The sequence below is a fragment of the Hesperophylax consimilis genome, chromosome 29, assembly GCF_061612785.1.
Source record: "Hesperophylax consimilis isolate HC1 chromosome 29, BYU_Hcon_1.0, whole genome shotgun sequence".
NCBI classification, from domain to species: Eukaryota; Metazoa; Arthropoda; class Insecta; order Trichoptera; family Limnephilidae; genus Hesperophylax; species Hesperophylax consimilis.
The window spans coordinates 2,978,796-3,122,830 of NC_142864.1; the positions used below are offsets into that span (position 1 = coordinate 2,978,796).

The 144,035-nt window shown below is 35.4% G+C and overlaps 1 protein-coding gene across 2 annotated transcripts; it reads left to right on the forward strand.

The window, feature by feature from the left end:
- The first annotated feature begins 57,726 nt into the window (after positions 1–57,726).
- LOC149409771 (trehalase-like) lies at positions 57,727–120,781 on the forward strand. Of its 2 annotated transcripts, none has more exons than XM_089649328.1 (11): positions 57,727–57,976; positions 60,655–60,810; positions 66,056–66,221; positions 72,830–72,982; positions 73,770–73,847; positions 74,496–74,608; positions 80,372–80,538; positions 81,950–82,120; positions 83,623–83,838; positions 102,252–102,544; positions 119,507–120,781. In XM_089649328.1, exons 1-11 carry the CDS (start codon positions 57,766–57,768, stop codon positions 119,625–119,627), a joined length of 1,845 nt encoding a protein of 614 aa, XP_089505454.1. In that variant the 5' UTR covers positions 57,727–57,765; the 3' UTR covers positions 119,628–120,781. The 2 variants fall into 2 exon arrangements, with proteins under 2 accessions (XP_089505454.1, XP_089505455.1); XM_089649329.1 differs by lacking the exon at positions 119,507–120,781 and adding an exon at positions 103,573–104,077 and having other exon boundaries at positions 102,252–102,549.
- Positions 120,782–144,035: the final 23,254 nt, after the last annotated feature.

The window sequence follows — 144,035 nt, forward strand, 5'->3', positions numbered from 1 at the left end:
TCATCTGGACAGACCCGAAGATTATCTCTCTCTAGGAATAAATATGTATAATATTAGTTAGTGTACTTCAAAGTAGTCTATCTCTTTGTGACCTTGAGGCTAGGAGGTTATATGCATACAATATTCTGCTTAAGACGACAAGAGACTCTAATAACGGGGGTTTGCTCGACGCTCACATTTAAATTATTTCTGACGAACGTATTACTACAATCTTAAATGTTTCTAGAGGGATCCCTACAGTTGTAAGTTATTTATATATACGATTAATAAAAACAGGAACTTCCCATTAAAATATTTTATGTAAAACGGTTTGAAAATTTTATAAAACGTTTTTCAACTATAAAGTTAGCGGTAAATACCAAATTTTATTTTTCTAGACCATGAATTAGTAACTTCCCGGGGATCCCTCTAGAAACATTTGTGATTTTAGTAGTACGTTCATCAGAAATGGTTCCATGATAACTCAATACAGTGAAAATTCAACACACTTTTAAAAAGTGATATAAAGTCATTAGAAACAATGAAAAAAAAAATTACCTAACCTAACCTACTTAACCCAGTAAAGTTTTTGTTTCATCACTTTCCATGACTTTATATAACTTTTTAAAGATGTGATGAATTATTATTGTGATGATTTATCCGGTTACCATCAGAAATAATTAAAATAAAATCCACGCAAAGATCAAATTTCTAGGCTTGCTAGGGCAAAATCGACCGTAGATCCGTTCGCTAAGCCGGGCTGCGCGCCTAATATAGTTTTACACAACTTCATTCGCAGTTTATTTTAGAGATTTGTTTGGGCAAATTCAACCGCAGATCTGTCCAATATATCAAGGCTGCGCATCGCATATTCTTGTGCATGACTTCTTCACTTACGTCGTTAATATTTTAGCTTTATTTTAGGGCATTGTCTCGTCTTAAGAGGATTGTCACTCTCTCTGTGTGGTGAAAAAACGATTGCCAATCTCTAGCACAGTGGGGATTTTATGACGTATAATACATATTATATAATATGATAATTATAGTATTCGTTAGTGTACTTTAATGTAGTCTATCTCTTTGTGACCTTGTGGCACGGAGGTTACATGCATAGAATGCTCTGCCTATTTCTAAATAACATTTACCTCTCCGTGGAATGGCGAATTTAATGTCACGGGCAATCATTTCTGGCGAGAGGTAAAACCACCCAAGTGCCGTGACGAGAAACATATTCGTAAAGATAATTGATAACATAGTCTGTTTTTACATGGCGAAAGATATTATTGCGACCGGTTTGTTTTATAGTCAAATGAAATTTTAAATGAGATTATCGAAGGCGTGACAGTATCAAATGAAAGGAAACGAAGATTTCTTTTGAACGAAACAATAAGATTGTTTGAATATTTGTTATATGGACCTTTTGAATCTGTAAAATTAGGTACCTACGTACCAAAAAAAAAATATACCCTTGGTTGTTGGGTTTTATCAAAATATCTTCACGTTTTTGTTGACCATTGAATTGATGATTATAATTTTGTTATTTGAACACAATTTTTTATAACCTTTTTTATGTGTGTAAGTGAGCGTTCATATCTTAAGTGGTTTAGTTAGTGAGTAGTTTTTGTTACTTTTGGCCGTGAAAATCTTAAATCATATATTAATATTCTGTTCAAATAAAATATTCTCTGTTATTATAACATTCTAGGCCTTAATAGAATTTACTTTATATTAATTATTATTCATTATCATAAACACCTCATACCTTGATTTATGTCAGGTCTTATACAAACCTAGTATTCATTCAACTATTACTACACTAGTAGATATTTCTTTTAATTATGTATTGTTTAACTGCACTTCTATTAACAACTGTATCACTTGCAACAATATTTTTGTGTACACATTACTTGCTCTGTAATCACTCTATTGTATCACTCTATTTTGTAAAAGCCAAATAAATAAATATATTTTGTTTCACAAAATCAAGAGATATACATTTTTAACTCTGGTATTGAAAGGGTTAAAACAGTCAAAATGACTTTTACAATGTTTTCTATTCTTAAAAATCAATTTCTCTGCGAAACGGCAACGGTATTCAGAAGCAATAAATCTGTTGTGTTCACATAGTGACGTTTGCATTCAGTGGGCGAAACTCACTATGTGCGATTATTAATATGATATGCAGTTTATTATACGTGTTGATTCCCCTTGAGAATGTGACCGGGGGTGTGACTCTGACGTCTCGTGACTCCGATATTACAATGTTTAAAAATAAACAAGTCAACAAGGCTAGCTTTGCGCAACAAAGAAGAATGGAAAGTTTTGGGCCCACCCCACCCCTCAATAGAAATAATATATAAGCGATGCGCACGCGGTATAGAAGAAATCCAATCATCATTATAATTCCACAAATGGATACGAATTAGCAAAAGTTACTACACTAGGCGTCACAAAAATCGCACCTATTGCAAAATCTCATGAAACAATAAAGTGTTCATCTCTTTCGGATGTTCAGCGTCGTAGCCCTGATCCACGCCCCCGGATCTCTCGAAACCGTTGGAAAATTTGTACATTCTTGGTATACCTTATATCGTAGGTAATAGGCATTAAAATCGCTTGATAAAAGGAGTCTAGAAACGTTCGATTTCAATCAAAAAACTAGTTTTTATTTATTTTGTAAATAATTTTATAAGAAAGCAAAAAAGTTAATCAAGTGAAACTGTCACAGATAATTTTAGCTATAATACTGTATTTTTTAAAGTTGTTTCATCTATGCGTTCATACATTTCCATTGAAAAAATATTTTTTTTAGTAGTTTGCATTTATATTTTTTATTGAGTAATTTATTTATTTATTTGTATTCTACTCAAGCCAAGCGATAGGAAAACCTTCATTTTATGTATTATTAAACATGAATACAAATATAAACGAATTCAAAAGCCACCTTAAAAAGTATTCCGAACAGTTGAACTGAATCATAACAAATATAAACCAATATAACAACATACACACAAGCCCTGCTTATTTATGGGGGTACATCAAATACATATATTATGTAATTAATAACTGTACTATATTCAATATAGTGTAATGTAAATCATGTATCTTTTTTTTTACTAATAAAAAAAAAAAAAAAAAAATATCTAAAAATATTTTTTGATATTCATAATGTTCACCAATTCGTTATAAAGATTAATCAAAATAGTGAATTAAAATTAAGCTTAGCCTTTATTATTATCGTTTTTTAATATTAGCACGCTCCCTCTAACATTAGTATTTACATATCTCCCTTTCAAACCATCTTTGAAAACTTCTTACGGGACCATAAACACACTCATAGACATATTTATACATAAGATTAAATGCATAAAACCAATGGATACTAATGGAGACAATATCAATATAAACTTGGTCTATTAACACAATTTTTCAGCATTTTGTGAGTTCAGTTGTGCAATTTGATTCGCTTTTTATATATATTAGCGTAGTGTTAATTATGGTAGGTACAAGATAAGTGAATGTTCGTTGCCCGTATTTAGTTGTAATTTTTAGAATGGACATGCTTTCATTTTGACGTTTTTCAATCATACTTTTGCCGAGCAACATCACACTGTCGCATCCCTGATTGCAGTAGTGCCACCACTTGAGCGGCTTCATCAGCAGTGGTGTCCATTTTATGGGGTTGTTTTCTAGCGCTAATTAATCACGTGTGTCCTCTTCAACGTTTGGACAGTGAATGACCTACATTTGACTTAAACTGCTCCTTTTATAGTCCAGAAAGATGACACAAGTTGTGTTTTTTAACGTCCCGTACTCGGAAAATTGGTATCGTTTATGAAATGAAACTATATTCTGATAAGAGGTCGTTAAATGTACTTTAAATTGATATCGATATTGTTTGGGTTAGATGTATTGGCTCAGGGTTTGAGGAAACTTACGCTTGAAACTTATTTTGTCGCCGAGTGTATTACGGCTTATCTCAAATGTCTGTCTGTTCGGAGTTATACTGTCTCGATGCTGATCTTAATCTAACATTCTAACAAGAAGATCTCTTTAACACAAAACAACTCCCAACGGTTCGTCATTTGAGCTTATCATTTAACCAAACATTGCTTCACATGGCTATAGCTGTGTGTATTATACCGATAAATAATAATATATTATTTATATAAGAATAGTATTTGTTATATCTGCCTTACTTTGCAGTGTTGGGAACTCTTTGTAAAAAGTAAAAGGTTCTACTTATAATTGTGTTTATTTTCAAATAATAGGTCTGGATTTAGCTACACTGTTCATTACCCGAGGGTTGGTAATTCTCTGGTTCGAGAAGCTTGTTCCCTGTCAATCTCATCTCACAAGTAATTGTTACACTCTAGCGACATCTGTCGGACTCTGGAGTAAGCTTTATGACTAGCGCCATCTATCGCTTAAATACTCAACTTATTATTATACATCACACCATTATACTAACCTTAATTATTATTATTATTGAGTTATGTTATTATAGCCTTCTTGTAACTGTATTCCGAGCGATTGAACACATCTACCATTTTTTCGAAAGTATTACCAATTGCATGCAATCTAGGTACAAGCGAGTATCTAGATGCCTCAGTCCTGATAGTGTTGTTGCAATTTAAAAGAATTTTCGATCGATTAGTTTTAGTTGGTATGTTGAATGTGATTAGGTAATGTAAATCAGGACTGTCTAAAATTCCATTAATAATTTTCAAAATAAAATATTACAAAATTAAAACTATTTTAAGCAAACTGTTTTTCATTGATTTTTCTGTAAAATACAATATAGATTCGTTAAATCATTTATGCACTTTGCCGGGTTTTAAATCTGTAACTTCCAGACCCACAGCATACCCTCTTATCACTAAGCCACGGGGCTTATCAAACATAAAATTCTTTCACAAATTTTCATCGTAATTATTGCAGAAATACTCAGTTTACTGGGTTTTTTTACCAAGTTATAATAAGAAAAACATATTTAAATAAGGTTTTACATCTTAAGCACATAGTTAAAAAATATTTTTTTATCACACAGTGGGATCACATCTTTAGACTAATCTCAGATATAAAATATGTACATATTATGAACCTCACGGGTAAATAATATTTATAAGAATGATTTTCTCCTTGTGCTTCGTATTTTTAGTTTAGTATTTTTGTATTCCCCGGAGCACATGACTCGGAGGTGTGACTGTGACGCTGGGAAAAATAATTCGTAGAATTAAGATTTGGCTGAGATAATAAATTATTATTAAATTAATATCGTCTTGAATTAGTTTAAAAAATACTGAAGTTTTATTAATTAGATTTTTTTAGCTTGAAAAATGTGCGCAAAATGCAATAATATTTTTCAGACGCTATCCATAGTGATATACATATACCATCTTGGAATTTGCTGTAGGCTTTTTCAACATATACAATTCCGTAGTACATTATTTTGATGTATCTCTTTTGAGGTTTAGCCAGCTTTAGCAATGTAGTGCCCGAAAATATATTCTCCAAACATCGATTTTTCTCTACTTAATATAAATATTATTTGCATATATTATTTAATTATAAATATATGTATAATCCTTTCGGAAATTTTTTTCTAAATGATAGTGAAAACCCTATCAAATTCCGTTGCATAATTTAGAAGAACTAAGCGCACAAACAGACAGACGCGGATAGCGACTTTATTTTATACTACTTAGAGATTTCTAAATACAATCACATGGTTAATTCTTCCAGATTAACAAATACTCTCAGTATTGCTTTGGTAAAATACCAACATCCAAAATCGAAAAGTTGCTTGAAATGACTTTAACTGTGTTTAGTGAGCAGATCTGAATATCCAGGTACTACCTAACCTTACTCTTCCCTATATCCTTATCTAACATACCCCAATTATTAATGATGCCATAGTCCCACTCACTCTGGACAGTTGGGAGCAGTTGGGACTCTTGTGTAGTATGCACATTAAAAATAAATCAAAATTAAAAAAAAGTTTTTCTTACTATAATACGTCTTTTTTAAATGTGTTTTAAAACTGCCGATCGGGTAGGACCGACATTTATTTCGTATATAAACTGCTGTAATGTCATCCATGAGAAATTAATGTGACAACAAGTGTATCTGCCGAGTTTCAGCTCGATCTGATGTCAGGAAGTGGGTTAATTTCCACTTCCAAGATTTGCATTAATTCATTCCCGAAAAAAGTAAAAATCAAATAGATGTATTAAAAATTTTACTTCGCACTTACTAGCTACATGACATGTTTTTGTGCGTTACAAAGTTTTAATTATTTATTTTACTGAACATTTGCAGAATTGGTGGCAATATTTTTACAAAAACAAATTTGTTCCAATTTTGATGGATTGTGTCAACCATGTTGAAGGTTTTGCAAGTTGTTGTTTGTTTCGATAAAATAACACAAAATGAAACTTTACATAGCGTTAAGTTTTTGTTGCAATTCAGTTTTCAGTGTGGCTAAACACAAACAAACATTTTCTTCAGCAAGTGTAAGAAATGGTCTTAGTAAAAAAAATAACCTTGAGAGGTGACGTTTAATACAATGTCGCTATAAATAACAGTTACCTTGAAAATTACGTTTTATTTCATAAAAATGTTGCTGTACATACAGTCTGTCAAGGAAGTGTAGGACTCTGCGTTCGTTTAAGGCCCCGCATTCCCATTTATACCGGTTTATTAAAGTTTCTCTTTAACCAAAACAGTTGTAAGTTTCAAAAAAATATATGTTATTTTTTAAGATAATATCTATACGTTTGTTATGCCGGAAGGTTAATTATTTTTAAGTTATGAGGCTCAAGGGAGTGAGGAAGAGAAAGAGATGGGTAAGTGGATGGTTGGGAATCACCTGGCCTCCCAACATACTCTAATTAAGGCTATCTATAAATTCTAAGCAAATTAGATTGCCAACAAGAAAAAAAACAAGCACCCAAAAATCTCTGATGTACCAGGCCGTTCAACTCTATAACAAAATCCCGAAGGAAATTGCTATGATAGAAAATATTAATAAGTTCAAAAATGAATTAAGAAAATATGTCTATCTCAATTATTAATGTTTCTTTTTTTTGTGACTTTAGTGAAATATATAAAGAAAGATTATGTTTGCCAAACAATGTACATGTTTATATGTTTATAAAAACTATTAGCACACACGAAGATGTGTGCTAACTTAAGATTAATAAATAAATAAAATAAAAATAAATATCATAGTCCCACGCGCGGTATTCAAATAAATAAAATATGAAACGATTAGTTTTTTTCTGGTCTTTGTTGCGTCATTTTTTTGTTGTTGTTATTTTATCGACGAAGTGCGTTCGAATCATAGATAATGGAAACAAATGGAGATAAGGCTTGGAAACGTGCCGAGTGTCGCTGCTGAGTTACGACCAAACTGCACGTATTCTATCAATACGATTAAGCAATACAATGTGTATATGCGTCAATGATCCCTTCGGCACCGGTACACAGTCGGGAAGCACGCCAAACGCGCGCCCGACATTTGTACAAGGTTGATATTATTATCACATGATAACGTGTCTTTTCTATGGATCGTTCTTGAGTACAACACCTTGGCTGTGGCACGATTGTGTTTCGGTGTCTTCAAGACCCGTGTTCACTCCTTCCTTTCCTCAAAAATACCCTCCACAGCATCCCCAAAGACAGTGCTACGCTGTGCGTAGATGCGCACAGCAGCAGTAGTATGGGTGAACGATGTGGACGACACACGGAGAAAAAATTGTATTACTGATTTATTAAAATCCTGTTTAATCATTTCCTAATAAACTTTCTTAATATCTGTGATGTATGGTAATAAGTTGAGTATTTAAGCGATAGATGGCGCCAGTCATAAAGCTTACCCCAGAGGCCGTCAGATGTCGCTAGAGTGTAACAGGTACTTGTGAGATGATATTGACAGGGAACAAGCTTCTCGAACCAGAGAATTACCAACACTCGGGTAATGAACAGTGTAGTTAAATCCAGACTTATTATTTTGTAACGTAAATAAACACAATTATAAGTAGAACCTTTTACTTTTTACAAAGAGTTCCCAAAACTGCAAAGTAAGGCAGATATAACAATATCGCAACACGTGTTTATGCCGCTGCGTTTATCCTGTTATTTTATAATGTCGAAATGCGAAAAAATTGAATTTTTATAAACACGTGTTTCGACATGGCCATAACACATTCGTGTTTTACTGATAGTTCACTAGGAAACCTGTCAATTTATTCGCTGAAGGCCCCGTCCCGTTTTTACAGGAATACCAACTCCAGCGATTGGTGTCATATATTTACATATACCATATTATTTAATGAAGACCATTCCCAAAGATTAATATGGAAACATATGAAAATGGTTTGAATCCACCTTGATTTCACTGTCCATCCCATATTTTTACGTTCTATAAATTTGGCTCATTACGACCAGCATCGCTTTTTGCAAACTTGGCATAATATGCCAAAAATCACTCGAGTGGATATGAATAATCTGAAGAGATTTTTAATAAATATCAGTTTTCTCCGTGCACGCGTTCGGTGCAATACTACAGGGTTTTCCAATAAGAGGTGTTATTTTGATATTCAATTGTAAAAGATCAATGGTTTCGTTACTTGTGTGGCACGTAGCGCCGTCTTGTTGAAAGTAAACGTTGTCCAGATCAATACCATCCAATTCCAGCCATAAAAAAATCATTAATCATCTCTCGATAGCGATCCATTCACCGTAACTGTTGCTCCAGCCTCATTTTCGAAAAAGTAAGGTCCAATGACTCCGCGGGACCATAAAACGCACCAAACAGTCACACGTTGAGGATAGAGAGGCTTTTCAACAATAACTCTTGGGTTTCCCGAGCCCCAGATACGACAATTTTGCTTGTTGACGAAGCCACCGAGGTGGAAATCCGCCTCATCACTCAAGATTATTTGCATTTGTTTGTGAATTTTAATAATTTCAATGCGTTGTTGAAGCGTGTATTGTTCCATTTTTATTAATGGCGTAGTTTCTACTTGTCAAATGTCAAAAAATGACAGCTTCAAAAGTAACATCTACCGAAATAGCGGGCTATTCAAAATAACACCTCTTATTGGAAAACCCTGTATAATAATTCAGAGCCCGTCCTCCCTGTTTCTATTATCTATTTACTGACACTTAATGGACAAATTCTCGTGCAAGTATTCTATACCGATGTATATCTATTATATGTGTCTATGTTACGTGTGTGGTAATTGTGTAGTTGTTGTAAATGAATATAAATATATTTTTCAGTGTTGAATGACTGCCAAATTTGTCGCACCTTGTTCCGTTTGCGGACTGTTTCTAATGTATTCTTAGAGATGTTATTTTTTGACAATCCAGGGTCTTTTGTTTTTGATTTTTTTAAACTATATGAATACATTGGTTTTTTAAATTAAAAATCGTGAACACTCCCAAAAACATCGAAATTATAGCGATGTTACCGTTTCGTAATGATACTAGCGAATACCCGGATAAAAAAATAAGTTTGATTTCTTGAAAATTCAGTTCCAATTTTGAAAATGACAATTAAAATAATTTCTGTTAATTATTGTTTGAAGTAAGGTACCTACCTATTTTATAGCTTGTCTGAGTTCATCACATAATCAGTTCCAATTTTGTAAATGACGCTTTAATTAGAGTTTTTTGAACCAGAGTAACGCAGAAACGCAAAACCGATATTAGTACCAAATATTTTCAAATATCAATTTTTGTTGAATTTAATTCCTCTTTCCTGAACAATTTGTTCTTGAATTTAATTCCCCTTTCCTACACAATTTGTTCTTGAATTTAATTCCCCTTTTCTACACAATTTTTTCTTGAATTTAATTGCCCTTTCGGAAAAAAATCGGTTTATGGGCGAAATTCCTAAAAAATAAAACTAGTTATTTTTATACTAACTTTGGGCCGGGGAATCCGAATCTGGAAGAATTAGGTTGCGGCAAGCAATATTAACTGAATTACACGACTTTAAAATTTCGACGCACAAACAATTTGACTGGCCATTTTTAACGCTTTCTGACAATAAAACTAGTTATCTTGGGAGGAATGCAGATTACGCCAAACTCTGGGAATTGAATAAAAAAAAATTGAGGGAGATACAGCCGATCAAAGTTTAATAAAATTGCACTTCGCGATCTGATATTATGACCTCGGACAGTCCGCCGCCATATTTTGTCACTGTTAAGAAAATCAAATTAATAACTTTTTAATACTTTTGAAATTTCAGTAGTGCCAACCAAAAAATAAAAAGTGTTGCCATATAATAATATCAATGCATGGAAAATTCTGAAAATTAAATATCATTTGCCAGATTGGTAGTTTATTATTTAAAATCTTGTAAATACTTAATTTATGTATATATATATATATATATAACCTAACCTAACTGTGATTTTCTATAACAAAAAAATGACCCTTTAATAACGCCCACTCGCGTCCCCTTTAGAGTTTTATCCCAGTTTTCAAGTAGTTTGTGGGCTACGCTAGGTTTGTATAGACGGTTTGTGATTTAATACTAATACCTTTTTTCCATGTTATTTCCTGTTACACAAAATTGCCCCTTTAATAACGCCTGCTCGCGTCCCCTTTAGAGTTATATCCCAGTTTTCAAGTAGTTTGTGGGCTACGCTAGGTTTGTATAGACTGGTTGGTGATTTAATTCTAATACCTTTTTCCCATGTTCTTCTGCCTACTCTAACCCAAACTAAAAACCTAACCTATTTTGTAAAAAAATATTATTATTATATGGCAACACTTTTCTTTTTTGGTTGGCACTACTGAAATTAAAATAGTTATTAATTTGATTTTCTTAAGTCATAGTTGATTGTTGATAAATAAAACATGGTTTCTATGTATCGCGTACGAAATTTCAAAACCCTATAACTCAGTTAATAGTACCGACCCCCACCTAATTCTTTCGGATTCGGATTCCCCGGCCCAAAGTTAGTATAAAGATGTATAAAGATAACTAGTTTTATTGTCAGAAAGCGTTCAAAATGGCCAGTTAAATTGTTTGTGCGTCGAAATTTTAAAGTCGTGTAATTCAGTTAATATTGCTTGCCGCAACCTAATTCTTCCAGATTCGGATTCCCCGGCCCAAAGTTAGTATAAAAATAACTAGTTTTATTTTTTAGGAATTTCACCCATAAACCGAAGTTTACCCGCCCTTTCATACACAATTTGTTCTTGAATGTAATTCCCCCTTTCTACACAATTTGTTCTCGAATATTATTCCCCTTTTCTACACGATTTGTTCCTGAATTTAATTTCCCTTTTCTACACAATTTGTTCTTGAATATTATTCCCCTTTTCTACACAATTTTTTCCCGAATTTAATTCCCCTTTTCTACACAATTTATTCTTGAATTTAATTATTAAGATTTGAGGTTAGGTTAGGTTAGGTTAGGCGTTAAATTATTCTTTTTTTTAAATAAATAGTTGTAAAAATGCATTATTTTCATTTTCGCTAAATGAAATAGTTGTTTTTCATTGTTATTTAAATTAAAATAAAATGTGCCTAATAACTATGTCCCTCTTTTCTGTATATTTAATAATATTTCTACAAAAATTCGCCTGCGCCGCATATCACTGAAATACAACACAATTTCATCAGTTTCCAGCGCACCTCCATTCCTACGTCATAATGACGCCAAATTCCCATAAATGTCCAATCACAATTAATTAGTATCTCTCTTGTTCCAGATTCGCCCCTGAGCGCTGCCGAGCTGGGGTTATATAAGCCGCCTATGACAGCCATGATGAAGTTCGCATCAGACGTATTCATTCACTTGCCGACATAGGTCGGAAACGCGCAGTCGTCAGTCCCCAAAGTACGTTGTTCAACCATGATTAAATAAATCACTCCACCCCCGCACCGAAAAGAGTGCGAGATTGCCCCTCCAAAGAAAAACTCGACGAAACCGCGCCTTTCGATCTGTCAAACTATTTGAATTTCGGGAGGCATAGATAAAGTGTCTCTGAAGATTGCTGGTTCGACGCGAATTTGAATTACGAATTTTGGGAGGCTCAGATAAATCTATCTGAAGATTGGAGTGTCAGTGTGTTTATGATATATTTAGTTTATTTTCAAAGTGAGTTGTTTTTTAAATTTAAAAATTCTAATTTTTTTAATTAAAATAATATGCACTGCTTCAAAACTATGTCAGTGTATATCGGTTGTATCGTTTTAGAGTGAATTTATTTTAAAAATAACACAAATTTATTAGATATTTAAACAGTGATACATTATAAATAAATAATTGTGATATAATTCGTATTTACTAAGCTCAAAATAATTAAGTAGGTAGGTTTAAGTGAGCTTTCTGTCCAGTGAAAATTATTGTTTTGATATAAAATAATGGCTTTAAAATCCAAAATCAGTGATTGTGATACCGTAGGAAAGTTAAATAATCAAAGTGATAGCTGTTACGCTGAAATGCATTCGAAGCTGGAGTTTGACAGCGCGCCAAACCGCCGGAGATCTTCCATTTTGTGCCTGAACCGGGTGTCGGCCATTTTGGCCGTGGCATTTCCGCTGATTTTGGCGGGATGTTTGCTGCCAACCGCACATGCTGACGACAGGAGCCATTTGCCCCCGACTTGCGACAGGTAATTAATAATTATATTTTAGCTCTGTATTTCCTAACTTACATCACCTAGTTCTGGAAATCAACCGGAACGACATTCCGATTTTAAAACCTTTTTTTACGGTTTTTCAATAAATCAACGTTAAGTTATGTCAAAGGGACTTTGTCTGAATCAAGTGGGTGGGAAAGGATTGGTAGATGAAACCTTCTCCCTAGTGTATTCCTGTAAAATGTTTCTATAAATTAATCCTTCAGCGTTTTTTTTAAGTATCTTCAATACTTAGGGGAGGTTGTGGAACGGCGTTCCAGATTGCGTATATGTATAAATATGCCGCAATGAGGTTCCGGTTAAAAATATTACTGCAACCATTGGTCGATATTTTTGAAAATTAATATAGAAACTGCATTAAAATTCCAATAAAAACTTTCTGATATGTGTTTTTTTATTTTTTTTTTATTTCAGTAATCAGTATTTGAATTAATGACAATGCTTTATGATGATTTCGTTTTGTTAAATATCTTACAAATCTTCGAGTAAATAATACCTGCAAGATAACTCAGTCTCCAAAGGTAATAAGAGAAAGACTTTAATCCATAACAGTTAGACATATACGAGTATATAATGATGTGAGATTCCACAGGTAAATAAATCTTATTACTTAATTCATTCATCTAGAAATTACTGGTGATATTAATTGTATAACGTTTCTGGAGTGCGTATATTACCTTTATTTACATTCATCATTTGGGCAGATCATTATTTAAGTCCTTTTGCGACGTATTATCTCTATCATTTTGAGTAATAAATTGTAGCATTGTAAAGATTGTTTAATAATTGACAAACTTAGTGCAGTAGTATCTGATAAAACAGTTTTCATGGCAAGCAAGGATTGTAGTCCACAATGGAATTCTGATAACAACCCTGTAGTGTCTGTGAGTCATTGAACTGGTAGAGAAAAAAATATGGTGGACTGACTCGGTATAAATGTCGTAAATAATAATTTTTGGATGATTTGTATAGCGCCATTTTTTTGAAAATTCAATGTGGTAAAGTCGTTTTGGAAAAAATATCCCAATGTGGTAATACCAGTTGTGGAAAAAATATCTTAATGTGGTAAAGCCGTGTGTCGAAAACTCATCTCAATGTGGTAAAATCGTTGATTATAATTGTTTGATAAAATCGTATGTGGTAAAATAATGTGTGATTAAATCGTATGTGGTAAATTCAAGTGTGGAATGTTCGGTAAAACCATGTGTGGTAAAATCAAGTGTGGTAAAATCATGTGTGATTAAATCGTATGTGGTAAATTCAAGTGTGGAATGTTCGGTAAAACCATGTGTGGTAAAATCAAGTGTGGTAAAATCATGTGTGATAAAATTTTGTTTGGTAAAACCATGTGTGGTAAAATAATGTGTGGTATAATCGTGTGCGATAAAATCGTGTTTGGTAAAATTGTGTCTGGTAAAATCATGTGTGGTAAAATCGTGTTTGGTAAAATCATTTGTAGTAAAATCGTGTTTGGTAAAATCATGTGTGGTAAAATTATCAGTAGTAAAATCGTGGGTGGTAAAATCATGTGTGGTAAAATCGTAGGTGGTAAAATCGTGTTTGGTAAAACCATGTGTGGTAAAATCGTGTTTGGTAAAATCATGTGTGGTAAAATCATGTACCATCTTATTAAAAATGAGGAGAACCGAAAATAATGAACTAGAACATATCTAATATTTTTTTGGAATAACAGTAGGTATCATCATTTTGTAAATTGAATCTTCTTAAGATGTTTTTTTAATCACTTCTGTGATTCGTGCAAGAATTTCCTTCATCTCATATCATGATGTCAAACTATGTACACTTGCATAAATGACTGTTAAGTGCAATATTTATTACGTAATGACATCGTTTGTAACACACCTCTCAAAATTATTTTGTTGGCATTGAACGTTTTGAACACATAAAACATCGATATTAATTTTGTTGCTTTATTCAAAATCTTAACATGCGAGTAAGCCATTAAGTTGATATTTAACGTCCCACTCAAACCGTTTGTGTAGGCAGTTATTATACCGTCGACAAAAAACTCTCGTTTGGGGGGTGTGTATTACCCCTCACCGTAAACTACTGAGATAGCGGACAAAACTCTCTTTTGGGGGGTGTGTATTACCCCTCACCGTAAACTACTGAGATAGCGGACAAAACTCTCGTTTGGGGGGTGTGTATTACCCCTCACCGTAAACTACTGAGATAGCGGACAAAACTCTCTTTTGGGGGGTGTGTATTACCCCTCACCGTAAACTACTGAGATAGCGGACAAAACTCTCGTTTGGGGGGTGTGTATTACCCCTCACCGTAAACTACTGAGATAGCGGACAAAACTCTCTTTTGGGGGGTGTGTATTACCCCTCACCGTAAACTACTGAGATAGCGGACAAAACTCTCGTTTGGGGGGTGTGTATTACCCCTCACCGTAAACTACTGAGATAGCGGACAAAACTCTCTTTTGGGGGGTGTGTATTACCCCTCACCGTAAACTACTGAGATAGCGGACAAAACTCTCGTTTGGGGGGTGTGTATTACCCCTCACCGTAAACTACTGAGATAGCGGACAAAACTCTCTTTTGGGGGGTGTGTATTACCCCTCACCGTAAACTACTGAGATAGCGGACAAAACTCTCGTTTGGGGGGTGTGTATTACCCCTCACCGTAAACTACTGAGATAGCGGACAAAACTCTCTTTTGGGGGGTGTGTATTACCCCTCACCGTAAACTACTGAGATAGCGGACAAAACTCTCTTTTGGGGGGTGTGTATTACCCCTCACCGTAAACTACTGAGATAGCGGACAAAACTCTCGTTTGGGGGGTGTGTATTACCCCTCACCGTAAACTACTGAGATAGCGGACAAAACTCTCTTTTGGGGGGTGTGTATTACCCCTCACCGTAAACTACTGAGATAGCGGACAAAACTCTCGTTTGGGGGGTGTGTATTACCCCTCACCGTAAACTACTGAGATAGCGGACAAAACTCTCTTTTGGGGGGTGTGTATTACCCCTCACCGTAAACTACTGAGATAGCGGACAAAACTCTCGTTTGGGGGGTGTGTATTACCCCTCACCGTAAACTACTGAGATAGCGGACAAAACTCTCTTTTGGGGGGTGTGTATTACCCCTCACCGTAAACTACTGAGATAGCGGACAAAACTCTCGTTTGGGGGATGTGTATTACCCCTCACCGTATATTACTTAGATAGTCTCTTAGGTCTGGCTTGGTTAGGTCAGGCTTGGTTAGGTTGTGTTAGGTTAGGTTAGGTTTGGTTTGGTTTATTTAGGTTAGGTTAGGTCAGGTCAGGTCAGGCTTGGTTATGTTAGGTCCGATCAGGCTTGGTTGGTTTAGTTTAGGTTTGTTTTGTTTGCTATATTTCATGACTTCAACGTCATGTTTTAGATACCAATAAAAATATACATATTATTTTTCTCTGCCGGACGACAGAAATTCTCACATATACCTGCGTACATTATAATATCAGATTATATAAACTCTTGCAATTTATGTTACTGCACGTGTACGAAAGCCGACTAGTTCACATTCTTTTCTACTCATTTCCAGAAACGATAAAATTAAATTTAAATAATTAAATTATGAACTTATAAATACTTGTAACATAATTTCTGCATATAAATGCATGTGTGCGATATTTAAATAAAATATGAATAACAGGATTAGCATAATAGATCAAAGGTCATTTGCAAAACTGGCGAAGGCTTTTTATTTCGCGAAACCACAGTCAAAAACGAGGTTAAAATAGGAAACCGGTACCTATTGCAGTTTAATCCGCTGAATATACATACAGGGTGTCTGGGGGTCAGTAAAATCATTGTATTAACCAAATTAACCAACTAAAATACAGGGTGGTAAGTTTTTAGATTCTCACGGCCAAAAGCATTTTTGTTGTTTGTTTTTGGGGTGTTATGCCGTGTTGCGCTAACTCCTTCTTTAGCCGACGTTTCGGACAGCGTTGCATGATGATGGACACTGCAACGCTGTCCGAAACGTCGGCTAAAGAAGGAGTTAGCGCAACACGGCATAACACCCCAAAAACAAACAACAAAAATAAAATACAGGGTGTCCAGGGGTAAAGTGCACAAACTTCGGGATGTGATTCTACATGATAGTACAAGTTAAAAATAGTAATATTTGGCTAATTTATATAGCGCCGTTTTTGTGAAAAATCACCTCACCTTGTACAAATATATTTATTAAATAATATATACTAAAACTACTGACTTAAAACTAGTGGTAAAAATACATCGATAAATACTCTTTCTAATTTTACTAGCGCCAGAAGAAGATGGAAGTTCTATAATATAAGGGATTTCATAATTAATTTTAGAACACGTGTGCAAATAGATAATTTTTCGAAATTTCATCGTTTTAAAGTAGTTTTCGGGTACCAAAGTAGAATTATTGTAATGGACAAAAAACTATAGAATTTCTAGAAAGTGATTCATCCTTTTAATTCTACCATCATGTAGAATCACCTCCCGAAGTTTGGGTACAAATCATCAATAGCGAGTCTATCGGCCGAGTTTCAGCTCGATCGGATGTCGGTAAGTGGGTTAATTTCAGCTTCCAAGATTTGCATTAAATTTCTTTTTTGTAACTGTCGCGAATTCAGCAAACAGACAATTATTTTGTGTTGTATACTATTTACCCTACACGTGCATTCAAAATACGTCACAGGACATAGTGCCAAGTCTATGATTAAATAATTTAAAATGGACAAACAACGACTGTCTTTGTGAATTGATTCTGAGATATTTAAGGTTTGCATATTTCTGTACATTGTACGAGCAACTACGTACGTAATATTTAGTCGACAATTTTACCCCCACGCTTTAAAGTATTTCTGGTTTTCAAAATACCTTCTAACCGTGCATTTGTTGCCAAAGTTTCGTCTTTCTTTATTTTGTAAATTATAAAGCAAAAACAGGTGCGAACATTAAGTACAGTAATGGTTATATATGATTTGCGCATATAGTATATCCTTCACTGTTATTACCGCTTGCCAGAAGTTAAGCAAATTTTTTCCTCGCTTCTGCTGAAATTGCCAAAATATTTTCAACTATGAAATTCTTTCATAGGAAGATAATGCATTACATTTGACTGCCTACTGCAAACTGGTGAATGAATACATCTCATGGAGAACCCAAAAATATTTTTTTTCGAACTGAAAAATTCGTTTTTCTTTTGGCAACTAAAGGGTTATTACAAACTCTTGGAGCCGGGTCTTCACTTGAAGGCATTTAAAAGATACTGAACATCTGATATTAACCCTCTAGCTATAATTTTGTTCATCTGGCATAAGCTAAATGTCGTTTACAATAATGCTTATCGCCAACTATTCCGCCTACCGAGATACTGCAGCGCTACGAAAATGTTCTTGGAGGGACGATTGCTCTCTTTCAGAGCGCTTCTCCGCCATCACATGGGAAGCTTATATGGCGCAGACTACACCAATCAAATAACACTATTATCACTGCCATGGTTGCACGGTGGAGTCCCCCCTGATGGCCCTCTGGAGACAGGAGATGCTCAAATACCCTCCATAAACGGCTGCTTGCGCACATTTTTCACATCTATTCCGCATTATCTGTGTATTATTATTATTTGTCTGTTATTTTTAAATATGGAATATATTGCATTGCACTACCCCTGCATACATTCTGGAATAAACTCTTATTATTATTATTATTTGACCTAAAGATTCACCTGCTTTCCACTAGTACTACGAGTTTCTGGACACCGTGTATAGATTGTCGACTTTAGTTTTCTTAAAATCAGTGTAGATCATACAAACAACACAATTTTTCTATGATAATCATTCACATCGATGCTTTTAGAATATTTTTGTAATAATCTAAATATTATAGATCGTTAACAATTTAAAGTTTTTGGGAAAACAAATAATATTCTGCCACTTCATAACCTAAACTAACTCAACCTAACCTTGCCCAAAACAAATCATATTTTGCCACTTCATAACCTAACCTAACTCAACCTTACCTTGCTCAAAACAAATCATATTCTGCCACTTCATAACCTAACCTAACTCAACCTAACCTTGCCCACAACAAATCATATTCTGCCACTTCATAACCTAACCTAACCTTGCCCACAACAAATCATATTCTGCCACTTCATAACCTAACCTAACCTTGCCCACAACAAATCATATTCTGCCACTTCATAACCTAACCTAACTCAACCTAACCTTGCCCAAAACAAATCATGTTCTGCCACTTCATAATCTAACCTAACTCAACCTAACCTTGCCCAAAACAAATCATATTTTGCCACTTCATAACCTAACCTAACCTTGCCCACAACAAATCATATTCTGCCACTTCATAACCTCACCTAACCTTGCCCACAACAAATCATATTCTGCCACTTCATAACCTAAACTAACTCAACCTAACCTTGCCCAAAACAAATCATATTCTGCCACTTCATAACCTAACCTAACCTTGCCCACAACAAATCATATTCTGCCACTTCATAACCTAACCTAACCTTGCCCACAACAAATCATATTATGCCACTTCATAACCTAAACTAACTCAACCTAACCTTGCCCAAAACAAATCATGTTCTGCCACTTCATAACCTAACCTAACTCAACCTTACCTTGCCCAAAACAAATCATATTCTGCCACTTCATAACCTTACCTAACCCAACCTAACCTTGCCCAAAACAAATCATATTCTGCCACTTCATAACCTATACTAACCTTGCCCACAACAAATCATATTCTGCCACTTCATAACCTAAACTAACGCAACCTAACCTTGCCCAAAACAAATCATGTTCTGCCACTTCATAACCTAACCTAACTCAACCTTACCTTGCCCAAAACAAATCATATTCTGCCACTTCATAACCTAACCTAACTCAACCTAACCTTGCCCAAAACAAATCATGTTCTGCCACTTCATAACCTAACCTAACTCAACCTAACCTTGCCCAAAATAAATCATATTCTGCCACTTCATAACCTAACCTAACTCAACCTAACCTTGCCCAAAACAAATCATATTTTGCCACTTCATAACCTAACCTAACTCAACCTAACCTTGCCCAAAACAAATCAAATTGTGCCACTTCATAACCTAAACTAACTCAACCTAACCTTGCCCAAAACAAATAATATTTTGCCATTTCATAACCTAACCTAACTCAACCAAACCTTGCCCAAAACCAATCAAATTGTGCCACTTCATAACCTAACCTACCTCAACCTAACTCCAAAATAAGCAATAAATACGTACACATTTAATTTTGTGCTTTTCAAAATTACAAATTTATTTATTTATTTATTTAAACGCCCATTGGGCTTTTACATACATTGTTATTAGTGTTATTACATTAACTATGTGACATTGAAAAGTTTACGTACATATATAAATAAAATAGTTATTATATCTGTAGTACATAAATGTTTTACAAATAATACAGAATACCATTATGGAGAACAGTTTTTTTTTTCTTTTTTTACTTACTTAGAAAAATAAATGGATTGAAATTAATCAGCATTTATAGGGACTTAAAATCATATTCGAATTGTTATTTAAATTACAATATTAATTTGTAAAGTTAAAACATATATATTAAAGTTAAAAAGTCATAAAAGAAAAGAGTGAAAAAACAGAAGCTAAAAAATGGGTTTTTTACTATGGAGTGGAGAAGTCATACATTTCAGCAAAGTGTTTATGTAGATTTCGTTTGAGCACTGCTACGGAATCTCTAAATATATCAACAACATTACCAAATTTATTACCAAAATTTTGTATTCGATTTAACGATATGTGCGCATGATAATTAGATTTGAAATTGTTACAGAAAAAGGTGGAATTTTGTCTCGTATTTTTGGAAGGTACAAATAATTTTATTGTGGCAAGAATTTCAGGGCTGTCGATTCTATAATTAATAATTTTATTTAGTAGAACAAGGTCGGAGATAATTCGCCTATCTGACAGCGTAATCAAATTTAGTTGATGCATGAGTTGGATATAATTTATATTTTGGATTGGAATATTTAGTTTAAAGTTAATAAATCTTAAAAATTTGTGTTGTACCCTTTCAATATTGTTGGAATGTACTTTATAAAACGGGGACCAAATAGGCGAATTATACTCTACTTGACTTCTTACTAAAGATGTGTACAGTGTGTTCAAACATTCTAGTGACTTGAAGTCACATGCGGTTCTACATATAAACCCAAGCATTTTTAGGGCTTTATTTGTGATTTCATTTATATGCGGATTGAATGTTAACTGTTCATCAAATATAACACCCAAGTCCCTGATTTGAGTGACAGCTGTCAATTTTACATTATTAAGCGAATATTCATAAATTGTATGATTTCGTATTTTACAAAAACGAATGACCTGACATTTTTTAATATTAAGAAACAGAGAGTTGATGATGCACCAACGATATAGTTTATTTAAATTAAGTTGCAAAGTATAACAATCGTCTAAACTGCGTATTGTTTTATATATTTTCAAATCATCTGCGAAAAGAAGAACTTCTACATCTTTAAATATGCTAACAATATCATTAATAAATAACAAAAAAAGAATTGGTCCCAGGTGAGACCCCTGAGGGACCCCACTTGTGGCTTCGAAAATGTAAAATTCCACAGATTTTATTTTGACACATAGCTCTCTTTTACTAAGATAACTTTCAATCCAACTTAACAGATTACCCTTGATACCCAACATACTTAATTTTTGTACAAGGATATGTCGCCTAACTTTGTCAAATGCTTTGGAAAAATCAGTATATATTGAATCCACTTGATGCTTCAAGGCAAGAGAATCAGTTATGTAATTTTCGTATATGATCAAGTTACTTAGGGTGGATTTACCTGTGATAAAGCCATGCTGGTTGGGTACAATAATATTATTAATTTGTTTACATATTACATCTAGGACTAACGATTCAAATAGTTTGGGAATAGCGGACAATATACATATTGGTCTGTAGTTCGATACATCGCTTTTATCTCCCTTTTTATGAATAGGCGTAAGATAGCTTTTTTTCCACTGTTTTGGAAAACACCCTGACGACAAAGACTTATTAAATAGTAAAAATAATGGATAAGTCAAACTGCGAACACAAGATTTTAAATATATTGGAGGGAAACCATCCGGTCCAGCGGATTTATTAGTATCTAATGCTTTTATAGCCTTTTCTATAGCGTTTATTTCAATAAAACAATGGTTTAGGTTAAGTGATTCTTCAAGTGATATATCATTTGGGATTTCATTATCGGTAATATTATCATCATAAACACTTTTGAATAAATCTGCAAAAAGATTGACAATGCCTTCGGTATTATCCGCACAATTGTTATTCAGATACATAATATTTGGTAAACTACCATCAGTTTTACGCTGAGCATTAGAAAAGTTCCACAATTTTTTAACATTATCATGAACCTCCATTTCTATTAAACTAATATAATCATTATAACATTTTTTAGACAATTCTTTGCACTGCTTTCTTATGTTAGTAAACATTATATAATCATCGACGTTTCTAGATTGCTTATATATTCGGTGAGTTTGTTTTTTAGTATAAATCAATTCTTTTAATTCTTTTGAAAACCATGTAGGGTAAAGGGATGCAATAAAATTAACTTTTGGAACATGACGTTCTTTTGAAGTGTTTAGGATTGAATAAAATTGTTGGACTTGATTCACAATATTGTTTTCATCTTCTAGAAATGACCAGTATATATGGTCAAGATAATCAATTATATTTGGGTAGTCAGCTTTTTTAAAATTGTACGATGAAGTTTTTAATTTCTGCAATTTTCTAGACTCATTTGTGATAATAATATCTAACGCGGGATGGTGTTGGTCTAAAGGTAACAACAATTCATCCGATTGTTCTACCACTGTACTTAAGTCACTAGAAAATACTAGGTCAAGCATTCGGTTATAAGAATTATGCACTTTATTTAACTGTTTTAGTCCTAGGAAAAAAGACATATCAAGCATTTCCTTAGATTTGACACACTGCACTTCTGTTTCGTTAATAATCACTTCATTGTTCTTATCGAAAGACCAGTCGATTTTCGGAAGATTGTAGTCGCCTACAATTATAAATTTGGCTTTAGGATATTTATATTTTAGTGTTTCTACATCCTCGATGTGGTTCTTGTATATTTGCAGATCTGACATTGGTGGAATATAAGTACAAGCGATAATGATTTTTGTGGATGAAATATTTAGCATTACAAACATCTGTTCAACGCTTTTGTGTTTAACTGGCAATTTTTTAGATGAAATGTTTTTAGATATGCACACCATTACACCTCCTCCTTTTGATTTGTTGCTTGTAATGGGGTCACGGTCAAGACGATAGATGTTGTATTTATTGAGACCTAATTCCGATGAATTGATGTCCTCATTTAACCATGTTTCTGTTAATAACAAAATATCATGTGGGAATGTGGGAGAAGTTATTTTTACAAATTAGTGTTTATATTGTTAACATTAAATGTTTTGGATGTCAGAATTTTTTAATGCATTTTCAATGACCCCAATTGGGTGCTAATTTCTTACTTTTGATTTCCAAATATTAATGTCACGAGTGCGAACATCCTAAGCATCATTTGATCACAAAATACTGATGATCTTGTTAATGATCATTCTGGTGCCTTCTCCTATCTTAGGTTGTCTATCATCGTAGCAATCCTCACCGCAGTGAATGAAATAATGATGTTATTCTTGGTATCCGTAACTTGACTGCCACACCATTTTTATCGACCGAATGAGATAGGGTCCCATTAGCTCAGTTGGTAGAGCGGTGCCCCGGCAAGGCAAGGGTCCTAGGTTCGAGTCCTAGATGCTCTCTACTTTCTTTAAATATAATATACATGTGTTATATATACAAACCTTCCGGAAGAAATTTTCTAAATGATTGTGAAAACCCGATCAAAATCCGTTGCGTAGTTTAGAAGAACAAAGCGCACAAACAGACAGACGCGGATGACGACTTTATTTTATACTATTTAGAGACAAGAATGAAGCATAAAATTTAGGTGTAGGTACATTTTCTTGTAAGATAAAACATATAAAATGAAGTTTTAAGAAATGATAACCAACATAAAAAAACATGGTATTAACTATTACCAATACCAACACCATGATAATACCGTTACTAGTGTAATCATGGGTCGACGTAGACTACTTCGATTATCATATACCTTACATAAGAAATCAGTAACCAATTCCATGAATTCATCACCTTGCAAACAAATATTGTAAACTTATCGACAAAAGGCAACTAATTTTAGACCTTTTTGCTAAGTATTAACTTGTAATATTTATTAGCTTTAAAAAAAAAAGGTCTAGCCTTCTTACTTTGATTTGCTTTACCATATTATTTTCTAATTACCTTATGAGTAAATTATATATAGCTATTTTATCCATGTGCATGTTACACTTATATACATATACTGTAAACTTACTATGTAAAAGCCCGATAGGGCGTTAATAAATAAAAAAATAAGCTGCTGTAGTTCACCTAACAAATGACCTATCAAATAAATTACGTTTTTTACCTGTATAAAACGCTTGGGGCTAAACGAATTAATATCTCTAAATGATCTGTAGGCTCCAGGTAGAGAATCCTTTTTTACATCTGAAGGTTTTGGTCGAGATCACGAACTCGTCCAGCTGTTTTGTATTTTATTGTTTTTTTCCATCGACCACGTGGTCTCTGCGGAGTAATAGTAAAGATCGTACATTGCGATCCGTAGATCGATTATGTTTACAATCTCGTCAAATAATGTGAAATCCTAGAGAGTAGTTTAAGAGGTTACTCATGGATGGCGAAAATAACGATAAACTCACACGTTTTATTAGACAAATGTAATATAAAAATAATTAATTAAAATATTAAATGAAAAAATACACTTTGTAAAACACCACTTTTATTTTGAATTAATATTAACAGCCAACCAGGTTTCGCTTAGCTCAAGCTTCGTCAGGGCTATTTATATCAACTGTGGTGTTTTACAAAGTGTTCTTTTACATTTAATATACATATAATGTCACATCACAAAGTGTTTGCTTCCTTCGATAAAATTAATTAAAAATTCACGAAGTTATCTTAAACTCTTTAAGTTTTAAGTTAAAAAAAAAGTTAATTTTTGAAGATTATATCTATACATTTGTTATGCCGAAACGTTAATTATATGAAATTTCCTCGATAGAAAAAAATCGCTTAAGCTCCGAAAATTATTAAAAACACGTTTTGTTCTGTTATTTAATATGTTATACGCATGAAAAAAATCACAGTGTATCTTTAAATGCAACTAAAGCATTTGTCGACAGATTTTTGCTCTATTTTAAACTACTTTTTATTTAATATTTTCACAATTTTCGCTTAATTTTAATCGTTTTTAATATAAGCGCGTTCCCTTTAATACCATCGTTGAATGCTTACTACGAGGCATTAATATAAAGCGTGGTGTTTTCTCTTTCTAACACCGTTTAGATCATATTTCTAACTGTGACAGTAAGGGAGACAGCGATATCTATAAGACCATATGATCTGTTCCCAAAAGCAAACAAATTTACTCTACGGGTAATAGCAGTTTGTTCCCAAAAACTGGCTCTCAGGGTACGTCCTGTATTATTTTGTATGTATAATCCATTCAATAATTGACTAAAATTACAAGAACAGTAGCCAGTTAAGTGTACTGATTTCGTTAGAGCCTTTTCTGACTCATCGCCTACTTCCTTGGACACAGATTTTTAACTCAAATGACCTCTATGGAAAGATTATACAACCCACCTGTCATTACTATTTTGTTTTACGATTGATTGACTGCGAATTCTGTTTCTAGTGTTAAGAGACGCCTACAATAACTCGCAGCTTGCTTAGCGTCAGTCACCTGCATTAATCAATGAACACCATGGAAAATTTAAAAAAAAAAAACGTTTTGAGCACCAACTTTGTAGAAAATTCCATGATAACACTTTTAGACACAAATTGTAAAAATTACACTTCGTTTCAACAATTACTACAAGAAACAACAATTTTTTTTATCATTTTTTACAAAAGTTGAAAAGAATCTGACCTTACTGGGATACCCATTCTAAGATCACATTGTACATGATTTTGTGTAAGAATTATAAATTATTATTTACATGAATAAAATAGGTTTTTAGGTTCTTAGTTTGGGTTAATTTAGTAATTTATGCGTATTTAGATTGAAATGAAACTTTCACAAACGTTAATCCATACGAAAAAAATCCAAAATAGTTTTATAAGAGAACTTTGAACTAATTTGAATGCGTCTTTACCATATTGCACGAACTCCTTTAATAAAATTATGGAAAATAATTTAATTGTATGTAAATTTTTCTAGTGTAATCTCCGACTACTTCTTTTTCCTTCCCTGTAAGCTCTATAAAAAAAATGCTGCCCTCCTCCTTAGCTTGTTGTTTGCTTCACAAACATCGTTATACAAATCATCCAATACAATGTTCTATATTATTGAAGCTCACTGTGGCAAGAACTTAATTAGTTCTTCGAGTGGCATCTTGCCATAGAAAAAAAATCGGTCAGAATTCCGTGTGCCCGGCACAGCTGTGCCCAGCATAAGTAAGGAGGAATATAATAATTATTTTGTGCTATTATTGTGACTGCCAGAATGTCTAGAACGGATTTACTCAGAGATAAATGACTAGGAAGAATTTCGTGATCTTTTTGTTACGCTTGAAAACCATGGTTATGTAAATATATTGAAACAAATGCTTTACAGTTGTCTGTGGCCATTTGTGTAAGGAGCACAATATATGACGTAAAAGTCAATGGTATAAGAAGTTAAGGACACCCAAGGGCCCAGGGAATACTTGGGTCATGTCAGGAGTCACAAGAATAACAGAAGAGTAGTAGGAATGTGAATGAAGATTTGTCTGGAGTTGTGACGGTTTATCCTCTCTTCCAACCCTTGTAAGGTAAATGAGCGATTAGAGAAGTTAAGTTAAAGTTATCCACACACCGTGTCCCCACAGGGGTAGGCAGAGAGGACAGACCGCTAAATAACTCAATATTGATGAATAACTCATTCACATTCATACATCGTCTCATATAAACCTTTATGTTATTCTGACTCTTGACATGGCCCGACTTAAGTATCTGATTCTCTTGATCGTGCCATGTCGAGCGTCCCCGACCTCTTCTGCCATTAACATTCGCGTCATTTATTTTCGTTAGACTCTATATAAAAATAATTTCACTTTCATGTTCCTGCCATCAGATCAGGGTTCCCTAGTATGTATTATTGTAATTCTGTTATAAATAAATTACACACTACCGATAACTCGTATGCTATGTTAGCTGATGTTTTTCATATGCCTTTATCGAAATATAAATCTGTACTCACTAAACATTTTAAAAGTGGATATATTAATTACTGCATAACAGTTTTTGTTTTTTTTTTGTTTCTTTATTTTTTTCTTGTAAACTTAAATAATCTTATTTTTTTCTTTTTTCCATTATGTAATAAGACTGTCAATAACTTTCAATTATGTAAATGTTACTTGGGCCGTTAATTTTAAATAAATATTGTTATTTTTCTGTACCACCTTTTAAACAAAACTGAAGACATTATTTATTAGGACTGGGAGCACTTGTGAAAACCAAGTCAGGTCATGTCAAGTTGTACACGTTTTTATATTTTTAATTCTATCCATTCCGTTTCTTTTCGTTTTATTTTTAAGTTTTCACCAATCCCAGATTACTCAAAGTCGGGATTTTTTTTAGGGTGCAGAAATTCTGGGACTAACTACTATAATATGTGCTTCTCATTGTCCGGATCACTAATGGAGGGTAATAATGTGGATTCTCCATTTGACATCTTCAATTTATCACTTAAAAAATGCAAAAGATTGTTGCTGGGGCAGTTCAGTTACGTACAAAAAATCATTAAAAAAACAGTACAAGGTGGGGCAAAAGTAATGTCATAATGTGAATGTGCCTTAATAATAATGGCGTCAAATGTTATTGTGCTTTGACATTTATTTTGTAGAGAGATAGAGAATTAGTTGACAGCAAAAAATGTAGCGAAAGACACCTGAAGAATGGGGAATTATTGTTATTGCTTATTTGACCAATTTCCGGCCTGTTGTTTTAACGCAGGTGTGGCAAAAGTAATAATGTGAATTGTCTGCCATTTTGTTAGAATGAAACAAATTAGGCTCTGTTTTCACGGAAAGTTTATTTTTTCGCGCACATGGTGCAGGGCGACAAGAAAAACGACAGACCGGAAATTGGTCAAATAAGCAGTAACAATAATTCCGTTGCTTGTTTCAACTAATTCTCTATCAGTCTACAACATAAATGTCAAAGCACAACGACATTTGACGCGATCCTAAAAATATATAACACATCACATTATGACATTTATTATATTTGCGCCACCTCGCAATATGATTGTTTTTAATTTTATAAATTATTCTTATATTAAAACCCATAAAACAACGTATATGTATACATGGTCACGCAATGAAACTAACGAATTCTATATCAGTAATGTTAATCGTGATTTTTTTCAATGTTGGTCCAAACACAGTTCGACAGTTGTATAAATAAAGTAAATTAATAAATTTGCATTTTTTAAATATATAACATTCATATATTCTACAATAACTATGAAAATCCGATCAAAATCGTGGGACATGTCAAAAACGCAATGTACGAACTATAGTGAAAATATCGATTTATTATGTTTAATTATAATTTGTAAACCACTGGTCGAAGCCTATTCATTAAAAATTCTAATTTATCTATCTAAATTTAAATTATAACATGCATAATTTTATCTAACCTTGCTAAGTAATCATAATAGCAATGTCGACAGACAACTTTCGCGATTTTTTGTGTATACTACATAGTTTATAGTGGGTATGTAAGTATGTTGTATCTATGTCATATTTAGCGCTTGTGGCAATAATGCTTGAGCCACACGTGGCTAGTATTTCAAGCCAGTATAGCCGATATGCCGTCGACCTATCCTGACAAGTTTTATTTTGGTTTTACGCCGAGCCGGGATTTTACATGGATTTTAAAAATAGAATTTACCTATTTAGCTAACGAAAATTATACAAAAAAAATAAAGCAACAGTAAACTGATCAACTGAATATAAAACAATATTAGTAAAACATGTAACAGTAACTTCAAATAATATAGAAACTAGAACAATACTACGCATAAGACAAATCACTAAAACTTCAGTACTACTCTAATATGTAGGATTCATAAAGTGACAGCATAGATTACGCTTAATTCTATAGATACATTATATAATATATAATTCTATAAATGGAGTCAATACATATATCAATAGTACCCCCTAACTTGTTGCCCAGATCATGCATCCTATTGGTTAGTGAGTGTGAATATTATATTTTGTCTTGTAGCCGGCAGGTGGACTTTAATAGTGGCAATGATGGCAGGACTGTCAATAAAGTTGTTAATGACTCTGTGTAAGACTTAGTCTGACATAATTCTCCTGTCAGGCAGTGTTATTAGATGCAATTTTTTCATCAAACCCGTATATCCTGAATTATTCTCCTGGCTTGTACCAGCTAAAGCTGTTTACACGATGCTGGGAAACATTAAGCCAGAATCATTGCAGTCACTAAATTAACAAAACACACTTTGTGAAAGAAACACTTGACTAGCCTATCATATATATGCTATACTATACTATATTCATCGGCCACACAAAGCCAGGATAGGATCTTCGGTGATGGGGGGTGCTTCTAGCTCTAATAATCGAACTCCATCCTATTAAACTATCCTGGATTGAGACGTTAGCTTACTAGCATCCTCGCTAGCTTTCTAGCTTCCACACTAGCTTACTAGCTAGCGCCATCTATGGTAACCTAATAGGCTACCATCTATGTGTGAGCTCTTACATAAATATCAAGGATATCACACTTACTAGGTTAAAAACAAAGTTAGCAATACTTTGCTATCCTGGCTTGAAATACTAGCCTAGTGTGGCTCGGGCATAAATGACTTTTGTCAATGTTGGCATGAACATAAACCTTCCGAAAGAAATTCTCTAAATGGTAGTGAAAACCTCGTTAAACTCCGTTGCATAGTTTAGAAGAACTAAGCGTACAAATAGTGTCTTTGTACTATTACTAATACTAGATACTATTTCGAGATACCAATGTATTTTATTTCAATTTCAATCCTGTTGGTCCAGTCCTGCTGTACTAATTCGCATCCATCCTGACCGGAACTGCATTCATGTCAGCTGGCGCGGCGGTCTATGATTGCATTTTGCACCAGCATGCAAATTGAGCGATTTATCGAGTGCAACAAGGCTGTCGCATTTATCTAAATGACTGAATTGAGATCTGCAAGTTGCCGGTTTCAAACGCCTGTTTTGTCCTGGAAACGTTTTCATTATTTTTAATGTGTGACCTCAGAATAAATAATCATTAGTTATGAATAGTGATCTAAGTAGATTTCACGGCGTGGAAATACATTATATTTATTTATTAACGGACATCGTCCAAATTACAAAATAATAACACGAATAAATTAAAATGAAAAATACAGGAGTAGACAAAGGTACATGAAAGCAAAGACATATGGTAGATATAATATAAGAAAATATAGTGACAAGTCGAATCAAGTCAAGAATACGCCGTGGGTCAGGACCACAGGACACTAATAATATTCATTATTATTTTTTTGATAAATTAATGTTTTAAAGACAAGATTTTATTTATGCATAGCACAAAGGATAACAATTATTTTTATAAGCAATAAAATTGAATGAAACAATTGAATGAAACACTAGCATATATTGAATATTTTCTCGGGTAAGAAATAAGCCCCCATAGCTCAGTGGTCAGAGCTTTCGACCGGAAATCGAATGGACACGGGTTCGAGTCCCGTTGGCGTCATGTATTTTTTATCAGGAGATTTTTTCAATGTGGATGAGTGTTTCAGGCGAACAATTATTGCTTATAAAAATAATTAATAATATTCCGTCACTTGTTTAGCGACTGGCAAAAATCATTCAGACTTATCCCAAAAAAGTTAAGGTTTTGACTTGAGTTGACCAGTCTACACATTCTGGACAATGGTGAATAATATCCATAATTTGTCGAATGATGGTTGAGGAAGAGCAGTTCATTATTTCCGAGTCTTTGCGAGGGGATATTGAAGGGAATGAGTTGCAGTAGAGTAGGTGAATCAATAATACCATTTATAATTTTGAAGAAGCAAATGAGGTCATTTCTTTCCCGACGGACTTCCAAAGGAGAGAGTATTTGCCTTTTTCTAAACCTAGCCTCCTAGCAATCCCTCTTAAGAACCGATGTTGAACAGATTCAATGCGTCGAATGTGGACAGCATAAAAGGAGAATATTATGATACTTAGAGTCAAATAAAGTAAATGGATAGACGTCCTTAAGTTGTGGTGCTCTGATACTCAGAATACCATGAATTGCCACGCGGACCAATCTATCTATCACAAGCAGTTCGTACGAAATCTTTGGGAGAATCTGTGTTTTGGACATTAGGAAACTACGCCTAAATCATTCTCGCATGCCTCGATGTTGGGAAGTAAGAGCTTCATAGATGCACGCACAGATGGCAGTGCATAGAGCTTGCGTGGAATTCCGCAAGATGGAGCCAGTGGCCAGTAGTCGCCAGGGCCAGTGGTAAGGCTCCCAGAGAAACTTACTGTTTCAGATTCCAATTAGCCAGCTTCTAGTTAGGTCGATTATCGAGTCACCTTTATAATACGCGGAGTATTAATAAATCTCTGATTAATCTAAAAGAACCATTTATTTATAAACTCCTTCCAAGACGAGTTGGTAACTTGTTTGTACGAACACAGAACTGTTTTTGACAATTTCCGAACTGCCCGTGATAATAGAACCAAAGGGATAATCTCTTACTTATCCCTTTCGCTAAAACAACTTTTGGGCAATGATATTTTACATAGAAAGCTATACAATGCACTTCCACTGGAAATTATACAGAAAGTTTATCACCGATTGCTTTGAAATTTTGACACAACGTTTCATTCGAATAAGCGTGTGTTTTATATTCCTATATTATATAAATGTCACCTGTGACATGTAAAACATGTTTATTTTTAAACAGCGTACTCTGTTGGACAAACATGACTTTTTTTCTATCTGCACAGATAGACTGAGCCACATAAACAGTTGTAAACATAAATTAAATACTTGAATTAAAGTCTTGGATCATCAGCCAAGACAGATCAAACATCAACGATTAAAACCTTTATATACGTATTTTCAAGGTTAATGCTATTTTTTTTTTTAATTTTAGATGTAAAATTACGTTGTTATTTTTGTTGTGAACTGGTTACGTTGTAAAATGCGCCTGCTCTCAACACAGGATTTCCCAGTGAAGCAGGCAAATAACATCACCAATATAAAGAATTATTAGAGTAAATTGAATGAATCAGGAGAAAATAAGAAAGGAAGACGAAGGTTGAATGTTTAAGGGAAAGTTTATGGAGAAAAAATAAAGGAAGGTGGAAGAGGAAGAAAAAAGAATGAAGAAGAAGGAGAGGATAGATGGAGAAAAATTTAGGGAAAACAGAGAGAAAATGAAAAGAGGGGGAAGAAGGAAATTTAAAATAAAAACTATGGGGTTTTCCAATAAGAGGTGTTATTTTGAATAGCCCGCTATTTCGGTATATGTTACATTTGAAGCTGTCATTTTTTGACATTTGACAAGTAGAAACTACGCCATTAATAAAAATGGAACGATACACGCTTCAACAACGCATTGAAATTATTAAAATTCACTCGAGTCAAATGCAAATCATCTTGAGTGATGAGGCCTTACTTTTTCGAAAATGAGGCTGGAGCAACAGTTACGGTGAATAGATTGCGCTATCGAGAGATGATTAATGATTTTTTATGGCCGGAATTGGATGGTATTGATCTGGTCAACGTTTACTTTCAACAAGACGGCGCTACGTGCCACGCCAGCAACGAAACCATTGATCTTTTATGGGAAAAGTTTCTTTGAATATAAAAATAAGACCTCTTATTGGAAAACCCTGTAGTTTTTTTTTTTTTTTTTTTTTTTTTTTTTCTTTATTCATGAAATATTAATGTGTACAGTTTTTACATGCTTTTCGACTACCACACTAGACACACGCCCGTATTATGGTAGTCGAAATTTATATACATAGGTTTATATAATTATATAAATGTAATATTTGATAACTTGTTAATCTAAGTATTTTTTTTCTTACATGCAATGTATGTGTATAATAGGTGACACTTTTACTGGTTCCCAGTTCAGTAGATTGCTCAAGTGTACATCAACCGTATTTTAAACTGTTGATATTAATGAGATAAAATGAACACATTCAGCAAATAAATAGGTTACTTTACTAAAATTATGAAAATGAACTTGTTGAAATAATGAAAATAAAGATTAATTAATTAATTATTAAACTTTTTTCTTTACAGAATTGAATGAAAAACAAAAATGACTAATAAAGAAAATGAGCTTAATTTAATGATGGCAGGCATTCCTTGAAAAAGTTCCTTCCTTTTATAAATAACCAATTTTGAACACTTATGACATACAAATTGTGAGTTTTTGATTTTCTGATATCAATACTCAGCGAGTTGAATATTTTGGGAGCAATATAAGAAAACTGCCGCTGGGCGAAAGCTGTGTTCGTTTGGGGAATTTTACATTTTAGGTGTGACGAGTAACGGGTGTTAATTTTTTGTTGTGTTTTATTCACCAAGTCATTTTTCCGTATGTATATGAGAATGGTCTTAACATATAATTGTCGAATATCTAATATTCTGAGTTTTCTAAAAAGTGGTTCTGATGGGTTTGTTGGCTTACATTTGAATATTATCCTTAGTAACAGTTTTTGAATTAAAACCATGGGATGAAGAATCGTTTTTGCACAACCTCCCCATCCCACTATACCATATGTAGTAATTGATTGAAAAAGTGCAAAGTATACACATCTTAGTGTTTGTAGGTTAAGGATAGATCTGAGAGAGTAGAAAATGTAGCATAATTTGCGAAGCCTTTTTGTTGTAGAATTTATATGGGCCTCCCATCGCAGTTGATTGTCTATAATGACCCCCAAGTACTTAATTTCGTTTGATATTATAAGGTTATCGCATGAACAATTTTTGTGAGGTGATGTAGCCATGTTGAAGTTCTGTGAACATGAATGTATGGTAAGTTTATGATAGTTTTGAGGGAGATTAGGTTTGCGTATGGAAAAAAGTAAGTATTTAGTTTTCTCTATATTTAGAGTGAGGAGGTTGGAATCTAACCAGTGTTTTATTTCATTTATACCATGATTTGCTTTTTCAAATGCTGAATTCAAGTTTTCATCTGCAAATATGATAACTGTATCATCGGCAAAAGATATTATAGTGCCACCAGTATCCAAATTGCATAACGAGTTAATGTATATTAGAAACAGAAGTGGGCCCAACACACTGCCTTGGGGCACGCCATATGTGATTGGCAAACTTGTACTTCTATACTCTTTAGCGGAGTTAATAATAGTTGACTGGGACCTATTTGTTAGATAGCTCTCAAACTATTTAAGAGGAACACCTCTTATTCCTATCTGTGAGAGTTTTTTCAAAAGGATGCGGTGAGATACAGTGTCAAAGGCTTTAGCCAGATCCAAGAATACAGCGAGGGGCTTGCGACTTTTATCGAGGTTATCAGAAATTAATTTAGTAAAAGCTGCAATTGCATCTGATGCACTAAGACCTTTGCGGAAACCGTATTGGTTTTTTGACAGGATTTTATTTTCTTCGAGAAACTTGTAGAGCCTTTGTTTTACTGTTTTTTCGATTATTTTAGAGATTGGACTCAGTAGAGATATTGGTCTATAGTTATTGACGATTGATCTGTCCCCTGATTTAAAGATAGGAATAATTGTTGAATGTTTTAGAGTGTTTGGGAAAAGGCCAGTTCGAAAACTTAGATTTGTGATGTATACAAGGGGCTTAGCAATGATTGGTTTAAGGTGTTTAATTAGTTTAGTGGATATATTGTCAACTCCCGTGGAGTGTGTATTTTTGAGTGAATTGATGATTTCAGTGATTTCTTGTTCTGTTGTTAGTGTGAGATTGAAAGGGTCATAACTCAGATTATCGAGAAAGATAGTATTTGCAAGATTATTTTCAGACTTGCTATTTCTTTTTAAAATATTATTTGCTAGATCCGATCCGATTGTAGAGAAGAATTGGTTGAAGTGATTTGCGATTGTTTCTGAATTTTCGGTTGCATTTAGTGTTTTATTTGTGATGGTTATTTTATTTATGGGTGTGGTAATTTTGTCGGTGTAGCATATTTCTTTGACAATGTTCCAGATTTTTTTATTATCATTCGCAGCTTCCTCTATCTGTTTCCTATAATAATCTTCTCTGGCCGTACAGGTTATTTTTTTACAGGCATTTCTGTATCTTTTATAAAATAAGAGAGATTCGTAATCAGTGGGGTTATTTTTACAATATTTATGAAGTTTATCACGTTTGCGGATACAGTGTAAAATACCAGTAGTTATCCAAGGTTTTAGTTTAATTGTACGACTACTTTGATTGTTGTGTGTGTGGGATGTGGCATTTTTCAGATGCTTATGTAGGATGTTGATGAGAGATTCACACGCTAAGTTTGGATCGCTAATTTTGTAGAAATTTGACCAGTTTTCATTGGAAACCAGTTTGAAGAGAGTGTCATAAGAAATTTTCTTTAGTTGTATAGTGGATGCTGGTAATTTTTGAATTTTATGAGAAATGGAGGTGATAGTAGCGTAGTGATCTGTCACAGTGCACTGATATATGAGAGATTTGATATTTAGCTTACATTTGACAAAGACGTGGTCTATGCAACTGGCGGATAACTCTGAGACACGAGTAGGGGCTGTAATAGCTGGGATAAATCCTTGAAGAGTTAATAAATTTATGTAGTCGTTTGCTTGGGGATGCATTGTATTTATAATATTAATATTTAGGTCACCAATAATTAGAACATTTTCATGATCTCTAATACATGCCAGAAACTGATTAAGCGAGTTTAAAAATGGTGTTATATTGGAAGTGCTCGGTGATCGGTATATAGTTAGAACAGTAACGCTATTTTCTATTTCAAGTTTAAGACAATTTGAGTGAGTTATTGTGATTTCCTTTATAGAGTATTGTATATGATTTTTTATGTATATAATAACGCCGTCATTTTGTAATTGGTTATTCTGAGTACTGTATTGATTATAGTTTTTTATGTTTTTAGGAATATAGTTATCTCTGATCCAGCATTCGCTCAGAATAATCAAGTCAAAGTCTGAGTCAAGTTCTGTAAGTAGTATCATTAGTTCATTGAAATTTTTGTTCATGCTTCTGATATTCATGGAAAATATTTTTAGGTTGGATTTATTTAGGGTTTTTTGAACTTCTACAGAACTACTTGTTTCGATACATGGAATCTGCGACAAATTTTCTAAAATATTATTTATATTATCTTCCATTTTTTAAATTGGTGTAGGGTGTTGGTAGTTAAACTTTGGATGAAGACTAGAAGCTGAACAAAACTTGGCGAGCAATTTAGAAAACAAGTTGTATGTAGAGTTTTTACTGTTGGCAATGTTAGAAAATAATGTTGATGTTTCAAAGCAATAGAAATAGGAATAGTATCTTTTACCGGATTCTTGATTCTGACACTAGTACAATATATGTGATACCTCAAAACAAGTACAATAAAAAAATAATAATACGATACAATAAAAGTTTTACACATGATAATTTTAGAACTATAATTGTGATGAATTTGGTGAGAGTAGTGCCAGTGTCTCCGCATTGGAAACAAGAATTGCAGGTGTTCCGATATCTCTTCGTACGTAGATCTGCCCTGATTTGATCCACGAATACTTAAAAAAATTTTCCTTTGTAGCTTTGCGGGCCAGGTACCACAAGTGGTTAGCACGAAATGTCAGGTGTTCCGCAACGTAGACTGGTGAGCTTGGTCCGGCAATCCCTAAGTTCAGAGTGTTGAGCTTCTCCTCGGGACTGGATGCTTGTTTGTGGAAGGCTTTTATATCCGATAGTAATTGTTCTCGATCGCGATTTGAGGTCAGTTTAAAAACAATAGGTCCATTTTTGTGTTTTTGTGTCCTGTAGGACGCTTCAATGTTTGAAGTATTTACTTTTGATTGAATGGTTTGGCATATATTGTGGAATATATTTTTCAAACTTTCTCCCTTTATTTCGGGTATTCCCCTCACCTCTATATTTTTGGCTCTTGCCGACCTTTCGACATTTTCAAGCTGGCCTTCTAGTAGGTCAATTCGGGATTCTAAAGAGGAATTTTGTTTTGTTAACACCATATTTTTATCTTCTAACTCCCGCACGCGGAGGAGAATATCTTCATACTGCTTGCTCATGAAGGTTATTGTATCCAGTATTTTATTATTTTGTAAGATGATTGCATTTTGACTTTTCAGGATTTCGCTGTTCTCCGATCCAATGGGTTTATCACAACTGATATCGTAAACCGGTGACTGCGCCTGGGAAGAAGTGCCAACCGATACGGTTGCGCACTTCTTGCATTTAATTTGAGTGCGCCGTTCCATTGTCAGTCGTCGATAAGCGGTTTCTGTGATTCCACCGCAGAGAAGATGGTATGCTCCTTTACATACTAGGCATACAAATGTAGTTCCCGTCGATTCGGGACATGCTAAGCAGTTAGGCATAGTTAGAGGATTTTTAATATTTTTAATTTATTCAATTTTCGATGGATTCTCTGGGCCTTGAACGCGCCCCGCAACTTAACAGTCGTGCGTTAGAGATTAATTAAAATAAAAATAAAATATAAAAATTTTATTTGGTTTGGTTGGGGCTCGAACGTACGCCGTTGATATAACTTTCAGCGTGACCGATTTATCCACTGAACCACTTCCGAGTTATGAGTAGGCGAGATAATAGATCTTCATATATTGTAATTCAGCTTGAGAGATGACAGTGCTGTTTTTGCTAAATCTTTCACTTTCAATATTTGATAGTTTTACTTTTATATTAATAGAATTGGATTTAAAACTTAAAAAAAAAAACTGGGTGATTTAACACTGTTACACTTAGCAAAAAACAAAATTGAGCACTTTTGATGTAGTTTGAACGTAATCTTGAAAACAATTAATTTTGACAGTTCCGTATTATTTAAATTCGTACACTTTTAATGGAATGCAATGCAGAATTTAACTTATTAATCACGTAGATTGTGGATTTTTAAAGTCTTTATCGTTTGATCACTTAAATATATAGGTTTGATTACTTTTTACTGCAATTTTTATAAATTTAACAGAGCTCAGCAGTTGTTGACAATAGCGTGCACTTGAGTGACTTGATACTTTGATTAAACCAAAATCGTTATATCTTATCTATGCGAGCACGGTAGTTAAACGTAGTAAGTAGGCAATTTATGCGATACGCTGGTTTTCATCGCGTCCAATTAGCATGTTTGTAAATCCTTCTGCGTGATTTTCCGCTCGAGAAACAACGATTTTGCATTATTTGCATAGGTTTATTTACATAAAATGTTTTCAGACATCACTTTTTTTAAATTCAAAGACATAACTATTATTGATTAGGCAACAACTTTTCAATTCACTTTAAACGTTGTAATTTTTTTAAGAATTCTGTTAGAAAATTGTAAAAATATACGGATTCTTCTAATCTTTTCATACAAGATTCCCAATTGTCCAGATCGGTGAAACTATGGTATCCCTATTTGGAGAATGTTGGTCAGCTTGGAGAAAGTGTTAGAAGTTGAGGAGTCAAGGACATGGAAGGTTAGGAAGTTCATATAATACTGAATGGTGACATCTCTCGCTAGGTCAGGTTATTGAGGGTTTCCTAAAATCTTCTTGGCTTTCCCAATTTGGAAATAAACTCTGATGATAGGCCATCACTCGAAACATTATATTGCAGAATCGAAAAATTACATTGCTTGAATAGCTTAATAATAATCGTAATGAATAATAAATGGATTATTTCTATACCGTCGGAAAATTACCTCAAGAGCGCCTTACAACTTCACTCATTTAACCTATGACTAAACACCTAGAAACTTGACTTACAACTAATAACTTACAACTAAAATTTATAACTTACGTCTTAGAACCAGTCGCAATTCTTCAAGGGGACAATGGTGTATCCACATCAGAAATTCTTGAAACCTGTTAAAAGAAAAAATAGTCGATGATTTGTCTTCTCCAATATGAATGAATTCTTTGAACCTAGGAGCAATTAAATTTTTCAGAAATGTGATCATTTTCAAGCTTGAGATACCAAGGTGACAGGCTACACGCAACCGCTCCGCCACGTTACGCCTTGGAGTATATTGTCTACTAGCCACCCGAATCGACAGTCAAGAGTCTCTTATCTAATCTAAGTGACCAGATTCGAATTATCAGGTAATTTCCAACCATCTTCTGCCAATCTCATTTTCTTCCCTCCCTTTAACACTGTGACATAGTTTCACTGTCTCCAAACTAACTAACTGTAAACTCTTTCGGTACCATATTTGGACATATCAAAAAGGGGGATTTCTATGATTCGCTTATCCCTTAAACGTTGCAAGTGTCCATTCTCTTCAAAGAATTGATACTTTTGTTCTATAAATAACTCTAAAGAGATCTGTTCATTCCATCATCAAGGACAGCATCTACTGCGTCTTATCATCCAGACAGGTCATCAAATAAATCAATCCCCCTCAAATAGCTGCACGACTGCACGCCCAAATTATTATCAATTCCCCCGACACGCCCCCGATGACGACATCATCATCGCCCCCCAAGCCAATACAAACAACAGCCTCATCATCCATTTGATCAACAGGACAATGTCGAATACATTTCGCGAGCCGAAACGAAAATAAATTGCAAATTGGTCAATCAGACGAAATTACCACCGTTGGCGAATTTAAATTTCAAATGACTACCAGTGCTCTATTATTACCACCCTCTGATGCTCTGTTGTGGGAGAGTTACAGTACATAGAAAAAGTAGGATCAGTCATAGAATTTAAATTAAATAATTCTCGTCTGTTAGGGGTGTAGAAAAAAATGCTGCCTTCTCCACCAACCACAATCATGCTTGTTTCTAATAATTCTAAAATTAAAAAAAAGACAAAAAATCTATGGTACCTCCCACTTCCATCAATATAAACGGAGAATGTTGTTTGTGCAATGATGGAGACCTTAGCTAGCATGGGATTGAACCCAACCCGATTATCTTTCAACATTATTATTTCATGGTAAAAATCAGCGAAGATTAAAAACAAAATTATAGCATTATAGTATTATGTCCTTCAAAAATCATTGAATACGGTATACCATAAAATACTTCTGGCTAATTTTGAAGCTAGATATATAAAGAAAAACAAATAAACCTGCTGTAAAGCTAATCGAAACATACACCAAGCTGCTGAATGCATTGTGATAAACAAAATGTTGTTCAATACAAACCCATTTCCAGAAAGTCCAGGGAGCCCCTCAAGGAACCTTGCTTGGACCACTTTTAAACTAGTTTAATGTTTTCGCTCTCCTGAAAAGTTGGTATTTATAAGTGATAATAAGTAAACTAAGCTAAGTAATTTGACTTCGAAAATATGACATTCTCCATTCTATTCGACCAAAATTCAATTAAAAACCAAGATCACCAATAACATTTTATATTAACTATTGTAAATGTACTTATAAGGGCCGGCTTTGTGAAACCGAATAGGCATCAACCGAGTCAAGATTGTATGGACGACAATCAAATAGATCACGGAGGGTGAGTCAGCGATCTAATTGGGTAATTGCCACGGAAATGGCAAAGGATTTCACGGTAATTAATCAATTATAGTCAATATAGCCTGGTCGCATTGGGCAGAGAATTTTGCAATTATTAGGTCAAAGGTGCAGTGAAATATTTCGCATGAATCAAGCTATACACTAATTATGCTGGGAATTTAGCTATGAAGTTCATCAGCCCTGCTTCCTGATTGTAATTCATTGATGATTAGTATATATGTATTTTTTAAATTTATTTATTTCATCAAAAAATTACAGAATATATATAATATATCATTAGTAAGTTGTATAATTATATGTCAGTTAGAAACAATGAAATTGTTGAAAGAATAATGTTACAATAATACGGCAGTTTCTAATATAAGAAAAAATATATATGAATGTAAGAGTGTTATATAGAAATGGCATAATATACTATATTTTAGGTTGTGCATAACCTGCCTCACTAGGCGAACCTGTATTGAGGCAGAATTTTAGTTAATTATTTCTCCATTTTGTCTATGGTTTGCTAATATGTAAATGTTTAATATGGGTTCCCATACAGCAATCCATTATTTTAGGTTACATTATTGTTTACATATTGAAGATACAGATAGAATAAGTTTAAACACAATACATACTATAATAAATAACTGTGACAAGGCATTTGGTTACTTTTCATTATTGTTTGCATTTACACAATACCTATATAGTAAGTTTTAGCACCGTACATACTGCAATAACTGTCAATGACAAGGCGTTTGGGTGAGGGCACCAGTGTAGGCTCGATCATTTTTTTCTCTTTCCGTGTTTGACTCTCTTTAATATTTTCCGGGAGCATGTTGAAGATCTTTGTGGCAAAGTAGCCAAAGCTACGTTGACCAAAGGTGGAAGAAAGTGCTGGAACTTGCAACATGTCTTTGTTCGAATTACGCGTAAATCTAAAGTTAGTTTTTTTTTCGTAAAGCACGTGTTTGTTTTTAAAGAGATGCATGAGGATAGTTTTTACATAGATCTGTCGAACATCAAATACTCTCATTATGTTGAAAATTAAGTTACTGTTTGCAGTTTGAGGAAGTTTGAGAATAATTGATTACTTAGGATGGTTTGTTTTATGGAATTTGAACAATTCATCAAATTTCAACGTTCATTTACGGGTTCTATAAAAGTCCTATTCAAGTTCTGTTAATATTTCATAATAGGCCAGTAACTTGACAGAACTGAAATAATAACATAACTTTAAAAGAACTTTCACAGAACTTGACAATTAAGTTTGAAATTTTAAGAATTGTTCAAATTCTCTGTTTTTATTTCTAACGATCTTTTTGGTGACATCAAAGTCACTAATTAATGATTTTTCAAATATTCGACATAATACCGATACCTTAAAATTATTCTGGATTTCTGTTATAAAATATTACCATTAGAGCACTTGCCCAGTTCCGAAAGGCATGCGCATATTTTTATAAGCCTAAAAAACTGATATCCTCTGTCCGATATATAAAGTCATAATTTTTGCAAATGGCGTCAAATGTCATTGTGCTTTGACATTTGTGTTGTAGACAATGCGGAAGTATTGTTACTGCTTATTTGAACGCGGAATTATTGTTACTGCTTATTTGACCAATTTCCGGTCTGTTGTTTGAACGCAGCGTGAATTTTGTCGTCGTTTTCCTCGTCCTGTACCGTGTGCGGGAAAAAATAAGCTTTGAGATAAAAATTGAGCCTAATTTTTTTCATTTCTAACAAAATTGCACCCAATTCATATTATGACTGTTGTTTCTACATAATCTGCTAAATAATAAAATAGATAGTCCCGAATTGCTATCATAATACCAATGCAGCAAACAACTCAGTAATTACACTCGCAATCACATTTTTCACGAACACTTTCACTTCATTTTTCAAAACTTCTATGTATTAATATGTAAATGAAACCTCAGCACGGGAGATCCCAGTGAGGATATAATTATCTCTATATGTTACTAAGAAAAGAAGACAGTAAATCTTTTTTTTTTATTACTTCCGATTTTATGTCCGGTTTAAATCTTCCCCATAGGAAAAACTAAACCCTTCCACACACTTTTCCACAAATTATCATCTTGTCAATCAACATTATGCAAGTGCGTTATATAAGCAAAATAAATACAAAACAATATAAGAACAAAACGTCAACTCACCAGAGATCAAATGGGAAAATAATTCACCGACTCCAGATATTTTCATATCAGAGGGTTCGGCTCGGTAGAACTCCTAACAGGGCCTATAAATCCTACTGATCCCTCAACATAAATATTTAAAAAATCTTTCGTTATCCTACATGTATTCAAAATGACCGACTTTTGTATCTTTATTGATAAATTTTTTGATAGATCTAATACGCCTAAATTTTGAATGAGAGATCTAGGTATAATGCCAGTAGCCGAAATAACAAATGATAATATTTTTATAGTTTGAGAATATCAATTTTTTTTCATTTCCTAGATCTGTGTATTTTCTTATCTTTTCATTAACAGATTTTTGAATGTGACAGGAATTTGGAATAGCGACATCAATGATATAAGTCATTTTTTTAATTTTGTCATGTAAAATTATATCGGGTCTATTATGACTAATCGTTTATTATTATTATTATTACTAACAGTCAATTACAATTTGTGAGCATATTATAATTCTTGATTTCAATTTATTTTTTTCTCTCCACACACTTTCTTCCTTTTATAACTATTACCTACTCTTACATAAATTTAAACTTAAATTCATTGATAGTAACTTCTTAGATTCATTATAGTTAGCTATAAATTATAAATTTGATGAATTGTTCAAATTCTGTGAAACAACTGGCCCTGTTGAAGTCCCCGGCGTTGCCCGAGCTTTACGCAGTGTTTTTCTAAATCAGATGTAGACAGTGACCATCCTCTTGCTTTCAAGATCAAGTGTGCAAAATTTCATCAGTCTCGGAATAAAACTGTAGATTTGTATACAAATCAAATGTATACACCCGCTCGCTAGATACGTATATTAAAATGGTGCCGCTAAATAAGTTTGCTGTCTGAAGAAGAAAATATGATATAAATACTTTGAAGATATTCGTTAGTCTAAATAGATTATTTGACATTGTGTAAAGGTGAATTATTTGTCCACTCGACTTTGACAACACAAAGAGATAGTTACTTGTTTCATTTTACATTTACGTTTAGTAAAAATAATTCCTTTGAGTAGTTACTCTTTCAAATTCAGATATAAAATGCAGAATGTATTTATTTTGTCATATTTATATCATAAAGGTGTAATTGGTCTTCGACTTGAAAAAGCAGATGAATGGTTAGTTGTTTTATATTATTATAACTGCTCAGCCTAAATTGTTCGGTTTCATTGAACGGAACATCAGAAATCATTGTATCTCCCTTACCATCATAGTTAGAAATATGAACTAAACGGTGTTAGAAAGAGAAAACACCAAGCTTTATATGCAAATATAGAAGTTAACCACATATAATTAAAATATATCTCTATGAAACTAAAGATTCCGACAGCAATTTGAGAAAAAATTATGAAACTTCGTGAATTTTTTATTAATTATTAAATTAAAACGGTTTTGGGTTTTCAAAAATTTAAAAGTGTTATTTCTTGATTTGACGTTTTTAACAAATCCTTATGCTTTGGTCTGCTAGGCTGTTCCACAACACAAAACCTACGTAACTTACGGTTGTTGAAAATAAATTAGATTTTTTAAAAGTAGTGATTTTTCAGAAATTCCAATTTAGACGATATTTTTTTGACTCTGTCCAAATAATTATTATTTTTAGAGCTTTTAGAAATCTTATTTAGGCAGTAATTTTCCTCGTATTTTGAACGTGAAGTGTGGAATATTTCATCAAATTCTGCTTTAAGGAGTGGGGATGGTTTTTCGAAATATCATAGCCATTGAGCCCATTTTAAAGATCAGTTGTGCAAAATTTTGTCGATCTCGGTATAAACTATTGTTTAAAAAATATACCCGAATCGGTATACTACTAATATAATACTAGCTGAGGTTCCAGGGCTGCTATGCCTTTAATGCGATAGAAGCCATTAAACAGAGGCAAAACCTTATTAAATATAGCAATGTTTTGATTAATACAATATGAAGGCATCCCTTTACCCAATGACGTTCTACAGTTTGATGACGAAAGCGTCTGTTCCATAAATTTTATCACTTTGAATTTTGACTTGTCACTTCTCATAATTTCTGGCACCTCTCCAACAATTCTCCTCTGTGGCAACGAGGAGATAACGCTATGCATACTCGTATGTATACCGCAATAAATAAATAATAAATTCATATTTCTTTATTTGTGACCGATTTCTCAAGGTTTGTTCTTATTAGTACCAAGAGTGTTTAGCGAGTAGTTTTAAGGGGGGGGCTAGGGTTAATTCGTACGAAAAAAGGCATTTTTTGTGAATTTTTTGTGACAACACATTTAAAATTTCTTTATTAAATCTAATAGGACAGTAAAGTATGACATTTTAAGAATGTTGTATAAAATTTTCACGGAGAAATATTAAAAAAACACGGCAATGGCAGCAATTATTCGGACGTGTCTCAAAAAAAAGTAGAATGGCGGTGACCCTCATAACTCGGTGCTGGGTCATCTGAAATCAAAAATTCAAGGTTCATTCGTTAGATAATAGTTTTTCCCAGGTAACGCTGGGAGGGTTTTTTGAAATTTTAATTTTTAACTTTTTTGGAACACTTTGAAGGGAAAAACGCTATTTTTAGTGAAAAAAATCGGCTAATTTGTTATTGTAAAATAATAATTATTAACAAATTTGAAAAAAACTCTCCAGCGTTACCTCGTAAATTATGTACAGAAATAGTTTTCAAAATTTCAAAAGGATCGGTGCAGTAGTTTTGAAGTTATGACGGTCACCGACTTTGAAAACGTGAGTTGTGGGAAAAACGCTATAAAGTTTTGAACACTAAAAAATCTGGTATTAAACGTTTATAAGCAAATTTTATCGGCTTACCTCACACTGAATCATCAATGCCAGGTCCATAAAGGATGTTGCTATCATCCATGATGTCTAAAGCACCTTTTTGCTCCTGTCTACGACGAATCCTGCCTTCTTTAGTTTGTCTCTCAGCTTCCTGCTCTGCTCGGCTTATACGTATGGTCGGGTAGGGATTAAAATCCGACAGTTTTTGTTGTTTGTTTTTGGGGTGTTATGCTGTGTTGCGCTAACTCCTTCTTTAGCCGACGTTTCGGACACTGCAACGCTGTCCGAAACGTCGGCTAAAGAAGGAGTTAGCGCAACACGGCATAACACCCCAAAAACAAACAACAATAATGCTTTTGGCCGTGAAAATCTAAAAACTTACAAAATCCGACAGGTATAAAAATACTCGTAACTTCGTCAATTTTGCTCCAATCAACTTGAAATTTGAACACAATATTCTTAACATATTTAGCATTTATTTAAAAAAAATTAGAAAAATGCAAAAAAAAAAATTTAAAACCCTAGCCCCCCCCTTAATGATAGAATACGTCGGTGACGCTCGAGGAATCAAATAATTATTTGTGATTAAATGAGGTATACGCGATGAACGAACAAAGAGGTGTAAGGACAATGTAACTTCGAATTGAATGGTTGAAGAAGTCAAGGTTGACCGAGGAAGACATGGCACGATCAAGTAAAACAATTACAAATAATACAATAATAGTATTTCCAATTGAAAATGCACCCAGTTGACCGCTTCACTAGAATTCATAAACTCCAAACTTTACCCCAAACCATAAATCAGTGCCGATCAACGCCGGGTAATACGAATATGAACCTCGTGCTGGCACTGTTGGTGGACGCGGTGGACTCGCTGCAGCAGCTGATCCAGTTTCTTCACCACCTAGGATTCTTGCTGCAGAGTCTCCATCTTCTATCTTCGTCGAACGCCACAGCAGTGCTGCCAAGGTCTGGTATCTGTGCGAGGATATTGTGTCAGCGCTTTATTAGCAGCAGACACATACCTGGACGGATGATGAACCTCGTTCTGAAAATGTTGGTGGACGCGGTGGCATCTCGCTGCAACAGCTGGTCCAGTTTCTTCACCACCTAGGATTCTTGCTGCAGAGTCTCCAACTTCTATCTTCGTCGAACGTCACAGCGGTGCTGCCAAGGTCTGGTATCTATGCTAGGATATTGTGTCAGCGCTTTATTAGCAGCAGACACATACCTGGACGGATGATGAACCTCGTTCTGAAAATGTTGGTGGACGCGGTGGCATCTCGCTGCAACAGCTGGTCCAGTTTCTTCACCACCTAGGATTCTTGCTGCAGAGTCTCCATCTTCTATCTTCGTCCAACGTCACAGCGGTGCTGCCAAGGTCTGGTATCTATGTGAGGATATTGTGTCAGCGCTTTATTAGCAGCAGACACATACCTGGTGATGAACCTCGTGCTGCAGCAGCTGGTCCAGTTTCTTCACCACCTAGGATTCTTGCTGCAGAGTCTCCATCTTCCATATTCGTGTCACCTGTTCCTATTCTTCATTTTACTTAACTTAAATTCACTCTATTTTTGTAATATTTATATTATTTGTAATACCGGCATCAACTGTAGAGCGCCCCTGAGATTATATCTCACAAAAGCGGCGCTATACAAGTTGCTTCTCTACATTATTGATGATACTTTTGACTCTTGGAGTGGTATTTCATATTATATTCAACTCCCAAAACCACTCATCATTAGTTGTTTTCTCAAATTTAAACCACTTTTTTCCTTTCCGCTTGACTTTTCTATTGAATTCTCAGAAATTATATCTGCTTTCATCAATAAGTCCAACATCTATATAAATAAAAATATTCGTTTGTTCAAAATGTTAAATCTCCAAAAGTTCTTCACCGATTACTTTGAAATTTTGACACAACTTTGCATTAGAATAAAGCATGTGTTTTTATAAACCTATATTATAAATTTAAATTATTGGTAATTATTAAGTGCGAAATTAATGGTGTTCGGTTTTGGCAGTAAATATGTTGGCCAAATATTATTACAGTTGATAGTTTTATCTACGTGGACTCAACATTAATATATCAACGTTAAACAAAACTGCTGATTATGCCTAAGGAACTAATGACATCGAACGTACTGAAGAATGGATACAACAATGAACTGAAATAAATTAAATTAATGACATGAAAGAATATAACATTGCACACACAAAACGAATATACTCCTAAGACTAGTAGATCTACGGTTTCGTATATGGTTTCACTAGTACTGAACTTAACTTAAACTTAAAACCTAACCTAACCTAGTCGGATGTCAACTCAACCTAACCTACAATGAAAGAAACCAAACCCCAAGTTCTCCCCCAAATGCACTTTCTTTCCTTTTATACGAATTTTACTATTGTGTTTTCTTTATATGTTACATAAAGTATAACACACATCAAACCAAATTAAATAATAAAAAAAATAAACCTTAAAATTATTGAAGATTATTGTTGATTAATTCAACTATTGGCAGCTATCGTTTAATTCGGGTTGAATCTTGCGATCATACATAAAGATAGTTGCCAATAAAAATGTGCGGTGAAAAAAAGAAGACAATGTTGGTAGTTCTTATTCGAAGTATGATACAGTTAAAAGTTACCGAGGGGGATAGGGTCCCATTAGCTCAGTTGGTAGAGCGGTGTCCCGGAAAGACAAGGGTCCTGGGTTCGAGTCCTAGATGTGACCGTATCCTTTTCTGATTTTTCTGTTTCAGATTTTCGTTTTGAAATCGCTAATGTTGTCTTCAATAATTAAATATTACAATTTGAGGTTTTACTCCATAAAGTTATTCCGAAAAATAAATAAAAACCTTAAAATATTCCGACCTACGCTAGAAAATGGAGTATGTAGGATTAAAGTGAACTTGATAATTTGAACATTTTCAACTAACCTAACCTAACCTAACCTAACATTGGGTAAAACTTTACCTAAAACCGAACCTTACTTAGCGTAATGCCAAAGCAAAAGAAAGCAAATCAGCAAGCTTTAAAGTTAAAATATTCCAACCTACGCTAGAAAATGGGGTGTAGGATTAAAATGAACAACGAACTTGATAATTTGAACTTTTTCAACTAACCTAACTCAACCTAACTTAACTTTACCTAAAACCGAACCTTACTTAGCGTAATGCCAAAGCAAAAGAAAGCAAATCAGCAAGCTTTAAAGTTAAAATATTCCAACCTACGCTAGAAAATGGGGTCTGTAGGATTAAAATGAACAACGAACTTGATAATTTGAACTTTTTCAACTAACCTAACCAACTCAACCTAACTTAACTTTTCCTAAAACCGAACCTTACTTAGCGTAATGCCAAAGCAAAATAAACCAAATCAGCACGATTTTAAGTTAAACTATTCCAACCTACGCTAGAAAATGGGGTCTGTAGGATTAAAATGAACAACGATCTTGATAATTTGAACTTTTTCAACTAACCTAACCTAACTCAACCTAACTTTACCTAAAACCGAACTTTACTTAGCGTAATGCCAAACCAAAATAAACCAAATCAGCAAGCCTTCAAATATTGGATTATCTATAACATCATGAAAATGGATTTTGTAGAATTAAAATGAACCGTGAACTCGATAATTTGAACTTTCCCACTAACAAATGTACTTCCGCCACGAAAATCTGCACGTCCTAGACTCCTTTGGCCTTCCACTCCCACTTTCGATTTGGCTGTTTATGTGGTACGAGATCAAATGTAGAGTAGTCACGTACCTAACATATTGCCTTGATAAACAATCATATTTCTTACACGAGGACAATCAATAATATTCACTTTCATCAAGCTAAAGTATTGTTTTGAATTTATAATTTAGGATCACGATACATGACCACATCTTCTCATTTCTTGTGTTACATACAAAACAATAACCCATTAGAGAAAAGGGAACAAACTAAGTTGCAAGGAGCGGGGAGGTGGCGTGACCGTCCCTTATATTTGGGATTTGAGGACAAAATACTTGACTAAACGGAAAAATATTTTCTTTAATCAAAAGGTATTAACATGTATTATTATATATATATATATTACAGATATATGCTATTCTATAGGGCATTAAAGAATTGAATTTTGCGTGATTTTCAAAGCAATTTTGACATTTTTTGTGAGTTAAATAATCTTCTCCTACCCATACTATTCTACTAAAAAATAGCACATTGCAATTATTTATTAATGACAAATTTATGTTGCAACGTAAATCGTTCTTTTAATTTTTATATATGACAAATTTGTGTTGCAACGTAAATCGTTCTTATGAAATTTAAGTTATCGCCCATCAATATGCTTTTTTTAATCATATTAATTTTTCGTTTTATATTTCATCTATTCGTATTGTAAATAGAGGAAGATAATTTTTTTAAATAATTATCATAAACTCGCAAATAATCGATAATCGATCAAATTAAACCTGCCTAAAAATAAACACATTTTTAAAGATCGCGGTCTCCCGATGATATGAGAGAGCATATATATACTACTGGTTTGGTTTTACAAAGAAAAAAGAAACACGTTCCTCTATTAAAATCATATACAATAGTGTAATATTTGTGATATCTAGGCTTATGACCTATATGTATACGGATTATGCTCCGAGTCGCGCTAAGCTCGACGTTCCAACCAAGCCAAGCTTAAAAGCGAGGTAGCGCAACACGGCAAAATACCCCAAAAACTAATCACTATAATGCTTTTGGCCGTGAAAATCTCAAATCAACTGTTTGAGCCGTTTGAAAAGATGTACCGTGACGTATAATAAAATGAGCCATGACCCTAGTTGGCTGTCATATATGTATATTGTGTATACTACAAGTGTAAGTAGGTTCTTGTGGGTAAAAGGTGCTAGACTGGTTTGTCAAGAGGCTTGCCTACTGCGGTGACGTTTGTGGTAAACTACAATTAGATCGCCGGTAGTTTAAGGTACTATTCCAGATAACAGTGTACCTACCTCTTAGCCACACGATGTCAGCAGTATCGGTACAGTACCTACGTTACGTACTCATTGCTTTGAAGGATATCAGAGATTATATTTAGGTAATCGTACTTGGTAATAATCAGATTGTGATGATAATTTTAAATATATTGATAACACTGACTTTGATGCTTTTCAATGCCATTCAAACTCCCTATGGCTTTAAATTTTCATGTAGACTTGGATATATGGATACGTTTGATTCCTTTCCATGATTGGTGGTTCGGCTCGCTAGTGGATATGCGCTATTAGGTTTTGTCAGAAAATTTATATGTAGTTTAAGAATGGTAATCTGAAGACGATTCAGAAAGAAAACCATACAAAAATTGGACACATATTGATTATTAAGTTTATGAACTGATTGTCGCACAATTTTGTTTGGTTTGGTCTTCCAATTTGTCGGCTTCGTTGGTTCGAATCGGCTTCACCCGATATTTTTAGTAAATACCATCAGTAGACAGTTAAACAATACATTTTGAGAAATTCAAGCTCTGTCTATTGTTTTTAAAATATTACAAGTTGTCCAGTTTGACGCGTTTTTAAATAATATCATAAAGCATAAATAAAATGTATATAATGCATGCAGAAACATAAGTATAAAATGAACAGCAACAAAGTTTGCTTTATTGAAGCTGAATATATCGATACCCGAATTGATTCTGTTCAACAGCAAGATAGCCCTCATGACCACTGGCAAGTTAGTCCTGCAGGCTGGGAGATAGAACAGTCTATGCTGTCAGTGACGGAGATAACCATTAGGAACATATAAAATAATGTTCTACATGTTAGCTGAGTTTTCTAATCATCCACGAATCAGTTTGAAGAAATGTGTAGCAATGTGTACATCCCTTCTGACCCGTAGATGGTTCATACCCAAAGAGAAAGTCAGTAGGATAAAGCCACGGTTAGTAACCCTATTCCCCCATGTTGAGAAATCTCAGGAATTTTAATTTTATTTTTATGCAGCCTTATTTTACACATTACTGGTTACCTATAACCTTCATTCATGTTCTTTTAGTGGTGTTTTGGACCTGACATTTCAGTTTCTTCTCTTTTAGTCGCTATACCATTTCTGCTGTGGTGTTTTTGTTGGTCTTTTCTGAAGACAGAATAATCACGTTTTAAAGATTCATGGCCTGTATTTTCTCATTTAAGTTGTGCCATATTTTTGGTAATGTCATTGAAATCATTTGCATTTGGCTATTTTTCGTCCTTTCTACATGTCCTTCCAAGCATAGAAATACCAGTTCATTTGCAGTTGGCTATCTTTCATTCTTGCTACATGTCTTGCCTAGCAGAGAAATATTAGTCATTTGCAATCATTTGCAGTTGGCTATCTTTCATCCTTATAAAATGTTTTAGTATGCCATCATATTACAAAATACAATAAAACCTGCGAACTACTAGCGAATCCGCGGTGGATTTGTCGGCGCGGGTACAAGCGTCAGAAATCCACTGTGGATTTCTTGACACATTAAGGGTTAAGTGACAACTTGTGTGCAATTTTCAATGTCATTCGTTACCTGAACGTTTTTCCTTTATGTCAATAAATACAATGTTGACTACGGAAATGCTTCGTGTTTACAGGAAGTAGGTACAACTTGTATACAATGCATTTATCACATTGTGCCATTATTTGTCATTGTCATTATTTATGTGGTTTGCATAAACAGCGTGTACTTTAATCGACTTAATAAAAAATAAATAAATCAAGAATCTAGCGGCGTCGAGTCCAGGCGTGTAACCAATAATGGTTTGTATTCAGGTTTGGGTAACCTTTTTTTGAAAATTGGTTTTTAACCTTGTGTGTGTGGCTGTATCGTGTCTGAGATTTTGACGGTGTGCCTTATATGCGACAGTCACAAATATGAGCTATATTTATGGGATTTCACAGTCGGTAAAATCGGAATCCTTTTATGTTCTTCATCGTGTCTTGCTACTGTACTGGCCTTTTATGTTCTTCATTGTGTCTTCCTACTATACTGAACTTTTATGTTCTTCGTTGTGTCTTGCTACTATACTGAACTTTTATGTTCTTCGTTGTGTCTTGCTACTATACTGAACTTTTATGTTCTTCGTTGTGTCTTGCTACTATACTGAACTTTTATGTTCTTCGTTGTGTCTTGCTACTATACTGAACTTTTATGTTCTTCGTTGTGTCTTGCTACTATATTGAACTTTTATGTTCTTCGTTGTGTCTTGCTACTGTAGTACTGACCTTTTCAAAGAAAGAAATGCTTTGATTGCTTTTTATTTTATTGATTTAATGTAAACATTTGTACATTTCACTGTAATTAATTAAATATACCACAATTACTAGCAATCCGTTTGTTTTTATCTTATTATATGATACTCGCAAGATTACCCTGGTGAGAGACCAACAATTTATTTATTATAAGTGAGTCTAACGTTAGTATGAACGTTAAAATAATGGAAAAAGATCTTAGGTTACATATTATGTCCCTGTTCAACCGGTATTTCAATGGAAGATGCTCCGAGGAAATAGCGCCATTGATTCCTTCGGCACCCGTGCACAGTCGCCAAACACGCCAAACGTGAGCCCAACATTTATGCACAGTTGAAATTTGTCACATGAGAACGGGTCATTTCATTTCCACAAAATGTCCCTCTACATAGAATAAGATATGTTTTCAACAAATAAATGTTTTTTTACTATAAAAGACATAAATTGCACGCCGTCCGTATATAATACATATACCTGCAATTAAAATTACTCACGACTGTAGTCCAACACGAATTCAAAAACGTGAAGTATTTTGCTATATTTTTTTTAAAATAGTAACTACACGCCAGACCTATATAGCTAACTTAAAAAATAGTACCTACGCGCCAGACCTACGTAGCGAACTTAAAAAATAGTACCTACGCGCCAGACCTACGTAGCGAACTTAAAAAAATAGTACCTACGCGCCAGACCTACGTAGAGAACTTAAAAAATAGTACCTACGCGCCAAACCTACGTAGCGAACTTAAAAAAATAGTACCTACGCGCCAGACCTACGTAGCGAACTTAAAAAATAATACCTACGAGCCAGATCTACACAGCTAACAAAATAGTACCTACGCGCCAGACCTACATAGCGAACCAAAAACATATTCAATAAGTTTTGTCTATCATTTATCAAAATGTTAATATTATGTTCCCTCCCTAAACATTATTAATTATTCTGAATTAGGGAGGTATTAATTAACGGCTTGAAACATATATTATATATTTTCTCTTATGCAGATCATTTGAAATAACATATTGTTGTACACCGACATTGGTATAAAAAAATATATACATATATATATTTATAAAAAAATTATATTCTTTTATTTTACGATAAATACGACTTACGAAATGGCAAATTTTATTTTATGTCTTGTTAGACTGAGTTTTAACAATGTCGACATAGACGATGAAATAGCCAAACAGCCCTCAGGCCTCTGGCATATTGATCGTTATATTTCTTATAGACGCTGTCAGAGGGTCGGAGAATTTGTGTCTATTTCCACTTTGCAATAAATAACATATAAATGGAATATTACTGAACGTATCCGAAAACTAAAAACTGTTTTTGAAAATTGATGAAATTAACTTTAAATTTTTAATATTGGAAATAAACGTAATTTTGTGAAATGTAAAATTTTGCGTTAAAATACAAATAATTTGTAAAAAATTCACAAAGTTTCATAAATTTTTCTCAAATTACATTCGGACATTCATAGAGGAGTACATTTTCATTATTCTGCGGTTAACTTCTGTATTTGAATATAAAGCTTGGTGTTTTCTCTTTCTAACACCGTTTAGTACCTATATATTACCAACTATGACTCAACGATTTTTATGAGACCATATGAGCGGTTAACAAATACAGAAACAATAGCGCGTGTCGCGTTTACGTCCAACTTTTTTTAGCAACAACGTGTTTTTAACTGTGAGAGGTGACATCTATATAATATAAAAACATACGCGTATTCTTTTTTAGCAACAACGTGTTTTTAACTGTGAGAGGTGACATCTATATAATATAAAAACATACGCGTATTCTTTTTTAGCAACAACGTGTTTTTAACTGTGAGAGGTGACATCTATATAATATAAAAACATACGCGTATTCTTTTTTAGCAACAACGTGTTTTTAACTGTGAGAGGTGACATCTATATAATATAAAAACATACGCGTATTCTTTTTTAGCAACAACGTGTTTTTAACTGTGAGAGGTGACATCTATATAATATAAAAACATACGCGTATTCTTTTTTAGCAACAACGTGTTTTTAACTGTGAGAGGTGACATCTATATAATATAAAAACATACGCGTATTCTTTTTTAGCAACAACGTGTTTTTAACTGTGAGAGGTGACATCTATATAATATAAAAACATACGCGTATTCTTTTTTAGCAACAACGTGTTTTTAACTGTGAGAGGTGACATCTATATAATATAAAAACATACGCGTATTCTTTTTTAGCAACAACGTGTTTTTAACTGTGAGAGGTGACATCTATATAATATAAAAACATACGCGTATTCTTTTTTAGCAACAACGTGTTTTTAACTGTGAGAGGTGACATCTATATAATATAAAAACATACGCGTATTCGAATGCAAAGTTGTGTCAAAATTTCAAAGCAATCGGCGAAGAACTTTGGGAGATTTAAGATTTTTATTTATATACATGAAAGTTCTAATATATAGTTATTATATCGATCGTTGAGTGACCTATAGTTATTATTTCGATGGTTGAGTGACCAATAGCTGCAATTTTTTTGCAAGGAAAGTTTCAAGAAAAGTCGATGAATATATATTTTTACATTAGCTCCAAGGACAATAATGTCCCTCAGAACCTGTGTGATCTTTGGGGATGATGTATGGAGGTTCTTTTTGAGGAAAGAAAGGAGGGAACAGGAGTCTTGAAGGGACCCATGTTGTAGGAGTTAGGAAACAATCCGTAAAATGAGTCATAGACCATTTGTCATTTGACAGATGCCAACTGTGCGTAATGTTGGGCGCCTGCGCACCGGTACCGAAGGCAACAGTGGTGCTAGTTCCTCAGAGCATCTTCCATTAAAATACCTGTAGAAGGACAGCTACTATTAGTTATGAATAAAAAATAACCCATCTTTGTGTCAATGTAACTACTTATTTATAAACGAAACTGACACATTACATAATTACATTGGAGTGACTTTTTTTATAAAAGCGAGGAAAATTGATTGTGTACGTATTTTTTTGTGTTTTTCAACAAACGTTAATTAAGAACGTTCTAGTACCCAATTAGAGAAATATAAATTGTTATTTTTTTTGTTTTAATGCAATTAGGTACAGTGTCATCAATCACGGGTCTTACAAATTCCAACAATTAATATTTTATCTCATTTATATCACAATATGATGTTTATCCTTTAAATCTTGTTTTTAACTGCAATTAGACATTTTAATCCTATAATTAATAGTAAAATTATTTAATCTTGCTAAAGTTCAACCAGTCTAAAGGTGTCCGTGACTCATTATGACTGTGGAATGCTATCTTTGTAGGAAAAAATAAAGGAAAATACAATGACATTGTAATACTGTAACGTCATTGGGAAAATGAAAAAGAGAAGGAAAAAATATTACATTTTTAAAATAATATTTAATATATTTTTCCTTCTTTTTTTCATTTTCCAAACGAAAAGAGCTGGAAAAAATATTATATTTTTTAAATAATATTTATTTTTTTCCTTTTTTTTCATTTTCCCAATGACGTTACAGCATTATAATCTCATTGTATTTGCCTTTATTTTCTTTCTACAAAAATAGCATTCCCAACACGAAAAGAGCAGGAAAAATATTATATTTTTTAAATAATATTTTTTATATATAATAATTTTTTTCATTATAATTTCATTGTATTTTCCTTTATTTTTTTCAACAAATATAGCATTCCGACGGCCACCTTTAGACTGGTTGAACTTTAATCTACCTACAAAGTATAAAGAAAGTGTCGTGGCTTTGTTTGTTTTATGTGAAACATATTTTGGCGCGCCCGGGAGGGTGAAACTGAGTCTTGGGTGGCAAGTGTGGCAAGACAGGACGACGTTCTTGCATGGAACGACGTTTCATTCGGCCAGCCTCTTGATTTTGAAACCTGATCAAAACTCTGATTTTGCTTTTTTTTTTTTTTTTGTTATTTGTTTTTGGGGTATTATGCCGTGTTACGCTAACTCCTTCTTTAGCCAACGTTTCGGACAGCATTGCAGTGTCCATCATCAGGGCAGCTGTGTTATTTAAAAATACACATCTGCCCATAAATAACACATTTGCCCTGATGATGGACACTGCAATGCTGTCCGAAACGTTGGCTAAAGAAGGAGTTAGCGTAACACGGCATAATACCCCAAAAACAAATAACAAAAATACTTTTGGCCGTGAAAATCTTAAATCATATCTGATTTTGCTTCTATTTTCACTAAAATTTGACAATGGATTTATTCTCAATGATGAATTTTTAATTTGTAATATATTTTTCTTTGTGTATATTTTAATAATAATATATGAACAGTTTTATTATCAAAAAAATAAATGCTTGTTTTCTTTCATTTTCAATTTATTTATTCAAATTACATCTAAATATCTTAATTTATTCACCATTAATAAATAAGTCTTATTTCTGACCAGTTCCCCTAATTATTATTATTTGTGGCCCTCGATCCCACATTCATAATAATTATTAATTAAAGTTAATTCTCGCACAAACAAATCATTTCAATTATTTCCACTTTCACCGAGAGTCATTATTAATTTTAATTCTTTGTTTTTACACCAAGACTCATTATTAATTTCAATTCTTTCTTTCTAACACCTAGAATCTATATTAAACTCAATTCATTTTTGCACCAAGAGTCTGATTATTATTATTCATTGAAATTCTTTCTTACACCCATAAGAGGCTTTATTCACTTCAATTCTTCTATTCTTTCACTTTACACCAAGAATCTCTGCTCATTTCAATTCCTTATTACATAAAGTCGAAGAATTAATATTCATTTCAATCCTTTCGTATTTTACCAAGAGTCATTGTTAATTTCAATTATTCTTATATGAAGAATCATTATGTATTAATTTAAATTTGGAATTTTTACACTCAAAATCCTTAATATCCTTTTACACCAAGAATCATTATTAATTTCAATTCTTTCTTTATTCCAGTCCAATCTACTGCCACGGCCCCCTTTTGGACACCATCCAAATGGCCGGCATCTACCGGGACTCGAAGACCTTCGTGGACATGAAGATGAAACAGCCAGAAGAGACCACGCTCCGGCTTTTCAGCCAAATGATGAACAGAACCTTCGGGTCTCCGAGCAGAACGGACGTGGAGATGTTTGTGAAAGGCAACTTTGAAAAGGAAGGGAGCGAGTTTGAACCCTGGATTCCAGATGACTGGAAACAGAGACCCGGTGAGTCAAAATATTTTTTGTTTAGTGTGATAATTTTACGAGTCCTGAGAGTCTGGACCCCGCAGGTCTATGGCAAGCTCAAAATCTTAGGGAGTTTTATGAGACGCTAAATATTTGGGGTGAAAGAATACATATTTTAAGGTTTGTTGGGTCAAGCTATTAAGAGGAAGCTACAAGCCAAAAATATGCATATTCTTGGTATACCTTATATTGTAGGTAATAGGCATATTAAAATCGCTTGACAAACGGAGTCTAGAATCGTTCGATTTCAAGCACAAAACTGGTTTTTATTTATTTTTTTAAATAATTTTATATGAAAGCAAAAAAGTTAATCAAGTGAAACTGTCACAGATAATCTTAGCTATAATACTGATTTAAAAAGTTGTTTCCTTTAGGCGTTCATACACTTCTATTGAAAAATATTTTTTTTAGTAGTTTACATTTATATTTTTTATTGAGTAATTTATAATTTTATTTGTATTCTACTCAAGCGAAACGATAGGAAAACCTTCAATTTATCTAAAGCACATTTTTTGGTATTCATAATGTACACCAATTCGTTATAAAGATTAATCAAAATGGTGATTTAGCATTAAGCTTCGCCTTAAAACCCCCGCTCTGATTTTATTGACTGAATGTAGCGAAAGTCTTGTTATAACTCACCCGTTTTGCATTTCGCCTGTCTGTAAATTTGTTTGTACCTTCCGTTCCCGTTTTACGATCGTGGCCGTTTTAATGATTCGGTAAAGATTATTTTTTCAAATGTTTATTTGGACTTTCCTAATCGCACTTTTTCAATATTATAGTACCTAACTACCTGAAGAAAGTTCGAAAAAAGAATTGTCATTGAATGACGTTTCCTGGACAAATTCTATAATGCCTTATTTTCAATAAAAAATTTTTTTACTTAAAATTGTTTATAACTAAGTAGGTAGGTATTCAAGTACCTACTTACAAATTTAATGATTTCAGAGGAAATTTTAGTTTTGGTTTATTAAATAAGACAAAATTAGAAACATATGTTTTTGAAAACAAGGTCAACTAGGTTTACATAGATTGCAATCTAAATTTCTCATATACGGTGAAAACCTTTAACAAGGAAGTCAACTACTCATTGGAGTTTAATCTGCAGTAGGAGAAACCGTGAATTAATTAACATTAAAAATCTTACCACAAACAAGTTCTAAATATTTGCTAAGAATTTTTCAATCGCTTGCTTTAGCCGTTTGCAAATTTGTGCGAAAGAAAGGCAATATAATTTGATAATTATTTTGTCAGTAAAGTTGTGCTAATTATTAGATATACAAACGTCCAACAGATGGCAATGATTGTTACAGTCGTAATTGATTTGTACCGATAGGCACAGCCTTTTTGACACGTAACACATGCGAGTCTTGAATGCGCATTATGCACATATGTACATTTTGTATAGAATACAGTCAACATTTGGATATGAAATGTGCATCATTTTCAATACTTCGTTCCCGCTTTTTGACACGTTTGGTGAATAGTAGGGCATACTTAGTTCCTGCTTTTGACACGTTATAATATGTATAGTACTATACTACTAAATAGAAGGGCAGTTGGTGAAATGTGCATTATTTTACATACTTCGTTCCTGCTTTTTGAGACATTATAACGTGTATAGTACTATACCACTATGAATAGTAGGGCAGTTGGTGAAATGTTCATCTTTTTGCATACTTAGTTCCTGCTTTTGACACACTATAATATGTATAGTACTATACTACTAAATAGTAGGGCAGTTGGTGAAATGTGCACCATTTTGCATACGTAGTTCCTGCTTTTGACACGTTTTAACGTGCATAGTACTATATTACTATAAATAGTAGGGCGGTTGGTGAAAAGTGCTTCATTTTGCATACTTAGTTTCTGCTTTTGACATATTATAGCGTGTGTAGCACTATACTACTATAAATAGTAGGGCGGTTGGGTGCATCATTTTGCATACTTAGCTCCTGCTTTTGACACGTTATTGCATGTATAGTACTATACTACTATAAATAGTTGGTGGTGCTGCGATTCGTTGCTGAAACTTAGCGCACATTTTTTAAAGTTTAGATTGATTTCTTGCAGTAGAATGTGAAACACTATAAAAAATATATTATCGGATCCATAAAACATTTTTTGCATTATTCTTGTTTAGTAAGAAGGCAACCGTGGTAGAGAGATAAGGCTCTCGACCAGCAAGCTGGAGTTTGAGGGTTCACATCCGGCGAGCACAAGAAAATATTTTTTGATTAATTTGTGTTATTTCACAAATTACTCATTTAAAATAATATATAGTAAATTTGATACTCTCAGTGTCGCCCCGGTGTAAATCCACCATTCGAAATGAAAACGTTCTTTTACGCTTTGGCCACGTTTGGTGACCATATCTAAATAGCCAGCTACTTACCCACCTTCCTCTCCCCCATCTCCTACCTCTCCCCACTACCTTGAGCCTCACAAGAATCCTAATTGGGGATGCCATAGTCTCACTGGCTCCAGATGGTTGAGAGCAGTTAAACTCTTGTACAGTTTCACATAAAGAAAAATTATATAAAAGTTAAAAAATATTGTAAAATATATTTTTTTAATTGTTTTTCTTCCACGAAGTACCACTAATAACAAAGTACCTAAAAACTAATCTTGTATGTATATCTTTTATTTTGCAGCGTTCCTAGCTAATATCCGCGATCCCCAACTCCGTGCCTGGGCGGCTGAACTCCACCGGCTGTGGCTCCAACTGGGAAGGAAGATGACCAACGATGTGGCCAAGAACCAACATCTCTACTCCATCATCTATGTGGAACACCCTGTCATCGTGCCAGGTAAACTAACTGAGCCAACTGTCAATAGCAGCTCCTTTTTTATGTATTATATTATGATATTTCGTAAAAACTAACAAACACGGCTATCGGTCTTTCATAGAAATTTTACATCTGCGCTGATGGTGGGCGATTCTCCTCAAGGTCTTTGTCATCATTTAGAATGTTGTGTGAAGGACATTTTAAGGAAATGAAGGAGAGAAGATTGTGAGAAGGAAAAAAGGTATGAAGGATGGGTAGGAATCTAGGGATAATTGTGTCCAGGAGTGACAGACGTATAAATAATAGTATTTGGATGACTTATATAGCACCGTTTTTGTGCAAAAACACCTCAAGGGTGCTGTACAAATTTATAATACATTTCAACAATGATCTATGTTATTACCAGAGATGTGCTTTATTTCAAATAAATCCATTTCAAATGGAAATGCAAAATGCAAAATGTGTATTTTCAATTTTGCATTTTAAATGCTTTTCTAAAAACCATTTTGCATTTTAAATGCTTTTCTCAATGAATATTCCATTTTAAATGATTTTTTGCAACATTCTTCCTACTATCTCTACTCATCTTTTTTTCATAAGCCCCAAATATCAGTCGGTCCTCAACCTCGCTATGAGAGATAATTTACATTTGTCAAGTTGCTCCCTGGTAGGAGCCCTGGTAATTGAGTGATACCATTACAAAAAATACTGATTCAAATACTGAACATGGGGCCATAACGCTGTAATATTAAATGTTAGATAGCAGTTTCTATGTTTTTACGTTGGCAACATTAGTCCCGCGCAAATTTTTTGTGGTTTCATAATCTATAGTCGTGGTGTTTTTGGATTTACCATCATGTAATATGTTTGTTCTACATTGATATTCATTATTAAATGACAAAATTGTTTAAAAATTCTATAATTATTTAAATTGTTTGACCTGAGAAACCATTTTGCATTTTCAATGCATTTTGAAAATAGGTATTTTGCATTTTGCATTTGAAATGCTTTTCTAAAAACCATTTTGTATTTTGCATTTTCAAATGGAAAAGTTTTGACCCATTTCCATTTTGCATTTCAAATGGTTTTGGGTACCCATTTTGCACATCTCTGGTTATTGCTAACTATATATGGAGATAATACTTACCTGGTAGGTCACTTGAGATTAACACTTAATTAACATTAACTAATTGTTTATTAGCGAAATTTAGATACAGGATTTAGGACATAATTGGAAAATTGGATATAACTGGACATCCTCTCAGGAATGGTATATTTAATTTAAGGGTATGACAGCTTAAATAGGTAAGTTTTTAGTTTAGACCTGAATTCTGTTGGACTTGTTATGGATCTTAGTTCCGGAGGGAGTTTATTCCAAGCCTTCGGCCCTGATACTCCGAAAGTGCGATCACCATGCGTTCCATCAGTCTGCCTACAGTAGGAATCCATCCTTCCCACTGTGGTGCAAGGCAACGGGTCGAAAGAGTCTTGCTGGAGAGGTGAAAGGATCTCACTCAACCGATCTCTCTCACGTCCGCTAAGTCACTCGGGGTGACCTATGGCTGAGGTTTTGATTATCGGATGAATGGTTCCCCTGGGCGGCGGCACCCATTTCCGACCTTTTGGCATGGGTAAAGACTTTGACAGCGTGTTATTACAGTCCTATCACCTAACCTCTGTTTATATTTGACAGTATTACAGTTATTACAGTCCTAACTCCTAACCTTTTGCAAAATACCACCTAACCTCTGTTTATATTTGACAGTATTACAGTTATTACAGTCCTATCTCCTAACCCTTTGCAAAATACCACCTAACCTCTGTTTATATTTGACAGTGTTACAGTTATTACAGTCCTAACTCCTAACCTTTTGCAAAATACCACCTAACCTCTGTTTATATTTGACAGTATTACAGTTATTACAGTCCTATCTCCTAACCCTTTGCAAAATACCACCTAACCTCTGTTTATATTTGACAGTGTTACAGTTATTACAGTCCTAACTCCTAACCCTTTGCAAAATACCACCTAACCTCTGTTTATATTTGGCTTTATAACCTTCTTCTATCGCTTGGTAATATTGCATATTAATTCTAGATTATTATTTAAAAGTTAAATAGGCCACAAATCAAACACGACAGGTCTAGTAAATACTAGACTTCAAACTCCACCTGTTTATAAAATAATGTTATCTGGTATTGAAAACTGGGTCATTTAAAACAATAATTAAATGCATGCATGACAACAGGTTTATTGAACCCTAGTCTAATTAAAACTAAAAACATTTATTAAAAGATATTAAATGATCAATTATATAAGCACTGCCTCCATAGTCAATGGGTAAGACTCCCGAGTAGCAAGCCTAAGGTTGCGGGATCAAATCCCAGCGTGCGCAAGTAAATTTTATTTGATTGATTTATGTTAGTTCACAATTTAATCATTTAAATAATATAAGGTACGTTGCGGCACGTTCCAGAGTGGAAGATACTCTCAGTATCGCCCTGGTGTAAGGACACCATTCAGAATTGAAACGTTGTTTAAAATAGATTTAGTTGTGATTGGTGACCACATCTGAATAGCCAACTACTTTCAACCATCTTCTTCCCCACTACCTTCAGCCTTACAACAACCCTAATTGGGGATGCCATAGTCTCACTGGCTCCAGATAGTTGAGAGCAGTTGGGAATCTTGTGCACTATTTACATTAGACAAAACTAAAAAAGCATACATTTTACCAATTGATTAAATAAAATTTTAAACTTATGATGATGTTATGTTATGTATGATAGCCAGAGATGTGCAAAATGGGTACCCAAAACCATTTGAAATGCAAAATGGAAATGGGTCAAAACTTTTCCATTTGAAAATGCAAAATACAAAATGGTTTTTAGAAAAGCATTTCAAATGCAAAATGCAAAATACCTATTTTCAAAATGCATTGAAAATGCAAAATGGTTTCTCAGGTCAAACAATTAAAATAATTATAGAATTTTTAAACAATTTTGTCATTTAATAATGAATATCAATGTAGAACAAACATATTACATGATGGTAAATCCAAAAACACCACGACTACAGATTATGAAACCACAAAAAATTTGCGCGGGACTAATTTTGCCAACGTAAAAACATAGAAACTGCTATCTAACATTTAATATTACAGCGTCATGGCCCCATGTTCTGTATTTGAATCAGTATTTTTTGTAATGGTATCACTCAATTGCCAGGGCTCCTACCAGGGAGCAACTTGACAAATGTAAATTATCTCTCATAGCGAGGTTGAGGACCGACTGATATTTGGGGCTTATGAAAAAAAGATGAGTGGAGATAGTAGGAAGAATGTTGCCAAAAAGCATTTAAAATGGAAAATGCATTGAGAAAAGCATTTAAAATGCAAAATGGAAAATACCCATTTTGCATTTTGCATTTCCATTTAAAATGGATTTATTTGAAATAAAGCACATATCTGATGATAGCAGTTCACAATGGAGTCCTGATACCAACCCTTATGTATGGCAGTGAGGCATGACACTAGCAGAGGAAGGATGTAAGTAGAAACTGAATGGATCCCTGAGACGTATGTGTGGTAAAACCATGTAACAATGCAAGGCTGAAGTGAGCGTAATGAGTAAGATTAAGAAAGGTAGACTTCGATGATTTGGGCATATACAACGTGGGACACCCGACCAAATACCGAATCGGGCCATGTCAAGAGTTAGAGTAACAGAAGAATAACAGAAGAGTCAGTAACAGAACATGACGATGTATGAATGTGAATGAGGCCAGGAGTGTGTGCCAAGACCGAGTTGTTGTGTATACTGATTTAGGTAAGGTTAGATTATTGTTTTTTTTCATCGCTTTTCGTTAGTGTTGTGTTTTTTAATAAAAGTATAAATTTAAACCTTTCAGCCCCAGTGTTAATTCAAATTAACTTTGTGAATTTTTTTACCGTAACGGTAGCGATTTAGAAAAGCCATGTTTTTGTTTTCTTATAGTTTGAAATCTTTTCTGTGGCGTTTATTTTTTCCGCTCGGTCGAAATCCTTATTTCCGCCACAACAACGATAAATATTTTGACATCTGCTGATTGTGAGTTTCATCGAATTTCTGCAGTCATTGGTTACTTCATTTAATGTGAGATATCAGTATTTTCTACTCGAATTACAAATATTTGAATGCATTAAGATGTGTTCTATAATAATAACATTAGTTCAATTCACTGTTCACAGTCATTTGCCAAAATATTGTAAATGAATTTCAATGTTCATATAAATTAACACTGGTAGTGACGGACATGATTTCGACAAGTATGCCGAATTTTTAAAGATTTATTATCCTAGATTATTTCTGAATGAATTTAGTTCAAATGTTATTTGTTTGTACCTTAGAGATTATCACTACATTGTAAAAGTGCATTTTTGACATGAAACAGTTATTTATATTACTTTTGTGTTATGTTTATTTTACCTTACTATTTAAAAAATACCCTCTGACGTCCAATGTTAATCCAAATTAACCCTAGATAACTAAACTGTTTTCATTGTTTCATTGTAACAACACTTTCGTCGAGTGGACTACACAATAAAAACTAGAAATAAATCAAAAATATTTAATTAAGATAGGAACTTGTTACATGGCACAAAAGTAAGGTTTACAATTAACAAATTAATATCAAAATATCAGTCTACACAGTGACCACACATGTCAACATTATGTGGACCACAAATAGCCTTTCTACATCTGGTGCAACGGTGTTTGGTCATCCTACAGGCCTTGGAGAGACACAGGTAGCAAATTTTACGCACGTTTGACGTAGATGGAACCGGAGCTTCTATTGTAGAAGATTGGCCAAAATTAACAATAAATATAAGAATATATGAATGTAAGTACCTTAAAAATAAAATTTGTTGTTATAACTAAACGAGATGATCTTAGGACACGTCCAAGTATGCGTGTGGCTGCAATCGCGTCACGTGCTGCACTGTTACTCAAATTAGGAAGGTAATGAAAGAGTCAATGTTGGGGAGCGGGGGGAAGTAGGTGATTTCGAATTTCGCCGAGTAGCGCGTCGTCGCCTCGACGAGCGATTAGTTATCTAGGGTTAACATAGTATAATTTCTAAAAAAAAAAAAAAAATTAAATACCAAAAATTTTCAAATATTTTTCTGAGGTATTATCAAGCATTACATATTTTATATACGTGGAAACAATAATGCGGGGTGAAAGGGTTAAGTGGTAATGTAATCTTGTATTTGTATTTTTACAGGTGGCAGATTCCGTGAGTTCTATTACTGGGACTCTTTTTGGATTGTGAAGGGCCTTCTGCTGTCAGAGATGAAGCAAACTGTAAAAGGGATGCTGTCCAACTTCCTCTCTATCGTGGACCGCAAGGGACACATTCCCAACGGCGGGCGGGTCTACTACCTCATGAGGTGGGCACTTTGACTGTGACTTTTTGTAATTATGCAAAAAAAAAAAAAAGCATTCTTGATTGAAATATCGGTAAAACAGACATTATTCTTTTGCGTAGGGTACATTCCCAGCGGCAGAAGGCATCGTAGCTAGGATATTTGGACTGTGACCTTTTATAAATATGTAAAAAAAAAATCTTTTGTTGAAATACTGGTGAAACAGACATTAGATAGATTTTTCTGTGTATGGTACATCCTCACTGGCGGAAGGGTTTTTGACTTTTTATAATTATGCAAAAAAAGCCTATTTTTTTGAAATACCGGTAAAACAGACACAATGTACCTAATTATTACCTAATTGTTAATTTTTTTACTAATATATCATGATTTGTAGACAGCATATTTTTCAAAGCCTACCTGCTTCAATCGGAGATCATATTTACTTTTGCTATGTTACTTACTATGTATTATGTTTTTTTTTTTTTATTTTTTTTTTTTTATTTTTTTTTTATTTTTTTTTATAGTGAATACCTCACAAGAGTCCCAACTGCTCCCGTCTGGAGCCAGTGAGACTATGGCATCCCCAATTGGGGGATGTTGTGAGACTGAAGGTAAGTGGGGAAGGGAAAGAGGAAGGTGGGGAAGTACCTGGCTATTCAGATCTAGTCACTAAACACGGCTAAAGCCATTTGGAGCAACGTTTCAATTCTGAATGGTGGTCTTACACCAGGGCGATACTGGTAGTATCTTCCACTCTGATATATGTGTGTTTAAAAAACCCTCCCCACAGAATCCTCACAGATGACGTAAGGAAAACTCGGGGACTCCTTTGCAGAGTTTATAAACCTGTTAAAATTGATGGTTTCATCAAATTATAAAAAAAACCTAACACGCCGTTTAGAATTTTGCTATTTCAAATATTATAAATGAAAATTCTTTAATTATATTGTTTATTTATGATAACGAGTACATTGACTCGAAGAATTCTGGCACAGGTTCAGAAATTCCAGACGCAATTATTTCATTCAATGTATAAATTGGCAACATTGAGGTTAATAGACGATCTTATAAATTCCTTTTTATCACCTTGCAACTGGTAACTTTTATTTTAGTCAAGAGTCTTTAGTTAATCACTTGAACAATAGCTACCCAAATTTAGGTAGCACTGCTAATGCCTTTGAGCGATAGCTACCCATTTTTGGGTAGCACTGCAAATGCCCTTGAGCGATAGTTACCCAATTTTGGGTAGCACTGCAAATGCCCTTGAGCGATAGCTACCCAATTTTAGGTAGCACTGTAAATGCTCCTGAGCGATAATTAAATGTATTTATAATTTTTTATTTATTCTTTTTCGGGAAATCGACAGTTTACATTTAATCAGTTTGTACATAAGTATTATATAGTAAAATAAAAACAATTATGGATTTCCTCCTTGTGACTTTACCTCTACTGAGACAGCATAATATGGGATATTTTTTTTTTTTTTTTTTTTTTTATAGTCGGAGGCGGTTTACTTACGTTCCCCGCGAGCACTTAGGCCATAGGCCCATTGTACTATCTCCCATTTTACCTCAATCCCTTGCCAGTAACCCGGTCCCTTTTATGAAGTTCACCAGGGCTGTCATTGGATATGTGGCGATGTCTTCTGGTTCCACACTGTGTCTTCCCAGGTATCTGAGCCTTATTCCCAGCAGAGCGGAACATTGGCACCATAGGTGAATTGGAGTCTCTTCCTCCTCTTCACATTTCCTACAGATGTTGGTGTTTTCCACTCCCAACAGGTGCATGTGTCTGCTGAGATGGCAGTGTCCCGTTAATAGTCCTACCAGTTCCCTCAGTGAGTTTCTGTCCATATCGAGTAGTTGCCTGGTTCGGTTAGGGTCCGGTCCGTTTATGAGTACTTTAGATTGCCTCATTCCGGGTGCCTTCTTCCATTCCTTCCAGTGTTGGGATTTGACCCACCTCTTGATATGTAGTTTGGTGTGGCAAGCTGCTACTCCTACGGCCGGCTCAGATCCCGCAAGTGGTGCTTTCGCCCCTTTCCTTGCTAGTTCGTCAGCCCGCTCGTTGCCCTCAATACCTTTATGTCCTGGTACCCAGAGCAGGGTTACTTTATTGATGGTCGCCAGTTCTATTAGGATAGTCCTGCATTCCATCACCAGTCTGGAGTCGCATCGGTTACTTTCCAGTGCCATTAAGGCCGCCTGGCTATCCGAACATATGTTTATGTTCTTATTTCTGTACCCCATACTCATATTCTCCTGTGCGCAGGCTAAGATGGCTTTCATCTCAGCTTGAAACACAGTGCAGTGCATTCCTAGAGGTATACTGAGTTCCCTCTTAGATCCCTGTAGACAGACCCCGGCCCCTGTTCCTTCCTCCATCTTGGACCCGTCTGTGAACCAGATTAGTTCCTGTTTGGAGTTTGGACCTGGGACCGTGTCCCATTCCTCCCTTGTGGGGTACGTCACTTTAAACAGCTGTCCGAAGAAGTATTCGGCTTGCTTGCCGTCCTGCTTCATCCCAGCCGTCGGACTAATTGCCCTCAGTCTTATTCCTATCTCCGTGTGACTGTTTCTGGGCAACTCTCCTCTCCATTGGCCATTGCAATGTAACCTGTAGGCTGCCGCCATCGCCGCCCCCTCTATTTCTATGTTTAGTGGGGGTAGGTTCAGCAGCACTCCCATGGCTAGTATTGGAGTGGTTCTCATGGCTCCTGTGATGCTTCTGCATGCAAGTCCCTGTATGTGATTGAGTGTGACCATCACTGTTTTCAGTGTTGTTCTCCTCCACCAGACCAGGGCTGCGTGCATGATCCTTGGTTTTACAACGGCTGTGTAAAGCCATTCCATCATTTTAGGTTTGAGACCCCACGTTCTGCCGCAGATTCGCCTAGTTGCCCACATCAGAGCACAGGCCTTTCTGCCTACAGTTTCCACCTGGTTTTTCCAGCTCAGTTTGGCATCTATGATGACTCCGAGGTACTTAACCGTGTCACAGGGTTCTAATTCCTTTCCATAGAAGGTTGGATTGCTCCATCCTTCTAGTTTCCTTTTACGCGTAAAGATTACTAGTTCTGTCTTGTCTGGGTTGACTGACAGTCCTGTTTCTTCACACCATTCTTCCACTGTTGCCAGTGTTGACTGTATAAGGCCTCGGGTTGTGTCTGCATCCCAACACCTTATTATGGTTGCAATGTCATCCGCATACCCTTGCGTATATAGGCCCCTGTTGTTGAGTTTCCGGATGAGGTTGTCCACCACCAGGCTCCACAGCAAGGGTGATAAGACCCCTCCCTGTGGACACCCTCGTGTCACCAGCACTTTGATGCTTACCTCACCCCTTGTCACCGTAAGTATCCGGCCTGAGAGCATGTTCCTCAGCCACCTTCTGGTGGTTTTGTCGAGTCCATGTCTTTCTGCCGCTTCATCAATGGATTTAATAGTGGTGCAGTTAAATGCTCCCTCTATATCCAGGAATAGCCCTACCGCCAGTTCCCCAGTCGCATATGCCTGCTCCAGTTTGTACACCAACCTGTGCAGTGCCGCGTCGACTGACTTACCTGCTTGGTAAGCAAACTGTAACTCGTGGAGGGGCTTCTCTTTCAGTGCCCCGTCCCTTATGTGCCTGTCCATTAGCCTCTCCATTGTCTTCAAAAGAAATGAGGTGAGGCTAATTGGGTGGAATGCACCTGGTTGGTCGTAGTCAGCTCTCCCCGGTTTGGGTATGAACACTACCCTTGTCTTCCGCCATGGTATGGGGATGTATCCGAGGGCACAGCATGCCCTCAGGATCTTCGTCACCGGAAGTAGGATTGTATCTAGGCCCCTCTGTAGAAGTGCCGGAAAGATTCCATCCTCTCCTGCGCTTTTAAAAGGGTCAAACCCTCTGATTGCCCATTTAACTCTGGAGGGAGTAACTATTTTAGCCGCAGTGTCCCAGTCCTTACCTTCCCGTGTAACTCGGGCTGGTGGTGGACCGGTATCATCTGCTTCTAACTTTTTGTAGCCGGGAAAATGTTTCCCCAGCAGTACCTCTAACTCCTCCTCCCAACTGTTGGTATATCCTCCATCAGCTTTTTTGAATGGGCCTTTTGCTGCCCCTGGGTCTTTTGCAAGAATTTTTTGGATTCTTGCAGTCTGTGGGATGGTTTCCACCTCCCCACAGTATTTCTCCCAGGAGCATGTTTTGGCTTTCTGGATTGCCACCTTGTACTCTTTCTGGTATTGCTTGTGGGCATCCCAGTTTCCTGACTTTTTGGCCTTGTTGAAAGCTTGCCATACTATTTTCCGTAGCTCCTGCAGTCTTCTGCTCCACCACGGTGTTTTGTCCCTGGTACTTGTCTTCAGAGGGCAGCTATTTTCGTATGCCCTTATCATTGAGTCCCTCAGTACTTCTACTGCGTCCTCAATTTCTTCGGGGCAGCCGTATTTAGCTGGGAATCTTGTCATTCCTATATTTAGTTCCTCCGAGTATCTAGTCCAGTCAGTTGCTTTTGGGTTCCTGTATGTATCGGTCCCCGTTTTGCTTGTTTCTCCCTCTAGTTTAAATTCTATGTGTCGGTGGTCCGACAGGGATGGTTCGTCCGATACTCTCCATCCTGAGACTCTTAATGTTCCTAGGGTGAGGTCTATCACCTCCTGTCTGTTACTTATAACGAAGGTGGGTTCCCTACCTCTATTAAGAATCTCAAGGTTCACTGTCATCAGGTATTCCAGGAGGTCCTGTCCTCGTTTGTTGATGTCCGTACTCCCCCACACAGTGTGGTGCGAGTTTGCATCTGCTCCGAGTATCAGTTCCCTACCCTTCTCCCTGCAGTCCTGGACGAGTATCGTTATTTCCCTTGAGGGTGGTGGTTCCACAGAGTCATAGGGCATGTATGCTGATGCCACAACTACTTCCCTGCTTCTTTGGTCCAGCGTGACCTGTAGCTTCACAGCCACTAAGTCCCTACTGCAGTGTTCGGGTTGCAGTGTGCCAGGTATACCTCTGATGAGAATACAGGCCCTGGGTCTGTCCCCCGACTCGTTATAATAGATTAGACCTTGGTTCATGTTTAGTCCTCTGACCTTCCCCCTATAAGTCCAGGGTTCTTGGATCAGCGCGACGTCCACACTGTCCCGAGTGACTCTACTGCTAAGCACTGCAGTCGCTGCCGGACTGCGGTGCAAGTTTATTTGAATGAACTGTAAGTTTTTAGCCATTACTGCCTAATCCTTAAGTCATTCCTCCAATACGCTCCTCGGTGTTAGGAGAGCGCACCGTGAAAGTGGCCTTCCTTATCCCGACATGCGCCGTCATCCCCATCTCCCTCAGCACCTTCACACTTTCCTCGCCCACACTCATGATCAGGCGATACATGTTCTTATCCCTGATCGAGTCGTGGACGATCCATTTTTTTGTGTGTAGCCGGGGAGTCTGGTTCTCCAGCAGTTGTAGCAACCTCTCGGTGCTTACTGCTCCATTTTCGGGGATTACTGCCATAACCTTTACGTACTTTGGCAGTTCCTGCAACCCCACCACCTCCAGGTCGCAGCCCTGCCATTTTCGTATGGTCGGCACGATCTCCCTCAGCCATGTCTCTGACTCCTTGTCGGAGCAGGTCATTTTCAGGACGCCCCTCTGAGTGAAGCATTCGTCGAATCTAGGTTTGAACTGCCCCTTTGGGATGCTCAAAATCAGATCCGCGGCCGCCTCACTCACGAGGGCCTCCTGCTCTTTTGTAAATTCTTCCTCTCTGTTTCTATGTACAACAGCCACTCGAATTTTATTTCCAGCGGCTTCCGCATAGGTAGCAGAGGTGAGATAATATGGGATAAGTAAATTAAATTTGTGAGAAAGGAATATGAATTCAAAAATTTATACTAAACAAAATATTATATAAAACAAAAAATTTACAAAACAATACATTTATAGCCATGGAGAGAGGTTGTAGATATAAATAAATAAATAAATAAATAAATAAATCAAAGCATAATAGAGATATAAACAATACAGACATAAACATTATTCACAAACCATCAGAGAAATATTCTTTTATAGACCTCTTGTATTTGGTAAGTTCGCAACTGAAAATATCAACCTTGGATAATACGATATTGTAATTATTGCATAGTCTATATTATATTTATGTGAAAAATGTTGAAATTTAGGTGCATTTAGGCTTTAAACCACAATACTGTTTATATGTTTCGTTATTAATATTTGGAGGTATCATTTTTGAGATGAGCGAGCGTGGCCATTTTTTTTTTTTAATAATTGTCCCTGAGCGATAGGTACCCAAATTTGGGTAGCTATTTAAAATGAATTAAAAATATGGTATATAAGCTGAAATACAGGTGGATTCAGTCGCTTTAAACCACAATAAGCAGTTTATATGTTTCCATATTAATGTTATTATGGTATGATTTTTAGAATTAGCAGTCAGATTTTTAGAATCTAAAATGAGAAATCTCAATTACTAAAGGATTTTTTTTCTAAATCCGTTAATCGTAGTTCAACTGGTTGGTAGCTGTAATTTTACAAGTGGTAAGTGACAGGAAGCTGTAAGAATGCGTAGACAATGTAGAGTAATCAACTCATAGACAGTGAAAGACAATCTTACCAATAGAAAATGATATGTGTTACAGGTCGCAGCCCCCTATGCTGGTTCCCATGGTGAAGACGTACATAGACAATACCAATGATATAGAGTTCCTGAGAGCCAACATGCATACTATGGAGAAGGAGTTCCGCTTTTGGATGACCAACCACACCATTGATGTTATGCGCGATGGGGTTAGGTTAGTATCTTTTAAACTAACCTGAAATATCTCTGAAAGTTAACAAATAAATTACACGCCGAAAACTAACGTTCGTCCTAACGTTTACACACACACCGAACTGCCAACAAAATGACATTCATTGTAATACTAAATAATATTTTTATTTATCAAATTAGACACAATCCTTAAAAAGTGTTACAAATAATAATTGATTACCGATCAAAATATACTGATTTCATAAGTGCGACTTCCCGCACTTAAAGGGCTATACCGGTTGCACCAGGGTAGGTTCCCATCGGCGCGATGGAATGAATTGCGCGACTGGATTGTGTAATTTTTGTATGAAGCCGACCAAACGTAGCCAAGCGGTGAAAATGACAAAATGTAACGAAAAGATGGCGGGCACTGTTCGTCACCGTGGGATATAGGAACAGCATTGTAATCATTCAAAAATGTGAAACGGTAAAATCACAAAAAGATTCGGTCGCATCTAAGAACTTAACCGAGAATCCTCAGCCTGTCCGGGGCACCGCTCTACAACTGAGCTAATCCGACCCTATCTCCTTCTTTTAACTGTATCATACTTCGCATCCAATATTATCTTCATTTTCTTCTTTCAACAAGATCCTTCCCCAATTCAATTGCAATTTAGTTTATGTTTATATCTTTGTCTGTCTAGCTAATATCTTTGTCTGCCTAACTAATATCTTTGTCTGTCTAACTAATATCTTTGTCTGCCTATCTCCATATATTGTCAAATCACCTCTATCTTTTGATAATAATGGAATATTAATTTTTTTTGCAGTTATCGATTGGCTCACTACGCCGATGGTTCCAAAGGACCCCGTCCTGAAAGTTACAGAGAGGACATTGAAAGCGCAAGGTAAGGATTCACTCATTGCCTTTATTCAGTGTCTCTAGCGACAGACATATAGACATCACCATAATGATATATTTAATAATATGTAGTAAGCAGTGGCGACTCTACCCTTCTACGATGGTGGGGGACGGACATTATTTACGTGTACTAAAAATAAAGCAATATCTTGCAAAAATATCATTGTACTTAATTTGAATGTACGCGATTCCCTCCAGAAACTACGTAACTTTCTTAAACTAAAACAAACGATTCAGTATGTTTGTCACCAAGGGATTTAATGGTCTGTCCATGGGATATTTTAAATTCACAAACAAGTGCTTGTGCATGGTTTTGCTGATTGCCTTTGATCGAGAAATACAGAATTAAATGTACTCAAATGCTCGGATTATCGCCATCTGCGTACTAAGTTCTGCGCACTGGGAAATGCATCAAAGGGATTCGCACACTGATCGGCTAGTTTCTAGTGTCTAGTAAGCTTCAAGACATGGTGCGGAGCCGACGTTTGTTGCTTGATTGAATTCATTAATTTTAGTGAAGACAAAGCGTATATATACGGAAGTAACTGGTGGGGATTGACCCCATTGTCACACTGTGAACAACCGCCACTGATAGTGTGTACATTGATATTTAAAATAGCAATTTTGTGTCCAGGTTTTTCGACACCACAGAAAAAAAGGAAGAATATTATGCGGAGCTGAAGGCAGCTGCTGAATCCGGGTGGGATTTCTCCACGAGATGGTTCATCCTGAATGGCACCAATAAAGGTAATATTATTATTATAAATAATGTTATGTGGTGGTAAAACGTAATGTTTGAAAATTTTCACTCAGAATTCTTTGAGTGGGTGTAAATTTGGTCCTACACACCATATTGCAAAACAATAAATTGTTGCATTATATTTAATTAATTTCCTGTCATATCCCTCCATCGATTATTTACACCATACAAAACAAATATAGCTAAATGTTCGGTCATTGCCCACTTGTTCATAGTGATTGACAGTGATTGCCCACTTTAGTGATTCAATCAAAATCATTAATAAAACAACCTGAAGGTGGTACACACTTATTTTGTTTTATTATCAATAATAACAGGTAAAACATTAAGACAATATAATAACCTGCAAAATTAAAAAAAAAAAAACACAACATCCTTCACAAAATCTGATTTCACTTTATACAGGGTGTATCGGCACTAACCCGACAAATTTTAACCAGCTATTCCTTAGCACATTTGGAGTAAAAAATGTTATGGGCACTTTGCTGTCCGGTAGCATTTTTTTTTCAATTAAAAACAAAAAAATTAAAAATTTCCACACTTACATCACTGTCATTGGCATTGCTTTTCGTGTTCAACAGCTGTTATAAGCAAGTATGTCGAAAAGCGTCATCGCTCTTTCGCACACACTAAATAATAATAGTTAAAAATGAGACGAATGGTGCCGGTGCCATTTCGTTGTGATTGTAAAAGTGCGCCAATATAGGTACACACGTGTATTATTCAACGGAATTCGAATAAAATATTGCCAGATGGGTTTTCAAACTTTGACAAAGGATAAAACAGTGGTGACATGTGGTGAAAATATCAATAATAATTTTTTTATTAAAAAAAAACGTTACCGGACAGCAAAGTGCACATAAGATTTTTTACTCCAAATATGCTAAGGAATAGCTGGTTAAAGTTTGTCGGGTACGTGCCGATACACCCTGTATACATTTACCGAATTATTTAATAAATATCATTCCTCAAAATATTAATATGGATCCATATGAACTGCTTACTGCGGTTTAAAGTCAACGAATCCACCTAGATTTCGCCGCTTGTCCCATAATTCTATAGTTCTATAAATTTGGCACATTATGATAAGCGATTGATTGCTAAAAACGTTTTTCAAACTTGCCGTAATATGACAAAAATCGCTCGAGTGGATGTCAGTTTGTCGATTCACATTGAACGATTAGAGAAATCTGTTAAGATTTTAGTGAAATGTTTACAGGACAATCAAAGTGAGAGCGGACAATCACTAGTTGTGGGCAATCATAGACTAGTTTAACCTACGTATTATTTTTGTTATATGTTTTTGGGGTGTTATGCCGTGTTGCGCTAACTCCTTCTTTAGCCAACGTTTCGGACAGCATTGCAGTGTCCATCATCAGGGCAGATCTGAGATTTGTGGTTGTGGTGAAATGTGAGCTTATGTATGAAGTTGTGATACCGTGTTGCCAGCTCCAACCCTCTGAGCTAACATTAAGGTATCATTTTTATTTTATTTTAAACTGGTTTTCTTTTAGAGCTAAACGAAGAAAACCACTTTAAAATTAAAATTTAAAATTAAAATAAAAAAATGATACGTTAATGTTAGCTCAGAGGGTTGGAGCTGGCAACACGGTATCACATCCTCATACATAAGCTCACATTTCACCACAACCACAAATCAATGAGGTTTTTTATCCAGTTAAGAATTTTTCCTCATAAAACTCATTAATGTAATATAAAATCAGTCAAGTAAATACAACCATCAGATGGTAAAAATGAGCCGCAGTACTAGTCAGCTAGAAACATGAAGGGTATTGTTATAAGCCCTAGCTAGTTAAAGGATTACGAAAGAATCCATAAAATCAAAAAAAAAAAAAAACAACCACAAATCACACATCTGCCCTGATGATGGACACTGCAATGCTGTCCGAAACGTTGGCTAAAGAAGGAGGTAGCGCAACACGGCATAACACCCCAAAAACATATAACAAAAATACTTTTGGACGTGAAAATCTTAAATAATATTTTACGTATTATTTGATAAAATTTTGCTGTTCAGTGTTATAATTTTTGTTTAATTTCCCAGTGAATCATTCTATCGTTTCTGTTCCCAATGAAGATGAGCTTTCTAACTCAGTTCAAAAAACTCGTGGAAGTTCAGGATTTTCCCTAACGGGTGAATATTTAAAAAAGTCTCTTTTGCACAGTCAAATAAATGACAATTTTATACCGCACCATTGTTATTAATATATATTAACCAATAGGGGCCCATAAGAAACTTCAATAAATAATAAAAAATCAACTCGTAAATCTGTTTCAACTTTTGGCCTATTTGCGCCATCTCTTGGGGAGGCTAGTAGCCAATTTCAAAGATTCTTTTGTTTGACTGAGCATTGAACCTTCCTCTTTAGAGACTAGAGTCAACTGTGCTAACAATCTCGCCAAATGCCGATTGGTAGGATTGATTGATTTGTATATTAACTGCTATAATGTCATCCAATTTCAGAGAAATGCGTATATGTCTGCGTGTGTTTGCACGATTGCCACCAAAATTTGATAGAATGCATTGTTACTGACAACGGCCATATCTACCGAGTTTCAGTTCGATCAGGAAGTGGGTTAATTTCCACTTCTAAGATTCATACATTCATTCATTCATTTATTCACGAAAACAAATGTGAAATAGATGTATTTAATAAGATGTTTTTGTTAACCTTTCCTTATCTGTGGTGTGTATTTACTACACATTGCTTCTAATAACTTTAATAACTCTATAAATATAATAAATTCTGGGTTCAGATTTTAGGTATTCCTCCGTTATACATTTATGCACTGAATTAAAAAATAATATTTTACATAGTTTTCAAATTCAATTAAAAATCAGAGTTTTTTGTTAAAAATCGGGAACAAATACACCAATACAATCAACCGTGTGATACTAATACGCGAAGAGTGTGCGAGGAAATGACACGCTATTGATGTCCCGCTTTAATTCGCTATGCGGGAACATGAGACATCCACACTTCTGCAGTTGTAGTTTTTGATTTAGACCATCGATACCTACGACCGCACAGCTGTGTTTGTGCCAGCCGCTAGCCGCTAGTCAGTCGGCCGCGAACCGTCGTTAGATGTGAACCCCTCGCACGTTTCTTTAGCATCTGCCGATGGTTTTTTCATGTTTTCAGCAATTAAATTACAATTATTATCACTTTTGATATAAAATATAATAAACATGATCGATTAGCTATTAATATTGATATTTCTCCAATATTAAATTGCTTATTTTGAGATGTGTATTGACTACACAGCACCGGAACGCGTGTATTTTTTTAGCACAGTAAGGGAAAGGTTAAAACCAACACGTTGACGTTACATAAAGTTACATTCTTTTTTCATTTACAATAATATATCCGAAAGCAAAATGATTAAGATCGACACTGCAATTGCGGTGACTGGATAACTCATCGAAATGACAATTCAACAAACTTTTAAAAAGTGATAAAAAGTCATGTAAAAAGTGATGAAACAGGTTACATAGGCAAGGTTTATATGTTAGTTTTTTTTCATTGCTTTTAATGACTTTTTAAAAGTGTGTGGAGTTATCATGTAACCTGCAATTGCAGTGATTCTTACCGTGCGTGGACACGATTCTTCAACACTGCAAATGCAGTGGGACTGGCCCCCAGGGGTTAAGTTGAAGGGGAATTCTTTCCGTGCTAACTTTAAAATACTGTCGCTTTTTTCCATGCTGAAGGAATCAACGAAGCTACCATTGATATCAATGGCGTGCAATGCTCTATGACTAAAGGTAGGCCGTGTGTAGTTTTCTAGTTCGAGTAAGAACTGTGCTATGAATATTTCAAATTGACCATTTTATAATCATTTTCCGCTGGTTGTAGTGGTCAACTGAATAAATAAGCACACAACTTCCTTACCTATGTGTATGTAAAATAATTTTTTTGAATGTATTATTTTTATGGTTTTTAACCTTTATGGAATGCACGCCACTGATTGAATACCTGTAGAACAAACGTAGCGTTCCCACCCGACATCTATGTTTTAAAGATTGTAGTCTGTCGATTAAGATAAATCTGTTTGTAAAACTAATCATATATATTGTATGTATGTGACATTTAATGACTTATTTACCATTCTCACCAGTATTTTGATTAGTTTAGTTTACCAATTAGTGGCCGAATAGTCCAAAGCATCAGGTTCGCACCTGTGTGGGTTCAATCCTCTGCTAGCGATCGTATTTCATGACCATCAAATCAACCGGTAATGCCATTTGATTTTATGACTTTTAAACACCCTTAAGCGCCAATTTTCGGCCCGTTTAAGCTTTTGATAAATTTGTGATCAGCTGACAGGCATAAATATATAACCGTTATGCATGACAGCTCATCACGATTTGATCAAAAGCTGAATGGGGCCGAGAATCGCCATTTAACGGGGAATGTTCAAATGTGATGATTTTTTTACATTAAATCCACACGGAATGCCCTGACGAAAATAATTGTCCTCGGAGTCTATATCATTTTTAAGAATACTGTGTGGATGAAGGAGACAAAGTTCTGGAAAGGAAAAAGGTATGAGGGGTGCATAGGAATTTGAGGGTCATTTTGTCCAGGAGTGATGGACATATGAATCCACACCCCCGCTGCGATGCAAGGCCACGGGTCGAGAGAGTCCTGCTGGAGAGGTCAAAGGGTCTTCCTCAACCGGCTTATCACGATCCGGCCCGCTACGCAGGTGGGCAGGTGCATCCGCCGCCAAGACCTGGACAAACCTTACCCCATAAACCCGGTAACCCCTGCTGCGTCACCGGTCATATCTTGCCACTTGGAGTGATTGTCAGAGGTGTTGATAATCCAATGAATTGTTCCCGGAGCAGCAGTACCCGGTTCCATGATAACTCATCAAAATAACAATTCAACACACCTATAAACTATAAAGTGATGAAACAAAAACTAGGTTAAATACAGGGTTTTCCAATAAGAGGTGTTATTTTGATATTCAACCGTAAAAGATCAATGGTTTCGTTGCTTGTGTGGCACGTATCGCCGTCTTGTTGAAAGTAAACGCTGTCCAGATCAATACCATCCAATTCCGGCCATAAAAAAATTATTAATCATCTCTCGATAGCGATCCATTCACCGTAACTGTTGCTCCAGCCTCATTTTCGAAAAAGTAAGGTCCAATGACTCCGCCGGATCATAAACCGCACCAAACAGTCACACGTTGAGGATAGAGAAGCTTTTCAACAATAACTCTTGGGTTTTCCGAGCCCCAGATGCGACAATTTTGCTTGTTGACGAAGCCACCGAGGTGGAAATGGGCCTCATCACTCAAGATGATTTGCATTTGATTCACTCAAGTGAATTTTAATAATTTCAATGCGTTGTTGAAGCGTGTATCGTTCCATTTTTATTAATGGCGTAGTTTCTACTTGTCAAATGTCAAAAAATGACAGCTTTAAAAGTAACATCTACCGAAATAACGGAAAAAATTATTATTGGAAAACCCTATAGTTAATATATAACCTATTAAAACTACTTTTTTTTACTTAGTTTTAGTTACATATGTAACCTATTTAACCTAGTTTTTGTTACATCACTTTTCATAAGTTTATATCACTTTTTATAGGTGTGTTGAACTGTAATTTTGATGAGTTATCCAGTCACCGCGGTACCCATATGAATCCCAAATTGAAATCGCATTACATTTCATTGAAATTAGTACAATTTGTTTATATTTCATGGTTATTTCAGGAAATCTGACCAACTTGATGACCAGGTCTATAATACCCGTGGATCTAAATGCAATCGTCTGCTGGAATGCTCAGCTACTGGCGGAGTTCCACGATCTGCTGGGGAACCCCGCACAGGCCGAGAACTACAGGATCATAGCCAAGGATTGGATGGAGGCCATTGACAAGGTATTATGACCTACATAACATTAACCTCTCAGACAAAGACATTTATTTACTATGTGTTCCTTTGAGAACTGTCAAAATGTGATAATTTTTGTGTTATTTACGAGTTTTGCTAAAAGCTTCATAACTCACGTTTTGGGAAACGTAGCCTCATTCTAAAAAATGTTTTGGAAAGATTATGAAATCCACTATCGCATTGTGTTGTTATACGTAAATATTTGCGTTTCTAAATATACATTTTATGAAAACGTCAAAAATATGTAAGAATCGCCTACCATTATTTCAAAGCCGTGAAAAATGTACTTTTTTCCGAGTATCATAAAGAAATAACACTTTATATATTTTTTTATTTTTTTTTATAGTAAAGACCTCACAAGAGTCCCAACTGCTCCCGTCTGGAGCCAGTGAGACTATGGCATCCCCAATTGGGGGATGTTGTGAGGCTGAAGGTAAGTGGGGAAGGGAAAGAGGAAGGTGGGGAAGTACCTGGCTATTCAGATCTAGTCACTAAACACGGCTAAAGCCATTTGGAGCAACGTTTCAATTCTGAATGGTGGTCTTACACCAGGGCGATACTGGTAGTATCTTCCACTCTGGAACGTGCCGCAAATATACTATATATTATTTTAATTAATTAATTGTGAAATAACACAAATTAATCAAATAAAATTTATTTGCACACGCCGGGTTCGAACCCGCGACCTTCGGAATGGCAGTCCAATGCGTTACCACTGGACTATGCCGGCCGTTATTGAAGAAATATAATTAAAAACTATTAGTCACCTCAAAATATTAACCGTCCAAACTAAAATATTTTTAATAAATTATTTAGAAACGCAATAAATTATGAACGAACAAGATGACAGATTCAATCGGCTTAGATAATGCACTTCTACATTCCATAGATATTCTTGAATACAGACGCATAGCGTTATTCATTATCGATACTCTGTTTTTTAAATCATGGCAATCCGTATACTAGTGATGGAAATAAATCGATTTTTGTAAAATCTCGCGCGTTTACGTGAAAAGACGTTCTAATGTCTTGACCGCTATTATCATATTTACGTCTTTTGACGTTCTAATGTTCTGAGTGGTTAACATGACAAAACAGCACATTGAAGAAAAGTGAACAAAAATGAAGAAGAACGAAAAACAAACTTAACTAACCAAACCTATTCTTTATCACATTCTGTTTTATCTGGTTACCATAATATATATTTTTACATTATCTCCATAAAGGAGTTATGTATTGGAAATTTAAGCCTCGTTTGTCCCTTCACAAGGGATTTCTTGTTTTCTTCTTAATTCTATGACGCCAGCAGTCGACAGGTATAAATATCAGATATCCGTTAGGGTTACCGCCGTATTCGAGCGGTCAAGCATCATTAATAGCATTACTTACTTGTTATAGATATTATGGCACGAGGAGATTGGCGCGTGGCTGGATTACGACGTACACAACGGCAAGCGGCGAGACTTCTTCTATCCGACCAATGTGGCGCCTCTCTGGACCGGCAGCTACGACCAAACCAAGCAGGAGTACTATGTCAATAGGATCATGAAGTATCTGGACAATACCAAGGTTAGATATCTTTCTACTTTTACAAACCCTCACCAAATATCCCATAAAATAAGAAACAGCCGGAACATTCGAGAGTTTGACTTTTTCTGGAACCTTTTAACACAGGTGCTACATAGTTTATCATACAGATTACGCTGTTTTAAAAAAAAAAGCATGTATAAAAACACAAGCGTATACGAATGCAACATTGTGTCAAAATTTCAAAGCAATCCGTAAAGAACTTTCGGAGCTTTTATTTATATAGATAAAGGTCGTAAACATAGATATCACCAATATTACACATTGTCTATGATTTTAACCATTAGGGGCCAGAGCCGTGCATTTGCAGTGTTGAAGAATTGTGCCATGCAGGGTATGAAGCATTGCAATTGCAGTGTTGACCTTATTGTACATTCATTTTGCCTTTAAATATTACTTCTACTGGGTTTGTTAAAGACAAAAATCAAAATGCTACATTGTCTTCATGTTGGCTTTAACCAAAATGTATTTTTTTAACGTGTTTCTTTTTCATTTGCAAAACCAAACATGTACTATCATTTCTACGTTTCAAAATGTCAACGACCGCAGTTTATTTTACGCGGTCTGAATTTACGAGTTAATTTTTGATAAAGTTCCTCACTTCAATCAGCACGGTGCTATATGCGAGAATATTAATTGTAAATAGTATTTGCATTGCTGGGGTCAGTGCACTATTCATGAAATTATGACAAATTAAAAATAACATACAAGAATATAAGCATATGTTCTGATCCGGGCAGCCCTAATGGCACTGGGAAGTAACCGATGCGACTCCAAACTGGTGATGGAATGCAGGACTGTTCTTACAGAACTCGCTACCATCCATAAAATAACCCTAATCTGGGTACCAGGACATAAAGGTATTGTGGGCAACGAGCGGGCTGACGAACTAGCAAGGAAAGGGGCGAAAGCACCACTTGTAGGATCCGAGCTGGCCGTAGGAGTAGCAGCTTGCCACACAAAATTACATATTACTAGGTGGATCAAATCCCAGTACTGCAAAGAATGGGAGAGGGCACCTGGAATGAGACAATCCAAAGTACTCATGAAAGGACCAGACCCTAGACGAACCAAGAAACTACTCGATATGGACAGAAACTCGCTGAGGGAACTGGTAGGACTACTAACGGGACACTGCCATCTCAGGAGACACATGCAGATATTGGGTGTGGAAAACACCAATAGATGCAGGAAATGTGAAGAGGATGAAGAGACTCCAATTCACCTATGGTGCCAATGTCCTGCCCTGGTGGGAACTAGCCTCAGATACCTGGGGAGACATACAGTAGAATCAGAAGACATAGACACATACCCAATGACAACCCTGGTGAACTTTATTAAAGGGACTGGGTTGTTGTTAAAGGATTGAGGTAAAATGGGAGATAGCACAATGGGCCTATGGCCTAAGTGCTCATGGGAACTATGTGTAAACCGTCTCCGCTTTAAAAAAAAAAAAATAATAAAATAACTTTCTTGTCCAACAGATAGACAACTATGCAGGTGGCCTCCCCACATCGCTGGAGCACTCGGGAGAGCAGTGGGACTACCCCAACGCGTGGCCGCCCCTACAGCACATAGTCATCTCCGGGCTGCGTCAGGTGGCAATTCCCTCAGCCACCCGTCTGGCACAGGAGTGGGCGGGAAGGTGGGTGCGCTCCAACCACATGGCGTGGAAGGAAGCCAGCTCCATGTTCGAAAAGGTACAGTTACTAATTCTCATAGATTATCCAAACCTCAAATTAGCCAGGCAACTAACTCAACTTGCCTAACTTTGACTCAATAATTTTAACTGTGGTGTAGCGAGCTGTTAGCTTGTTTTTTTTTACCAACAGTCATTAGCCTTTACCCGTGAACTGTCGTAACTCTATTTCTCCAATTTCAAATCAGCCTCCATTAATTTAGACAACTTTATGTAGGTGGGCGAATCGATAAACTAACTGTTTTTAGAGATTTTCAGGCATGCTAGCGAAGGTCTGCTTATCCACGATATTGTTGATACAAATTTTTATTGGGCCATCAAGGCAAGACACTGGATGTGATATTGACCGGGCTTTTCACAAATTTATTCGAAATCGGATGTAGACATTACTTTTCCTCTAATTTTGAATGTCAAGTGTGCAAAATTTCATTGAGAAATATAAAAATTTTGCTTTACGGGATGGGTGAAAGGAAATGGGTGGTTTTTCCAAGTAGACAGTGACTGTATCTTCCAGAATGCGACGTTTACATATTGCTCAATAAAATTTAGCCTTCAGGCGCATTCCCACAGTTCGTATTTTCAAGTTTAGTGTAGTTTCCCACATTTGCAGATTCGACCCTACAATAAAACAATTCATTGGCCTGGTATTTTTATAAACATATTGTCTTGTTTGTATCATTTATGATTTAAGAATTAGTGACATTTTACTGCAAGCAGCGGCAGTTTTCAAATAGAGCTGTTCGCTTTCTATTTTATGATGACCCTAGTTAAACCATTATGCCTAAAAATATTTGCCAATACCTTTCCCACCCCTGTCCCATAGTAATAAAAACCCCAAATAAAGTTTCATCTCCCTCAAAATAATTCCTTTAAAATATTTGTATTGTTTAAGTCACGTTTGTATCATTAAGAATAGTTAAGTGCATTTTATTTTATGTTTAAGAATGTTGTTTTCCGACGAGCGGGTGGAACAACTTTATTTTTGTAATATGTCCTTCAAGAATTTAGCTTAAATACAGATACCTCCCAGAAAAAAAGTCAGTATTTCAGTGTTGCTATAACTGGTAGGTACATGCGTACCTAGGCAGTCAGTCGTGAGATAATTACTAGGTTTATGTAAACCTAGGGAAAACTGAAGAATAGAGGAAACTAGACCTTTATTTCTTTCAGTTTAAGTTTTAGCAGAGGAAAATAAGATCCTCTGCAATTATATTGTGAATTAATAAATTTATATGTCAACAAGAAGAAGTGTTTTCCTGCATTCCATCTGACCGCGTGTTCTCGTACCACGATAGCGATCCGGCTCGAAGGACCATACCTCCTCCCGTGAAGATACTTCACAAAATAGGCAAAGAATGCGACTGTTATCTTTATTAGGTACCTACTGCTTGTCTACAAAAATTACCAGTTAAATTTATTAAAATTACTAAAATAAAAATATTTATGCTACTCTTAAAACTAAAAATTCCGTGGAATATGTAAATCTTATGACTAAAAATTGTGTAGTAGGTAATGTCTTAAAACTAGAAATCCCGTAAAATGTATATCTTATGACTAAATATCGTGTAGTAGGTAATGTCTTAAAACTAGAAATCCCGTAAAAATGTATATCTTATGACTAAATGGTTGTAGTAGGTAATTTCGCATTCACCTCCCCCCGTGAATTCATTTCACTTAGCGGATAAAACGAATGCGATGGTTGTATCTTCAATACTGCTACTTTAGTAGCCGGTCTGCGAAACGTACCGTGATTTGTTTGAATATCTACAACGCGGACTTGTCCATCGGCTCCGGGGTATACTTTTACTACCATACCCTTTGGCCAGGTATTCCGGGGCAACGTGTTGTCACATAGGATAACTACATCGCCTACCTTTATAGGTGGTATAACATCATGCCATTTAGAACGTTTTACCAGTGTAGGTAAATATTCTTTTACCCATCGTGACCAAAATTGGTCGGCAAAAAATTGTGCAATACGCCATTGCTTTTTTAGGCATAAATCGCCGTGATCAAAGACCCCTACGATTGGGGTGTCATATTTATAACCTAACAGGAAATGATTTGGTGTTAGACTTTCAAAATCCTTGCTATCGAGAGAAACGTGTGTGAGTGGTCTACTATTAACTATATTTTCTGCTTCTAACAGCAATGTGTGCAAAGTATCCGGGCGTGGTGCTTGCTCGCGTAATATGGCGTAAAACGTAGTTTTAATTGATTTTATTAGACTTTCCCAGGAGCCTCCGTGGTGAGGAGATCCTGGCGGATTAAATTTCCAATTTATTTTCCTTACCGACATTTCGTTATTTAATTTGTCCTGGTTTAGAGATGATAATGATTCTGATAATACCTTATCAGCACTATCAGCACAGCAAAAATTGACCAATGTTTATTCTAATCGGGTAGGAAAAACAACAGCTGATTCTGACAGATCCATATTTAATGACAAAAGTAGTGAAATTTAAGCAAATTTAGCAAGTAATCAAAGTTGAAACATATAAACTAGTGAAAAATTAATCAAAATAATAGTGTATTTTGTGTTGACAGTGCGAAACAACTTTACATATTGCCCTGAAAAATTACGCATAACGAATTCACTGTCATTGTGAGCTACAACCACAGACAATTTATGTTTTTGAATTTTTGAAATCTTTTTGAATTTGTGAAGAGGTTTTTTTTGTCATAGACAAATAAGTTAAATTAATTTTAACTCAATAAGGGGTATTTCTGAACAACTATAAGAAACCTACCTACAAACTAAGATATAAATCAACCAAAATGTCTAAAACTCGCAAGGTTTGCAGTGCAAAGAAAGATACATCTTCACCTTTAGCAACCACGTCTGGCCCTATTGATTCACCGTCGGCGCATCAGTCAATGATTAACATTGACACTGACTCATTAATCAATTTTTTTGAGTCGAAACTTGAAATCATGCGCACTGAAAACAAGAAAGCAATTGACGCTGTTCAGTTAAAATTAGATGCGCTGTCTAACGAGTGGAAGGACCAATACACAAAAATTCTGGGATGTGTGAGCGTTCTCCAAGAAGAAAACTCAAACCTCCGGCAAGAAGTCCAGTCACTCCGAGATGCACAAGATGAGATGGAGCAGCGCAGCAGAATATGCAATGTAGACATCCATGGGATTCCCGAAGCAAAGGGCGAAAATTTGATGACATTAATAGAGAAAATAGGATCCAACATTAACGTCCCGCTTCCAAGTAGCTATGTGGTTTCTGCGCATCGCGTCGCTCGCGGCCACTCCTCGCCCTCCAACCGTCCGCGCAATATAGTCGTACAGCTATCCACAAAACGACTTCGTGATGATGTCATCGCTGCAGCAAGGACTCGCCGCGGCCTTACCACGGAACAATTAGGATTTGGTGCTCCCACCACCAATTTTTATATAAACGAGCACCTTACATTGAAAAATAAAATCCTATTTGCCAAAACACGAGCCGCCGGAAAAGCTAACGGCTTTAAATACATATGGGTGCGGAACGGCAGTATTCTGGCGAAGAGAAACGATCTCTCTCGGGTTTTCACCATTCGTCGTGAGGGAGACCTTCAAAAGATAATCACACATGATCAGCAAAACATGTGACTACAAACATGTTACTGCTGTCTTTCGTATCCGCTTTCTCTCAATATTCTGTATCCTGTAATTTGTTTCTTTCAAAGCTACTTTATATTTTTGTTTAGCGCGCAATATCCCTATAACTTTAAACCAATACCATGTTTCTCACATATTCATTCACATTCTAAAATGTCAACATATTTCACATTCATTGATCTAATAAGTAGTCTATGTTTTTTATGTAATTTCGAAGCCTCATATGCCCTGCATAATGTATCACTCGTGCGATTGTGGAATATGTCAAACGGCACTCCTACTCTGGTGAAATGATCTCATCATCATCTTTAACCGTTTATTACCAGAACTGTGGTGGTATTAGGACCAAAACCCAGGAGCTACTAATTAATGTATTATCGAATAACTACGACGTTATAGTTCTAGTTGAAACATGGCTTGTAGCAAATATAAATACTGCTGAATTCATAGATTCGCGTTACACGGTATTCCGACGAGATAGGGACCGTACACTCACTGGTAAAATGGATGGAGGCGGTGTGTTGGTAGCAGTGCGCAAGGAGCTTGCATCTTCCCGGCTCGATGACTGGGAAAATGGTCAAATCGAACAAATCTTCATTTCTATTCCGGTAAGGTCTTTCAATCTCATCATATGTGCAGTATACATACCTCCTGCCTCACAACCTACGGTCTATGATACGTTCTCCAAAAACCTGGAATCTGTATATTCATCACAACCAAATAATACTTTTTGTGTACTAGGAGATATGAATCTACCAACTCTGACTTGGTCATTTTCCGAAAACAGCAGTCAAGGTCTCGCCTCCTCAAATACGGCTGCATCGAAAACGTTGCTTCAAGCAATGTCATTGATGGACTTATTCCAATATAACTGTATACCTAACCATAATGAAAAATACTTAGACCTCGTATTCTACAGTCGTGAAACAAATGTTACACGTAGCAACAACCCTCTCATCTCAGAGGATAGACACCACCCAGCCCTTGAATTTGATATATCCTTCGTAATTCAACCAAAAATCAAAAACAAAATACAGCGTCGGCGCAATTTCAGGAAAGCTAATTATGCTCAGATTAATGAGGACATTAATTGTATTGATTGGTTATCTGAAATCGCAAATTTATCAGCCGAAAAAGCAGTAGATCGATTCTATTTAAAAATAAACAATGTAATTGATAAGCTTATTCCAGTATTGGCACGACGAAATGACAAATTCCCCATATGGTTTACTCCAGAACTTATTAGGTTATCAAGGAAAAAAGATAAAGTCTGGCTCAAATGGAAGACATATAAAGGTCTTTCTGATTATCGTGAATTTTCCTTCTTACGTGCTACATACAAAAAAAAGACTTATGAAACCCGAAGGTTATTTTTTGACAACATCGAAAGTTCATTTCAAAATAATATCAAAAGCTTTTGGTCATACATATCCTCATTAAAATCGTCTGATGGATACCCTGCTGCAATGTCCTTCGAAGGGCGCAAATCTAACGATGCCCAGGAAATTTGTGATATGTTCTCTGAATTCTTTAAGTCAACATTTGAACCTTCCTCTATCAATGACCCAATTATTAACATTGACCAACTTGAGGAAGTTCAGGACTCTGGACTTGCGCACATTCACACAATTAAACTAACGGAAAAAGAAGTGCACTCGAGTTTAAAATCGATGGACATAAACAAGGGTGCGGGTCACGATGGAATACCGGCGTTTTTCCTTAGATCTGCTGCGTCGTCACTGTGTGTGCCGCTTACCATAATATTTAATAAATGCCTGAGTGATGGAGTTTTCCCTGATAGGTGGAAATTGGCCTATATTATACCGGTCCACAAGGATGACTCGCGTCAAAGAGTGGAAAACTATAGGCCAATATCCATTCTCTCGGCGATCCCTAAACTATTGGAAAGACTTGTCCATAACAATATATATCCCCAGCTTGCTGCCAAAATTACTGAACAACAACACGGGTTTGTAAAAGGCAAATCTACCATGAGTAATTTACTTATTTACTCAAATTTCTTATTTACTAGTATGGATCGAGGCCACCAGGTAGATGCAATATACTGCGATTTCAAAAAAGCTTTTGACAAGGTTGACCACCTTATTCTTATCAAAAAAATTATGTACAACGGAATTAGAGGAAATTTATTACGTTGGTTTATCTCATATTTAACAAAAAGACAACAAGCCGTATCATTACGAGGACACACTTCTACATGGGAACCAGTTACTTCTGGCGTGCCTCAGGGGTCAATCCTGGGTCCGCTGTTGTTTATTCTTTTTATTAACACTGTTACTAAATGTTTCGTGCATTGTTTATATCTTTTGTACGCTGATGACATAAAAATATTTGCCATTGTTCGGAATCTAAACGATTGTCTGCTCATACAAAGCGACTTAGTAAGGTTCGAAACGTTTTGCAATGAAAACAAAATTTACCTAAGCTACAATAAATGTAAACAAATAAGTTTTACTAAAAACCACAACGCTATCAAACACAATTATTGTATTGGTAATTATTTACTCGAGCGCGTTTACTGTATAAGAGATCTAGGCGTTCTTTTTGATTCCAAACTCCACTTCGATGCGCACATTGATAATATTGTGAATAAAGCTTACAGCATGCTAGGATTTGTCATCAGAAACAGCCTTGAATTTCGAAAACCTGAAACATATCTTCTTCTTTACCACACTCTGGTCCGTTCTCAACTTGAATACTGCACCTCCATATGGAATCCACTTTACGATATCTATAAAGAAAATATTGAAAGTATTCAAAAGAAATTTCTGCGATGCCTCAATTACAGAATGAGCGCACCCAAACGCGGGTACATAAATATGCTCTCGAGTTATAAAGTCTCCACTCTATCTAACCGGCGAACATACCTTGATCTCATGACTCTGTATAAAATCTGTAACAACGTTATTGACTGTCCCGACTTACTGAAATTAATAAACTTCAAAGTACCACCCAGAGTAACAAGGCTTAACGACTTATTCCACATTAGCAGGACGCGTACAAATGCTGGTGTCAGGGATCCAATCAGAAGAATGTGCGAATCACTTAATCAGAACCAAAACCTCAAGGACTCTGACTTATTTTTTGATACACGCACTACTTTTAGTAGAAAAATGAAGACTGTTTTCCTACAAAGTTCATAGTAAAAAACTTAGACATACTTGTTTAAATATGTATATATTTTTTAATTTCTGTTTAACATTGTTTATCTATTTATATATATATATATATATTTTTTTTTTTGTTTTACCCTCTAAATTTTTTCAAAAATAATTTGTAAATTCTTATAAGGATATTGCGCATTTCTTTCATATCTCTATTTGTAAAATAATATTCTTATGTATATATTTTTCCCCTATTTATAAGTCAAAATATTTGTAAATGTTTTTAACTGCTGTTTAAGTTAATTCGTGAGAAATAGTTTGGATGCAGGTAAATTCTCTAGTTGATGTTTTGTATATTCTTGTCAATTGATATCTGTATCTGTTTTTTCTCCTAAATAAAAAAAAAAAAAAAAAAAAAAAAAAAAAAAAGCACCTCTGAGGTTTGTTCCATTATCACTCCAAATAGTTAGCGGGTAACCGCGCCTAGCAATAAAATGTCTGATTGCTAGTATGGCGGAATCTGTAGTCAGGGAATCCGCGATTTCAATATGCACGGCTCTTGTTGATAAACATGTAAACAAAACACCGTACCGTTTTTCATTTCTGCGCCCTATTGTAACTATCATGGGACCAAAGTAATCCATGCCTGTGTGTGTAAAAGGACGTATATGATGTTGTAACCTTTCCATAGGTAAACATCCCATTAGAGGTGCCTGTGGTTGGGCTCTCTTATTTTTGCAAGTTTGACATAAATATTTAATTTTTCTAATAGACTGACGCGCATTAAGTATCCAATACTTTTGTCTTATTGCATTTAAGACGTGTTCAACTCCACCGTGGCTAGACATCTCGTGAAACTGTGTAATTAATAATTGAGCTAACTTATCTTTATTGTCGAGAATTATCGGGAAGACTGTACTTAATTGTACGTCTTCAATCGCCGCAATCCTACCCTGTATGCGTATTATTCCATTTACATCTAAATACCCACTTAATTGTCTTAATCTACTATCTTTTGGCAATCTTTCGTTTTTGGATAAAATTATAATTTCTCTATGAAACGTTCTTTTCTGAGACTCTTTTATAAGAAAATGTTCTGCTGAAGTTAAGTCATCAGCAGTAAGAGAATTATTTTCTGCTTGTTTGCCTCTACATTTCGGCTCAAAGCCGTGGTTCAGTCGACAATGCTCCGAAGCAGTCCGACGAAAAAACGCGGCTTACCGAGCCTACAACACATCTCGAACGCCCGAAAGCAGATCAGCATACAACAAATCGGCAAAGGAATGCAAGAGAATCATCAATAGGTCGAAATTCGAACACGACCTGCAGATCAGCAAAAAGCTGGCTGCCTGCCCGCATGGCAGCAGAGCATTCTGGTCGCTTGCGGGCTCAATAGGTCGAAATTTTTGCAAACCCAGTTTGCCACCTCTTACCAGACCTGACGGCTCACTAGCAAACACCGCCACCGAAAAGGCAAACCTTTTAGGGAAAATGTTTGCGGAAAACTCGACCCTCGACGACGGGGGTGCTGTTCCGCCGTCGGTTCCTCACTGCGGCTTCTATATGAAAAAGCTGAGGATCCGGCATCGGGATGTACTCCACGTCATACGGGGGCTCGATGTTAACAAAGCTAGTGGACCTGATGGAATACCTGCCCTGGTATTGCAGAGGTGTGCTGCGGAAATAGTTCCAGTTTTGACAAAGCTCTTCAAAATGTCCCTGAAGTGTGGCACTGTGCCCTCTGGTTGGAAAAAAGCGGTAATTCACCCTATTCCCAAGAAAGGTGACCGCTCCAACCCGGCCAACTACCGCCCCATAGCGATCACATCAGTTCTGTCCAAAGTGATGGAACGTGTGATCAACGACAAACTGCTCACATACCTCGAGAAGAACAAAATTATCAACGACCGTCAATACGGATTCCGGCGGAACCGCTCGTGCGGTGATCTTCTCGCGTATGTGACGCATGTTTGGGGGCGGTGCCTGGAACGTCACGGTGAGACCCAAACGGTCGCACTAGACATATCCAAGGCCTTTGACCGGGTCTGGCACCGAGGACTTGTCAACAAATTGCATTCTTACGGACTTCCCGCATCCCTGTGTACGTGGATTGCTGACTTTTTAAGGGATAGGTCGATTCAGGCGGTTGCTGACGGTTTCACCTCTTCCTCGCACTCCATAAATGCTGGCGTCCCACAGGGATCGGTTCTGTCTCCGACTTTGTTTTTGTTGCACATCAATGACCTTTTGACATGTGCACCGATTCATTGTTACGCGGATGACAGTACAGTTCATGATAGCTTTTTGTTTGACAAGCCCCCAAAGGGCACACAAACTCCAACGGCTCGGAGGGCTTTGAAGCAGAGAATGGACGGTTATCTCGAGAGTATTTCCTCCTGGGGTAAAAATAATCTCGTCGAATTTAATGTTTCAAAGACCCAATCCTGTCTGATTACGTCTAAAAGGGATCCAAATGATAATCTAGTCTCCTTCAACGGAAGCAATCTTCCGAACAGGCCTTCCATTGATATGCTTGGTGTAACTATAAGTGACCAGCTCAGGTACGGGGGCTCCATCGAAGCCAGAGTAAAGTTGGCCTCTCAGAAGCTGGGCGTACTGTACAGGGCCCGCAGATACTTTAATAGTACACAACTGCTCACCCTGTACAAATCGCAAGTGCGCCCTACTGTCGAATTTGGCAGCCATCTCTGGTCTGGAGCCCCAAAATACCTGAAAAAAACCCTTGACTCTGTGCAGAAACGGGCGGTCCGTTTGATAGATTCCCCAATCTTAACAAACGGACTGCAATCTTTAGAGCACAGGCGTCAAGTAGGTATGCTGTCCTTGTTCTATCGGTATTACAATGGAAGATGCTCTGAGGAACTAGCGTCATTGATCCCTTCGGCACCGGTGCGTAGTCGGGATACACGCCAAACGCGCGCCCAACATTTGTACACAGTTGACACTTGTCACATGAGAACGGGTCGCTTCTACGATTCGTTCTTAAGTTCAACAGCTCGGCTGTGGAACGAACTGCCGGCCTCTGTGTTTCCTCCCTCCTACAACATGGGACTCTTCAAGACCCATGTTCACTCCTTCCTCTCCAAAAAAAGACCCTCCACACAGCATCCCCAAAGATGACATAGGCCCCGAGGGAAATTATTTTCTTCAGGGCCTCTTGTGTGGAGTAAATATAAAAAAAAAAAAAAAAAAAAAACATTTGTTGATGTATTTAAAAACGTACGCTGTAGCTCTTAATAATCTTGAATATTTGGAGAATTTATTTAAGTCTATGAAACATGCCGCCGATGTGGTGAGTAAGATAGCCGATGGTTTTAACTCTAATAGTTCTTTGTTTATGCTATCACACTGTTTAGCCAAATTCTCTTGCGGCCATACTTCTGGAGGTGATTTTAGGAATTCGGGACCAGAAAACCATCGCCCCTCTAATCCTAAATCTGTCATCCTAGTATCTCTGGTAGCCTCATCTGCTATATTATCTTTAGTTGGAAGCCACCGCCAGCATTCTGAACCAACTGTTTCTTCCAACTCACCTAACCTATGCGCAACAAAAGGCTTAAAATTTCTTGAATCAGATTTTAACCAGCACATTACGGTTTTTGAATCTGTCCAAAAATGTTTCGAGTTAAAGGTGAGCGTGTGTTCACCGATTTTACATTTATATAATCTACTACCTAAAAGGGCTGCTTGCAATTCTAAGCGCGGAATTGACATCGGCTTGATTGGGGCTACGCGGGTTTTGCTAGCAATAAAATTTACGAAGACCTGACCATTAGCATTTTGAACACGACTATAAGCTACACAACACATTGCCTTTTCGCTCGCATCACAGAAAATATGAAGTTGTCTGTCTACGGCGTTTTCACCACCGCATAAAATCTCGTAATACCTAGGAATTTTAACTTTACTTATTGACCTTAAGGCTTCCAACCAATGAAGCCATTCATTAAAATTACGATCATTTAATTTCTTATCCCAGTCAGTACCCGACCTCCATACATTTTGCAGTAGTATTTTAGACCGAACTGTCAGGGGTGCTAAAAACCCGGGCGGATCGAATATTGTCATAATGACTTTCAACATCTGCCTTTTCGTAGGTCTTTGCTTCCCAGAAATAATATCCCCGGGAATTTTTTTGAAGCTTAGATCGAATGACAATGTGTCTGAATTTGGATCCCATTGCAAACCTAATGTTCTCTGTATGTTTTCCTCACCTTGTTCGAAACAAACAACATTCTTCGACCTGTGGGCTACGGGAATGTTTTCTAGCGCCTCTGGCGCGTTACTTGCCCAGCCGGTGATATTAAACCCGCCTTGAGCATGTATGTATGTAATATCTTGTATTAATTTCTTCGCACTTTCTACTGAATTTACACTATCTAAATAGTCGTCCATGTAATGTTTTGTTTTTATTGCTTCGACGGCCTGGGGATACTGAGATAAAAATTGATCCGCGTTTTTATTTTTTACGAATTGCGCCGAACAAGGTGATGATTTTGCGCCAAAAATCATTGAATTCATAGCGTATACAGACGGGGCTACCTTACGATCTTTTCCTCTCCATAAAAACAACTGAAACGGTGTATCTTCATCAATAATTTTAATTTGTAAAAACATTTCTTGGATATCGGCGGTGAATGCAATTTTATTTTGCCTAAATTTAAAAAGCATTCCTAGCAGAGAATTATATAGATCGGGCCCGGTTAAAAGCCTATCATTCAAAGAAATTCCCTTCGATTTTGCCGCCGCATCAAATACAACCCTAAGCTTTCCTGGCTTATTTGGGTTGTAAACAGCAAAATGTGGTAAATAAAATTTATCCGAGCTATCCGGATACCTACCACTGAAATTGAATTTTTTTGCATATCTTTTATCTAAATAATGTTGTATTTTGTTGCAGTAGGCTTCCGCAAATTCAGGGTCTTTGTCCATTCTCTTTTCTAAAGTTTTTAATCTATTTTCCGCAACCTGAAGACTATCAGGAAAATATCTTTCTTCTTCCTTCCACAGCAAACCCGTCTCCCAATGACACCCCTGACTAGCGCGTTTTGAGGTACTTTCTAACAGGGAATATGCACGTTTATCATCTTTGCATATTTTCGGGATCACTACTCCCATCTCGTCTATCTTAAAACTCTCTTTGATAATTTCATGCAATTCGCTATTTTCATTTTCCTGAACATGAAAATTGAATTCTACACTATTTCCCGTTTTCTTTGCAATATGGCCGAGCGCGACCCAACCAAGCTTTGTATAAGATAATGATACCTTATGTTTATCTCCCTGAACTATTTTTCTGGAAATAATTAATTCCCAGTTGTTTTGCCCAATTAACATTTGGGGTTTTACATTCCTTTCAAAGCGAGGGGCGTTTTTTAAGTGTTTATTACTCGAAATGTAAGAATTAGATAGCGCCATTTGAGCTGGTATCTTTAAATCCCGAACGGTTCGAGCACTAGCTATGTACGATTCTACTTCGTTTTTACCTTTTATTTTTACATTTATTGACATGGAATCCGCGTTGTTGGAGCTCATTTCATTGACTCCATGCAATGAGAGGTCACTAACTGGTCCAGACAAACCGATTTGTTTGGCTACTTCTTGGTCTAACAATGTGACGGTTGACCCATCGTCTAACAGCGCATGAATATCTCGGCTTCCGAGTGGCCCGTATACCGTAATCGGAATAATTTTTAAAAGTACTTGATTACTTTCCCACGTGTTTGTGACAACTTCATCGGTTTCCACCCGATTGTGATTAACCAATAAATCATGAAATTTTTTGTTTGGTGATTTTAAATTTACTTTACAATTAAAACGGGAATGTCCGTACCCTAAGCACTTGTAACAAACATTATTATATTTAGCAATTTCCCATCTTTGCGTTATTGGGACATTTTTAAATTTTTCACATTGCCAAATCTGGTGTTCTCCTTTGCAAACACAGCACGGTGGTTTTCCATTATTAGTGGTGTGATAAAGGAATTTTTTTGACGTATCGTACGGACGTTCGAAATGATTATTTTTGGATGCATAAGGCCTATTAAAATTTTGTTTATTTTGATGTTGATTAGCTTGCCGTGGATGATAATTATTACTATACTGCTTGAAATGGTTATTGGAAGCGAATTTAGTTTCGTTACTGATTTTAGAATTAAAACTTATTCCTGAGTCACGTGAATTAATGACGATTTCTTCCAGCCAAAGTGATAAATAGCAGAGTATTGGCTGTGTTGTGTTCCGCCTATCTTTGTCTGTAAGCCACAACGTTCGTAGTGTACTAGGCAGTTTACCGATTAATGTCGATAACAAATCTGGATTGTGCAAATGTCCGATATTTTTAAATGATTTTAACATAGAAATTAAATTTTTTACTTTACAAGAAAATCGAATTATGGCGTCTGAACTGGTATTCTCATCTAATTTACTTAAATTTCGGATCTCACCAATAGTTTTTTGTATGATGTGATCCGTGTTGCCAAAAATATTTTCTAACGTATTTATTATTTCCTTGACATTGCAAGGAGATAATAGAAGGGAAGAAACCGCGTCACGCGCCTCTCCTTTTAACGCTTTTTGTAATCTATATAAATTTTCGCTGTCAGATACTTTTAAGAAGTCTGTGGTATGATGGTATATTGATTTGAACGCAATCCATTCAATTGGATTGCCGTTAAATGTGGGAAGATCATTGACTTTGGGCCTGGTATTATATAAAGACATTGCCTTACCAATTGATTCCGCGAGACGGTCTTCAGTTATAGCAGGTGTTGGTCCCTGGAATCGGCCCTGCGACTCTGGCCACTGTTGCCCGTCGCGTTGCTCTGCTAAGTTGAATGGCTGCTCTGACGTAGGCAGCTCCCAGTAGCTACTGCTTGGCTGCTGAGGCTGCGTCGACTGCAGCTGAAGAGATTGCCCTACCGAGGGCTGCTGATTCGATGTTCCTCTGGGTGGGAGTAGCTCGTACCGCCCGCCCTGCTGCTGCTGCTCCGACCGCTGTCCCAAGTGCAGCGGAAGAGTCTGCTCTGCCCGAGGCTCCAATTGCGATGGGAGAGTCTGCCCTGCCAAGGGCTGCTGCTCTGAGGATCCTTTTGGTGGGAGTAATGCGTACCGCCCACCCTTGTGCTGCTCCAACCGCTGTTCCAATTGCAGCGGATGAGCCTGCTCTACCCGAGGTTCCATTTGCGACGGGAGAGTCTGCCCTGCCAAGGGCTGTTGCTGTGCAGTTCTTGTGGGCGGTTGTAGTGATAACCGCCCATCATGGAGCAGTTCCTGTTGCTGCTCCATTTGAACTCGAAGAGGCTGTTCATCGTGATCTCCAAGTTCTGATGATGAACTGTGATGTGACTGGTCCACCCAGTCATTGACTCTATCCTCGAGAGTCCGTTGCGAAGTCCTTGATGCAGCTTCTAAAACGAGCGCCGCATGTTGCTCCTCTGCTTCCAAGACTGACATTGCTGCAGTCATCTTTGCTTCGGAAGCCTTTGCTTCCGCGGCCATCTTTGCTTCAGCCATCTCCGTAAGTAGGCGGGCCTTTTGTCTCGTGATGTGCACCTTGGTTGCTGAAGCTTTTATTTGAGCCTCCATCCAGCTGCTGCTGGTTCCCGCCTTGCTGCCGGAGACAGATGACGTCTTTGAGTGTTGTCCCGCTTCCATGATGCTGCTGTTCCCGATGCGGCTCGAAGGACCATATGTTTCTGCTATCGTGGTACGAGAACAAGCCGTCAGATGGAATGCAGGAAAACACTTCTTCTTGTTGACATATAAATTTATTAATTCACAATATAATTGCAGAGGATCTTATTTTCCTCTGCTAAAACTTAAACTGAAAGAAATAAAGGTCTAGTTTCCTCTATTCTTCAGTTTTCCCTAGGTTTACATAAACCTAGTAATTATCTCACGACTGACTGCCTAGGTACGCATGTACCTACCAGTTATAGCAACACTGCAATACTGACTTTTTTTCTGGGAGGTATCTGTATTTAAGCTAAATTCTTGAAGGACATATTACAAAAATAAAGTTGTTCCACCCGCTCGTCGGAAAACAACATTCTTAAACATAAAATAAAATGCACTTAACTATTCTTAATGATACAAACGTGACTTAAACAATACAAATATTTTAAAGGAATTATTTTGAGGGAGATGAAACTTTATTTGGGGTTTTTATTACTATGGGACAGGGGTGGGAAAGGTATTGGCAAATATTTTTAGGCATAATGGTTTAACTAGGGTCATCATAAAATAGAAAGCGAACAGCTCTATTTGAAAACTGCCGCTGCTTGCAGTAAAATGTCACTAATTCTTAAATCATAAATGATACAAACAAGACAATATGTTTATAAAAATACCAGGCCAATGAATTGTTTTATTGTAGGGTCGAATCTGCAAATGTGGGAAACTACACTAAACTTGAAAATACGAACTGTGGGAATGCGCCTGAAGGCTAAATTTTATTGAGCAATATGTAAACGTCGCATTCTGGAAGATACAGTGACCTTCCAGGTTAGGTTAGGATTGTAGGTCAGGTACGCAAAATTTTTGATTATTATTATTTAACCCTATCCCTGCGGGAGAAGCACGCCTGCGACGCACTGTACATGCCCTGTACGCGGGTGGCACATCTGTGCGACGCAAAGTTTCTTCGGCGTTATGGGTATGAAACATGCTTGAGCACGGTAAAACTTATACTTCTAAAAAATTTCACATCTTTACACTACTGACATCTTACGATATTTATCCACAATACGTATCCTAATCATCGATACAAAGATTTGAAGGGATCTTCCAACTCAGAGCGAAAAATGAATCAGTTTGAATTCTTCCCGCGTCTTTACACACTTTATTGCGCAGGCGCATTTTATAAGATTCTCAAACAGAGACGCTCGCCGTGTAGATTACATTGTCTTATCGAATTATTGTTTGCTTTTTCGTGGATATGAACTATTTTAATTACAGTGTACATTCATCTGATTTATCATATTTTAAAATAAGTTCAGTTACATACATTCATTCAAACTATTGAAGAAATATAAAATTTCGTCAGTGTTAGATTATTTTCAAATAAAGATACGTGGTTAAAACTTTTTTTTAGTGAAAAATCAAGTGTAAAGTTGTACAAGTTTGACTTTTTATCAATTTTTGAAAGTATTTTTATTGCCAAAATACAAAATGTCGGGTCGTGGTCTTAATGACGAAGAAATATTTGGTGCTACTTTAGAAATAGATTCAGATTTTGAAATTAGTGACAGTGACGTCGATAATAATTGCGAAGCTGCTGAAATACATGAAAGCCATGATTCTGAACCCGAAATGAACATTGAAGAAGGAGAAGAAGTGGTTGAAAATCTGTGGACTGCCGGCCCTTTCGTACCCATTATTTATGAATTCGACGATTTCGCATCAGGTATCAATCCAGATACCAGGTTAACTGAAGACACGCCCCAACTTATGTTTTTTGAACATTTTTTGAATACAGAAATTATGACAAAAATTGTTGATGAAACAAATCAATTTTATCAATATAAAATTAGGACGATGGATTTTACAGCAAAATCGAGAGTTACAAAATGGGTTGATACAACAGTCTCAGAAATGTACGTTTTTATTGCGTTAACATTTGCCATGACTAGGAACAAACACTTAACTATCGAGGAACATTGGAGTACGAACCCCATAATCTTTTCACCAATATTTGGAAAGACAATGCCCAGAGACCGTTATCAGATAATATTACAGATGCTCCACTTTAGTGATAGTAATATTCAAACGCCTACTGATAGACTGCATAAAATACGTGTTCTTGTTGACCACACACAAAAGATTTTTAAATCAACTATGATGCCCCATGAAAATCTATGTATTGACGAAAGCATCATCGTTTTCAAAGGCCGTCTATTATTCAAGCAATACATTCCATCTAAACGTCACCGATTTGGAATAAAAATGTTTGTGATGTGTGACGTCATGACGGGTTTCATTCTCGATTTTATAATTTATGTTGGTTCTGATACAGAAAAAAATGTTACTCAAGGTATTGGTATTTCGGGAGGCGTTGTAACCACCCTTTTGTCAGATTATTTCGGAAAGGGTCATAATTTGTGGTGCGACAACTGGTACACTAGTCCAAATTTATTTAAATATTTACACGAAAAAAAACTAATGCTTGTGGCACTGTTCGGAAAAACAGGAAAGGCATGGCACCTTTTGTTAAATTGAAGAAAGGGGAAATCCAATCAAAGCACCAATCACCGTTGTTAGCTTTGAAATGGCACGATAGGCGTGAAATCCACATGCTGACCACTCTTCACGATGGTTCTGTTGGACCATCGGGAAAAATAAATAGATCGACAGGAGAGCCCATTTTAAAACCACAATGTGTTCTAGACTATAACAAGAACATGGGTCTAGTAGACAAAGCTGATATGATGCTAAGCAACTTAAGTTGTATGAGGAAGTCACTCAAATGGTACAGGAAAGTTGCATTTCATATAATTGATTTGTATTTATTAAATGCTCACATAATATACCCAAACTGTAACATCAAAAAAAGTCAGTTTGGCTGATTTCCAAATGGCTGTGATTGAGCAATTACTAGAGAAATATCACAAAACTTTGCCGAGTATTTTACGTCCCACAACATCAAGAGATTACCCGATGCTTTTATCATCGAAAATTGTTTCCAAACACATGCCCATTAAAGTTCCCCCTTCAGCAAAAAACACAAACCCTCGTCGAAGGTGTCGTGTCTGTGCCACTTCAACACTGAAGCCCAAAGTCAGAAAACTTACTAAATTTATGTGCTTAGAGTGCAATGTGCCGTTATGCGTTGAGAACTGTTTCAAAATTTATCACGATAAAAAAATATATTAAGTGATACATATTTACGGTGACATAATAACAGAAAAATTATTTCATTATTTTTGTAAATTTAAGTGTAGTTATTTTTTATTATATGAACCTTTTTAAGTGTGTCAATATTTCATGTATCCAGTCAAACGCGACATCGCACCCATAAATCAACCACTTACATCGCACCACAGTTGAAGAGCCCTACTCCGTTATGTTTATAAGCATGTGTATCGTTATCCTTGAAATATTAACATGGCCGCCCGTTACATTATCAGTTACATCACGAATATATACTTCGAATTTTTATCAAGTCCCATTGACGTTCGGATTGTTTATTTATACTTGAAAAGATAATTCAAGACATAAGCGACGTATTTTTTAAAACAAATTTTAAAATCCATGCGTGATTATTGTTTAAAGTCATAAATTAGATTGATGATAAATAGCCCCGCGTGTGAACGAAGTGATACAAATTTATGACGCATAGAAAAGGTTAATGAGCAGGCAACACTGATGCGATCATATCTGATTTCACAATAAGCTTAACAGTATTTGAGTTGTTTTAATTTTAAAATAAGTTAATCCTTACTTCTCTCCAAATAAGAATCCAATCGATGTTTAAATTGGTTTATATTGTAAGAATGGATGACATGTTGTAGAAGTTTGTTCCATGCATCCACTACTCTATTTGCAAGGAAGTGTTTCCTAAGATTGGATGATAAAGGTGTTATTAATTTATTTGAGTGTCCACGGAGATTTATAATTCTGTTGGTGTTGATTATATTTGTTATTTTCTATCCAGTACGACGCTACGATATCTGGCGGCCACGGCGGTGGAGGCGAATACGAAGTCCAACTGGGTTTCGGCTGGTCCAACTCTGTGGTGATGGACTTGCTGGACATGTATGGCGACACACTGACGGCGGTGGACGAGTTCGACTCCTCGCTGGCGGAGCCCGTGCGGGGGGAGCTGGCAGTAGGGGAACCGCGGCCGGCGTCGGGGGCTGACGGGGGGAGGGTGATGGGGGCTGGGGCCAGCGGTATCGTGACCATAATGCTGGCGGCGCTTGCAACGCTGACGGCCGGCGCGCTCGGGTGAGGTCGGTATTTTGGTGATTTATTAACATTTCTATTAAGACCCCACATTTCAAATTTCTATCAAATACTTCCCTTGAACACTTTAAGTTTTTAAGCTCTTAAAAAAATGTGTAAAGATAATGTTAATTTTAACATACTTCGGACGGGAAAGGTATTTCTACCCGTTCGGTCGATTGTTGCTTAAGGACGGGAAGGGTATTTTTACCCTTTGCACCGGCTTCATTTCAATGGCAGAAAAGAATAATATGAATTATGCCAATCTCTTTCTAAAGGTCCCAACTACATGTACATAATTAACAAATCGCAATTCTACAAATACAAAATACAATTCTTATTTTTATATTTATAATCGAGTCTTTCGTGTACATCGGTATTTCAACAAAGGGACCAAAAAACCTGTTGACCTGACTTGGACCTGTTGTGAAAGTATTTTTATTGAATACCTGACACTTGATAAGCAATGCGTTTGAAGATTAACATAGTAATTTAATTATACATATTACATAGTAATTTTTCCGTTAGTCATTTTATAGCTTGGGTATGCTGAGTTAGTATGTAGAAATTTTTACTAAAGTATTTTCAAAGATATAACGATTTAAAACAAATTAAAATGATTCGCGCGGGACCTTTATTTTCGCGCGTCACTAGCAATCCGCCGGCGTAAAAGATACCTGTCTGAATTGTGTTAGTAAGATAATTTATGTATTTAAATAATGGTTATACTTATCTACAATAAATAGTTTCCTCAGAATGGCTACTTATATTCAGGGAAATGATTTTTTTAATAGTATTTGTCCAAGAATATGCTGGCGAACAAGAGGTTAAAAAAATTTTCGAGAGATTTTTGCTCGTTCACACAGGAACTTTATTTTCGCACGGAGACAGCGTAGCGCCAGCGCAAAATATACCCGCCAGAAACGTGTTAATATTCAGAAGTATCACTTTTGAAACGAGCGCGGCCAAATCCAAAATTCTATCGCTCTAATAAATTGTATTATCTAACAGTGTTATTTTCTTTGTTTCAGATATGAACCATCCAAGATTAGTGTGGGACTTAGTAGAGAATGCTATGGAGTGAGACCAATCCATATTGTTATTGTGCATGCCCTTTTTACTCAGTGCCTTTTTCTAGTTCACCTTTTTTTGTTTTATTTGGACTTAACATCTTTTTATGTATATTTACTCGTTGATAATTTATTTTACCAAAGTAGAACGCCTATAATTACATTAACTAACATGGGAAAGCTTTTTTCAAAATATTTATTGGTGTGAATTAGTGAAAATTGAAATTTTAAGTTTCCATCTCATTCTGCTGTTTCCATAAATGCATTTTGCCAATATTTTGGATAGCCAAATTTTTGGAAAGCCAATATTTTGGATTGCTATTATTTTGGATGGCCATAATTTTGGATAGCCAATATTTTGGATTGCCAATATATTAGATTGCCAATATTACCTACGCATAAGCATTTTTTTGGGTAGCCAATATTTTGGATAGCAATATTTTTGATAGCCAAAATTTTGGACAGTTATTATTTTGGATTTTGATAACAATATTTTTATAGCTCATATTTTTGAAAACTAATATTTTAGATTGCCAATATTTTGATCAGCCAATATTCGAAAAACTAATATTATGAATAGCCATTTGTTTGGATATACAATATTTTGGAAGTCTAATATTCTGCTGTAAAATCATTCCATTAAACATTTGCTCTAATAAAATTATTGCATCGAAATTCATTTGTCAATAAATAATAATCAACTGTTTGAGTAGCCAATTACTTGGATAAATGGCGTTCTACTGAATATATATTATTTTACATTTAATGATCTTGGTTGCATGTTTTTCAAATAAGGATCTCTTTGTTAAATTTATATTATTTTATTTGTTATTTGAAACCCAAAGTAGGTAATTCATTTATTGTGTGAAGATATATATACATATATTTTTTAAATAGTACTAAAATCTACAAAATTCCTATAGAGGGTGTTGTTAATATATTTTCCTTAGAAAAAGTGAAATTATAGGTGATTTATAATAGATTACTATTAGGTAGTAATTGTCCAAAAAATAAGTGATTGTATAAGGTCTAATTAAAATAATTTTAAGTAGTTTTCAAATATTTTTTGGAGATATCTTTGTTTTTTTTTTTTAATGCATGCAAATCTTCAAAATTATAATAAAAGGTATTTTTCGGTGAAAGTGTACTAAAACGATCTATATCCAAAAACAAATTTAGCCTGCCAAGGGTTTAAATTTAAATTATGGCATTCTAATGTTGTGATAATAACGTTTATACTAGAGATTTTGGCAAGTATCAACAACTGTTGCCATCCAGTATTTGTAACAACTTGTTTCCAATACGAAAGTTTTTCCAGTAGGTACTGTACAACAAAAATCAGTTTCATTTTAATATTAGGGGGTATTTCACTATCTCTGATTATGTTCTGACTAAGCACTAATCCGCGGATTAGTCATTTTTTCGTTTTCACTATATCTGAATAACGCTAACGCTCGGGTTAAAGTTCGATTTGACTAATCAGTGCTCGAACTTCACGTTAGGCGCTATTCCTCGAATCAAAGATGGCGTCAAAACATTCCGAGTTTGACAGCGGAGAAGTGAGTCGAATTTTGTTGAATGAATTTGAATGCTTGTATGATCCATCCTGAATTATTTGATTGTGTTCAAAATAAGAAACAATGTATTAATTCGACACGAATCTATCTAAAATGACCTGATAATCAACATAACATAACCAAAAAAATGCACACTTTGCGGTGTGCGGACTGTGACGCATGACAGCCGTGGCAGTAGATGGAGTAACTGCAAACATTTTGCGATGTTGCCAGACTATTTCGAGTGTTATCTATCCGGAAGCTCGAAACAATGGTGAAACGGTCGCCGTTGAATAACGAAGTTATTCTGATCTTTAAAGCCAGCTAACGGATAGCTAGTCAGATATTTAGCCCGACATAGTGAAATACCCCCTTAGTACATTATATTAATTGCTGGCGAGCAAAAGATACAAACACATTAAAAACCGGTTTCCGGAAATTTTTCTTTTGAATTTAGAGTTTGTGTTTTTAAAATCATATTTCATGATTTACGGCTACATCATTTAATGCTGGAAAGTCAAATTTTATTTATGACCACATTAAAAACAGATTTCCGAATGTTTTTGAGTGTTTCCGGAATATCGATAGATGACAGCACATATTACTTCCTATTCACGGGGCAATAATAATATTGTTACCATTGTTAACTAGCACTTGGTTTTTTGCTACTTGACCTTTATGTGAATTATGTTTTTTTCTCAATTCAGTTTGTCATGCCAACATGCTTGCTTTGGGTATATTTCAGTCATGCCATTTGCTTGAATCGTGCCATCAAATAAATTGAATATTTACACTTTAAAACAGTATTTTTGCCATTTTAAATCAGCCATATTTTTGCTATTTGAAATTGAAAAGATCGTTGCGAAACATCATATATACTCTGCTTAATTTTTCCTCTTTATTTTAGGGTCTTGAAATTTTCTTTGACTTTTATTCGATTATTCAATAATCCCGGATTTTGAGAATATCGTCAAAATTTTCTCATCGAGAATTTTAGTGATTTTTTTTTAGTGTTGAAAAAAAAGTGAAAGTTTGAATTAGAAGTGAACAAAATAAAACAATTAAAGTAATGTTAATCATTGAGCAGTGATAAAAGTGAATATTTGTGTAATTTTTTCCAAAAACATTGTGTTTTTTTTTAACCCTTCGAAGGCGTACGCGCTCAATTGTGAGTCAAAAAATCTCACTGTAAAATTATATGACTGAAATTTGACCCTAGTTAAGTCATCACCTTTTAGCTCCAACATATTGAGTTGTTTATGATATTTAAAAAATATATTTTTCTAAATCGATCTGATCTTTGTAAAGAAATTATTGTCGTTTATTAAATCTCGATAAATACAAAAAAAGTATTACTAGATAGGGTAAATTAAAATTGAAGGTTGGTTCGTGTTTTAAACTGAACTACAATAACTTATCAGTGGTTAATTCATTATTGTAGTGACAATTATTTAATTAAAACCTTTAGTTTAATGTGATACGGGCAAGGTCTTTAAAAATTGTTGATAAAATCAATAACAAATTTTGTTATTTATGTAATGATTTATACTTTGTATACCAATTTTCTAAATCGGTCAGAAGAACTATCTATTCTTGATTATTCACAATAATTTTGACAGTTGATTGTTTGGATAATAAGGGTTTAGGCGGCTGAGAGTTTATATGTATGTTTGTTTGGATAACTGACAGTTTGCATCTTGACGTTTTATGGTTGCAAATTTGAATAATTTACAGTTTATTGACTGCTTTTATAATAACTTACAACTGAATTAAACGATTGTCTAGATTACTGACTGTTTGGACATCTGACATTTTGGATAACTGGTAGTTTGGATAACTGTCAGTTTAGATAACTGTCAGTTTAGATAACTGTCAGTTTAATAACTGTCAGTTTGGATAACTGTCAGTTTGGATAACTGTCAGTTTGGATAACTGTCAGTTTGGATAACTGTCAGTTTGGATAACTGTCAGTTTGGATAACTGTCAGTTTGGATAACTGTCAGTTTGGATAACTGTCAGTTTGGATAACTGTCAGTTTGGATAACTGTCAGGGTGAATAACTGTCAGTTTGTATAACTGACAGTTATATATAGGTATTTTTTTATATCTGACATTTTGAATATCTTTTAATTCAGCTAACTGACCAGTGATCTAACCAGTGATGAATTTTGTTAGTAAGTTTATTTATTCTATAATAAATTAAAATTCCTGGTGAATTTTTAGTACCAATTAAAGCACAATTATATTAGATATCTCAAATATACTTGAACGTAGTTATTATTAGTAGATTATTAGAATTTGTGATATTTAGGTACTTCCTCATATCAATTTAATTAGTTTAATATAAATTATTACTATACAAGCTAGATAGAATCTATAAAAACCAAAAAAAATCTCAAAATTAAAAAAAATATAAAAATTTATATAGTTTTAACCCTTCCAGTACCGGCGACTCAAATATGAGTCCATTTTAAATTAGGAACTTATCATATGGGAAACTCATAAATTATTTAAAATTATTGGATGAATATTTTGATAGCAAATAGATATATACGTAACGACTGGACTCGAATAGAAATAATTAAGGAAAAAAATTACTTAGGGTCACCATTCTCTTGATAGATTTTTCATGGGGTCCAATGTATGTTTTCGATTTGTGATTTATTTATTTATATCCAATATATAGTCCAATTTTACTATCCGGTACTCGAACCTATGAACAGTGGCTATATAATGGTTAAGTTAGTTAGTTTCTACCTATTAATACACTTCAAGCGGGAGAAAATTGAATCCTGTTCGAGAAAATGGACTTTGCTTTAAACCGCTATATCTTAAAGCCTACAATATAATACAACTCCATTAAGGCTATGCAATACGTAGTAATGCAAAATCATGTATTTTTGGTTTGAAAATTTGGTCGCCTAGAAATGTTTCAGATGCTTTAATTAAATACTGCGAGTAGAATACATTCTGGCCTTTGAAATAATCGAGTATTTTTTAGATAAGTCTTTTTGTAAGCCCAGAAAAAAATAATGTATAAGGCCCATGAAAACTGCTTTAAAGTTCAAAATCTCTTCTTACGAACCCATTTTCGGTTATGGTATTATTGTATAATGTGGCGAATTATGTTATTTATAAAATGATCGAAAACATTTAAATATTTGTGCATGAACATCCACAAAATAAAATAAAAGGCACTTTTTGGCCATGTTTTTTTCTTGCATAAATCAAAACAGATGGATGGTGTTAAGCGGGAATTTAAGCATTATCGCCATCTACGTAAGGTGTGTTATTGATAGTGGCTGGATTCAAAATATTACACTACGTAGTGCATCGCCTTAACTGAAGTTAGTGATGTTTTATGTTTAAAAAATGTATATATTTCATTACTTAAAACAAATTTGGCTTAAAGTTTCTTTTGCACAAATCACAAAAAAAATACGATTTCCAGTGCCATAAATAAGTGCAAGGATTTATAACCCATTCTGCAGTCTTAGTATATTTTCCTTTTTGATTAAATATTCTTCCATAAAAGAGACAAGAAAATGGAAGACTTGTATCACATTGCTTATGTTGGGACCCTTACAACAATATTGATATTGAAAGCATTTACAGCCATTCAAGTAGGACCAGCATAAAAGGTAGAATAACCCTTCCGCCGAAAGTGCTTTAATATACCTTATCCTATGGATAAGCTATCAACAGGATAGCTAAATGTCCCCTTAGTATCAACCCAAACAGAATTTATTTATTATTTTTTTTAATGATAAACTAATGTTTATAAGACAAGGTTTTTATGCATAGCACAAGGGATAGTAAATTATAATAAGCCATAATTAATCTCCTGCAATATCAATACAAATTGAAAATATCTCCTGAGTAAAATTAAATGCCGCCGACGGGAATTGAACCCGCGCCTTCTCATGTCCGGTCAGACACTCTGGACTTCTTACTGGATTCAATATGTACTATTACTTCAATTAACAATTACTGCTTAATTTTTTTTTTCACCTGTAAACAACCAACTTTATTTTTGTAGGAAAGGCTTTATGAGTGCTAAATTTCCCACTAGATGGCGTCGAGACATATTATATCTACATTTGTTGGTCAAATATTATTATCAGGAGATATTTTCAATTTGTATTGATATTGCAGGTGACTAATTATTGCTTATAATAACTTATTTAGTTATGAGCACCTAGAAATAGAAGGACTATAGACAGTATCAGAATTAGGAATGAAAAATATTCCAGAATACTCTATTTTGTCACATAGTCTGGAAGTTTTTTTTTACTAAAATTTATTATTATTTTTTCATAAATTATTTTTCTTGTATTATCTCCAGACATTTTAGTTACTTTTATAGTTTTAACTCTTTAAATACAAGGTTCATTTAAGTCAATTATGAGTTCTTTAAATTAGGATCTGATAAAGTGAGATACTCATGTTGTGTTTAAAGCATTGCATGAAATTTATAATTCTAATAGATATAAAAGAATATAATATAAAAATGGGGGTTTTATGATCTTAAATGCAATTAAATTAAAAAATTCTCATGAATATAACGATTGCTTAGTTATGTATTAAGGAATTAATGAAATATCATGATTTTATAACATAGTTGCTGTGTGATAACCGCACAAGAGTCCCAATAGCCTGAAGCCAATGGGACTAAGACACATTTATAATTATCTTCCACTATGAATGACGTGCATGCAAAATTATTCAATTGCAACTAATTTTTAATGCATATTGCATGAAAGTGGTCACCTAATAAAGTTACTGACTTTTACGCATGCTACTTAGTATTTGTTTGGCAAGTCGAATTGCAGTAGGCACTGCCAATCGTACACTTCGGAGCGGCGGTGCCACGCGCCACTCAGGCCGCTGCGCAGAAAACTAAGTCCGAAAGTGAGATAACGGTTTACAGCGCAGTCCATTGTGAGACTTTGCGCGGCAGCCTGGAGTGTACGCGTGGCAGAATAAAATTTTAACTAAATAAAATTTGTGCTAAACAGATTTTTGCCGATTTCCACAAAGAATTTTGATAAAAAAACATTCCATTTTACTTGTAATAATTTATTTTTTATTATTCAGAACTTGCCATATTTTATAGATGAATTTACAATAAAAAGTAATACGTTTTTCTTGCGATGCTTCTGAGTAATTTTTTTGTAAGTCTTCCATGTTGTGATATTTAATGAAAGTTTGTTTATAACAAATGTTAAATGCAATAGAATTGTAAAAACCTTAAAGAATATTGTGAAAATGGTAAAGTTATCCACTTTTGTTTAGTTTTTACGTAATTTAATACATTTTTAGGGATTATGGTGGTTTATTTTTGGGGTATTATGCCGTGTTGCGCTACGTCCTTCTTTAGCCAACGTTGCGGACAGTATTACACTATTGGCATGATTTATGAAATTTGTTTGGCTAACAATGTATGCTGTAGAATATGGTTTTATATTTATTGAACTTGAAAAACACTAGCATTAAAATATGTATTATGATGTGAGGTAACTGCTTAGTTTTGCACGTTTACGAATCGTAAATTCTGTTTCTAGTAAACTTATTGCAAATAAATTAATTTGATAAAATCAATATTATGCGTTTTTCAAATTTATAATTTGCATACATTAAATATGTAGGTACTTGGTTCCAGAGTAGAAGAAACTTTCAGTATCGCCCTGGTATTAGAAATCTGAAATCGCTTCTTTCCTATTTTCCGTCAATTTCTTCTGCCTTACAACATTCCCCAATTGAGAGTGCTTTAGTCCCGTTGGCTCTTGCAGCGAATCTCTTGTCCAAAGTCACAAAAAATAAATTGATAACATATTGCATGAATATTTTTGCTTGTACATTTGTCCTCTATTCCGACCTTCAATATTTAGCATGAAATACCAAACACCTGTAATGTGACTATAATATAGTGTTCATAATGCTTTATTTTTAACTAAGTCTAGTGGTTTGGTGTTTGAAAGAATTTTTGCATGCCTCATAATCTATCTGCCAAGGTTTTATCTCAATACTGCACCAAATTAACAAGTTAATACATACTCGTACATGCTTTCAAATATATCAAATTTAATTAAATTAAAGTATTGTACCTATGTGGATTTTCATTATGTAGGGACCATAAATATCAATATGATTTTAAAACAAAATTTAAATACCCAAAAACCTATATGTATTGAAAGTTTAAAGGTCAAAGATTTTCTTTGTGAACAGTTTGGCGTACTAAAAATAATTACTGATATAAAATGTGGTTGTAATTAAAAATTAATTTGTTGTTGTAATTCATAATTTCTGTTACCAAAATACTGAAAAATCAATTTATCGTTACATTGTCTTAAATTCTTATTACAGACATAGAAGCTATGTCTGTAATAAGAATTTTAAAACTAAGATCACTATGTTTTTGTTAATTTTTTTACCAACAAAAACTCTGGTTTCAGTGATAAAGTTTTTTTTTTTAAATAAACGTAATTTAACTGTGCTTTTGGTACAGTAAAGTTTTTAATAAAAAACACATTATTTGATGGTTATATTATTATTACTTTGGTAATGATAGATTGATGTTTCAGTTAAATAATTAATATGTAAAATCATCTTCGGCTTCATTCACACGAGAGTTAAAAGTAAGCTACCACGCTTATTAACACCCGGCCATTTAAAATGAGAACTCAGGGGTTTTTGCTAGAAACACAATTTCACTTCTCATTTTGATATTTCAACGGCTTAGATCACAGATTATTGTATCTCCATAAATAATTATTTTGAAATAAAATATAAATTCAAAAAGTCCTGTCCTTTGGAATCACTGAAAAAATGAAATAGTTATGAATAGTTTATTGTGGGCGTGGAAGTAAGCTAAATTTGTACTTAGTTCTGCTGAAATTGATTAAAAATCGAAATTTCGCCTGAGCAGATAACCTATTTAGGGATCGAAAGATCTTGGGTAAATTGGCATCATTAGTTTTCTTTAAAATATTGATCACGATTCTAGGAATTAGCTTGTTCAGTGTTTGGAATAGTCTTATCTGGAGATGCCACATTTTAACTGTTGACTTCTTGATGGCCGGCGCTAATTTCCACCATGCGCCAGCTGATTCTATTTTCGTAATAACTTACTTGTTTTTTGCAAAATTAGGTTTTTGTAAATTCTACCGTCTTACCAGATAATGTGTTTATATATTTCTGAAAATAGTAAATAATTTATCATAATATGTAGTTTCCCCAGAATAGCTAGTTAAATTCATTTTATTTTATTCAAATTAAATTCAAATATGCTGGCGTTCAAGAGGTTGAAAATAAAAGTTCTATTACAGTTTAGTAATAATTTTCACCCAAAAATGGAGATACAATATCTGTTTTCTAAGCCGTGGATTTATATGTTTTTATCATAATTTTTCAAACTTAAAATATTCCAAGTTTCAAGATATCAAAATCTTTTGTTAATGTATTTCTTTTATAGCTGATTAGCTGCAGATTTTATGAAATACGTTACCTAAAAAATAGCATTGCAATTAAAAAAACCCTTAGTGTGAATGAAGCTTTAGATGTGGTATTCACGGTTAGCTTAGCAACAGTGTATTGTAAAGCATGCTTTATGATGCTAAAATGTGCATTATTTACACATATGTTTATTTGTATTAATTATTTGTTATCATAAGTTTGTTTTTAAAAGCATGTTTTTTTGTTTGCATCATTGTCCACATTCCAACTTACCACCGTGAATGGTGGACATTTTGTGTAAATTATATTTTAAAATAATTAATTGTTTAGCTTCTAAATTCTAGCTTCCACCCACTGTATATTCCTTTTTCCTTTGGGGAATCATTTAGGTTAACTGTATTATTTACTAATAAAGGGATTGTTGTACTATTTTTTTGTGTTTTGATTTTTTTTAACCCTTTAATATTCCAAATAGAATTTTTAGAAAACCATACCACATTGCTTGCCCCAAAACTTAATACATATAGTTTGTCTGTTTTAACGCCTTCCTTTCTCAAAGTAATCAATAAGATTATGAAAACATATTGTAATTTTGAATGTCCGCAATCTGTCCATAAATGTATTTACAAACCATAGGAATTCAAATTGATAGACTAGCTAATCAGAGAAAAGGGAACAAACCAAGTTGCACGGAGCTGGGTAGGCAGCATGCCTTTTCCCTTTCTGATTTGTGATTTGTCAATTAATAAATCTGACAATAGTAACAATTCAGTCCTCGAAATTAAATCCGCTTATGAATTACTAATACTTTTCACATTGGCGCGCAAATTGCTGGCTGCGTAAATAACTTAAGGCAATGCACTAAGTAGTAGTGCAAAATCATGTGTTTTTGGTTTGAAAATTTGGTCGCCCAGAAATGTTTCAGATGCTTTAATTAAATACTGCAAGTAGAATACATCTTGGCTTTTGAAATAATCGAGTATTTTTTAGTTAAGTCTTTTTATAAGCCCAGAAAAAAATAATGTATAAGGCTTATGAAAACTGCTTTAAAGTTAAAAAACTCCTACTTACCAACCCATTTTCGGTTATGATTTTATTGTATAATGTGGCAAAATAAGTTATTTATAAAATGATGGGAAAAAAATTAAATATTTATGCCTAAACATAATAAAATAAAAGGCACTTTTTGGCCATGTTTTTTTCTTGCATACATCAAAACAGGCGGATGGTGTTAAGCGGGAATTTAAACCTTATCGCCATCTACGTAAGGGTTGTTATTTATAGCGGCTCAATTAAAAATATTACACGACGTAGTGCATCGCCTTAACTACAAAACCCAAATCCAATAAACAAAAGTTCGGGCTCGTTTCCAAAGTTGAATATTTTTTTACACTATTTAGTTAGACACTTATAAATGTGTTATAATTTACCCACCTCATTCATTCGTCGCAGAAAAATTCTACAACGGACTGCGATGCAACCCGTTGCCTTACTTTAGAGACTTACATTGACGTACATCGTATAACACTTTATGATTGATGTCTTAGTTTATTCAAAACATTCCAGCTCGACGAAATGATGCCCATATTTTATATTAGGGGAAGTCTACCAATTTGGAAGTCTATTTTATAAACCTATTTCTGCAGGCGGCCAAAATAGAAACTAATATTTAATAGATTATTTAAAACAGAAGAAAGGTTTGTACCTATTTGTATACTTTAAACTAATTTATTTAATTATTTTTTTTACAGTTTAATATCAATTATAAAAGTTGCCTTGCCATTTTTGAATCTGTCAGAAAGTCAGAGAATTTGTGTGTATTTCCGTTTTTAATAAAATCAAAATAAATGAAATATTACTGAACGTATTCGAAAACTAAAAACTGTTTTTAAAATGTGATAAAATACAATTTCAAATTTTATTATAAGATATAAACATATAATTTTTGAAATATTTAATTTTTCATTACAAACATAAAAAGTTTTGAAAATGGCTTGCTTTACGTTTTTTCGACTAAACACTAAATTAAAATTACTGAAACCAAAAAAAATACATATTTTTATACATAAATATATTCTAAACATTATAGCCGTGAGGTGGCTATGTATTATTTCAGATAAAAATAATGAATAAAAAGTTGATAAAACTTCATAAATTGCAAATCTTTGGTTTGATGTAGGTGTACATTTTAATTATTCTGTGGTTAACTTCTATGTTTGAAAATAAAGCTTAGTATTTTCTCTCTACGTTTTAATTATTCTGTGGTTAACTTCTATATTTGAAAATAAAGCTTAGTATTTTCTCTCTACATTTTAATTATTCTGTGGTTAACTTCTATATTTGAAAATAAAGCTTAGTATTTTCTCTCTACATTTTAATTATTCTGTGGTTAACTTCTATATTTGAAAATAAAGCTTAGTATTTTCTCTCTACATTTTAATTATTCTGTGGTTAACTTCTATATTTGAAAATAAAGCTTAGTATTTTCTCTCTACATTTTAATTATTCTGTGGTTAACTTCTATATTTGAAAATAAAGCTTAGTATTTTCTCTCTACATTTTAATTATTCTGATGTTAACTTCTATATTTGAAAATAAAGCTTAGTATTTTCTTTTTGTTTTTTTTTAAAGATTTCTACGAGACCATTTGAGTTGTTCAAAAAAGCGAACGGTTATTAGCTTTTGTTCCCAAAACCGAACAAATTAGCCTGAGGAATTGAAGGACAAAAGTTGATATGAGGATAAGTGAAAATGTGCATTTAAAATGCGCATTCTCGGTGTCACCAACGCAGCTGAGCGTACGAGTATTTTTACTCAGCAGTAAATTTAAATTGATTGCATTTCTAATGATTTTTGTCAGTCAAAAATATAACTTTATTTCTGTGATGAAAATCTATAGAATAGATAATAATTTATGCTTCACACAATATACTTATATTAAATATAATTTAAAGCTTTATTTAACCCTTCGTGCCTCAGATAGACATTACTAGCCACAAACATCATATTCCATTAGAGGCTCTGAAGGACATATTTGACCGGGGCGTCAATACATTATTAAAGTATTTTTATCTTTTTTTCTATAATGTGTAGATACATAATTTGTTTGACGTTGGAAAGATAAATAATTATTCTTCTCAGTTTGTCTCAAATATTCATACATAATTACATGCATAAAATCCAAAAAAATTGTCAAAGTGTATGATTACAAATTGTCGGGAATTTTTTCATTGACAGTTGAAAGTTAAAAAATTATTTATATTTTTTTATTGTACAAACGGCAATAAAGTGAATTAAGAGTGTTCTTACTAATTCCTTACACGAAGGGGATATGTTTTCTAAACATCGAACTCTTTCAAAATTATGGACGCACAAATGTTTAATTCAAATACAAACATTTCAATGATTATTTTATCTAGTTTCTAAAATGGTATTTCTTTTTACAATAACTAGACAAATAAGAAATATGTAGCACATTTTAGATGCCTCGGGAGCATTCCGATATTCCATGAAATTTCACCGTGTCGTTGGGACTTGTAGGTAAAAATTTTTACGACTTGATTATAAAACATTGACTTTTCTCTACTTTCTATAAAAATAATATGCATGGATTATATATGTAAACCTTCCGTAAGAAATTCTCTACATGATAGTGAAAACACTATCGATATCCGTAGCGTATTTTAGAAGAACTAAGCGCACACACAGAGACACGCCGATAGCGACATTATTTTTTACTATTTAGAGACTAGTTTAGGTATACCCGTTTGTTTGGGGAAAAATTTAGAGTTTGTGAATTCTGGAGTACCTGACTGGGTGCATTTTTAAGGTGGAAATAAGTATTTGTTTCACTTGATCGTGCCATGTCTTCCTCGGGCGTCCCCGACCTCTTCAACACATTTATTTCCTAGTCATACATTCTTCTTACAACTCTTTCTTCGTTCATCGCTTACGTCTCATTATACCACAAATACTTATTTGATTCATGTCTTCCTTGGGCATCCTCGACTTTTTATACCATTCACTTTATATGTAGTATCATGAAATCCACATTGTTACTGTTAAAAAACTACATTATGTCGGCTCAAATTCAACTCCGTATCTCATCCCAGTACAGAGATAATGTGTTCTAATAAGTCTTTCTCGAGCATCCCCGTCTTTGTCTACATTATGTCGGCTTAAATTCAACTCCGTATCTCATTCCAGTACAGAGATAATGTGTTCTAATAAGTCTTTCTCGAGCATCCCCGTCTTTTTCTACATTATGTCGGCTTGAATTCAACTCCGTATCTCATTCCAGTACAGAGATAATGTGTTCTAATAAGTCTTTCTCGAGCATCCCCGTCTTTTTCTACATTATGTCGGCTTAAATTCAACTCCGTATCTCATTCCAGTACAAATATAATGTGTTATAATAAGTCTTTCTCGAGCATCCCCGCCTTTTTCTACATTATGTCGGCTTAAATTCAACTCCGTATCTCATTCCAGTACAAATATAATGTGTTCTAATAAGTCTTTCTCGAGCATCCCCGTCTTTTTCTACATTATGTCGGCTTGAATTCAACTCCGTATCTCATTCCAGTACAGAGATAATGTGTTCTAATAAGTCTTTCTCGAGCATCCCCGTCTTTTTCTACATTATGTCGGCTTGAATTCAACTCCGTATCTCATTCCAGTACAGAGATAATGTGTTCTAATAAGTCTTTCTCGAGCATCCCCGTCTTTTTCTACATTATGTCGGCTTAAATTCAACTCCGTATCTCATTCCAGTACAAATATAATGTGTTCTAATAAGTCTTTCTCGAGCATCCCCGTCTTTTTCTACATTATGTCGGCTTGAATTCAACTCCGTATCTCATTCCAGTACAGAGATAATGTGTTCTAATAAGTCTTTCTCGAGCATCCCCGTCTTTTTCTACATTATGTCGGCTTGAATTCAACTCCGTATCTCATTCCAGTACAGAGATAATGTGTTCTAATAAGTCTTTCTCGAGCATCCCCGTCTTTGTCTACATTATGTCGGCTTAAATTCAACTCCGTATCTCATTCCAGTACAAATATAATGTGTTCTAATAAGTCTTTCTCGAGCATCCCCGCCTTTTTCTACATTATGTCGGCTTAAATTCAACTCCGTATCTCATTCCAGTACAAATATAATGTGTTCTAATAAGTCTTTCTCGAGCATCCCCGTCTTTTTCTACATTATGTCGGCTTGAATTCAACTCCGTATCTCATTCCAGTACAGAGATAATGTGTTCTAATAAGTCTTTCTCGAGCATCCCCGTCTTTTTCTACATTATTTCGGCTTAAATTCAACTCCGTATCTCATTCCAGTACAGATATAATGTGTTCTAATAAGTCTTTCTCCAGCATCCCCGTCTTCTTCTACCATTCAAAGTAATCTCTAAACATTCCTGGCACTAATAAGAACAAACTTAAAAATTTTCAGCGTAATAGAATGAATGATACAGGAACGCGTGGGGGACAAATAAAGAAACATTTTATTTTATCGATTTACAAAATAAATTGGTTCTTGACTAAATTTCCTTTTTTTTTTACTTACAACGGTTACATATGCCAATCATATTAGTGGTTTAAAACTGATTTGCAACACCCGCCCACAGTACCCTCTTACCCCGCAGTAGTCCTTCGATACAGTACACCACTACACATGCAAGAATCTATTTAAAATGATACTACTGTAGGTCTACATAGTAAAAAAAAAATTTTAAAGACATGATGTGTTGTTTTGCAGAATTTGGACTATTCATCAAAATTCAAAGTTTAAATGCAAGTTCTGTGAAAATCCTATTCAAGTTCTGTTACTGTCCAAGTACTATGAAACAAGCAGCCCATGGTGGATTAATTACAGAACTTGAATTTTAACATGTAAATTTTATGAATTGTTAAAATTCAGAGAAACAACCTATAATTATTCTTTATATATTTTTTTTAATCTGTAAATATAATTATATTATAAATGTGGTTATTAACCCCCCTGAAGTTTCATAGTGTGACTGCAAAACTTATGTTCAAGTATAACTATATTATACAGGGTTTTCCAATAAGAGGTGTTATTTTGAATAGCCCGCTATTTCGGTAGATGTTACTTTTGAAGCTGTCATTTATCGACATTTGACAAGTAGAAACTACGCCATTAATAAAAATGGAATGATACACGCTTCAACAACGCATTGAAATTATTAAAATTCACTTGAGTGAATCAAATGCAAATCATCTTGAGTGATGCGACCCATTTCCACCTCGGTGGCTTCGTTAACAAGCAAAATTGTCGCATCTGGGGCTCGGAAAACCCAAGAGAGTTATTGTTGAAAAGCCTCTCTATCCTCAACTTGTGACTGTTTGGTGCGGTTTATGGTCCGGCGGAGTCATTGGACCTTACTTTTTCGAAAATGAGGCTGGAGCAACAGTTACGGTGAAAGGATCGCTATCGAGAGATGACTAACGATTTTTTATGGCCGGAATTGGATGGTATTGATCTGGACAACGTTTACTTTTAACAAGACGGCGCTACGTGCCACAAAAGCAACGATACCATTGATCTTTTACGATTGAATATAAAAATAACAGCTCTTATTGGAAAACCCTGTATATGTGGGTATTAACCACCTGAAGTTTCATAGTATGACTGCAAAACTTATATTCAAATATAACTATATTAAAACTTGAGGAGATCTTCTCACGATAACGGCGCTGTACAAATAATCCAATCTTTATGACTTCAAAACACTAACTGACTGTTGTAACGTTCATGAAATTTTATCAATATTATTCAATTTCGAGATTTTGTATCGTGGGTTATATATGATGTATATATATATTTAAAATTTTTCCTTGCTTATAAGTTTGTTTTCTTTTCGCAGACTGGTGATGTATCGCAAACGCCACGTGGCAACGTCCAAGGGCGGCTATGAAGGGGTTAAGCTGCTTCGAGGCACTCGGAAGCCCTACACTGAACTCAAGAGCATGAGCGGCAAGCGATAAACCGTATACAACACATCACATCGCTTCACGTACATCTTTATTGAATACCGATGAATTGAACTGTTTATAGAATAGAATAATATATAATCTATCCCATCACGTGGCACATTTTGAGTCACACCCCCGTGAGAAAAGTGTCACACTCAAAAAGTGTTATTTTTGAGTTATATACGTACGTCGATTCCAAATTTCTTGGTCTACCGTCTTGGTCAAAAGTGACTCTTTTTCACTATGGTATTTAAATGTGGAGTGACTCGAGAGAAATATAACATTTTGTATTGTGATAGTATTTTAGGATCTTCATAAGTGAAACTGATTTCGGCAACAAGTAAAAAAACTGTCACTTTTGAAAACATAAAAAACAGTTTTTTTTAAACTTTTTATTTAGAAGTCATATTGAAATTGAGTAAAAAAATCTGTTGAAAAAAAAAAATTAAAAATTAATTTTTAACTAGTTGTTCCCCGCCCGAAAGTGCTGTGGTTCAGTCTGTCTGTGCAGATTCAGAAACAATAGTACATGTTGCTTTTACGTCCAACAGATGGCGCTGTTTTTTTTTTTTTTGTATAGCATGTTTCTACATGTCACAGGTGACATCTATATAATATGGGTATTTAAAAACACATGCGTATTCGAATGCAACGTTTTGTCAAATTTTCAAAGCAATCGGTGAAGAACAAACGAACATTTAAATTTTTATTTATATAGATAGATAATTACCTATATTAATCAGAAAAAATAAATAAATTATTTAACTGTTCTTTTGTTATATTAACTTCGCAATTAATATCAGATTACAAAATAATTATTTTCTCAAATTTACTCTTTTGAATTGTGACGCTTTTCTTACAGGGTGCGATGTGCTTCAGTGAAACTTCATGGGTTTAATAATTAACATCCATTCAATTTCCGTCACTAAAAATGTTGTTATCAAAAATTTTGACTGTCTCAATGAACTATGTTTGATGTGCAATTTGGTATCATGTGACACTAATGGATGATAACGGTTATCATTACACGTGACTCCTATTAATGACATGACACTATTAATTCATGTGACACTAATTCATGATAATGGTTATCATTACATGTGACTCCTATTCATGACAATGATTGTCATGTGACACTAAGTCATGATAATGGTTATCATTACATGTGATTCATGACAATAATTATCATGCGACACTAATTCATTATAATGGTTATCATTAAATGTGACTCCTATTCATGACAATGATTATCATGTGACACTAATGCATGATAATGGTTATCATTACATGTGACTTCATTACAATCATGGTTATCATTGTTGATGAACAAAGTTGGTCAACAAAGACAATAAAAATATGTTAATTATAAGTGAAGGAAGCGCATGTAATGGCTGGATCTCTTCAGGAATGTTAATGAATTGATTAAAGGAAATAATATATTCAAGAGTAGATATCTAATTTTAAATAAATTATAATCTATCTGATAAAAAAAAAATTGCCAAATAACTCTATATTTTTGTATTTTTGGTAGATTTGCCATATTTCTGTATCAATGGCCTTGTTCATACGAGGCGTGCTCAAAAATGACACTAGCTTATTAAAATTATTTTCTTATCATATTATTTATTATGAGTTACATTACTCTATAAAGCGGAGGATTATAATGCATACATACAAAATATTCTAAAATATCAAACACGTATTTCGTAAAAACAAACAAACACTGCAAAATTTCCATTAAAAGTTAAGATGTCTAGTTTACGCTTGTGAAAAGTCTCCATTTTGTGAACTTATTCAAACAAAAAAGTGACAGAATGAAACAAACAGAAACACATGTGACCGTAGCTAGAATACATAGATGACTAACTGAATTGTTCTAAAAGAAAAATTATTAATAACGAACGGTAAAATGATCAGCTCTAGCAAGCTAGATGACGGTCTTTAGGCTGGTAACAGTACATCGATCGCGTACATCAGTCACGTACGATAATATCTAGGTGAATGAATGAAGAGCTGTAGTGCCATGCGATTCGCCACGCGCTACGTACGAGAACCATCGATCCAGCTCGTCAGTGCTATACCTCCCGACTGACCTTAAGCATTGTACTATTTTCAGCCTTATAATAACTGAGTATGCAGAGGAAGATAACCCAACTGACGTCGCATGCTGTGGACAACTGAATTTGACAAATGAATACCGGTGATTTTGTGCTTTCAAATACGTGTTAAAAATTACGGCAGAATTACAATATAGTAATTGTCGGATAACCGAGTTACTAATGCATGTATCATCTGTTCATGTGTTTAGCTCTGCTAAAAGCTGTATGCAGGAGCTAGCAGCCTATATCTATATGGGTTTCATGCTGCTATAGTTTTCCGAATGTAAAATTCATTTATCCAGTCAAACATAATTTTAAAAACTCTCTTTAAGAACATGTTGAATTTGTTTACCGTCTATTTGACCCGGGCATTGTACAAGTGACATTTTCTAACTATGACTAAGGATTCAAATATTGTTAGGTTGTTCGCAAGCTGGAAATGTTTGTCTTTCTATTTTAAAGATAATTTTTTTAATGAAACGTTTCACTTGGCTACCATCCACTCTCCAACCATACAATGTCATTATTATTATCACATAGAATATAGCTTTAATTAGAGTTTTATCATAGATTTGGTTTAAAAAAATTATACAACAATTTAATCCTATGTCTAGTAAATTATACAATAATATGCATATTTTTGATATTAAAAATATTTTTAAATAAATTTTCGACACTGCTTTCTATTTATTGTAACTTAAAAATGACACTTGCTTTAAAACACAAAATATTACAGGTTAATTTTTAAACATTAGCATTTCAACAAGAATCTAATCTCAATATAATTTGAAATATTACAAAAAATACAACTTTTCCCATGTCGATGTATTTTTTTCAATTCCTTGGGAATTGAACCCACAACCTCCTGATAACAAGTCAAGTATTATATATATATAATGGTAGATTGAGGTAAGGTGCTGGACACACCTGCCTTTAGAGGATGTTATCTACGTAACATAATTTCTTATACAAAACTGTGTTTCATTATCATTATTATGACAAAATTCTAATGTAACATCATCATCAAATTGCCATTCAGCGCCATTTTGTTTTTTATCATTTGACAGCCCTGCATTTGCAGTGTTGAAGAATTGTGCAAACGCACGTCATGAAGCACTGCAATTACAGTGTCAACGTTAATTTTGCTTGATTTGGATTGATTTGATTTTGCTTGAACTGGATTTTTTAAACACAAAAATCAAAATGTCACTTTATCAAGTGTTTTTTTTATTTATTTAATATTTTCGCCGGCTCCTCTCCGGTTAATCTCCGATTCTAGATGCGTTTCAACTTTCTATGAAATTGTAATCAGCTGAGAAGTTTAACAACGTGATAGTTGTCCTATCTGCTGATTACAATTTTTTCATAAACTGAAACAGACTTAGGACCGGTTGTTTCGGAGAATTGAACATTTCATTTTCATCAAATTTCAACGTTCATTTGCGGGTTCTGTGAAAGTCCTATTCAAGTTGTGTTATTATATTATTATAGGCTAGTTGCTTACAGAACTTCAATAAAAACAGAACTTGAAAAAATGTTTCGCAGAACTTGAAAATGAACGGTGAAATTTGATGAATTGTTCAAATTCTCCGAAACAACCCGTCGTTAGAACCGGCATTTAACGGGAACTTTTTAACTGTCAATAAAAGAAAATGGCGCTGAATGGCAATTTAATGACTTTGTCACATGTGAATTTCTGCAAAACAACTGGGCCTTAGAGAGACAGAGCGCATGCTAAATGGGCTAGAACCAAAAGTCACTGAGGACATTGGTTTCCATTCAAATCTACATGGAAGGCATTTCTAGCTTTCTTCTTTTTTATTCTATGATTATTTCACTCTCTCAAAAATTGTTCATCCACACAATAATCACAATATCTTTTTGACATTTTGGAATCACATCTTTTTATGTATCTCCATTGTCAATAAATTTATTATTTTTAATACAAGAGTTGTAAAATAATGTTTTTCTTAGACAAAAAACTCATACGTGATAATTGTAGTTTTTAGATATAATTTGAAATGTGCTAACGGAATGGTCGAGTTAGAGAGAGATTATAATCTCGTCACTGTGTCGGTATAATCTGTTAAGTGATACTTTCTTAAGTGTTAAGTAATTACATTACATATTTTTGATACGAGTTAAGTAAAACTCTGTTAAGTACTCAGGAGTTACAATTACACTTAACAGATATTGTGTTCAGTGATACTTTTTCACTGTTCACGTGCACTTAACAGAAATTGTGTTTAACCTACTTTGTTAAGTGTTCAGGAGTTAAACTTAACCGAAAACTGTATATATGTTATGTGGCACTCTTTGAATTACACTTAAGGAAGACACTTTATCCTGAACGTTTTTCTTAAGTGTACTTCCTTTATCAGGAAGCACACTTAAACAATGTATATTAACTTGCACAATGATGACATGTTATAATAAATTAACCTGTTCACTGCTAATTACATCCATGATGCTCAAATAATGATTATTTATCTCTGCACCACTCATTTCTATTTAAAATACATTATGTATATTCATTTTATAAAGTCATATTCAAAGATTTTCATGTATGAATGTTGTAGTGTACTGTTTATTCTCTTCTTAATTTTCAATACACTTAATCATTGGGAGATTTCAATAATTACTTTGGTTCATCTGAGATTAGTAAGAGTATTGAGTAAGTTTATTTATCATGAGATATTAAATAATATTATTCTGTTGTGGGAGGGAACTCGTACTGAGATGCTCTCCTGTAAGATCGGCTTGCATAGGCAGTACTCGTAACCATTCGGGTATGGCCTGCATGTTGTCTCTGTCATGTGGCATTACTACTGCCACCTATGAAGACATATTAAAACTACATAAACCAAATATCCTAACATAAATTTACACACTCTAACGACATCTGGTGAGCAGTATTAAAACTACAAATGTCATTATATTATTTGCTTTTATGTGAATGCAGTGAAAAGGTTAATTTCTCTCAACTTTTAAACTTATTTAGATTTAGAAATAGAAAAATATCACTTTTATTTGTAAGAAATTTATTTTTGATTGGTTGTTTGTTTTTTTTTAGATGAAATATATGTGTAATTTAGTATAATTTATAAGGAAAAGGTTACTTAAGAGTTTCACATCTATCAAATTGATAAATATATATTAATAAAAAAATATTTATCCATATGCAATGTTGGATAACTGTTGATCAGAGTTTGTTTGTGATAATATTGTTAATATTGTTGTTTTATCTACATTTATAACTGCAAAATAGCGTTGCCACTACACTTTACATAATTAACAATATTATAAATATTTGATCAACTTTATATAGGCGCTCTGATGAAATCACCTCAGTATGCCATATTTTTATTGGTAGACGTGAAACTTATAAGAACCTGAAAAAGTATTAAAAATGCTAAAGAAAATTTGGTAAATTCGTAATCCTTTGGTTATCGTTCCTAAGTTATGATTTTAATACTCAATATAATATTTATTTCAATTACTTTTATATCTCCTGAGTAAAAATAAATGCCGCCGACGGGAATTGAACCCGCACCTTTTGATGTCTGGCCAGGTGCTCTGGACCACTGAGCTACATCGGCTTATTCCCAACACACCAAATAATTCAATATGTACTATTACTTCAATCAACAATTACTGATTTTTATATTTTTTCTCCTGTAAACAACCGGACATCAGAAGGTGCAGGTTCAATTCCCGTGGGCGGCATTTATTTTTACTCAGGAGGTAATTTTAATTTGTATGGATATTTCAGGCGACTAATTATTGCTTATAATAATTTGTTATCCTTTGTGCTATGCATAAAAAATCTTGTCTTATAAATATTAGTTTATCATTAAAAAAATAATCAATTAGTTTTAATTATGACGCGTTTTGCCATTTTTTTCCTCCTAGTGATAATAAATACAACGAAATAATTAAATATAATTGATCAAATATCTGAGAGTTGTTGATTTATTTGTTTTAATTTTCATTTGTTGATCACTTTCATCGATCAAAACTGAGCGAACGCTAAGTTAAGCACAATACTTCCTTAGTGGAAGACTTACTTAATTCACTTAGGCTCAATAATAATTATAGTCATCAAAAATTAAGTCAAAATAAAGCTTTTAAATATTGATTTATTTTATGTAGCCATATTTTGAGAAGCATTAATTATTATGGCCCGGTATATCGGTTGATTTAAAGCTCGGCATAAATGTGGAGCTTAGCACGGCTTCGAACATAATCCGTATACAGGGTGTGTCGGCAAGTACCCGACAAACTTTAACCAGCTATTCCTCAGCACATTTGGAGTAAAAAATGTTATGGGCGCTTTGCTGTCCGGTAACATTTTTTTTCCATTAAAAACAAAAAATAAATAAAAAATCCACACTCCGTCACTGTCATTTGCCTTGTTTCTCGCGTTCAACAGCTCTTATTAGCAAGTGCGTCAAAAACTGTCCTCGCTCTTTCGTACACACTAAATAATAATAGTTAAAAATGAGACGAATGGTGCTGTGCCATTTCGTTGTGATTGTAAAAGCGCGCCAACGTAGGTACGTACGTACATTATTCAACGAAACTCAAACAAAATATTGCCAGACGGGTTTTCAAACTTTGACAAAGGATAAAAATTGGTGACATGTGGTGAAAATATGAATAATAAATTTTTTATTAAAAAAAAATGTTACCGGACAGCAAAGTGCCCATAACATTTTTTACTCCAAATGTGCTAAGGAATAGCTGGTTAAAGTTTGTCGGGTACGTGCCGATACACCCTGTATAGTTCGGAAGCCTAGAAATCGGCAATATTACATGTATTGTCTATGATTTTATTAGAGGAAAGTACTTGCTTTTCTATGTTGCGTGAGTGGTATATCTATGCTCCTACGTCATTGGGAGATCGCGGGCTAACTTTCACGTGTTAATTTTTTGATAAAGTTCCCCACGTCAATCAGCATGGTGCTGTATGCTAGGATACTAATTTTAAATAGTATTTGTTTTGCTATAGTTATTGCACTTTTCATGAAATTATGACAAACAAACCGCTGAAAACACTGTGCTGATGTTGAAAAATTCCTCATTTAATACCTTACCATTCTATTTGTCTATTTTAGATTGATTATCAATTAACCTTTTGAACGCGTTAATTTGCTCCGTTTTATCTATACCCGTACGCGGTACATATTTTCAAATACCTATGCACGCAATTAAATGTCAAATTATACCATTCTGCCATGATTTATTGGACTATATAGACAGAACAGATTATTATCCACAATATGAAAACAAATCCTCGTGTGTCAACACTCTTAGATGTTTATAAAAACAAAAACATTCAATTTCATACAAAGACGTACCGTATCTTTTGAATGTGGTCCCGCCATTCACTCGGCGTGTGTGTACTTAGGTGATAGACACAAGTGGGACACCATGATCACTTATCATTTTTAGTTATGAAAAGTTGTGAATGATATACTAGTACTAACGCCATCCGTTGACAAAAATGTAAACTAAAGGACTAAAAGGCGCGAAGAGGCGCACTTGATTATCGATCTTTTTTTATGAAATACAATTTTATTTTTGAGAAATTCTTGTAGATGTCAGCATCGTGATAGTTTTACGAATGTCCAAGTGAGCAAGAAATAAATTTATGACGAAAGAGTGCTGGAATATCGGTTGTCAAAGTTTCCGTATCAACTGTTGATACAGCCACGTGTGAGTATAGACTTTTTGCCGTAACAACAGTTGATACGGCCGCGTGCAAAGAGTTATTAACCTCAACATGTAACTGTCCATACTGATAAAATTATGCAATTTACGTATATTTCGGTGAGATTTGAATATGTAAATGTCACATTTGACATTTGTCATTGCTAGCACCTCTGTGTCTAAAGAGGGAACTATTCTGCGGCTTACCATGGCTTTTGCGGCCGATTTAGTCGCATATAACTAAGATACGGACTGACTGAAATACTGGGCCTATGTATTCAGTATTGTATAGCTTTTCATGACATAAATCTTTCGAAATGCAATCAATTTAGGTGAACTTATTCCTCAGTGAAAATATGCCTAGCTGTGACAACACTGAGATAGCACTGCATTTGAGCTACGTTTTCACATTGCCATCGCTCAGTTTCATTGGTGAAAGCATCAGAAACACTTAGAGATTGAGACAAGATCTTTAATCTGATATATTCTAGAATTTCACGACTAGATTTCACCACTATGATGATAAATTAATAAACAGCAATAATTAGATAAACCCATGTAATATAATTAATTTGTAATTTTCTATAATTTTCATATAGCAACTTGCTTTTGATGCCAATGGTTTGATACTCTCTTTTTTAGTTAATTTATTTAGATATTTTCACATATATTTAGATAGCAAATTAGGTAAAATATAATTTCGAAAACTATTCACTATGTTATATTATTATGTTTTAGCGAATTATCTTGCCAAGTAAATTAGCTATCCACCACAGATCATATTTTGTTATATGTTATAGCAAAATACATAGCTCCATTACATAATGTAATTTATAAAATGTTTTTGCAGCTCAAAATACGCCTCGCTTATTTTTTATGGATATATTTAATTAACTACTGTAAAAGATATTTGAGATTTTTTGTTTTAAGAGTCAGTAAAATAAATCAATTTATTTAGTTAAATACTGTATTTTTTCATGAAAACATGTGTTCCTATTACCCTTAATTTCCTTCTCTCCGGTCTATTTTATCAGACTCATAAAATACATACCCCAATTATTGGTGGGGCCTAAGCCAAATGACACCTGGCACCAATAAAAACCTCTAGGGCGCTGTGTTAGGTTACTATCAGCGCCTTGGCAACTTGGCTCCTTTGGGCTTTAGAAATTCGGCGCCAGGAGCGGACTGCCCCAATTGCGCCTGCACAGGATCGGCCCTGATTATTGGGGATGCCATAGCCCCTCTGGGAGCAGTTGGAACTCTTGTGCGGTAGATATTAGAGAATAGTTTTTCACCAATGTGAGTAAGTAGAAAGGAAATCTGTACAAATAAAAAGTGTAAACTAAAATCCCTATAGACTCAAAACTACTGAACCGAATTCGGTGAAAATTTCAAAGTTAGTTCTGATTAGAAACAGGAATGTTTAGACAGTGGTTTTAATGGTAGAAGAAAGTCGGGGACGCCCTAAGGAGACTTAACGCGTTATCTCTGCACTGGAATGAGATAATGAGTTGAATCAAGTCGATATAGTGTAGTTATTTAATTGTAACAATGTGGTTGAATGGTAAAATAAGTCAGGAACACCATACGAAGACTAAACACGTTATCTCTGCTCTGGAATGAAAAACTGCGTCAAATTATGTAACTTTTTCAAATTTGTGGATTTCATGAGATACTACATGAAGAGAATGGTTGGAGAAGTCCGGGAAACCCAGTGAATCAAATATATATTTTTGGTGAAATGAGGCGAAGGCGACGAATGAAGAAAGTGGTGTAAGTAAGTAAGAGGTGTATGGTGGAAGATGTTGGGGACGCCTGAGGAAAACAGGGCACGACCAAGTAAATCAAATACTTATGTGTAATAATTAGCGTAGGGAGTGTGGCGAACCCATCGCCCAGGGAGTGGAAACACGACATGCAATAGCCATCCCAAGCTAAGGTGCTCAGGCTGAATGACCTGGGGAACAGTGTCACGAACGGTGACTCCGAGATACAGGGTCCCATCTCGGAGTATTTAGACCTTACTCCAGCACTCGGGGCTCTGCTGGTGTAGACCTCCTATTCCCCTAGATACCCGTGGGTATCGGTATAGGACGAATATTGGACCATTTTAAAAGTCCCTTTTCCCTCATGGGGCCTTCAAGGAACCAAGGGAGTGGACTCTTCTGCCGTGGGGCCTTCAGGGAACCAATAAGTAGTAGACTCCTTCGTTGCGGGGCCTATAGGGAACCAAGAAGGAGTGAAGAGGAGAGACGTAACCCTCTTCCATCCCGGGGCCTTCAGGGAACCAAGGAGGAGTGGAGAGGAGAGACGAAACCCTCTTCCATCCCAGGGTCTTTAGGGAACCAAGGAGGAGTGGAAAGGAGAGACGAAACCCTCTTCCATCGTGGGGCCTTTAGGGAACCAAGGAGGAGTGGAGAGGAGATATGAAGTCCTCTTCCATCCCGGGGCCTTTAGGGAACCAAGGAGGACTGGAGAGGAGAGACGAAGGCCTCTTCCTTATTGGGGCCTTCAGGGAACCAAGGAGGAGTGGAGAGGAGAGACGAAACCCTCTTCCATCCCGTGGCCTTTAGGGAACCAAGGAGGAGTGGAGAGGAGAGACGAAACCCTCTTCCATCCCAGGGTCTTTAGGGAACCAAGGAGGAGTGGAAAGGAGAGACGAAACCCTCTTCCATCGTGGGGCCTTTAGGGAACCAAGGAGGAGTGGAGAGGAGATATGAAGTCCTCTTCCATCCCGGGGCCTTTAGGGAACCAAGGAGGACTGGAGAGGAGAGACGAAGGCCTCTTCCCTATTGGGGCCTTCAGGGAACCAAGGAGGAGTGGAGAGGAGAGACGAAACCCTCTTCCATCCCGTGGCCTTTAGGGAACCAAGGAGGAGTGGAGAGGAGAGACGAAACCCTCTTCCATCCCAGGGTCTTTAGGGAACCAAGGAGGAGTGGAAAGGAGAGACGAAACCCTCTTCCATCGTGGGGCCTTTAGGGAACCAAGGAGGAGTGGAGAGGAGATATGAAGTCCTCTTCCATCCCGGGGCCTTTAGGGAACCAAGGAGGACTGGAGAGGAGAGACGAAGGCCTCTTCCCTATTGGGGCCTTCAGGGAACCAAGGAGGAGTGGAGAGGAGAGACGAAACCCTCTTCCATCCCGTGGCCTTTAGGGAACCAAGGAGGAGTGGAGAGGAGAGACGAAACCCTCTTCCATCCCAGGGTCTTTAGGGAACCAAGGAGGAGTGGAAAGGAGAGACGAAACCCTCTTCCATCGTGGGGCCTTTAGGGAACCAAGGAGGAGTGGAGAGGAGATATGAAGTCCTCTTCCATCCCGGGGCCTTTAGGGAACCAAGGAGGACTGGAGAGGAGAGACGAAGGCCTCTTCCCTATTGGGGCCTTCAGGGAACCAAGGAGGAGTGGAGAGGAGAGACGAAACCCTCTTCCATCCCGTGGCCTTTAGGGAACCAAGGAGGAGTGGAGAGGAGAGACGAAACCCTCTTCCATCCCAGGGTCTTTAGGGAACCAAGGAGGAGTGGAAAGGAGAGACGAAACCCTCTTCCATCGTGGGGCCTTTAGGGAACCAAGGAGGAGTGGAGAGGAGATATGAAGTCCTCTTCCATCGTGGGGCCTTTAGGGAACCAAGGAGGACTGGAGAGGAGAGACGAAGGCCTCTTCCCTATTGGGGCCTTCAGGGAACCAAGGAGGAGTGGAGAGGAGAGACGAAACCCTCTTCCATCCCGTGGCCTTTAGGGAACCAAGAAGGAGTGGAGAGGAGATATGAAGTCCTCTTCCATCGTGGGGCCTTTAGGGAACCAAGGAGGACTGGAGAGGAGAGACGAAGGCCTCTTCCCTATTGGGGCCTTCAGGGAACAAAGGAGGAGTGGAGAGGAGAGACGAAGGCCTCTTCCCTATTGGGGCCTTCAGGGAACCAAGGAGGAGTGGAGAGGAGAGACGAAACCCTCTTCCATCCCGTGGCCTTTAGGGAACCAAGGAGGAGTGGAGAGGAGAGACGAAACCCTCTTCCATCCCAGGGTCTTTAGGGAACCAAGGAGGAGTGGAAAGGAGAGACGAAACCCTCTTCCATCCCGTGGCCTTTAGGGAACCAAGAAGGAGTGGAGAGGAGATATGAAGTCCTCTTCCATCCCGGGGCCTTTAGGGAACCAAGGAGGACTGGAGAGGAGAGACGAAGGCCTCTTCCCTATTGGGGCCTTCAGGGAACCAAGGAGGAGTGGAGAGGAGAGACGAAACCCTCTTCCATCCCGTGGCCTTTAGGGAACCAAGGAGGAGTGGAGAGGAGAGACGAAACCCTCTTCCATCCCAGGGTCTTTAGGGAACCAAGGAGGAGTGGAAAGGAGAGACGAAACCCTCTTCCATCGTGGGGCCTTTAGGGAACCAAGGAGGAGTGGAGAGGAGATATGAAGTCCTCTTCCATCCCGGGGCCTTTAGGGAACCAAGGAGGACTGGAGAGGAGAGACGAAGGCCTCTTCCCTATTGGGGCCTTCAGGGAACCAAGGAGGAGTGGAGAGGAGAGACGAAACCCTCTTCCATTCCGTGGCCTTTAGGGAACCAAGAAGGAGTGGAGAGGAGATATGAAGTCCTCTTCCATCGTGGGGCCTTTAGGGAACCAAGGAGGACTGGAGAGGAGAGACGAAGGCCTCTTCCCTATTGGGGCCTTCAGGGAACCAAGGAGGAGTGGAGAGGAGAGACGAAACCCTCTTCCATCCCGTGGCCTTTAGGGAACCAAGAAGGAGTGGAGAGGAGATATGAAGTCCTCTTCCATCGTGGGGCCTTTAGGGAACCAAGGAGGACTGGAGAGGAGAGACGAAGGCCTCTTCCCTATTGGGGCCTTCAGGGAACAAAGGAGGAGTGGAGAGGAGAGACGAAACCCTCTTCCATCCCGTGGCCTTTAGGGAACCAAGAAGGAGTGGAGAGGAGATATGAAGTCCTCTTCCATCGTGGGGCCTTTAGGGAACCAAGAAGGAGTGGAGAGGAGATATGAAGTCCTCTTCCATCCCGGGGCCTTTAGGGAACCAAGGAGGACTGGAGAGGAGAGACGAAGGCCTCTTCCCTATTGGGGCCTTCAGGGAACCAAGGAGGAGTGGAGAGGAGAGACGAAACCCTCTTCCATCCCGTGGCCTTTAGGGAACCAAGAAGGAGTGGAGAGGAGATATGAAGTCCTCTTCCATCGTGGGGCCTTTAGGGAACCAAGGAGGACTGGAGAGGAGAGACGAAGGCCTCTTCCCTATTGGGGCCTTCAGGGAACCAAGGAGGAGTGGAGAGGAGAGACGAAACCCTCTTCCATCCCGTGGCCTTTAGGGAACCAAGAAGGAGTGGAGAGGAGATATGAAGTCCTCTTCCATCCCGGGGCCTTTAGGGAACCAAGGAGGACTGGAGAGGAGAGACGAAGGCCTCTTCCCTATTGGGGCCTTCAGGGAACCAAGGAGGAGTGGAGAGGAGAGACGAAACCCTCTTCCATCCCGTGGCCTTTAGGGAACCAAGAAGGAGTGGAGAGGAGATATGAAGTCCTCTTCCATCGTGGGGCCTTTAGGGAACCAAGGAGGACTGGAGAGGAGAGACGAAGGCCTCTTCCCTATTGGGGCCTTCAGGGAACCAAGGAGGAGTGGAGAGGAGAGACGAAACCCTCTTCCATCCCGTGGCCTTTAGGGAACCAAGAAGGAGTGGAGAGGAGATATGAAGTCCTCTTCCATCGTGGGGCCTTTAGGGAACCAAGAAGGAGTGGAGAGGAGATATGAAGTCCTCTTCCATCCCGGGGCCTTTAGGGAACCAAGGAGGACTGGAGAGGAGAGACGAAGGCCTCTTCCCTATTGGGGCCTTCAGGGAACCAAGGAGGAGTGGAGAGGAGAGACGAAACCCTCTTCCATCCCGTGGCCTTTAGGGAACCAAGAAGGAGTGGAGAGGAGATATGAAGTCCTCTTCCATCGTGGGGCCTTTAGGGAACCAAGGAGGACTGGAGAGGAGAGACGAAGGCCTCTTCCCTATTGGGGCCTTCAGGGAACCAAGGAGGAGTGGAGAGGAGAGACGAAACCCTCTTCCATCCCGTGGCCTTTAGGGAACCAAGAAGGAGTGGAGAGGAGATATGAAGTCCTCTTCCATCGTGGGGCCTTTAGGGAACCAAGAAGGAGTGGAGAGGAGATATGAAGTCCTCTTCCATCCCGGGGCCTTTAGGGAACCAAGGAGGACTGGAGAGGAGAGACGAAGGCCTCTTCCCTATTGGGGCCTTCAGGGAACCAAGGAGGAGTGGAGAGGAGAGACGAAACCCTCTTCCATCCCGTGGCCTTTAGGGAACCAAGAAGGAGTGGAGAGGAGATATGAAGTCCTCTTCCATCGTGGGGCCTTTAGGGAACCAAGAAGGAGTGGAGAGGAGATATGAAGTCCTCTTCCATCCCGGGGCCTTTAGGGAACCAAGGAGGACTGGAGAGGAGAGACGAAGGCCTCTTCCCTATTGGGGCCTTCAGGGAACCAAGGAGGAGTGGAGAGGAGAGACGAAACCCTCTTCCATCCCGTGGCCTTTAGGGAACCAAGAAGGAGTGGAGAGGAGATATGAAGTCCTCTTCCATCGTGGGGCCTTTAGGGAACCAAGGAGGACTGGAGAGGAGAGACGAAGGCCTCTTCCCTATTGGGGCCTTCAGGGAACCAAGGAGGAGTGGAGAGGAGAGACGAAACCCTCTTCCATCCCGTGGCCTTTAGGGAACCAAGAAGGAGTGGAGAGGAGATATGAAGTCCTCTTCCATCCCGGGGCCTTTAGGGAACCAAGGAGGACTGGAGAGGAGAGACGAAGGCCTCTTCCCTATTGGGGCCTTCAGGGAACCAAGGAGGAGTGGAGAGGAGAGACGAAACCCTCTTCCATCCCGTGGCCTTTAGGGAACCAAGAAGGAGTGGAGAGGAGATATGAAGTCCTCTTCCATCGTGGGGCCTTTAGGGAACCAAGGAGGACTGGAGAGGAGAGACGAAGGCCTCTTCCCTATTGGGGCCTTCAGGGAACCAAGGAGGAGTGGAGAGGAGAGACGAAACCCTCTTCCATCCCGTGGCCTTTAGGGAACCAAGAAGGAGTGGAGAGGAGATATGAAGTCCTCTTCCATCGTGGGGCCTTTAGGGAACCAAGAAGGAGTGGAGAGGAGATATGAAGTCCTCTTCCATCCCGGGGCTTTTAGGGAACCAAGGAGGACTGGAGAGGAGAGACGAAGGCCTCTTCCCTATTGGGGCCTTCAGGGAACCAAGGAGGAGTGGAGAGGAGAGACGAAACCCTCTTCCATCCCAGGGTCTTTAGGGAACCAAGGAGGAGTGGAAAGGAGAGACGAAACCCTCTTCCATCTCGGGGCCTTTAGGGAACCAAGGAGGAGTGGAGAGGAGAGACGAAGTTCTCTTCCATCGTGGGGCCTTTAGGGAACCAAGGAGGAGTGGAGAGGAGATATGAAGTCCTCTTCCATCGTGGGGCCTTTAGGGAACCAAGGAGGAGTGGAGAGGAGAGATGAGGATCTCTTTCCTTTTTGGGGCCTTCAGGGAACCAAGGGGGATTGGAGAGGACAAATGAGACCTGGGAATACACATTGTGGAACTAGAAGACATAGCCACCTACGCAATAATAACCCTGGTGAACTTTATAAAAGGGACTGGGATGTTGTTAAAGGATTGAGGTAAAATGGGAGATAGCACAATGGGCCTATGGCCTAAGTGCTCACGGGAACTATAATATGTAAACCGTCTCCGCTCTATAAAATAAAAAAAATATGTGCAATAAAATGAGGCGTACGTGATGAACAAAGAAAGGGGTGTAAAGAGAATGTTTGATGTGGAAGAGAATGGTAGAAGAAGTAATAGACGCCTGATGAACACTTGGCACCATGAAGTGAAACAAATACGCAGGTGTGATTAAATGAGGTACGTGATAAACGAAGAAAGGAGTGTAAGAAGAATTTATCATAATGTAAGTGAATGGTAGAAGAAATCAAGGACGCCCAAGAAAGACATGACACGATCAAGTGAAACAAATGCTAAAAAACAATTAACTTTTTCAATTCTTTACAATAACATACATTAGTCTTATTTAGAGATTACTCAAAAGCCTTTGATACTATATTGATCATAGTAATTTACTTAAAATACTAGAAATTATAGGAATAAGAGGAAAACTACTAAAACTTTTTGAAAATTACTTAAACAACCGATGCATGAAATTAAAACTCTAAGGACGGGTTGTTTCGGAGAATTTAAACAATTCATCAAATTTCAACATTCATTTTCGTGTTCTGTGAAAGTCCTATTATAGTTCTGTTATTATATCATTGTAGGCAATTGCTTGACAAAACTGAAATAAAAACAGAACTTGAAAAAATCTTTCACAGAACTTGTAAATGAATGTTGAAATTTGATGAATTGTTCAAATTCTCCGAAACAACCCGTCCTTAAACTCTTTAAGCAAAAAAAATAAGTATTTTGCCGGTGTTCCTCAAGGTTCCATATTAGGTCCAATTCTGTATATTATATGAGTTCCATGATAACTCAACACAGTGACAATTCAACACACTTTTAAAAAGTGATATAAAGTCATTAGAAAGGATGTAAAAAAAAAAATTAACCTAAACTACTTATCCCAGTTAATAAAATGTTTGTTTCATCACTTTCCATGACTTTATTTATAACTTTTATATTTTATAACTTTTTAAAGATGTGATGAATTATTATTGTGATGATTTATCCGGTCACCATTATATATGTATCATTTATTAAATACATTTTTAGACATGTAAAGCACTTTGTATATGCGGATGATACTGCTTTAGTGATTTCTAGCAGTGATTTGAAAACTTTTACAAAAAGACTACATTGAACTCTTAAAATGGTCTCATGACTCTGGCTTAATCATAAATGCCAAAAAAACTAAAAAAAACGATCCCCTAATGTTAAGGTATATATTACACCAGAAATAAAGACCCATACCTCAGATTGCTTATACGATGGTATTCTTGCAATGTGTACATGTGAAAATATATGTTTAATTAGGTTTCAATATTGATTGCTTTTTCAAGTGGGATATACAAATAAACAAAGTTTGTGCACGAGTAAGATCAATTGTAAGCAGATTGTATAAACTAAATTTTTTTGTGTTCCAATCTGCACACTTCGAATAATTTATTTATCTCTATCTGAATCTGTTATAAGGTATGGAATAACAGCTTGGGGATTTTTCTGCAAAACTAATATCGACCATGTTCAATCCGTGCAAAATTCATTGGTTACATTATTAGCTGAAAAAAAATTATACAAAGAAAGGCATAATATTCCATACTTCTATCAGAGTCCCAAAATTCTTTCAGTGAGAGCAATTCTGTGGTACAAAATTATATTTCAGCACATAAATAATCCCTTATATATATAAACAGGCTAGAACACAATCATAATACTCGTTTTAACTTCAATGAAGGACTTATTGTACCTAAGCATACAAATAAATACGGACAAAGAACGTTAAACTATATGATTCCCAGTTGTTTTAATATGTTACCTGCTGAAATTAAAAACTGTGCCCAAAACAAACAATTAGTGAACTTACTGAAGACTTGGCGCACTGAAAGAATTCATTTGTATTAGCTTACGATGATATATTATTCTAAAGACTTTTAAAATTGTTATTTATGTTTTTCATAACTATCTTTTGCTATATTTCTGTAAAATTTTATTTTTTTTGTTTTAAAAAATGTAACTGTAAACTCACTATAATAAGATTTATAATGTAAAGAACCTGTTAGACAAATTGCTAAAAAGCAGTTTATCGGACTTTTTTGCTTTTTATATTTTTGTAAAGTGTGTAATATGTATATAATAAAAAAAAATTAAAATGATTTCTAGCTTAAAAATGCATCAGGTTGTCAAATATCTACGCTGGGACTCACAATTTCAAAACATTACTTCAAATCGTTCATAACCCCTAGCAATACTCATCAACTAGTAAAAAATAAAAAATAAATAATTTAATCATGTTTCTTTAAAATAAAAATTAGTAATCAACATCATTGACAAACTTATCTCCACGGGCGGCCATACATAATAAAGGTCTCTGTCCAGGGCGATACTGAGAGTATCAATCTTCCATGATGCAAATGATAAATGGATATAATATATTATTGTACATATATATGTAACTCAATATATACATAATTGTAACTCAATCGGTAACAAATAGTTAATAAAAAAATTTATTGTTAAATTTTATTTAACGAAATTATTCTATTCACTATAAGAACAACAACAATATTAGGTATGTTATTTTATAAAAGTTACAATAAGTTGCAATACAAGAAACCAAAGCATGATATATGTGAGAGTTTTAAAATAACACAAAAAATTAGGTAACTCCTAGTTTTTAAAGAAGATATCTTAAAAAGTGAATTAACAAACAAAGCATAACAAACAATAACATATATCTGCTGTTTTGTATGTTTGGGAAATAATAAAAAATAAACTGTGTATGGATATAAATGTCTTTGCTAAAACTTATAAGAAAAAAAAAATCTAGTTCAGTGTTTTTTAACTAAGATTTGATGTAGTTTTCAAAAGATTGAAGGTTACACACGTGGCCCTTTTAAAGGTTGTACATAAAGAATTATACATTTTTCGAGCAATAAAACTAATATTTATCAATCTGATTTTGCAGTGAGGCACAGCATATTTACAAGCGCCATGTTTGATCAAAAAATTGTTTCAAAATGTAAAATTTTTAGTCACCGTAAGATCAGTGCTTAGAAATTTAAAAAATAATTGAACTTGTGTTCTTGGCAAATATGTACGTGCCCGAAGTGAGGTCAATTTTTTCTTACTTTGGGTGAAATTGATTAAAAATTTGCATGATTAAAATCATAATTTTTTTATTTGAACAACGATTGTATAACGGTTGACCCCAGTCCTTTCCTTCCCAGGGACTGGGGTCAACCTCGCTAAAAACTTCGCCAAATTCCGATCGGGTAGGACCGATATTTATTTAATTTATTAACTGCTGTAATGTCATCCAATATTGTCAAAATGCGTATATGTTGCATATAATGCATTGTCATCGATAACGAGTCTATTTACCGAGTTTTAGCTCAATCGGATGTCGAGAAATAGGTTAATTTTCGGTTCCAAGATTTGCATTTATTCATTCCGAAAACAATAGTAAAATTTAAATAGATGTTTTTAAAAAGTGCATTTAAATTTAAATTTAATGTTACTGTAAATTTATTGTGTTTTTTTATCCATAGGTTAGTAGTGGTGTGGTCAAAGGCCATGGGTTCCCAGTACGGTGTTGCGGGTTCAATACTCTGTTAGCTAAGTCAACTCGTTTATTGCACAAGTTTGTTATGTTTTTTTTACCATTTGTCCTATGTTTTCTTTTCTATTCTGAAATATTGCATAACACAATATTACATGTATATATATACTTACCAATCAACTCCATGAATCTCTGTTGTCTTTGGGGATGCTGTGTGGAGGGTCTTTTTGAGGAAAGGAAGGAGTTAACCGGGGTCTTGAAGAGACCCACGTTTCACACCTGAAATGTGTGCTCCAAAGTCTTATCAAATAGACTGCCCGTTTTTGTACGGAGCCAACGGTTTTTTCAGGTATTTTGGATATCCAGACCGGAGGTGGCTCACAAATTCAAGAGTGGGGCGCACTTGAGATTTGTACAGGGTGAACAGTTGTGACTTTTTGAACAATTTCTATGGGGGTCAGGCTAGTTTTGTAAGCTGCTCCCCAACTGATAATGGCATATTGAAGAACAGACTGTACTAATGCATAATATATTGAGTATAGATTTTTCATTGATTAGAAATTTCTGATTCGTAAGAATATATAAACTAAATTCCTAATTTTTTTTTATTGTATGGCAGATGTGATCTTTCCATTTTAGGTTTTTATCAATGATTATTCCTAGATATGTAATTTTATCCGCTGTTTTCAGAAATGAGCATGTTTGTCGACAGAGGTTAGCGTCGTTTTGTGTGAGAGAATGATCATGTAGGATTATTTGAAGATTTGGAGGTATACTGTTGGTATTTATTTCAAAGGGGATGACATACGCTTTTTCACTATTTAACGACAGAAGGTTATCGTCAAACCATATTTTTAGTTTATTTATATCTTTTGTAGCTTTTAAATTAATATTTTCCCATGTTTTTTAACTATGAGGACTGTATCATCAGCATAAGAGACAATTTTTCCATGTAATGGGTGAACAAATATGTCATTTACATATAAAATGAAAATTACCGGTCCCAGAACTGTGCCTTGTGGGATACCAAAATTTGATGTTTCTTGGTCGCTAGTCGTGTCATTAATTTAAACGTATTGTGGGCGATTTGTCAAATAACTTTCTATCCACTGAGCGGGATAATATTATCTTGTGTAATATTGAAGTAACTCTGGGCTCTACACAGTACAACCTTCTGAGAGGCCAATTTGACTCTGATTGGCTTCGACGGAGCCTATAGTAAGCCATGTGGTTGATAGTTATGCTGCTTTTTGTTGGAAAATTAAAAAAAAAAATGGGAGTGATTAAGGCACAAATGAAATAATAAACAAGACATTTCAAGGAACACATTTATTGTTTTGCTGTATGTAATACATGTTATCAAATAGATATTTTGTTTAATTTACAATTTAATGCTTTTGTACCTCATTCACTCAAAAAACTGGACACTTGTGCTACTCATAAGAGGTACTAATTTCTTAAATCATTCACTTTCTTATCGGGGGCCCTAGCATGAACACATTGAACAGTGTAGAATACAGGCAGGATAAACTTAGCTGTCGACTTTTGTTCATCAAGACATTTTTGTGACAAGTCCTGAGAACAAATTGCAATCGGTAAATAAACCAGGTTAAAAAATGATATAAATTGACAAATTCAATCTTTTTGTTAGATTTTTACATTTTACTATATATAACTCTGATTTTGTTAACACTTGACAGGCCAAGATGCCAAACAAAACGTGTGTAACCAAGTGGGTCTTCCGATGACCCCATACATTTTTTTTGTCTTATGGGATTTTAAACTAAAGAAATCCCAATTTTTCAGTCAATTATTAATGGTGACTTATGTATTTGCGCAGAAATACGTAAAATACTAAAATGAAATGACAAGTATTTAAGCTAATATAAGGAGGATAGTAATTTTGGATACTACCTACTCCCCCACTTGGCTGCGAGATAGTTAATCATTTTAGGCAAAATTTGTTTTTAAACCAATCGAAACTCCGTTAAAAAGTACTTAGAGACAATGCAAAATTGTTACAGAAATTGCAACATTACAATAAGAACAAACATGTAATGTAAATTTAATTTTTTTCCCGTGATTTTTCACGGGTAAATTGAAAATTGAAAATTGTAATTTGAAAATTGGTGGTTTGAAAATTTGATCGCTTTTAGACATTTAAATGCCTTACTGCGAGTAGACAAAATCGAACATTTTTTTGATCAGTCTTTTTATAAGCCCAGAAAAAAATAAAGTATCAGGCCTATAAAAAGTGCTTTAAAGTTTAAAATCTTCTACTTTCGAACCCCTTTTCGGTTATGGTTTTATTAGGTATATACTGTAGCAAATTAAGTTCTTCAGGAAAAGATTGTAAAACATTTAAATATTTGCAAAAAAAACGCGCTTTTTGATGACGTTTTTTTCCTAAGTTAATCAAAACAGGCGGCTGGTGTTAAGCAGGAATTAAAACCTTATCGCCATCTACATAAGAAGTGTTATCGTTAGCGGCACGATTCATACAATACAATAATATCTAAGTAAAACTACAAAGTGAAGTGACTTTTTCTCTCACATTTCAATAATATTATATTCACTAAAAATATTCACTTATAATACAAAATATAGAACAAGAATGTATGTTACAAACATTATATAAAACTCATCAAAAGCATTTGAATAATCTTTCAAATGTTGAGTTATGTAATTAAAGATTTTTTTTAACTCTCCAAAAAAAATATTTTTCAACTTTTTACATGATTTAAATGTGTTTCAATAAAATGATAACTAAAAGTAAATAATATTTTTTTTTCAAATCTTACCAATTATTATCTAGATTTATTAAAAAAATATATATTAACGTAACATAAATACAATAATAAGCAGGAAGAACTTGCTTTGCTCATGAAAAACAGAATTAAAATACATATTAACGTAACGTAAATACAATAATGAGCAGGAAGAACTTGCTTTGCTCACGAAAAACAGAATTAAAATACATAAAAACGTTGCGTAAATACAATAATGAGCAGGAAGAACTTGCTTTGCTCACGAAAAACAGAATTAAAATACATAATAATGTAACTTAAATACAATAATGAGCAGGAAGAACTTGCTTTGCTCACGAAAAACAGAATTAAAATACATAATAATGTAACTTAAATACAATAATGAGCAGGAAGAACTTGCTTTGCTCACGAAAAACAGAATTAAAATACATAAAAACGTAACGTAAATACAATAATGAGCAGGAAGAACTAGCTTTGCTCACGAAAAACAGAATTAAAATACATAAAAACGTTGCGTAAATACAATAATGAGCAGGAAGAACTTGCTTTGCTCACGAAAAACAGAATTAAAATACATAATAATGTAACTTAAATACAATAATGAGCAGGAAGAACTTGCTTTGCTCACGAAAAACAGAATTAAAATACATAAAAACGTAACGTAAATACAATAATGAGCAGGAAAAACTAGCTTTGCTCACGAAAAACAGAATTAAAATACATAAAAACGTTGCGTAAATACAATAATGAGCAGGAAGAACTTGCTTTGCTCACGAAAAACAGAATTAAAATACATAATAATGTAACTTAAATACAATAATGAGCAGGAAGAACTTGCTTTGCTCACGAAAAACAGAATTAAAATACATAATAATGTAACTTAAATACAATAATGAGCAGGAAGAACTTGCTTTGCTCACGAAAAACAGAATTAAAATACATAAAAACGTAACGTAAATACAATAATGAGCAGGAAGAACTAGCTTTGCTCACGAAAAACAGAATTAAAATACATAAAAACGTTGCGTAAATACAATAATGAGCAGGAAGAACTTGCTTTGCTCACGAAAAACAGAATTAAAATACATAAAAACGTAACGTAAATACAATAATGAGCAGGAAGAACTAGCTTTGCTCACGAAAAACAGAATTAAAATACATAAAAACGTTGCGTAAATACAATAATGAGAAGGAAGAACTTGCTTTGCTCATGAAAAACAGAATTAAAATACATATTATCGGTAACAAAAATAAATCATACATTATCGTCAATTAAAAGACTAAAAAGTTAATTTTACATTCTCATCGTAAAACGATGATAGATTTGTATGTAAAACCAATGTTGTGTTTTATGTAAAATTGTGTGTGTGTGTGTGTGAAGTAGAAGTTAAATTAATGTAAATTTTTTGACGTTTTCCTTTACGAGCACATCCATACAAAAGGATATGTCTCGACAAAATCATAAAAATGAAAAAAAAATCTTTTGAAATGAAGACAAGCGGTTAAAGGGGTACCTTTTAAAGAGTTTAAATATAGTTCCTACCTGAAATATTATGTTACATGTCTTACTTTTGCAGGGAAGTGAAACTAATGTATCTAATTACGAGATGATATATTTTACATGGCTTACTTTTGCAGGGAAGTGAAACTAATGTATCTAATTACGAGATGATATATTTTACATGGCTTACTTTTGCAGGGAAGTGAAACTAATGTATCTAATTACGAGATGATATATTTTACATGGCTTACTTTTGCAGGGAAGTGAAACTAATGTATCTAATTACGAGATGATATATTTTACATGGCTTACTTTTGCAGGGAAGTGAAACTAATGTATCTAATTACGAGATGATATATTTTACATGGCTTACTTTTGCAGGGAAGTGAAACTAATGTATCTAATTACGAGATGATATATTTTACATGGCTTACTTTTGCAGGGAAGTGAAACTAATGTATCTAATTACGAGATGATATATTTTATGTGGCTTGCAAGAAACATAGAATTATATAAAATAACAATTCAATGAGAAAAATGAATAAAAATACAAATTAATTGACGTTCCAGCACGATAGTGAATGTATGTACTTAGGGAACTATGTATTAGTGCGGTATTTATATTATTATAAGAGATGATATTGCAGATGCCTTGGCAAAACAAGGAGCGTCCAACCTGACATTTTTTCCATTATCAAAGATAGATCAACAGATCAACAACTGAATGTACAATAGATCAACAAATTGTACATTCTGTGGTCTAGAAGTGGGAACTTTAGATCACATCTTTTTTGGTTGTCCCTCTCTAAACAAATATCCTTTCTTCTATCAAGCCTTATCTAAAATTGCCTCCCCTCCATTCAACGCCTCATCTCTTCTAAGTCTGAACTCAACTCCAATTTTCATTTTCATTTTGAAATTTGCCTATTTAAATAAAATTAATATTTAAATTCACCTTTCATTTCTCCATAATTTAAAATGATGGCCAAGAACACCCTTGAAGGGTGAAAGCAAAAAAAAATGGAATAAAAAAAAGAGATGATATTTTTCTATACCTATAATTAGAGATGGCAAAATTTCGTTTTAACTAA

Coding starts and splice junctions, on each gene's coding strand:
- LOC149409771 (XM_089649328.1), top strand. CDS start 57,766: ATGGCCGGCATCTACCGGGACTCGAAGACCTTCGTGGACATGAAGATG. Junction 57,977..60,654: donor TGACTGGAAACAGAGACCCG/GTGAGTCAAAAT, acceptor TTTATTTTGCAG/CGTTCCTAGCTAATATCCGC. Junction 102,545..119,506: donor CTGACGGCCGGCGCGCTCGG/GTGAGGTCGGTA, acceptor TTCTTTTCGCAG/ACTGGTGATGTATCGCAAAC.